The 142,307-nt window shown below is 40.6% G+C and overlaps 12 protein-coding genes across 13 annotated transcripts in view; 6 read left to right on the plus strand and 6 right to left on the minus strand.

Annotated features, from left to right (window-relative positions):
• nectin4b (nectin cell adhesion molecule 4b) overlaps positions 1-9,269 on the minus strand; it is a 23,334-nt gene extending 14,065 nt beyond the window's left edge. For both annotated transcript variants that reach the window (XM_087832244.1, XM_087832243.1), the window contains exons 1-3: positions 8,832-9,269; positions 3,277-3,477; positions 366-533 (exon numbers count right to left, since the gene is read on the minus strand). In XM_087832244.1, coding sequence (XP_087688370.1) covers positions 366-533; positions 3,277-3,477; positions 8,832-8,883 — 421 coding nt within the window. In that variant the 5' untranslated portion in view covers positions 8,884-9,269. The remainder of the gene's footprint in view (positions 1-365; positions 534-3,276; positions 3,478-8,831) is intronic.
• A 4,795-nt stretch (positions 9,270-14,064) lies between these two features.
• LOC102795188 (vang-like protein 2) lies at positions 14,065-27,231 on the minus strand. Its single transcript, XM_006792354.3, has 9 exons — positions 26,858-27,231; positions 22,489-22,612; positions 20,952-21,559; positions 19,628-19,761; positions 19,292-19,427; positions 18,929-19,172; positions 14,713-18,113; positions 14,462-14,553; positions 14,065-14,103 (listed from the first exon to the last, which is right to left on the minus strand). The coding sequence occupies exons 1-7, from the start codon at positions 26,926-26,928 to the stop codon at positions 17,853-17,855; spliced, it is 1,578 nt and encodes a 525-aa protein (XP_006792417.2). The 5' UTR covers positions 26,929-27,231; the 3' UTR covers positions 14,065-14,103; positions 14,462-14,553; positions 14,713-17,852.
• A 12,558-nt stretch (positions 27,232-39,789) lies between these two features.
• ncstn (nicastrin) lies at positions 39,790-53,198 on the minus strand. The gene is made up of 17 exons (XM_006792353.2): positions 53,082-53,198; positions 50,505-50,606; positions 49,932-50,055; positions 48,770-48,891; positions 48,036-48,181; positions 46,181-46,325; positions 45,899-46,011; positions 45,325-45,477; positions 45,104-45,208; positions 44,669-44,746; positions 44,080-44,249; positions 43,886-43,988; positions 43,405-43,506; positions 43,024-43,111; positions 42,378-42,541; positions 42,019-42,231; positions 39,790-40,991 (listed from the first exon to the last, which is right to left on the minus strand). Exons 1-17 carry the CDS (start codon positions 53,182-53,184, stop codon positions 40,869-40,871), a joined length of 2,154 nt encoding a protein of 717 aa, XP_006792416.1. The 5' UTR covers positions 53,185-53,198; the 3' UTR covers positions 39,790-40,868.
• A 1,149-nt stretch (positions 53,199-54,347) lies between these two features.
• Positions 54,348-66,590, minus strand: copa (COPI coat complex subunit alpha). The gene is made up of 30 exons (XM_006792352.3): positions 66,390-66,590; positions 65,954-66,067; positions 65,785-65,858; positions 65,495-65,575; positions 64,949-65,025; positions 64,668-64,777; positions 62,676-62,785; positions 62,043-62,142; positions 61,626-61,844; positions 61,197-61,347; positions 60,921-60,987; positions 60,739-60,814; positions 60,482-60,564; positions 59,966-60,191; positions 59,685-59,823; positions 59,144-59,306; positions 58,831-58,977; positions 58,490-58,679; positions 58,304-58,399; positions 58,104-58,192; positions 57,817-57,940; positions 57,137-57,226; positions 56,912-57,015; positions 56,682-56,828; positions 56,416-56,556; positions 56,117-56,299; positions 55,824-55,934; positions 55,570-55,731; positions 55,248-55,442; positions 54,348-54,753 (listed from the first exon to the last, which is right to left on the minus strand). Exons 1-30 carry the CDS (start codon positions 66,427-66,429, stop codon positions 54,694-54,696), a joined length of 3,669 nt encoding a protein of 1,222 aa, XP_006792415.1. The 5' UTR covers positions 66,430-66,590; the 3' UTR covers positions 54,348-54,693.
• A 1,305-nt stretch (positions 66,591-67,895) lies between these two features.
• Positions 67,896-73,679, minus strand: pex19 (peroxisomal biogenesis factor 19). Its single transcript, XM_006792351.3, has 8 exons — positions 73,566-73,679; positions 72,132-72,220; positions 71,020-71,182; positions 70,838-70,923; positions 70,586-70,756; positions 70,333-70,503; positions 70,202-70,246; positions 67,896-69,434 (listed from the first exon to the last, which is right to left on the minus strand). Exons 1-8 carry the CDS (start codon positions 73,627-73,629, stop codon positions 69,348-69,350), a joined length of 876 nt encoding a protein of 291 aa, XP_006792414.1. The 5' UTR covers positions 73,630-73,679; the 3' UTR covers positions 67,896-69,347.
• A 3,810-nt stretch (positions 73,680-77,489) lies between these two features.
• LOC102794048 (myeloid-associated differentiation marker homolog) lies at positions 77,490-84,158 on the plus strand. The gene is made up of 2 exons (XM_006792350.3): positions 77,490-77,616; positions 81,581-84,158. Exon 2 carries the CDS (start codon positions 81,662-81,664, stop codon positions 82,541-82,543), a length of 882 nt encoding a protein of 293 aa, XP_006792413.1. The 5' UTR covers positions 77,490-77,616; positions 81,581-81,661; the 3' UTR covers positions 82,544-84,158.
• A 6,861-nt stretch (positions 84,159-91,019) lies between these two features.
• On the plus strand, positions 91,020-92,088 carry LOC102794237 (myeloid-associated differentiation marker homolog). The gene has a single exon (XM_035908408.2). The coding sequence runs from the start codon at positions 91,163-91,165 to the stop codon at positions 92,042-92,044; it is 882 nt and encodes a 293-aa protein (XP_035764301.2). The 5' UTR covers positions 91,020-91,162; the 3' UTR covers positions 92,045-92,088.
• Positions 92,089-94,109: 2,021 nt separating this feature from the next.
• LOC148097695 (myeloid-associated differentiation marker homolog) lies at positions 94,110-94,991 on the plus strand. The gene has a single exon (XM_087831976.1). The coding sequence runs from the start codon at positions 94,110-94,112 to the stop codon at positions 94,989-94,991; it is 882 nt and encodes a 293-aa protein (XP_087688102.1).
• Positions 94,992-102,121: 7,130 nt separating this feature from the next.
• nfatc4 (nuclear factor of activated T cells 4) lies at positions 102,122-119,290 on the minus strand. The gene is made up of 13 exons (XM_035908338.2): positions 118,650-119,290; positions 114,187-114,353; positions 111,301-111,813; positions 109,335-109,510; positions 109,060-109,222; positions 108,745-108,845; positions 107,524-107,625; positions 107,088-107,275; positions 106,458-106,598; positions 105,326-105,381; positions 105,101-105,227; positions 104,230-104,952; positions 102,122-102,358 (listed from the first exon to the last, which is right to left on the minus strand). The coding sequence occupies exons 1-13, from the start codon at positions 118,840-118,842 to the stop codon at positions 102,288-102,290; spliced, it is 2,721 nt and encodes a 906-aa protein (XP_035764231.2). The 5' UTR covers positions 118,843-119,290; the 3' UTR covers positions 102,122-102,287.
• A 2,588-nt stretch (positions 119,291-121,878) lies between these two features.
• LOC148097696 (uncharacterized) lies at positions 121,879-125,504 on the plus strand. Its single transcript, XM_087831318.1, has 6 exons — positions 121,879-121,957; positions 123,232-123,776; positions 124,107-124,525; positions 124,862-124,919; positions 125,115-125,255; positions 125,436-125,504. The coding sequence occupies exons 1-6, from the start codon at positions 121,879-121,881 to the stop codon at positions 125,502-125,504; spliced, it is 1,311 nt and encodes a 436-aa protein (XP_087687444.1).
• A 4,918-nt stretch (positions 125,505-130,422) lies between these two features.
• Positions 130,423-138,260, plus strand: LOC118454278 (leukotriene B4 receptor 1-like). The gene is made up of 6 exons (XM_087831594.1): positions 130,423-130,515; positions 130,685-130,784; positions 132,696-133,287; positions 134,299-134,499; positions 134,611-134,654; positions 136,636-138,260. Exons 3-6 carry the CDS (start codon positions 132,715-132,717, stop codon positions 136,898-136,900), a joined length of 1,083 nt encoding a protein of 360 aa, XP_087687720.1. The 5' UTR covers positions 130,423-130,515; positions 130,685-130,784; positions 132,696-132,714; the 3' UTR covers positions 136,901-138,260.
• A 2,215-nt stretch (positions 138,261-140,475) lies between these two features.
• Positions 140,476-142,307, plus strand: part of LOC102793759 (leukotriene B4 receptor 1-like) — a 4,857-nt gene continuing 3,025 nt past the window's right edge. Inside the window, exons 1-2 of the mRNA XM_087831693.1 lie at positions 140,476-140,539; positions 142,119-142,307. The exon at positions 142,119-142,307 is cut by the window's right edge and continues 394 nt beyond it. Coding sequence (XP_087687819.1) covers positions 142,138-142,307 — 170 coding nt within the window. The 5' untranslated portion in view covers positions 140,476-140,539; positions 142,119-142,137. The remainder of the gene's footprint in view (positions 140,540-142,118) is intronic.

A 142,307-nucleotide genomic window follows, 5' to 3' on the forward strand; every position in this document is an offset into this window, starting at 1 on the left:
TTGACAGCTGAGCTACTATCTACCTACCAGAATCAGAATCTGCATAACATATTTTGGGTGTATGCAGATTCTGTGGTGCTTTTTTAGACTTGAGAATATTTTAAACTATTTCTTAATTTTTAGTTGGAGTAACAGAATAATATAGAATTAAAAGAATTTCCCTTTTGGCTTTTCACATGCTAAAACCTAAAGTAAGCTGGCAGTGCTTGTGGCCATGCTGGCACACCTTCTGAATTCCCCCAGTCACCAGTTCCTCTATGAAGATATGATGGTGTAAACATCATTACAGCAGCTCTCTCAGGATTAGGGACATGTGGGCGAGAAGATTAAAAAGAGAGAGAGACAGAAAGGATGATGAGTCTTACTCCAGACGGTGAGGGCAATCTTCTTCTCAAAATTTCCACTGGGGAAGGTGGAGATATGGCAGGTGTAGCTGCCCTCGTCCGACTGCTCTGTGTTCAGGATGATCAGAGCAGAGTTCTTGATGGGGTTGCTGTTCTCGAACCTCACCCGACCAGAGTAACGCCCAAACTCTGTCAAACAACAAAAACCTCAGGTAAGCATCTTCAACACTCACAAAACGTCAAACAGACCCTTTGTCAAAAGCATTAGCTCCAGGAAAGGAGAATAAATGGTTAGACATTGTTAAAATAAGCCTCCAGTTATCAAGCAGCGTCACAACAGACAAATAATAAAGAGTAATCCAGGTAAAACAATGGTCTGCTGGGATGATCTCATTTCAAATAACCACATCATAATTAGAGACACAGCAACAATTATTTTGTTTTATTTTCTCATGTGTGTACTTTTAACTTGTGACTCTAATTTGAACTTATGGATAAAGTTGATATTAAAGACGATGCGTCTAATTTATGTTTACATGAATAATTCTGAAAGTGAAATGATGTGTGTTATAAGCAGAGTAATGTAACAGCCGTTAAACCAGGTCTACTCATAGTAGTGAGTACTCTTTAACAACAGCAGTATTTAAACGATTAACAAAGGTAGATGTAGCGCATGATTCACATTCACTCATACAATCATGGCCCACTGGACCAGCTGTGGGCCTCTGGATCAAATTACATTTCCATTAACCAGCACATGTACCTCAACCTTCTGACTTCACCAATTCACAAAGCAAATCTCCAACCTCCAGATCTTGCACTGAAGCTGTTATGATTAGTTAAAACTGTAAATGTTAAAATGCTTTTCCTTGAAGCGTGGCTTCAGACTGCTCTTTATGTTCAGTTTCAGACATTTTTTTCTATTCTTAGCTCCATACGGTGTTACTGAAAGTGGATATTCCCAATGTCATAATTTCAGGCACAAAGCTCTGGCTATGAGCACAGAAGCTCCACCCACATTCTGTTCAAAACTTTATGAGGGGCAGCCAATCAGAAGAAAGTCTGCTTAAAGTTACAGTATCTAAAATCTCTCGCTAGATGTCGATAGATTGCAGATCAACTGCATAAGTGCATAATACTCGCTGCAGGACAAACAAACTGTGACTGAAGTTCATCTGTAGTGAGCGCAGGTTGACAGTCCACTGTTTACCTCAGCTGTCAATACGTGTCCATGTTGATTTGGGAGGGAGCTGTAAAACTTTGTGAAAGGAGTCTGATATGAGTCGATGAGTCAGTGATGTTCATGCAGATGTCTAATCTGCTGACACAAAGTAATTGTGACAATATTGGGAAGAGATAAGCATGTTTATACACGTTTATTATGTGTCAGAGCCCTGACTTCAGTTCAGGAGATGAGGCTTGAGGAAAAGGATGATATTACGTCTAAACCAGGGGTGTGTCAAACATAAGGGCGGGGGCCGCAATTAGCCTGGCAAAGACTCCAATGCGGCACGCTGGATGGCTTTGGAAATGTGAAAGACACCATACTTTTTTTTCTTTCTTTTTTTTACAGCTTTTCCTACCCTTAAAACCTCTCTCGTGGCCAGTCACAATATGCCAAAATAATTCAATTATACATTTCTGTAATTTTACATCTTAGTTCTCACATTGGGGACAGATTTCTTTTACTTACTAAAGCAGCATTTTTTGCCAAAACCTGAGACATGATGTTGAAATTGCTCTTCCACGTCTTATATTAAGACATTTCATTGATCGAATGTGTAGCTAAACATTTTACACTGACAGAAATTGGAGTTAGATACAAATTCAAATTTGCCACCACAACATGTGAACAACTGCGAGCCCTGTTCTCTTCCATATTCGGCATACTGCGCACGTGGTCAGTCTCTATTGACATTGTGTTTTATGTGTGAATCTCAGCCACCGTATCCAAAATATCAGGCCAACATGACAAACCATCGCCTGCTTCTATGCATTTCTAATTGATTAATTTTGAGTTGATCATTATGCATCAGTTATTAGAAGATATAATTACACACTAATGTGTATTTATTAGTAAAATGTATATTTCTTTTATTAAATAATGTGGGGGGGGGGGGTTATTTCTGATTGTATCTTTAAACTGAGAGGTGTTAGCTGTGAATCAAGTAAAGCTCCAAGAACAAGAATACAGAGCTGAAAGTGAGCTTAATTGGTACACTTTAGTAAGACAACAATACATGTTTCTAATAACCTGAAAAATGGAACAATTAAATGAAATTTAGACATTCTTAAAGTTATTAGTATCAAAGCAAACAAAATTACAAAGAGCAAAGTCTTTCCTATATTTTGTTATTAGCTGACCACTTTTAGAGTATTTCTTTCTCAATGATTATGATTTAACTTATATGCACAATCACATGCAATTTATTAAATGTACTTATGGTTTTGAGTGAACTTTGGTCTGCAGTAATGAAGAACCACCTTTATTATTATTATAGAGCATATTATAATAAGTGTATGTATGGTTGGCATTTGTCAAGTCATTAATGCTTAGGTTGCATTATCTCTATATTTTTTAAGATAAAGCAGTTATAAAGCAGATGTAGCATTCGATAACTGAGGTTCAAATCCATAAACAATAACCTGATGAGGGCAGTGTGTGTAAGTGTATTTGGAACCAAAGGATGCACCAAATAGTTGTTTTGGTCTTGATAATAAATGCTTGCACTAAGTATCATGTCCAAGGACTGCTGCAACTGCAGCATCTGCTGGGAAAACAATGCTTGACTTGCACCTCGTTCATTACCCCCCCCCCCCCCCTCCCCCACCCCCCCCCAAGAAAGAGAAAAGAAAAAAGCTTTGCCAAGACGTTATTACTGAAATTTTTATTTTCCCCAGGGACTTTACAGGAGCTTCTTCAGTCAAGTACCTGTGTGGCCGTCAGTGAAGTGAGCTGTGATGATCATGTCTTTGCTGCCATCTGAAAGCTCCTTGTACCAGGTGACCTGCACCACCTTCTGCTCACCCTCCACCTGATACTGACAGGGGAGTCTGGTTTGAGTCTCTGTCACGGAGCGCAGGGTGGTGACGGGGTAAGCAGGCTCCACAAATCCACCCCCCACGCGCATGGCTGAGGAGGGAAGAGAAACATGTGGATTTAATCAGTGGAAGATAAGGCATATTTGGAGAGTGCGATTTTGGATTAGGAAACACAGCAAATCATTGGCATTGGTACATTTTGAAGACTAAATTACGTTTATGGTATTTCGCATGGAATTTCCAAATCAAGTGATGAAGCATGCAGTCATTTTTACTCATCATAGTAATCTCTCTGTAATTTCACAGAGACCCGCCAGACTGTCAGTGCCAACACACAAAAAAATATGTTGTTCCAGCTCCTCAAAGTGAAGAAATACAAAACAGACATGACCGTAAGGCCTGGGAACCTGTGACAACTATTTTGCTACTATTTAGTGTTTTTGCCACTCTTCTGTTATCCAAAGTGTTTTTGCTTCCTTCCAGACAGCTCTTATGACCAATCCTGTTCAGGATGATCATAAAAAGCTCGACATTATCCTATAATGCTCCAGGCAGAAGGTCGGGTATAGCCTATACAGGTTTGTGTATAGGCAAACATTTACAATTACAGGCATTCGCTCATTCACCTAACCAGCTTGTCTGTTGACATGCCAACACCGAGAAAGTCACTAAAAACTGGTTTTAGGTGACTTTTAAAAGCAGAAATTGCCTCTTGTTTGTGAACAAACTTGCTATTCATGACAGAGCAAAAACTTTATTACTTCATATTTCCTTGTTGACAGTAAACAATTCAGACAGACTGCCTTTATATTAGGAAACATGGAAAAGTTTCCACGTGTGTAGTTTATTTTAACCCTTTCCCACATAAAAAGAGCATTTGACTCCACTGAGTCCTTAATGACGAGATCTGACACCTAAGTATATATCAATAAAGATGTGGTTTGACCATCATTAGAATAGGTCTTGGATTTGCTTTTTTTTCCTTATGTAAAACCAGTCATTAATTTTTCAAAGCAGGCTTGAACTACCAGAGAGAGAAACAAGGTTTACTCCCAGTAGGGGTCCAAGAGGGTGAAGACTACGAACATCTGCCCGCCAACACATGTTTACGCTTCTATTGTTTTACATTTCATTGCATTAGAAACATATTTCAATCTTATCTATTGGATCTCAACTCATTTTTTTTGTTTTGCTGTCTCATTGTTTGATGACTGATTTCATTTTGTGTCCTATGATCTTCCCGCTATTTAAAGTTTGCTTTATTCGATTTCATTTCGTAATGTCTTTCTGCATCTCCATGTTTCAAGTTTGACTTGCTTTTGGTTTTAAAGAATGCTTTGCGACAGAATAAAACTAAAACAAATTCTTCGTCACCTGAGCTCAGGTTTCTGTGTGAGGAATAAATGTGGATTTGATTAATGAAAACTTGCATTTAATTAACTCACTGGTAAATGGCCTGTATTTGTATAGCGCTTTTACTAGTCCCGCCTAGGGACCCCAAAGCGCTTTACACACCCAGTCATCCACCCATTCACACACACATTCACACACTGGTGGAGGCAGCTACAGTTGTAGCCACAGCTGCCCTGGGGCAGACTGACAGAAAAGTGTTTTGCAAAACGCTGCCTGCACACTGAATCCATTCTGGCACAAAAGTAGATGCTTTTTAATGATATTTTATAGAAAATCCAGGATTTACCCAACATTTTAGCAACTCAAGCACAAAAAGACAACTGCTGGTTCTTGTCGACTCTCAGTGACGCGTTTCACGATCAAAACTGTTGAAAAGCCATGAATCGGAACTGACTAATGGCTGGAACATTTATCACACCTGGTAAAATGTCTACGTGTATCCGCGAGAGAAACAGGAATGGGTGTGAAAGCCACATCAACAACTCAAACAGGAGATGCAAAACATTTGCACTTTGATTTCTGGGTTTAAAGTTTTTTTTCTTCCTTGCTCTGTGGTTACTGATTCACAAGCTTAATCAATGATTACAAAGAAGCCAATATAGGACAGGGACTCCCACAGATCTGATATAGTCAGTACAAGGACACACTGACAAAGTGGTGGCACAGACAGGAGAGCCGACATGCCTCTTCACACAGACAAAGTTCAAAAGTAGGTACAAAGAACTACAGTGTGGTTGACCTAAATGAGGACCAGACCGAGAGAGACCGCTCGAGACAGACATAGACTCAGATTTTTGGAGGAAGGAGACGAGTTGACAATGTGAGCCGAGAGATAAACTGAAAGAAAGAATTATACAAACACACACACACACATTCTAGACAAACACTGGGGCGCCACAAAGCTGTTGTACAAGCTTTTCTTGTTCGTTCAAACTGCTGTGGTCAAGAGTAAAAACAACACATTCACAATCATCTGTTTGCTCCTTCATCTGGAGCAGAACAGTCCAAACTACATGTAAAATGATGTTAATCTCCATAGATGAGGAAACAAAAGCAGACGAACATTATCAGAATTAGTCACCAAAAAAAACAGGAAGACGCAGGTTGGGCCACGACTTCTAAATCACTTAGTAAGAGTAAGAATGTGACGGAGCTGCATTCTGTTCTGCTGCTTCTTTCTCCACACCTGCACGGACAAAAGTATGTGGACACCAGAACAGTTCACCCATGTTCATGGCTGCAGAATTACTGATAACTCTGAGATAGTCAGCTGGCCTCACGAGTGCAGCAGAACAGCAGACTGTTAATTAATGCTACAATTTTAAATACGATCAACTTATCTCTGTTAAGATGCTTCAAGCTACAGATTTTTAAGCTGTCTGTAAAGCATTTAGTTGATCTAGCTGTCTTAGAAAATCCCACCTTTACCTAAAAGCTTCTCAAAAAGGAGTTTTAGTGCAGTTATGTGATCGTGGGAAGAGGAATGGTTCATTTGAAGAACACGAATCAGGATTTAGTGTTCATCATATCACTGAAACAGTATTGGGAAGGTGGAGTTCACTATACGTGTCCTGCTAGCCCTCAGTGCAGCATTTGCTATTCTTGATCACAACATCTTACTGCAGAGATTCAAACAGACCATCAGTGTTAAAGGAAATGTGCTGCACGGTTTTGAATTATATCCATCTGATAGATTCCAGTTTGTGTAAATGTAAATCAGGAGCCTTCTTCACACACAAAAGTTGGTCATGGAGTTCCAACCCTTTTTTTTTTTAAATATAAATATATATATTTCCATACTCCACTGGTACCTGTGCTGGGACCTTTTTGCATAATACATGCTTCCTTTAGGCACTACAAGAAAAAACTGCATGCACTTTCATTGCTGTGCAGATGACACCCAACTATATTTATCCATGAAGCCAGACGAGACAAACAAACTCGGCTCGGCTTAAATCCATAAAGGCCTTGATGAACTCCAATTTCCTGCTTCCAAATTCAAATAAAACTGTACTCTGCATTAAAATCCTAAGAGATGTAGTGGCTAACCAGGCATTCACTGCGGATGGCATTACCTGGGCCTCCAATAACACTGTGAGGAGTCATTTTTGACCAGGTAATTTCCTTCAGTGCTGACATTAAGCAAATATGTAGGACTGCCTAGAAACATCCTGCCTCAGAGTGATGAGGAAAACTGCTTACTTCTAGGCTGGACTGTAATTTATTATTATTAGGCTGTCCTAAAACCTCCCTGAAAAGCCTTCAGTTGATCTAAAATGCTGCAGAGAGAGTACCCCCCCCCCACCCCCACCCCCACCCCACAAATGGGCCTTGTTCTGCTGGAGGCATCTTCCTGTTAAAAGGGAATTTGTCCTTCCCACAGTCACCAAGTGCTTGCTCATATTATATCATCTTATTGTTGGGGATTTCTCTCCTTTAGGTCCTTTACCTTACAGTATAAAGCACCTTGGGGTGACTGTGTGGTTGTTTGGCATTATATAATTACAGCTGAAATGAATTGAATTGAGAACCATTTATCTGAGGGTAGCTAGATCTGTTGCACAGGTCAATACAGGTTATCTAAAAAAGCAAAAGGCATTCCCAAATATATTGCAAAAAATTTGGAAGGACACTGTTGTCCAAAACAAACATTTGTTTTATTGGCTTGTTGTACCATATAAAGCTACTTGCAACCCAGGGCAGGTCCAAAAGGGCATGAGGTGGCACCTGTCCATGAACTCTGATTCATTTGAGGGTTTATATATATATATATATATATATATATTTAGTAGCCAGCAGAAAAAAAAGCCTAGCTGTGTGATGGTGCAGCTAATGCACATGCAAAGAAAGAAAGGAAACAAAAGACTGTCTTCTAAATTATTGTAAATTATTGTTCCTTTTATGCATGTTGTACAGGTTTAAATCCTACCCTGGGTATTACTTTCTTGCTTTCGAGTACATCTGTGCGCACAAATTAAAAATGTAAAGGTACTTTGATGAGGCACACCCTAGAATCTCACTGCAATCTAAAAACTTATTGGGTTACATTTCTGTAGGGAGTTGTAGTCAATAGTTTTGCAATTAAAAAAAGAAAAAGAACTATACACAATGTGAAACTAATATGATTTCTCACCTGCACCTTAAACTGCAGCTCAACAAAAACTGGAAATTTAGTCTTTTTGCTTTATTCTGACATTACTCAGTTTAGACTGAGACGATTTGCAGTGATATGATATCCGTTTAGTGACGCAGTCAGCTTTATTTTGTCTATCTAGATGTTACATCTCGTGGTTGATCATTTTCTGCATTTGCAGTGCAGGTTAGCAAAACTGCCCCCGTCCCCACCCCACCTGACTGATGTTTTTGCCATGCCCCCAGCCACCCCGTTAAAAAAATCCTAGAAACGCCCCTGCTTGTAACAGCTTGTCACAAGTTAAAGAGTTTAAGGGTGGCTGTAGTTCAGGTTTTCATTCATTTCTCCAGTTGAATTATTTCAATTAAAAAAATCAGAAGTAGCCAAAAAAAAAAAAAATCCAATATGTCTGTTTAGAAAAAGCAAAAATTAAAAAGTTTTCTAAATTTATAAATCTTTGGTGACATGATGAGCTTAAGATTTGGAGACAGAAATCATTGCATGTTGTAACAAAAAAAATTTGCACAATTGGGCCAAAATCATGGCAAGTAAAGCAAGGCATGGAGACCTATGAAGACTGCAATAATAATAATTCAGTGTCTTAAAAAAAAGAGCCCTTCTATATTAAAGGACATTGTTTTAACACTCATAGGAAGATTGCTGGGTTAATTACACCAACATTAAGCACAAGAAGCTACCACGAAGTTCAAAATGTATAGATTTTAGACACTATATCCAAGCTTTATGCCATGTCTGTCAAATGTTTAATCGTCACAGACCCAATTAACAGAAAGGAGAACACAGAATTCTCCAAATGACTTGCTTAGACAGGTGATTCGTGTTTTATGAAGCAGTGTCACTGTTAATTTACATGCAAATCAATGTAACAGAAAACTCACCGATAAAAGAAAGCAATGCCAGGAGCGCAGCACGTTTTCCAGCTGACTTCATGTTTGGTTCCAAAGTAAAAGTTTCTCTTTATTAGCCTCCTTCTGGGAAATTCAGATCTCGTGTTAAGCTTCCATATTCAAATTCAGTTGGGAAATTGAGGGTGGTTTAAAAAAAAATTAAAAAAAATAAAAAAATAAAAAAAATAACCCGCAGCAAGGAGCCAGGGGCAGCAGATGTTTCCTGTTCAACTGAGAAATAATGTTTAAAAAAAATCACACTTCCACTGACAAAGGAACAATGGTTAGCAAAAAGCTGATAGAGGCTCTATCCTCATTTCCAGTGAAATGAACAAATAAACGGAAAATGTTAAATCTGCATTTGAGCTTTCGCACGACAGAAAAATAAAGTTCGTGTTTATAAAAGAACAACCTCGCTTGTCACGCGAAGGCAGAAGCACCAGAATACAGGTTTGGTTTGAGTCGCTACACCTGTTTCCCTCCGCCCCGCCCACTGACACGCCCACTAGCGCTGCGTTCAGGTGACGCAAGATGAAAATGCAGTGGTAGGGTCGGAAAATTAACCAAAAATATACTTTATGTCAAGCAATTTCACTAGATTAAATTCTTATATCTAACTACACATGTTTAGGGATCAAATTAACAGTTAAACTGTTGATCATTTGATTGTAGTCTGCAATTTTATCAATAAGCTATAAAAGTAACACTAATTAACATCCCTACTCTTCTTGGACAAATCCAACAATGTCCTCTTACAATTGCGCAAGTAAATAAAATCCTTACTCTGGAGAGTATTTATCAGACTTTGTTTGAAACGACTGTATTAGTGGTGGCTACTTTTATTTATGAATCTATTTTGTCTATCAGCTAAACTTGCATTTTCTTTTTTGTTTGTTTGTTTGTTTTTCCCATTTTGCTAATCACCAAGATCAAGAACCTTTTATATTCAAGATAACAGATCACAAAGAAAAACCAGAACAAAATAAGAGAAGAAAAACAAGATCAAAAAGTAAAAGAAAAAGGGTCAAAGAGAGAAAAGAACATGAAGAATAAAACAGTAGTTAATATTGTGTGGTTAAAACCCCCACTACTGTGGCTTACCAGTGACAATGAAACTGAAATAAACAGGTGAACTGCACAAACATGGTTTAAAATGACTCGCTTTCATGCTTGTATGAGTGTAGAATAGTTACTTTCCTGTTTGTTAGGAAGAATTTTAGATGCTACAATTTTTTAATGACAGCATCTAAAGGATCTGAAAAGCCGCAAGTAGCATTAGCCATTAAAAAGTATTCATTGTGGGGAGACGGTGAAGATTCAATAGTGCAAGTGTTGTTGATGTTTCTTTGTGTAAACCAGGGGTTTCAAACTTATCTTACACGGTGGGCCACAACATAGTCTTACGTGGGCAGGATGCATACCGCATACGACCAAGTTGTTTTTAGACATAACATACTGGTAATGTGTATGTTATTCTTTAGTAACACATTATGTTATGAATTTTTCTCCTTTCTTACACTGTCTCGTTTGATAGAAAGCATTTATGCCCCCTGTCATCGCTGTTTTCACGTTATCCAAAGCTAGTGGGCTAGATTTAACCCTTTCGGCGGCCTGGTTCTGGCCCCCTTTCTTTAACAATCCTCACATAATCGTGTATGCTTTAATTCCTCCCCTAATGGTCATCTTCCATTTATACCAGCAATTTAAACTGAAAGGTTTCTTTAAAAATATATAATTAACCCTGAGACATTCATTTCTTTTCAGAATGTGACCCCAATTCTTCTCTGTGGAAGAAAATGGGTGGATGGATTTTGATTTCACAGCATTCATCAAACTTCCCCAGGAGTACTTGAAGGCAACACCATTATCGATGCCAGTTTGTTCTATTTTTCCAAAATAACCTGAAAGTTTGAGGGTTTTTGTTTTTAGTTTCAGTGGTTTATTTATTGGCTTAAGCTCAGATGGCCTGATCCACAAACCCAGACTGCAAACAGGAAGCTTAGACTTGCGGACAGTTTCTGACAACACTTCTTCAGCAAGACTTGATACACGGGACCTTTGCTGCACTTTCTAACACTCGATCCACTCAGTCTGAAACATATCAGCTTTGTATTTAAACCATTTCCTGTTATATTTTTAAATGGCCTTTTAAAGACGCATCTATCATTTTGCAGACTATAAAAAACGTAGCAGTACAAAGGGGGGGGAGACCCCCCATATTAAAAGGAAAAAAATATGCGTCATTGAGCCGTGGGAATCACAAACATAGATGTTTACTTCTTCCTTTGATTCACGAGATAATGCTGGGGGCAGGTATGTTGTAACAGCAGAATGCTTGTGTGACGCTTCAGTGTGAGCAAGTTTGTCCTGTCACTGCGAGGAGCCTCGGGGAAAACTGCACACAGCCGGTAAGTACAGCCTCCTGTGAGTCTGTTTTGAATACATTTCCAGTTATATTTCCATGTCAAAGGCAGGTGAGACAAATAAAGACATTTTAAACGGCCTTTGTTGCAGCTGTTACATTTATCTGTGAGATCTAGACACCTAAACAGAACAGTCACATATCAGGATTTTCTGTTGGTGGTATTATCTGGTCTTACCTGAGTCTGCAATCAACAGAGAGGATGTTACAAAAAATGTAACATACTTTTTTTTTAAAAAAATTACAATTATTTTCTAATTTATACTTTAAAAAAATTAAAATCATATTTTTAAATTTTAAAATATGGTTATTGTTGTTATCGACTGTTAAAAACTGTAAAGCATGTTATGGTTTGCGCTATTAGGATGCCAAATTATATTGATTTGTCAGTGTAGTGTGCCAGTTTAGTGTTCCAGCTCTAATTTGGGTACAAAAACATGATTTTTTTAAGAATATAGTATAGTTTAACCTTTTTGACAGTTTTCTAAAGTATTTGTGTGACATGTGTTCTAATATTTTTTTAAGGAAGAAAGAAGTTGAGTAGTTTTGTTTCATACACCTACATTTTTATTTAGGTTTTTTGTTCATTTTGTGCATGCTTTTATTTTACTTAATGTAACTTCTACAGTTTTGTGGCATGCTGGATATCAGCTATTGGCCCAAAGCTTGATGGCGATCCATTCCTGCTGTAGCATTGCTGGAAGCTGATGACAATTTGTGGGGTCCTGGTTGTCCACCTGCCATTTACATCCTGGCAGTAGAGACTTCATTGGCTTAAGATCAGGGGATAGGATCCAAAGTGTTAATTTGCTGATCTCTGTGCAACTTAATTATCACATTTGGTTCTTAATGTGGTGCTTTATCATACAAAAAACTTTCAGGGCCTTTGGAAGAAGTTGGTTTTTGAGGACGTTTTTAGTATCATCAATTAATTTTCTGCTATACAAACTGTGATAAAGATGAATCACTGAAGCTGGGCCTCAGAGATTAGCACAAGTTATTAAAAAAAAAAAAGGATCAAAATTGTAAAATACTGACTTTTTGCATAATTTGGATTACTTGTGAAATACCATCATACGTTGAGTTTCTTTGAAACATTTTGAGTTATGAGCAATGCCAATATATAATAGTTGGTTCAGAAATGGAATTTCTTCTAAAAAGGTGACATCTATTATGAAAAACTAACACAAAGAAATAAGATGTTTCCAAAGAAGGAAAAGGCCAATATTAAAAAATAAAAATCTTTCTGCATCAGTCACTGTGTTACATTTGGTTTTGCAACTAGTCTAAAAACCCTAAAAGTGTTGCCTGACTATAACCAGTAATCATAAAGTCTTTATTAAGAAAGGAGGAAATGCAGAAACAATTGTTTCATTATTGCCAATTTGGTTCCAACTTCTCAGTTATCGTCATAAACCTCTCTGACGTCATCTGCAAACTGAGCGTCTTTGTGTTTTCACCTGTTAGTCAGATCTTTAAAAATAAAGCCTCTTAAAGATATTAAAAGAAGCCAGTATTTATAGTCATCAGAATTTTCTGACACAAAGCATCGATCAGCTAGAATTAAACTAAAGCAATGACAGATTAAAGCAATGGGATTATAAAGCTTTTCCTAAAGGTCGGTTAGTGAACTTAAGCTCTGTTTACACGGCTCGAAGTTCTAGTCCAGACAGCTCAAATTAAAAAAGGGAAGACTTGAACAGAAACCTCAAACTTCTCTTTTCTTTGTAACTTCAGTAAGAGCAGCTGTGAGGCACAAAGAGTCACACAGTTTAAACTCATCGACACAGCTTTTATTAGTAAACAGTTAAATTATTTAGTAATTTTACATCTCATGTATGCACATTATAAAGTTCAAGAATACAGGAAGCATTTTTTACAAAGTAAATGTGAAAAATGTGCATATAGGAAGTCTATGCCCCGGCCTGCTACAAGACAACACAACGTATTATATAGTATAAAGCTTCAACAGGGGTAACACTGTGTTTTTGTGAACAGCATCCTCATTGAACCAAATCTGTGTTATTTCAGGCAATGGGCTTTTTGTCCAGTCTGATGGTCTCGTAGGTGTCAGTACTGTGGGTGGTCAGACCCTGCAGGACGCAAGCAGACAGACACACATACTGTGAAGTGGCACAAAATTGATGTGAAAGCTGCTCTAAAACAACACTGTTCATTTCCTGCACTGACTGAAGTGTGATTTTGTGACAACCAGCGAGATGAATTAAAAAAAGAAAAACATCTACTGTGCAATGTGCTGTCACTTTTCCATCATGTGCCATTTTAAATATGTTTTTAAGCATTAGAATGAGAAGTCTCACCGCATAGATGCCTCCCCCGGCGGGTTGTTTCTGTGTGAATGGAAATAAAGACATGATCAAGAGTGCGTTCAGGGGCAATTCTTTCAACTACGTGTTGGACATGTGAAATAACTGGATGCTTCTTTGACTGGCATTTGGCAGTCTTTCTTTTTTTTTCATTTACTCTAAGATTTTGAGATATGAGTAATGTGCAAATCTAGCCCCTTTTTACAGGAAGTGGGATCTGACACTGTTACTTGGTGCGAAAAAAACACTGATGGAAACTGTGACGACATACATAGAGTATAAATAATATAGGTCGGTGGTCAGCTTGCTTACAGGAAATTATAAAAAAGGGTTGGTGTTTAAGCTGAACTATGATGTTACAGAGAAAAAACAGCTTTGACACGCTAAAAAAACCCTTTTCTATACACACACTTCTGTTTATATTAAATTCCCCATTTCTTTATAATTTTACGCAATAACACAGACTTAATTTTACCTCTGGGTAACTGCCAGATGAGCTGCTGGACGGATGCATCTGTCAAAAAAGAAATAAAGCATGTGATTGGGTGACTCCCATTGTAGTTTATTAATCATGTGAAATGTTGAAGAGGATGTAAAATGATTCTAGATAATTGACTCAAAAGAATGCTCGTACGCTATTACAAGGAACCACAAGTTTTAAAAAAGTTATCTAAAGAAATTGAGGAAGTTTTATAAGAGTAACAGAACATTTGCTATACTTTTTGCAGCCTAACATAAAGAGCAACTTTAAACAAACTGCTGCATTTAACTGCATTTCCTTCACGCACTGTCTAGAAGGAAGAAGGAACAGCTGTACACTTTCTACAGTCCATCATGGCGATCTGTGTGTGTGCGGTTCCTGTTTGCCTTACCCTCAGTCTGCAGTACAGCACGGTGAGGATGATGCCATATAGGATGAGAATACCATCCAGGATAAAACATATATCCATGCCTTCAATGCTGTCTGTACACACATAACACACACTTAGTCGCGATCGTCGACACAGCCAGAAGAAAAATGTTAAGAGACACTAACTCCGTGTCATCCCTTTTCAATGCCACAGGTATCTCAAAAGTACTCCTACTAGAGCAGGATCAAAAAGAGAGCAGTGAGTGCTCTTACCGGGTGGGCTGAAGATAAGATGGTTGATCTGCTTTGTTTTTCCCCTTGTAGGCTGTCAGCGAGGTGTCTTATACTCAGAGATGAGAAGCAGCGAACAGGAAGTCAGTGGCTCTCTGTCCGTTTTGAAGCTATGAAACCACACGCCTACCGCACTGCCATCCCCCAACTTGACAGAAGTTCCTCTAAAACTCTTGTGAAAAACTGGTGAAAATTGTTCACGTCCAAAGGCCCAAATCGGCCTTTGGTAACAGCATTCAAGAACAAATTCTTATTAAAGCAAACCAAAATGATCAAATGCAGATATTAATTTTCTTCAACCACATTAAAAAAAGAAGTCTCAGCTCCTTTTGCTTCTTAGCTTCAGTCACATGTTTTGCTTTACAGACTAAAGTTCCCCATGCTGCAAGTTAGGAAACAAGGAGACTTGTAAGTAATAAATGGTTTAATAATGGAAAAAGCCTAGCACACTATACAAGCTACAGTTACCAAAAAGAACAAAATACAACACAGATCTACAATTTTTTTTTTACATTCTGAAAATTGCATCATCATAACTTAGGCACCGTAAAAATGATAGAAAACAACTTATTATAAAAAGGATTTGGAGCCCAAAATAAATCTATGCATGCATTCTTTTGTTCGTTTGTTTTTTTTTTTGTTTGTTTGTTTTTTACAAAAATCAGATGAAATATCGAACAAATCGGACCTGGTGTTTGTTTGTTTCATTTTTCAGAAATGCGAAGGACTTTTTAAAACCGCATTTGACAAAAACAGTCAGCCTGCTTTTGTCTGTTTCTGTGGCTCAGCATGTGGGGTGGAAACATCGGGTTAAGTATCGGGACCTGCAGACGAAGGGGTGGGGGAGTCGGAGTCTGCTGCTCCTCCACATCTGGAAACTAAGGCTGAGGAAAGGTCATAGGCAGCATGTTCACTGTGCCCGTTTCAGCTCGTGGCACAAGGCGAGGCGGTGATAAGCTACTGCTGCAGAGGAGCTGCAGAGAGGAGTTACAATCACATGTCTGGTTTGGGATTCTTGTAGATATGCATGTAAAAAAAAACAACCCATAAAACCACAATAAGCCAGCTCATAGTTAAACTACAGCTGCCACATCTGGATTCATTTAATTGTGTAAGAAGTGTGAGACTGACTACATTTACACCTGGTATTACACTGTAACAATACACTATTATTTCGCTTCCAATATTAATAATCAGGGCATTTTCCGATGGACTGAGGTTTTATGACAGATGAGCGCCTGCACACAGTGACTCAAAATGCTGTTATCTGATTATTAGGGTGGCTTAGAGTTAGTGTGCAGGCGGAACTTCTTCTGCAGAATCTAAATATACCCTCGATAATGCAGCAACTCTGTCGGTATCTGTTAAGGAAACTCTTGAAACATGGTTGCACAAACAGTTAACTTGAATTTAGCACAGAGTATGCTTTCCCCCCCCCCCCCCCAATCAGTCACAGAAAATCTGCAGATTTTATCGCTTAAAATGCAAAGATTCTACCAGCATTTCAACATATCGGACGCGCAGATCGCATTTGCATTAAAGAGTGAGGCTGGTAATACTCTTGTTTTTCATATTGTCAAATAAAAGCCATAAAAAGACCAAAAATACCCCCAGTCAATTATTAACCCCCCCCCCCAAAAAAAAGATCACCGATACATCAGGTTAAAATCCGCTAGTACACATATTTCAGTATCAGCATACACGTTGCTTTGATACGAGCTGATATCAAGACATATTTTTAGTTTGTCCATTGGAGAGACTCTGACTAGCAGACAGAACATAAAGCGCGAGTATAACTTACTAAAGAATCTAATATTCTGAAAATATCAGCCATTATGTGATATTAGAAATGTTTTACTCTGTAAAGAGTGGCATCGGCCTGTTACTGGCTCCAGTTTTTCCATTGCTGTGCAATTTATTCTTCCACTCACGCCATCCTGCTGCCAAAAATACTCAATTGTATCTAAAAGTAACCAGCTACAAATAGCACTGAGTAAATCCACTTACTACTTAGGCATGAATAACATTTCCAAAACATAGTATCCATGAGTTAAAAAAGAATAATAACAGCATAATGCATGTATGAGTTGTTCTTAGGAAGTAGCAGCAATGAATAGATTCCAAGTAATGACACCCGAGACGAGTGCACTGTTGGTCTTTTTGCTGGATTTGTTGACAGTATGAAAAATTCAGAACACCGTCAAGCTCACACTTTAAGATCCTCACGCAAGTAATGTTCAGAATCTCAGTTAATACCAGGTGAAAATGTCATTTTTATTCTGTAACACGTCCTGCTAAAACGGTGACATCAATAGTAAAAGTACCAGTGTTAAATAAACTAAAGCTGCATATTTAAACAATCATGAACATACAGTTTGGAGTTGCAGTGAGTTAGGAATGTACTTCCATTTTGCTTAATAGTCACATAAATTTTTTTTTTAAAAAAAAGGACATACTGGCCCTTCGAGGCCACAAGAGAGAACATGTTAACTCACTGCACAAAATGCTACATTCTGAAAGTTAAAAAGTCACTCCTCTAACATATATATGTAAAAAAAAACAACAACAACAGTCCTGCTTATGTTAAACACAACGACTGACAGGGGACCAGAGGGCAGTGGTATATCAGCGTTTGCAGTCAGAGCTGAAATCCAGTTGGACTGATTTTTAAGACACAAATAAGAGGAAGTGACACATGTGATGTAATCCCCTTCCTCTGGTGTTTACGTGTTGAGTCAGCACGGTAAACTAGTCCAGTGGTTACAGCAAAAAGAAGAGGCAAAAGGAGGAAAAGTCCCCGTTTAGAGGAGCAAAGAATTTTACAGTGTGCCGTAAAGACATTGTCAAGAAAAGAAAAGGTCAAGGCATCGGTTTACTTCCAGGGTTTGAACAATCGTTGAGCTGATCACAGTCTGACGCAAAGCATCTGTGATGATCACAAAACAGGAAGGATGAGGCCCGCAGAGATGTTCCTCTCTGAATGGTTTGTTTGTTGATGAGAGGGGAAATGATTGGGCGAGAATAGACCACATGGCCTCCGCATGTCCCACCGCATCAGTGATCCAGGAGGAGTTAGCACAAGGGGAAAGTGTAGGAAAAAGAAGACGTTTTACTGGACGCCTTTACACCGAGGTCTCAGACTGCAGCCTCATGACGAACTTGTGGCTCTTTGGGTCGATGAACTCCTCCCCGAGCCGCAGGAAGGGGAGCGGCGTCACCGTGACAACAAGGGAGAAGTCCAGGCGTCGCAGGGAGAAGACCAAACCCTGACGCAGGGCTGAGGTCACCGGTTCCTCGCTCACCAGAGTCCACTGGCGCCCCCTACCGTTCTGCTGCTGGTACTGCATGGTGGGGCCGGCGGTGAGGTAACGCTCCAGGAAAGCCTGAAAAGGAGGATGTTGGAGTTTAATCACCAAGGAAACACCATGAAGCACTTACCTACATTTACATCACTAATGATGCGGCATTGAAGATCATTTCATTGATCTACACTGTCCGCTAAAACAAATAAAATAAATACTATCCTACAATAATTCTGCCTTTCTGTAGTGGCAAAGATCCCCTTATTGTGTTGTATTTATTTTATATTTAATCAAAGTGGCTCTGTCATGCAGTGGTAACATATTTGGCTAACACTAGATCCCTGGCATCTCCTCTCGAGACCGAAAGGAAGCACAAATCCCTCGGACGGGCCATGTTGGGATGGAAGGAGCATCCATACCAGATCAAATATGCACATTGATCCAGTGTGTTGACCTCTTGTGAATAAGACAGCAACTGATAGAAGCTGTTTTGTTTTTTAAATAAAAGAAAGTGTCCGAAAAAGAGAGAGTATTCAGGAGTAAAGATAGGTACATCTGCACTCAATGAGGGACTGTTTGGGCTTAAATAGCAATAAATTAATAAATAAAACCATCCTTATGGTAAATAATATAGAAGGGTTTTGATAATCAATAGAAAGTATCTATACACACAGGACAAGACTGAAAACAGTATCAAGTGGCTGCTATCATCAGGGACTTTGGCGCCTCTGAGTTAGAGATGTATTCGATTCTCTAGTAGAAAATTCTGCTAAGAAACAGCCATCAATACTCAAACATGTTTAAAACAAAACAAAAAACAAACCCACAAAGACCAATAAACAAATCTTTTAATATCAATTAGGCTGTTTGCTGTATTGGAACTATTGACGACTCACCTTGGGCGTCATGTTGTGCGTGATGCAGAACTGAAGGTGTGTGAGGATGCTCTCCATACTGTGGAAGGCCTGCTGCCGTGTGGTTCTCAAGTACTTCTGCATGGCCCGGGCCATCGGGGCAAAGATGGCTTGGGCTGCCTCTCGAGGATCCATTACCTCTCTGGGGTGCTTGGGAGATGAGGCCACCTCTTCCTCTTGGAGGCGCTTGATATGCGTGAAGGCCTCTTCCACTGCCACCACCAACCTATTAGAGTAACAGAGGACTGTGGTGTCATACCCAACAGATCAAAGATGAAAAACCGAAAAGTTCTGCAGGTGATAAATGGCCCTCGAGGCCGATGAGGAACGTGGAGTGTATCTGACCTGGCCTTCCGTTTGCGGACCCTTCGGTCCATCTCGGCCTCCTCGTAGTAATACTCGTTGTGGGAGTTGTCTCTCCGTCTAGCAGCAGCTGCTATCATGGCCCGGGACTGGCCTGTGGAGTTATTGGTGGTGTTTTCTGTAAGACCAAAGGGGGAATTATTGGACTGCACATTAGAACTCAGACAGGTAGTTTAAGGAGTTCTTTATGTTTCCCGTTCTTGCTGTAAAGCCACCTGCTTCTGATGTAGACCAACAAACGGCAACGAAAATTAAAGAAAAAACGATTTACTTTTGGATTAAAGACAGACGTCAGAGCCAGGACGAAACTATATTTACCATCCAGAGAGTAAACTTTGAAGCCTGTCATCTTCTTGGACAGGATGGACTTGGGCAGGTTAAGGAGAGCTGGGTTATAGACGGGGAAGTCGCTGTAATAACGGTCCAAAACCCAGACAGCTGCCCGCTGGATGCTAAAACACAGAGTATCTGTCGTCAGTGTCACAGTAAGTACAGGTCAAACAACAGCTGCTGACTGCACAGCGGACAGGCTGCAGTTAATACAGACGTAAATGTAAACTATATCTCAGCACCTTCCTCACATTTCTGCCTTTGATGGTGATCTCGCTTAATGTCACACCTCAACTATTACTTTAAAATAAGATGCACTGATGTTCGGACAGTAGAATGCATCCCCTCACATCTTCCAAACTGTTTTTTGGTGTAGTTTAATATTTACCTAGGTTTTGTGACACTTCCGCTTTAAAGTTAATAGATTTATTGTTGTTGAAACTAAGAAATGTTTCAACAACAATAAACATATGCAATATGCTAAGAAATATATGCATATTTGTACCAAGTCCATTGGGATAATCAGAATAATTGAGCATATATTATATTTCCATTAAACAGTTCTTGACCACCAGAATCACCAAAACCATGGAGTCCTGCCAGTGTCACGTTTTTTTATATTTCACTGAAATCTTACAAAAGTTACTTAAAATAATGCCCGTGTACACGATGTAGGTGTGACTGCTGGGGATGGATTAAATCCTTGAATCATCAAAAAAGGAAAAATGAAATCAGATTTAAGTTGTGATGTCTCTGCATGCTGCTCACGTTTAAAAAAATAATGGCCTGATGGAGATATGCATGCACGCACACTTCCCCTTCAGTTTGTTTCCAAAAAACAATCTGTGTGTGATTGATTTTGACAACTTAAAAATACATTTTTCCCGCTCTAGGATGTGGGTTCAAAGCACAGGCAGAGAAAAAAGCTTGTAAAGCTTCTCAAATACAAGCGTGAACACACCCAAGTATCAACTTTCAGACATTTTAAACCCACTTAAGACAACTTTGTATTGATTTCCTTTGTAAAGACAAAGGACCCAATCCATGCCAGCAAAAATTACTCCATAGAGTAACTGAGACCCTGCATCCTCATGTAAGGACATAGCATTTAGCTTTTCTGCAGCTTCATGCTGCTGAGCACAGGCCTGTCTGTGGTACCACTGTGGTGCATTGCAAATAAGAGTTTGGGACTCATGAGGTTAATCTTCTGCCTGTCAGCAGGTTTATCGTATTTTGTTACTAGAAGGCAACCAAGTAACAAACAACAATTCTGTGAAGATATTAATTAAATGCCACGGCTGGTGTCACAAACCTGAGGTGGCCCACGTTGTAGAACTTGCTGGCACCATCTGTGCTCCGCACCACCTTAAGGCAGAAGGCTGGCTGAAGGTGTCGGACTTCCAGCAGCACCAGAGCCAGGTACTGGATGAAGAGCAGAGCATCCACCAGCGAGGCAGCATACTCCACAATCCCCCTATAGTCCCGTTCTCTGGGCTCCAACACACGCACGCCGTAGAACAACCAGTACGACGCCACAAACAGGAACACCAGCACCATCAGGAGGCAGCGGAAGACAAAAAAGCGCGGGAGGGTGGCGCGGGGAGGGCGGAGGAACAGAGCCCAGGAGGAGATGAGCAGGACCAAGAGCTTAAAGGCCAGGGAGACGTAGAGGCCCTCGCAGGGCGTGCCGCAAGGCTCGAGGGCGTCACGCCACAAGACCTGCGGCAGGATGAGGAAGGCTAATGGCGTGACCAGAGCAAAGAAGCTCAGGCAGCCTCCCAACGCCGGACCCACAAAACGTTTGCACTCCAGTGGAGTTGACTCCTCCAAATCTTTGGTGACGCGGGTCAGGTCCTCGTTTGAGATGCTGTGCTCTGAGGTGCCAGTGACCACAGTGGTGGTCTCTCCCCAGTTGTCATCCTGCACAACAAAGAAAACAATTAGTCATTTTAATCTCTATGCTGAGTAATATATTAAGTTCACCCCCAGCTTTGACTTAAGTTGCACCTCTTCAAGAGGCTAAGAATGCTGGGATTGTATGTGTGAACAGGAGTTTGAACACAAGATGAACACAAGATGTTTACATGAAAGGGTTGGTTGGAAGGCAACTATAATCTGAGTAAGCACAAATGAACAGTTGTTGCTTTTTTAAAAATCTTTTTTGAGCAGCTGAAAAGCCGTCAACTTAAAATTAGAAGCTAAGGGCTCAAGCGCTGAACATCTTTGTCCCAAGAGCGATTGCAGGTTGGTTAAGCTTTAATGCAAGTGCCCCTTTACTATTTTAAGAATGACTCTTCACTTCATCTGAGAACAAATACGTCCCCTCGGGCTCCTTAATGAAAGCACGTCTCTGCACTTTAAATAGTGAAGTCAGATTATTTTAAAGTCAGCACCTGCTCTCTCCTCGCTAACTGACGGGGCAGAAAAGGACTGAAACGATATGATTAACGGCTCTAAGAAAACACACTTGAGCTGTTGAAAGAATCTGAGAGACCACTTTGAATGGATAACAAAGGAAAACTGATGGGGAATTCAGCTTTTTGACCTGAATAAAGTAGAGAGGTCAAAGTTTTGGTTTAAAGGCCTATTTGTAGTTCAGCTGAGTGTTTGACTTTAATTAAACATAATATTTTAGCATGTACAGCTCCAGGGTAATCTGAGCCTATCAACTTTGTCAATGTTAGTGACATGCAGCTAAAGGACCGAAAGTCGCTAACATTTTTTGAACAAATTGTAGTTTTAAGAAACACTGGTGGGATAAGATATGCACAATGTTAACCATTAATTAGAATAATGACTGGTGATTAAATGAGGTCAAAGATGACGAAGTAGAAAACACTGTAACTGACCCTGTCATCTCCGCGGGTCGACTCTGCATCGAGAAGCGGCTCTCCGGGTGTTTGGATGGTGACCGATTTGTCTCCACGACTGCTGCTGTCTCGACTCTTGGAGCGGTGGCGGTCCCGCCGATCCCTGAAGACAAAGAAATTATATATCATATCATAAAGGGCTACATTAGTCACAGACGCATCGAATGATGTGATGATGTTACACCATGACACAATCTGCTATTAGTTATCCCATTTTTATTTATTGTCTTAGCAGATTGTTTGCTGTGGTGAATTTTTGTGACAGTTGTGGTCAGAAGTTTACATACACTCATCGTGGGCATGAATGTCATGGTAATTTTGGGCTTTTAAAGAGTTTTTTAACTGTTATTTTTCCAGGCTGGAATCATTATACAACAAACATCTTTAGCGGCTTAAGAAAACTATTTATTTTAGATTTTTGTGCTAATCCACACAAACTCAAATATACACACACACACACCTCACTAATATTTGGTTAAATGTCCCTTAGCAAACTCGACCTCAACCAGACACTTTTGATAGCCATTAACCAGAATTAAGCTTGTGCCATAATTCTGGTTTGTTATTTGACCACTCGTCTTGACAAAACTGATAAAGTTCAATTAAATTGGTTGTTTTTTCCTTCTTTCTTTTTTTTTGCATGGACCCAGTTTTTAAGCATAATCAACAAATTTTCAATAGGGATTAAAGTCTTTGGCAAGTCTGTTCCAGAATCTTAATATTAGCATCCTTTATTCCCTCCAAAACCGGCCTTGATGCGTTTGTCCTGTCAGAACATCCAGATGTGTCCAAGTTTCAACCCTCTAGCTGTTGATTTAATGTGAAGTTGAAGATTTCATAAGTAGCCTTCCTTGTTCATAATTCCACTTTCCAAACTCCTCAAGATGGGTGGTGACCATGGTGGCCATTTAGAAGTTGGCCATCTTGGATACAACTTTTGTTTTTTTCAATAGGAAGAGGGCCATGTGACACATCAAACTTATTGGTAATGTCACAAGAAAAACAATGATGACAACCATTCCCATTTTATTACGGTGTATCCATATAAATGGCCCACCCTATATATCAGCACCACTGACAGCAAAACAGCCACAGAGCATGATGCTACCACCACCATGCGTGACATTTGGTACCGTGTTCTTAGGTTTGAAATCCTCCAAACGTACCTTTTGTCATTGAGGCCAAATAGAAATGTTTCAGCCTCCATCTTATCTGATCATGTCCATAGCCTTGTGGTCAGGTGCAGATTTCAGTCAAGCTTCACTGTGGGCAGTGATGCTGGTGGACCAGCCGTTTCTAGTTCATGTCAAGCTTGGGCCCTGGTGGTTCCTGGGTTGTTTCTGAACATCCTGACCAATTTCCTCTTATCTGAGGGGGGACCGTTTTGGATCTTTTTGGATCAAAGTCGTGACACATGTGAATAAGTTATACTTACGTACAATTGTTTGAACGGATGATCTTGGGATTTGGAATTGTTTAGAAATGGCTACAAGGGATCTTCCCAACTTATGCAAGTCTGGGTTTCCCCATTCTTTTGAGCAGTGGTGTCAAACAATTCCTCTTTATGCTGGCAAAAAGAAACCAGATTGCAAAAAGAAACCAATTGCCCACAATCATGATCAGCAATGAGAGGTTTATAGGCCTTGGTCTTGTCGAGTTAAAAGACACTGTAGAAGCTTCAGCACCACTTGTTAAAAGATTTAAGTCAGCGTAAGTTTATATCCGAGCCCGTATTTATACTTTTGACCTTGCGAGAAATACAGAAACTCCAAAATAAATTCAAACTTGTGCATCCAGCAACTTATTAAAGACACATGCTGTACTTTGGTGCCACCCGGGGGGAAAAAAACAGTTAAAAGAAAAAGTTGAAAGCCCGAAATTACTGTGACCTTCATGATGAGCGTATGAAACTTTTGACCACAACTGTAACTTTTTAAGATTCCTCGTAAACAAAGAAATGGGTCTTACATTCCTCGGTATAGTCACTAATTGAATTATGTCTGTTTTCCTTTCATTTAAAAACAGTCAGAATGATTCATTCCCTCATAGTTTTTTCCCCCCCTTTACCCAGTGAACAGTGTTTTTCAAAACCATAGCAAAACGATACTGCCAGAATGGAAATTAAAAGCACTGCCATCGCTCACCACCTCCAATTTATCAACTGAGATTGGAGCTTAAAAAAATTGAAGTTCAATCAAGAAAACAGACGTTCGCACAGATTCAGCGAAAATGTTTCCTTAAGGTTTCCCTGGATAACATGTATAAAAGCAGCCCAGGGGTCACTCAGCTTCTTTGAGTGGTTAATCAGCAAACTGCTTTCTTAGTTCACTGTAGTGACTCTGATGGACGTGTTTAGAATTAAAGCTGTCTTCCTGGCTCTATACGAGGTTATGTATGAGTAAGTATACTTTATAATTCCTATTTTCAATATAGATGTATGATGTGTGAGTGTTCAGTATTAAAATATGTGCCACTATGTCTCCTAGTGTGGATCTCAGCATGTGGTTTTCATCCACAGCATCTGTAAAGCTTTTGAGCTGCATACCAGACACCCTACTGTTACTGACGACTTCTTATAGGGAGAATTTGATTATGAAACCTCACAAGTCACTACCTGTTACAAAGTGATAAAACATTTGATGATTAATTATCCTTTCAGGTGGCTAGTGTTGGTCTGGAGTTTAGAAACCACATACACATCAGATACAAACCTGTATATAAACTCAAAACCTTTAAAAACTGTTATTTTCTAACTAATATAAGTGCCACAATCGCTGATTTATCAGGCAGCAGCTGCAGATTTGGGTTCACTGCTGAGTTTCAGTGACTGGGGAGTGTCCTTCAGAAAAAGAAAAAACTCAAATAATAATCAGGACCACGGGTGTCAAACATAAGGCCGGGGGGCCAGAATCGGCCCAGCCAAGACTTCAATCTGGCCCAATGGGATGGCTTTCGAATATTTAAAGGACGGCATAGATTTTAGACTTAACTGTATTTTCATGACATCTATAGCCAGTGTTGGGGAGTAACGGAATACATGTACCGCCGTTACGTATTTAAAATACAAAATATGAGTAACTGTATTCCGTTACAGTTACCGTTTAAAAAGGTGGTATTTAGAATACAGTTACTTTGTTGAAATAAATGGATTACACGGCGGTACTTCCCTGTTTCATATTGTGGCGGGTCAGGACTGTTTGGGTTTTGTTTGACAGCTACGTTCTGTTGTTCCAGGCGGCAGCGTTACGGTTACCATGGTTACAGGGTGACCGCTCTCTCTCTGCGTGTTTCCTGGGTGAGAGAGGCCTTTTTGCTGTTGTTGTGCTAAGCTAATAGGCAGAATGCTACCGGTATAGCTCTAAAGAATGTAGCATCATAGGCAGTGTAGTCCGTGCAGCAGGGAGAATGGACTGCCATACACGTTATGTGTCTGTGAGCGAGGGAGGGAGAAAAAGGAAAAGTACGAGCTGTCATCAAGCAAAAACGGGAGCTGGAAGCATGTAAATATAATAATAACCACTGCAGCCAAGAAGAGAGCCTGACGAGCCCAGTTGTAAGTAAACTATTAAGACTCGACTGTACACCGTGTTCGTGTTTTCCTCCAAAAACAATAAGTTCCGTTGGAGCAGCCTTTCAACGCCTCTCTCTGTCTCTGGCTAGCAAAGTGACCCAGACAACAAAGTAAAGCTAGTTTTCGGCTACGAGCCCGACACAGAACCCACCGTATTAGCCAGAGGTCCCTTTACTACGGTTCGGAGCCGTGGACCTTCAGTAACAGTAATAAATCACAGCAATAGTACATTCATGTAGTTGTAAACAGCATGATAATATATTAAGTAATCCAAAGTATTCAGAATACGTTACTCTCATTGAGTAACGTAACGGAATACGTTACAGAATACATTTTGGGACATGTATTCTGTATTCTGTAATGGAATACATTTTAAAAGTAACCTTCCCAACACTGTCTATAGCTTTTCCTACACATTCATTCATTCTGGCAGATTGATGTGATTTCATTATCTTTATCAACAGCATTTTGTTATCATGTTGAAAAACTGAGACATCATGTTGCACTTATTTTCCCTTTTTCCCTACACTGTAGATCCCTGATCTACACTCTTGGACTGACTACTGCTGCAGTTGCATAAATATTTGATTAAAAAATACAAATACAGAAATACAGTTGTTGTTGCTCTCATTATAATTATGTTGTCTATATCACAATATGAATTTGAAGATCCAATATTTAAACCAACCAATATTCGAATCAGTCCAAACAACAGACCAGAAACAAATACATGAAGTTATGAGCCTGAGTGTGCCTACTTGAATGGGTCTTACCCACCTGTGCTTTCGGGAGCTTCGGGAATGGGAGGACTTGTATGAGTAGCCCGAGTACTGCGACTCGTTGTCCATGTCTCGGGTCGGCGGTGAGCGGGCTTTACGAGCCCCGCCTCCTCCCGCCGTGCCGCGTTGCTCGCCGACGCCTCCCAGTTGGTTTTTGCGCTCGGAGATGGACTTGGTGGAGAGAGCCAGGGGCAGTTTGAGTAGGTCAACCTTACTCCTGAGGGAATCTATCTTGGAGGCCGATGAGGGGGGGAGCAAGAGAAGGGAGGATGGGAGGGCAGGGGAGGCTAAAACGAGGAGATGATGAGGAAGGAATAGGGGTGGGAGAGGATGATGGGCAGGAGAGTTGCAACAGGGGAGAGCTGAGGTTGCTGAGATCTGAAAGAGAAGGACAAAAAGAGCGCTGGTTAAAACTCAGCATCGCATGTAGCCATTTCTCTGCCTGAGCTACTATTTGTGCTCCTAAGTTGCACAGTTTAACTGAACTGACAACACACTAAAAATACACCGCAGGCTTCATATTTATCTTTTCCTTTTTCCTGCCTGAGCTTCCTGCCTTGTGCTCCTAACAGCAATCACACCAGCATATCTAGATGGTACAAAACAAGGTCCCCGGCATCACTTCTAAACTTGGGCAAAAGCTCCTTTTCATAATATGCATCACGGCCTTGGAACAATTTACAAGATAAAGATCATTTTGGAAACACTGGCTTTATATCAGGCATTGAAAAGCATAGCACATTTCAAAATGCTGTGTGAGGAATGCGCCTGAAGCCTAACTTTAGAAAGAAGTAACAACGCAGACGTCTGCGAACACATGGAAGGTTAAAATCATAAGCCCCTTTCAGACGTCAACTCCTTTCCACTAGTCTGAGGGCGTCTGAGTGCTTCATTTGCATGTCTTAATGTGCACCCTGGTCATTTTCCATTAAAATCACTACGGCAGTCATACAAGGTCTGACCTATAAACCATCATTAACTGACAGGCACACACACAGGAATATGGGCATCCTTCTTTGTGGGCTGCACAGGTAACTAAACGGCACAAAACAGAAAAAACATAAGTTTTTGTTTTGTTTGTTTGTTTTTTTTAAAGGGAGGTCACCAACTCTCTTAATCTCACACTGAAGGGAAAGCCTCAAAACTCCTCCCTTTTTAAAGTAAAGTAAAATGACCCTTTAAGAGTCCAGTTATGTGGTTTATACCCACATCCACTATAAAACACATTAACCTTCTAAACTGAGGCTTCGGTTTCACTTCAAGCGCTTTCATCGCTTCCAGGTCTCAGCTGAGGTTAATCATCACACGACTATATCTCCTCTCTCCAAGCAGCGAGCATTAGCCACAGTTAGCTGTGTCACAATGGCAGCCATATTGGATTACTGTGTTTTCACTAAACTTGTTTGCCCTCTCACTCCCTCTCTCGCCATCTCACATTCCGTCCCTCACGCCCTTCGTCCCCCGGGAAACGGGGCCTCATCGCTGCCATGGTAATGAATGAGGGTGTTCAGCTGTAGGGGGATTGGAGGCTGACAGTTACTGTGGAAACCTGACCTCACACCGCCCTCTGACACACTGTCTGTCCACGCGGGAGGAAAAAAATCACCAAAATAAAAGTATCGGCGTGATGGATGTTTGGCTGTCACATGGTAGTTAATTGATAAAGGGAGGGCGTGGCTCACTGGCTTTGATTGGCCCTCTTTGGGAAATGGAGAGGGAGGCTAGCTGCTATCAATGCCGGACAGATTCCACTTAAAGGTGCTTTTATGCCCCATCAAGACCATTGAGTTTAAAATCCACTTCCCTTCATCCAAGTCCTGCATGAAATCCAATCTCTCTGTCAAAGTTTATCCACATTTTCACCATCTCTTTTTGCATTAGTAGTAGTAGTAGTAGCATCATCATCATCATTATTAATGGTCCAGTATTTGCGTATAAGCAAATACTGGACTATGGTAAAGTGTCAGTTCATCCACTGTCTGCAACAAGCGCCCCAACTTAAGTCATCTTTCTTCTCATTGGTTGTTCCTCACAAACAAAGGGTTTGAATAATAGGTCGGGTGGGGCATCAATGTTCCACTCTCTCTGACATCATAAAGACTGAAAGAGAGTCTTTTAGAGCCTTTGGAGCACCCAAGCCTTTATTCCAAGTGAAACTGCATGCGTGTCTTTTGGCGTAGGCATTTGGTTATAGAAAGCAAAAGACTAATGGTATGTGACAAATGCACGAGTGTCAGAGCGTGATATTAATGATAAAGAGATGTCATACGTTTACTTTCATAGTGCGCATGAGACAAGCCCAGACATGTGTTACAGAAAGAGGCAGCCTCCAATAATAATTTAGTAAACAGGGAGTCCCTTCAACAACAAACAGAAATTACAGCACTTTGCAAAATATGCGAGAAAGCTGTTCCCGCTAAAGGTGGAAACACTACACTTGTTTCAACACTTGTGGTAAAAAGACACCATCAAGCTATGACGCCATGCGAGGAGGAGATACTAGGAGCTGATGATGTGCTTGGAAAAAGTAAACAACGGAGACTCCACCGGGGATCGCCGGAGCACTGCTAGTTGTCTGTATGACAGGGAGAGCAAAACGGTGGATGGAAATTATGGGTGCAGTTACATGATGGAAATGCAGGGCTTCAAGCAACTCCTGATAAAGCTATACCCAAGATCCCAGGTAGAAAATATTTTTCAGTGTTATGTGAAAATATTGTCTAAGTTAAGGTTAAGCTACTTTAATTATTAGTAGTATTATTATTAAAATGTTAAGCATTTTTTTTATACTTTTACTTTAAACTTCCATGGAAAACGCTACTTAGGTTACTTTTAATGCTTAGATTTAACTGTGCCACTATCAGTGCATATATAGCGCAGTGCTGTGCTATAATGCTGCTGCTAGCATCTTGTTTCTGTAGAGTCACACTTCAAATTCGATAGTGTGTCATCAGGAGTTACTGACAGTTTCTTTGTGTTGCAGTAATAAATAAATAGTGCTTCCTGCAGGCTGCAATCACTGATAAAACACTGTTCACTATATCTTTTTTAATAGATACATTTTTCCCAAATTTCCTTGAAATATAAATGATGTTGTGACACTATCACCCACTCCTGGCAGCAAGTCTGTTCCATTTCCCTGCAAACAGGGCCTTTCTAATAATCTTGAAGATCATCAGTGGCTGAAACAAGAGCAGCGCACAGACTTTAGACTGCCCCTGGTTGTGCACAGCTATAACATGCAAACAACAGTCTACCAAGCTCTGCGTATGATCAGCGCACAACCAGGCCAGTGCCCTCACAGGGATTATTCACACATGTGCTGATCTCAGTTTCTGAAAGTTTCTTCCTGTTTAAAATAAACACCACTAACCACCAGCATAAATATGATAGCAAATAATGAAAAATTTAATAGCTCAACTTTATGAGAAACCTCCCCTTAGCCGGAATTTTAGCAGACCAGAGAAGATTTTGGACCCTTGCAGCCATGTGCAAAACCTCAACAGCATGCTTATTCCAAAACCACAAAACTCCAATGACTAACAGCTGCTTTCTGGTGCATCATGATCGGCTTTTATCTTCAGCTTTAGCAGAGGAATTAGCAGAATCGTGCTGTGCTTTTAGGCCAAATAAAGTGCTTAAAAGCTGTGTTTCATGCGACCCCTGCAACAGACAGGAGTCTGCATTCTGAATGTCACGCGAAGCAAAAGGATTCTTATTTTAGATCAAGTTAAACTGCATGGCATCAAACCGAAGAAAAGCACAAACTCCTCTCCACAAGTTCTTTTAAACATGCCATTCGGGGACAGACAGAGGAGCAGATATGGGTAGAGCTTCTCAGCAAAATAATACGAGGACAATAAGTGGAGAGGACTCAGAGATTCCCAGACAAGCCAAATACTCTACACAGGCAAGAAACACAAATCTAAAGCGTTTCATCTAATGGCTGTAGAAGCTTAGCCGGTATTTGCTCTCCCAGACAGAGAAATGCTGGCCAAAATAACAATCGGAAATCATCACTGGCCATAATGCTCGCCCCACCAACGCACATAAATAACAATTAAGCAATTATAATGATGTGGTCTGCCTTTCCAAGCAACGACAAAGGAAAATGAAGGAGTAACGTCTTATTTCAGCAGCATATTTACTCCTCTATATCTGAAACTCTAACAGCACAGAGACAGAAGAAAATGGCTCAGCTTTTTGAACGCATGAGTGATAAAAAGAAAACAAAAGCATTACTCAGATTAGTGCTCTTTATAATGTGTGTCAAAATCAAAGCCCACAACCTAGCCATTTGTCAATTTTAATCCAACTCACAAATTATTTTTTAAGAAAGTTTGGCCTGTGGTCTGCACCGCCCTGTGCTCATGGCAAACTAACCCTCCGCTGCATCAGCAATCTGACAAGCCTGCAAACAATGAACGTGACAAGACTACATAGTCCATGTCTAACTGAGTGTTAACAGACGCCTATCATGAAAAAATTTGTTTTCAAAGAACATAGTTCCCATTTGAACATATACAGCAGCAACGATATGAAGTCATACATACTGCAGACAGGTATGCAGCTAAAGCAAAACATGTTTCTTCTTTCAGTCCTGATCTCAAAGTGTTGAAGCTGCAGAGTTGCTGCAAGCTTCATTTTTGTTCCGTGCCAGGAGGCTGCTCTCTATGGTACAGGTAGACTAGGTGATCAAAGAGCTTTTGCCTCCTTCTTCTTCTTTTTTTCTTAAATTAGCTTCCTGCACAAATATTGAGCTGTCATGTTCGGGCCTGTGACACAGGCAATGCCAGAGCTGACGACGCACTCTGTGCAAGACTGAAACAAAAAAATGGTTTTATGCTTTGACATTAGGACTTAACAAGATTTTATTAAATGCCCCAACTTCAAGCTTGTGGAACAGGTTGTTATAAGTTGGCTGAAGGAAAGCCTTCTTTGTGGAGTTAGTTTGCTTAACTACATTTTATAAAGACTAATGATCTTATTTTGTTCTGGTAATTTAATTAAAGCACGTCTATAAACTGTATCCTGTATGTCTGGCCCTTGGTATAATTCCCATTTTGCAGCACAGCCCTTAGCAAACCCTCCTTGGACGCTGTTGCCATACGTAAAATGCTGCTGACATAAATGTGTGCTTTTGCTTGCACGTAAAGACAAATGTTGTGAAGAGTGTCACGGTTATATATATCAAAAAGCCTTAGAGAGCAATTAAAAGGCCAAGCATAGGAGTCTAAATTGCCCCTAGAGACGTATGGAGATACAACACAAACACGTTGGACAAAGGCAACGAGAAAAGACATTCAAACATAATATTTATCACCTTAACATGTTGACATTTCCTCCCATTGTGGGCGGAGTGGTGACAGTTTCATGAAAGGGGGAAAACAAAAAAGATTTATCATCAGCGGAGCGTGAAAGCACTCAGGTAATATTGACATATTCTCAAAGAGGTAAGATAATTAAATGAAAGTATTACTATTTAACACAGCGAATATTCATTGTGAACGTTAAGACTTGATTTCAAGTTACAAGTCAATGAAAGATGGACTTAAGAGGTCACGAGAAATTTCGTGCCTGATGACGGCATCTTGATGAAAGACAACAAAAAATTTAAAAGGCATTTAACCAACTAACGTCTCAGAAATTAGGATAGCCAAGTTAGCTGGAGAAACCTACCGGCTACATCTAAAACATGGATCTTAGGCTTTGATACGAAAGTTTAATTTAGATTAAACAGAAGATAAATCATCTGCTACATGTTTTGAAAGTTTAACTGGTAATTACGGTTCTTGTGAAACCCTCTGAATCAACGACATGTAGAATACACAGACAAGCAGAGCTCACTGTTCACAAAAGCCCTCTGGCCAAACACACACATTTGCTCACACACCTAGCAAACATAGCAGGGTAATGTTTGTAATTAAATTCCTGCATTTTCTGTTTCCTGCCAAGTGTCCTTCTATTCCAGTCACTCACATCATGGCACACTGACTTTTTACCCTTAACCACAACATTTATGACAACATACACTGAAACCAATGAAAAACATTAGCATGATAACACTTACTATGGTGTATCGATAAACATTTGGTATTCTCCAAAGAATGAAAGACTGCATTCACAATCATAATCACTGCTGCAAATTACTGAACTGGGTATAGTCTATCTGTCCTTTAAAAATCAGTATTTAAGTAGCAAAGCTGTAAAGGGAACTTCAGAATCTCAAAATGTGAACTGTCACAGAAGCTGCACACGAGGCTGTGAAGGACTGAACTTGATATTTGGGGACGTTTTAGAGTTTTGCTGAGTTTTACATGCACAGGCACATAAACACGGGGTTAATGTTTCTCAACTCTTCAACTTTGCATTTCCCAAACAAGTGAGCACTGACGGCACTGTTTGACTCCACCGTTTGCTCAGCTGTGATGCTACTTTGCTGCAGCTTTGGCAATTAGGATAAGCTATTTGATGATGCTTTATCTAAATTACTCTCCAAACATGTCCTTCTGCTTTATGTTGTGTAAAAAGGTTTTGACAGTATCCAAGTAAACATGAGCAATAATGTTACATTTGTTGTTGACTGGACGATATCTCCCGACTGGTAAGGAGACTAGAGCTCTCTGTAGCATTTTACCTGTTCTAAATAACGTAACATAAAATGACTTGTACATTATAAATAACTGCTGGATGATGTAAAACTTGGATAAATAGGTGGATCCCTGGCAGCACTGCATTCTGGGGCTCCTGTCAATTTTTAAAAAATGGCTTTTTTTTCAGCTTCAGTGAATGATTTCTCTGTACGAAGACTGGAGTCGAGTGTAAAATTAACTCTGTTTTTATGCTGAAATGCTGACATCATCTTTCAGCATTTGACCTTTGAGGTAGATAAAACAGTTTCCTGTAAACATTACATTTGGCCTGTTATACGTATAATGAGAGACATATGCTTCAAAAAAGTAAAGCGCACGGGGCCGTCTCTGCAAGTAAGGCCTGCAAAAGGCCCGTCCTCTCTAAAGAAAGTACGAAAAGAAAGTTGCAAATATTACATCACTTTCAAGTGGCTTAAAGCACTAAGCTACCAGAAAATTTTGATATGAGTAAATCTAGATTGCACATGGTCTGCTGACCTTTACAGTCTGAAACAATCCTCTTGCCAACCTACCTGCCTGTCTGCTGGCCTGATAGTGAGAATATGACTGAACACTTGATCTACAAAGGTGTGGTCCGGTACTAAGATGGATAAGGTTTCCTATTCATCCCACCGTCCTCTATGACCTACTTCATTGACTTCAAGAGGATTCTCGCCTTCCATCTTTAATCAGCAGCATTAGTATAAAAAAAAAGGAAACCACACACCCACAGTGTAAAAGTACATCTGAGCACAAATCTGTTCAGTAAAGCAATAACAACCTACCAGTGGTTCTAGTTTTTGATTAGCACCTTACACAAAAGGTTCATTTCTTTTCATCCAGCTAAGCCATTGTTCCTCCTGACATTGTTAACCAAATACCGGTATGACTTTTTCCATACAGTCTTATGCAAAAAAAAGTCAAATTTCTAAAAAAATAAAAAAGCTCTAACCGATTTCACCAGGGTTGTCCACTGCAAGCCAGTCCAGAAACCTGTGTGTGTGTGTGTGGTCTAAGATTAAACAGTTATGATGCTGGGCTTCAGGCCTACTAGAGCCACGGCTCAAAGGTTTTATGGCTCAGGCCAAAGGGAGTGTAAAGTCATTTAATATGCGCCATCAACTGAGAGCAAAGACAACAGCTTCCTCTGAAAACAGAAGACAAACACATTCAAGCCTGAATGAAGGAACCAGCTCTCATATGCACACAACACAGCCTCCACACAGGGTCCCAATCCTCAACAGCTAAAATCGACTTCGTTATTTTTTTATTGTGGAATTTATTGTACCAACTCCTTTTGTTTCCAATTTAAATCAATCTGGTTTTATGACTCAGTGCATCCAAAATCAATTAATGTAGCCCAAAGCAACAACGCTCCTGAATCAAATCCATAGTTTAAACATCTTTGGCTTGCGGTTTGGATTTCATATGCATTTCTTCAAGCATCATTTAAAGTAACTATACAGCTTAAAACAGTGCAGATGTTCATAGAAGACCATTTTGGTTATGCTCATGCATAAAAATGATTCCAACAATGAAATCAAACCATTAACAGTGCAATTATTTTGCTGCAAGCGTGCAGATCTAGTCACACGGTAATCAAAACAAGCACATGGAAGATTTTACAGCTACCTTCCCCACGACAAAAAGAAATCGAGCTGCCGTTAAAAAGTTTGGAGCTGCTGGCACTGGGACGGCAGCTGTCAGGGCGGAAAAGCAAGCCGGGACACCTCTGAAGTGACCAGCTCCGCTCCATAGCCATTTTAGGCCAGATATAGTTCACCAACTGTGAAAATAAGCATGCACACGCCCAGGGTCCAACAGGGGAAGAGGCTCATCAGTGTAACAAGGGCCACACACACACAGACAGAACAGAGACCGCCACCCACATCAGTAAAACCAGTGAACAACAAGACAACTGCTTCTGTCCAGGTCTGCACACACACAGTGAACAAACGGGAGCAGGTGTGCATGTGTGTGTTTGTGTGTGTGCGCGAGTGAGAAAATCTAATAGGCTGTGTTTGAATCAACAGGCCTGTCTTCTGACTCTGCATAGATTTGTCTTCATATCCAAACAAAAGTACTGCAGAGACAGGAAGCGGCTGAGATGATTCATGACTATGGCGAGTCTCACAACAGCAGCCAACTATGTGTTACTGATAAGACAGAGCATCATTATTTTCTTTGTTTGGGTTATAAAACGTCAGGAGTTGCTTGAAAAAGTCCAAAAATGCAGAGGTGTGTCATAATTCACTGTCAGAGATTAGAAAAACAGCAGAAGTTCAAATGTGGCGATCAGACTGGAGTCAGAAACTCTATTGCATTTTTAAGGCAGTCAAAAAGAGATGCATTTATTTTGAATAAGAAAACACTCATATTCCCTTCAGGAAACACTTTGAGCACTGAAATCTTGTCATGATGACAATATTAATGTAGATATTGCGGCAATTTCTTAATTAAGGCTTAATTTGTGAGTCACCTGACAAACATCAATTTGACTCCTTGTTTAAGTGCTTTAAACATCCAAAATTATGTTTTATCACAAGACATTTGGAAGCTTTTTTTGTACATTTTTTTCAACCTGAAGCAAACACATTGACTTAAAAAGAAAACAAAATGTGATTCCATGTGATTAAACACAAATATGACATGATAGAAACCGTCTACCATGTCCGTTTCCTGAAAATACATGTACAATTCTCTCTGCACTCACATCACTAGTTGTCATGCTTCTCTTATACTTTAATTGAACAAAAGTAGAAGGCACACCGCAGGGGGTCAGAGGACAAGCTGTATTCTGTTTGTGTGGACAGACCCTTTAAGCAGAAAGCCAGGCTGTCTGAAGAGCTGAAAATGGTAAATTAGTCAATTTACAGATGAAAAGGGCCAGTGGACAATTTGAATTGTTAAGTAAAACCTCAGTTTATTTCTAAAGGAATAAAGTCTAACATTTTCTGCTTTTGAAGAAAGAAAACTAACGTTTTCTCCATCAGCTTCTTGAATATTGAAGGTCTTGGTGTTTTTCTCTGTTTGATAATATTGTAGTATTTGGGTTTAAGACTCCTGGTTAGATCAAACATGTTTCTACATAAAATACTGGAACTTTTCGTTTAACTCTAACAATAAGGGGAGAAATCTAGCTGATTTTGGCCAGCATTTCTTAATACTTCAGATTTCCTAAATTAATGGGCACCAATACTTCTACAGTGAACCAGCTGTGCTTCATATTTCTTAATCTCTGTGTAAAATTCCTTCTTCAGTCCATTTCCACTGAGCCCCTGCTATGTTTACGACCCGTTTTATCACTAAAACATCCCCACTGGAAGCAGTTTACAGCCATTCTGTGGTATTTTTTAAAGCCTGGTGATAGCATTGTGTAGTTTTATCTCGCAAAAGCAGGACTCAAATCTTAGAAATTAGAAGTTGAAGGGCGAACAGACGTTTCAAGCACTGGATCTGTGCGTAATCGGGGCCTGTTTCGGCTGCAGCAACGTTATCCTGTTTCACTTTGAATTACAGCCTGTGTTTAGACACATTTTAGCACCGTGCTGCAGGCTACGGCAGCGTGGCTCAAGAGTCGAGCTTCGTTCATTAATATTTCAACAATATTCCACATGCACAAAGAGCCACCAAAGGCTAACTTACTGCGAAGAACCGGGCGAGTATAAAGAGTTGTGCGACCTACAAGATAAAAAAGGAGGGTGTTGGAGAAAGGCAGGACAATGGGAGACTCCCAGGCCCCACCGGTGGCGTCCTGATGCCAAATGATCCCAACGCCCGCTCCCTTTCTTTCCCCTTTCCTTTTCCAAACGGGACGCCCTCGCAGTAAAATGAATGGACGCACTCAAATTCCCACCAGCCCTTCGCCGAGGACAAAATTCAAACCCTCCGGCCTGCAGTCACACTGGACGCGCTCTTTGCTTCCAGGCGCATCACTCTCAGTCTCCTTTTTTTTACGCTTCTATTCACATTAATAAAGGCAACTCTTCCTCCCACGTTTAAAATCGATCCAGGGAGCTACGTGGCCTCCGTGGGGTCAACAATAGCGCCGACGAGGGTCCTAAACTTCCCTTCGGATTCAAAAAAAAAAAAAAAAAGGGCGACCATCGCGTCCTCTCGACTATTGTTTGGGGAAACCGGAGATCTCCGGCGCCCCGAAGCTTCCCAGCTCCCCTCTCCGCGTTACAACAGCGCGCAAGCATCCACAGCACCACTTCCAACATTTTAACACATTTCCGCAAAGAAATACTACTTACTTATTCCGGATCGTCCATTCAGGTATTTTCTTACTTTCCACTCTCCTTCCACTCAGCCGTAGCACCGTGCGCCCCGCCTCCGCTTTACTCTGGCCCCTCCCCTGGTTCCCCCCCTGGGGGACCAGGCCCGTGAGAGAGTGTGGTTCAGCTACGGCGCATCTATCACCGCGCTGATGTCTCTGAGAGTGTGCGCTCGATGAGAGTGACCGGGACAGATTAATGTGGCTCTTAAAACAGAGAGGCGGTTAATGGAGCTGCTGACGGGAACAGTCCTCTAAAAGCGCCATCATCATTAGATGCTTTCAAACCTCCTGACCTCCGTGCAGCTAAGAAGATGGTTACGAATCCAGACATGCAGCACGAACAGGTTTTAATATGTCGTATAGTTTAGAGGTAAGAAGAAAACATTTTTTTTGTATTATACCACGAATTTGTACAACGTGGATAATGTCTATTAACAAATGGTTGGACTCTAGCAAAGACCTGGCACATGTCCTTGCCAGTTGATCCATTTTCACTGAAGCCTCGTCAGAAATGGAAGGGTGGCTATCAAGGAGCCATTCTCTAAAAAGGGAAACAGGGAGGAAATGTTGAGGTATGCCAAATGTCCTCCAAGAAGCCTGGAGGACTATTCATGATGACTACTTACAGAAATTAGAAGAGAGCTTACCTAAGAGACTTGTTTCTGCAAATCGCTGCACGTATTTTACATTTTCCCAGCAAAATATAAAGAAATTAAGGGTGACTCAAACATTTTTCACAGTACTGTAGCTCAAAATAATCTCACTGTAGATATGGCAGAGGATCCTTGGCAGAGGTTTTTCTGTACTGCGTTTTACTAAAAAATATTACAATATTTGTTTTACAACTACCTTCCAACAAAATGCAGGCTAAGGTTTACCAATAACTACTTTACAGTACTTAAGTCACACTGTGTTTCTTTTAAGGAGGATCTCTACTTACTTGCTTTTCCCCCCAAGGACTCTTAAAAAATTATCAACTCAAAAACCGCCTTTTGAGTCTATAAAAAGCTTCGTTTGCTGTCATTGTGAGCTGGAAGATAATGGATGGATGATCATATTAAACATGACCAAAGTTTCAAATTATGTGTGCAGGTAGCCAAAGCCAAAGCTTCTTACTGCTTTAAGCACTGAGTTTAAGAGTTTTTTCTACTCTTGGATCTGTGTGACATCATGACGAGGGGATATTCTTAACAAGGTCATCTCAACCACAAAGGACTGACTCGCACAAAAGTGCGAAAGTCCCTGAAGGTCAGAAAACTCGAGCCAGTAGAAGTGCCTTAAATATGCATTCCTTTTAATGGCCAGCAGGGGGCGACTCCTCCAGTTGCAAATCCAGCTCTATGAAGGTCAAAAAACAACTATTGGCTCCCTCACTCTGTGACTTCAGTAAACACTTTTCTGCTGCGCACAATTGGTAGTTTAAGTTTATACGGAAAAGAACGTGAAGTCTGCTGGAGTCAGAAAAAAAAGGATTATCCAGGATAAATGTCAATCAATTCTGCTTCATAGTCAGATTCACTCCTTGCTCATCACATCCACTTCAAAACAGCAAGCGGCTTCACAGGCATCAATAGTGGCAGTGGGTAACAATGTGACACCTGTGTTGGGGGGGGGTACCAAACAGAATAAAAAGCGGTCTTAAAGAAAGGAGGGGCAGGGAGTTAAAACTGCTTGATTACTGAGGAGCTGCACCGAGGCCTAATTTATGGATCCTGCATCTGATGAAGGCTTGAAGTTGTCAGCTGCATTAGAAAAGGTACACTTGCTCTAGTGGGTCTTCCTCTCAGTGATTTAGATGCTTTGTTAATGTGGCAATTTAGAAGCCAATGCCTTTCCATGTACTTTCTAAAGGTACATTTTTCTTGCAGTAGTGGAAATTAGTATCTCCTGTGTGTGTTTAATAAAAAATAAATAAATAAATGAAAAAACTAATTTCCATCCTTGTGATCCCTTTTTCTACATTTTCCTGCTTTTCTGTGCCAAAGGACTGTGAAATACAAGTTTGGAAAAGAAGCAATGTTTATTTCTTCATCAAGGCATCACAATCGGTCTTTTAATTCCATCTATTAAAACAAACACCCATCGCCAATCTCGTGTGTCATACAATTTTCAGAAAATAAACTTCATAGGGAAAAAAACAAAAAACCAAAGAGTGCAAAGGCAGAGTACCAGCATGTTGTTTTTCACTGCTAAAACGGATCTTTCCGACTGCTTTTTTAATACATTATGGCCGCTGACTGATGAGAAATAAAGTGTATTTTTCAGCCATGCCAGACTCTTGGAAAATTCCCATTCAAATATCACAATATGTGAAACTGCAGGGGGTCTACAAGTACAGTTTCATCATGTGTACTTGGACTGAATGATACTGATTTATTATCAAAATCTTTCACTGCACATTACCAGATTTTGCAAAATGTTAAATTTGTAATATTACTACTTGCTCATTGACTCACAAAGTGGTTTCTTATCATTAAAACTGATTGATAAGTTAACTACACTGACAGAGAAGACAGCTAAAGTATTGCACATACCATCGCAATCCTCATACAAAGTTCACACACACACACACACACAGACGTGCGCACACTTATAATTGCTCACACACACGGTTGCATTCACATTTTCAAAATCATACACACAGCTCAAAGTAATGCTCAATGTTTAGTGCCTATCCCATGACACAGTAAACAAAACATTCTTTTAGGATAAAAGGGAAAAAAACCAACAAAACAAAACAAAAAAAACCTAAAACAAAAAATATAAACATCGTTTCCACTGGCAGGGCCTGCTGGTGCCTGACCAGTGTGTTTTATGACCCTGATGAGTCCAGATCCATCCAGGCAAATCCAGTCCGGTCCAGTCCTCATGTCACGCCTCACATGAGTGAGTCCATAAACACGGAGTCGTCGTCTAAAAGGAACCCCTCACCCCCCGACCCCCCTCCCCCACCTCGATGCAGCTGAGACTAACCTGTCTGTGTACCTACTCGTGGTGTGTTTTAAAGAAAACTGTCCATGTCTGGTTGGGATAAAAGTAGTAGTAGCAATAGTAGTAGTAGAAGTAGTGGTCGTGGGTCTGAGACGCTTCTGAGTGAATCAGTAGGTGGCAGCGGTGGGCTCTCTCCCTGAGCTGAAGAGTATGTCGGCCTTTGAGCTGATGATGTACGTCAACATTAAGGATGCTATCAGCACGGCCACACCGACTCCGAGCGTCAACATCTGGAGGAGAAAGGGCAATCGTTACATATACAACAAGAAGGTTTTCACACTCAGTTTTAGCTCCTAAACATACCACAAAGTTACTGTATCAACTTCTGTTACCCCCCAGGGTGTACACAGCAGCAACAAGATAACATCACCTTTATTTATAGTTACATTTAAACATCAAGTAGTTCCGATTGTAGCTCTCAACCAAAAAGCCTTTAAATGCTTTACTATGGAAGCGATTATTCCAGCTATCACGGGTAAAACTGTCTGTAGAATGAGGGAAGTCGAGTTCCAGCGGCCTGTGGTTTTGCACTCATGTGATGAGCTGTTATATTAAAAATAACTCAGTCACATTATCATGTGACTTTAAAGCAGTGATACAAACGGTGAACCCAAAGGCGCCAGTTTAAGCAGTGAGATGCAGTTACCACATTAACAAAATCGGATTGTATCAAACACTGAAATAAATGAGTTTCGATTTGTTTTAGCACAATGTGTTGATGAACATGCAGAGACCTGAAATTTGTTCAACGCACGCAATCAATCACTGCCAGGATTTAACCAGTTTTGTTTTTGTTGTTAGGCTCTTTTGTTGCTGTAGTTCTGGAAACCGGAGTTGTTGGTTTAGGCCGGATCGGCCGCTAAAATCACAAACACTACTGTGAGAAAATCTAGATCAGAGAGAAAATAACAACCAATCATGAACACTGTTACAATTACCATGCAAATTTGGTCTCTTGTTGCCGTTTGGAAGCCATTTTTTCAACATGAGACTTTCCCACAAGCGCTCGCGTGCCTTAAAACAATCCCTGCCCTCCACTAACAATGAGATCACTGCTTACAAAAAAGAACTGGAGGCCAACAGTGCTACCCCTCAGCCTGCTAGTAGATGCAACTATCAATGGTATCAACTTCAAAATCCTATGTTGCCTTGTCTCGAGTTATTGCATTCACATATCAAACTTTTTAGTTGGAGAACAACTTCTCTGCTGTGTGTGTGCATCAGTCACATCTGTGGTGTCTTTGAGGGAAAGTTTACCTCCAGTTCATGACTGGCCACCAGGAATATGCGCCCTTTAATGCTCTTCCACCTGGACTCCGTCCACGTTGAGTAATCTTTGGAGGTGTACTCCTTCAGGTCGAAGGCCGGGGACAGCGCTTTGGAGAGACGAACTGTGGAGCGAACGCAGAATGCCACTCGTTCTGTACTGTTGGGAGGTGCTGCACCTTGAACCCACATGTAGCTGTATATCTGAGGGACGGGTTGACAACAATGTGTTAAAGGGAGGAATTAGATAAATGATGTTCCAAAGGCTTTAAAGTTCTTACTTAAATTGCCAGAGGGCAACTTACGCCCAAGTTGACTTTCAAGAAAATACACACTGTTGTAAATCTTACATGTTTGCTCTCTTTGTCATCCTCGCCCTCTCTCTGGTTCTGGCAGTTGTCCTGGGTGATGTTGACGGTGGTGCCGGTCAGGTTGGCCAGCAGGTATTGGACCAGAAAAGTCGGTTCACTGTGCTGTTGTGTCACCCCCACGTAGAAGTTTGTGGGTCTGTCACCTGAGAGAAAGAAAGTATTTTGTGAGGAAATAAAGTTTTGATAAAAAGATAAGCTTCATTTAAGCCTTCATACTTCAAAACAACAATAGGACAATATTGTAAACAGCATCTAAATAGGCGTTAAGAAGCAACATTTATCAACAAAACCCATAGAAATGGGTTTTAGAACATTGGTTAAAACCCATTTTTATTCTTTGGCTTTTGGCCTCAGAAAGACTTTGTTTTTCCTTTTAATTAAATTTGTTTATATAAATTTGTAATTAATTCATTATTTTACTTTTTTCTTTTATTTGGATTTTATTTATATCTTATGTAATTTTATTTTTTAGTTCCAATGTGCAGCACTTTGCTGTGGTTGTTTTAAAGTGCTTTATAAATAAAGATGATGAATTTCTCATCATAAAACATATTGAAGACACATAACAAGCCTTTTTATTCCTACAACATTTTTAACAGTCTAGTACAAAACAGGATCAACTTACGCAGATGAATCGCGAAGTCCGAAGGTACCATTTGCTGGAACCAGGAGTTATTTGACTTAACAAGGAAACCGTACAGCATTTGGGTCACCTGTGAGGAAAGTAGGACAGATTCACTTCTGTTCAGTCCCACAAGGTAACAGCAGCATCAGGGAGAAAATAAAAAGGACTTACAAAGAATCTACAATTGATTATTATTGAACTTTTGCTGAACAGTTTAAAAGAAATAAATTTCAAGTTCAAAATGAATGAAGTGACTGAAGAAGCCACTAAAGTTTTTAAATTTCCTTATTTTTGAAGATTTCTTAGACGAGTTAAAGCTAATTGGAATAAGAATAATGAGCTTGTAAACAAAATAGCATTTATTAAAATAAATAAACTTACCATCTGACTATCCACGTTAATGTTTTGCAGCTGGATGGGGTCCGAGCCTCCTGCCTGTGTGTACAGAGCTCGAGCCACAATGGTCGCCGCTTCAGTCAGAGCCTTGATGATGCAGGGAAACAAAGAATGTTTTTCAGAGCTCAAAAGACTTTGTATGAAGCTCTCCACAGTAAATCAACACAACAGAGCAACAATGTTTAGATGATAAACAAAGTTTAGACGATAGCGTGACTTTCTGCAGCTTAAATAAAAATAGACTTGCTATATTTTGGAAAACTGTTAATGTGAAAAGATAATTCAAACAAGCTGATCTTAAAATTAAAAAAAATATATTTAAACTCTTTCAAGCTAAAAATAAGAAGAAAAAATCAGTAACTAGGGTTCATGTTGCTCTTAATACTTTTAATGCATTTTAAAAATATAAGTAGAAATCACTTTAAATGTAGAACACACTTTTAAACGGTTTTAACAACAGCTATACCTTTGCAGCATCTGTTATGTATTCCAGCTGCTCCTCTGGCGTCAGGTTTGGTGGGTAAGACATGTTCAGGTACTCCGCATTATCATACATACTTTCATAGTACCTGTGCACAGAACAGGAAATGATTTTTTTTTAAAAAAACAATCCCTAGCTCTGGATTGATTATTATTTATATTGAAGAAAATGCAAAGTACTTGTTGGTGAAAGCAGAGTTATGATTCTGGATAACAACACCAGGGATTGGCCGTGCTCGCAGGAAACGCTGTAGGGATGACGGAGGCAGCGGCTGAGAGAAACTGGGCTCTTGCAATGAGAAGTTGAGATTTAAGGCAGACGAGTTCAAGTTTTTGATGAGCTTTTCCACCTGAAACAGATCAGTGAAGGGAAGTAAGAACAAATGTTAGCCACACAGTAAAACACACACTGTGGGCTCTGGTTTCAGTTTTTTTCCCGTTTATCTGAAATTTATGATTTTTCCTGCACAAGTTACATGGACACAGGAGCCTGTCCCAGCTGCCATGGGGTGAGAATAACAAGTATATAAATACATTAAACTAAAGCATAGAGGAATGTAAATGAGTGCTCATGTTGGACTTTCACCCATCCATCCATGCTTTTTCCTAAGTGCCTGAATTTTAGGGTTGGAGGAGACCCCAGGAAGACGACCTTGTATGAGTAGACAAAAATGGGGAGGAAGCACTCCCATTTAACAGGAAGAAATGAAAGCTCAGAGACATGAGTGTTTAGGAGGTGAGAGGGATATAGGTACGGAGAGAGACCAACCTCTTCATTCACACTGCTGTTCCTCCGAGACACGGGATCAGTGTGAACCCAGAGCTTTGATTCTCCATGGAGTCCCACCTAGGACAGGAAAGTCCGACATAATCATATTGTACTTGCACATTTTCATTAACATAACCCACAACTAATATTAAATAATGATTAATAAGTAACACAAAAGAAATCTGCACATGGTAAAAAAAAAACAACAAACATTATATATAATCAAAAGTTTTAATTTGAATATTTTAAAGCCATTCAATTGTCAAGTAAAGAGGTATTCTAGTTGAATTATTCTTTAATCCAAAAGTATTGAAAATATAAACAAATGCAGGTATAAAAAAAATATACCCAAATTCAAACAAAATTTTCTTTAAACTTCAGGAGTTTGTGCCACATGACAGTTACGTGTAAAGCTATCAGTAATATAATACACACCTGTCCAATCTCCAGCACTGAGTGAACATTGTCCAGGTCCAAAGGAAACTGTTTATTCTCCATGTCGTACACCAACCTCGAGCTGCCGATGTAGTCAAAGGTTTCCTGTGGTCAACAGACAAATGGATGAATGGCAGGACAGTCAAAACTAAAACAGTTCTCAAATGTTAGTTGAGCACTGTGCTGACTACAGAAAAAAAAGAAAAAAACAAAGAACTGACCCCCTGGAAGAATGCGTAGAGGATGGTGCGGTTGGGTTCGGCCTCCTGGGTGGCGTTGCGCAGAGCGTGTGCTGCCGCCAGCAAGGTGACAAACCCCGAGGCTGCACTCTCTGCGCCTGGAGCAATGTCAAAGAAAAAAGACCGGCTGTCCAGCTGCAGACAGGACAGGAGCGAACAGGGATTAAGCAGAGAATTTATCTACACAAGTTGTTCAATTTAACAAGCCATGAACATTTTTATTAATCAAAATGTAAACAAAAACTCTACCACTGTATACTGCAGATCAGCCACTTCTACCATCTATAGTACATCCTTTACTCAAAAGTGAGCAGTCACTTTGATATGTTGGCCACTATTCATCTTCATTTTATGTCATGGATACAAGAACTGCACTTAGAGGTCAGAACCACCACTCAGCCAAACAGGAAAATCCAGGTAGAGGGGGTTAGCAATGACCGACTTTCAAAATAAAAGCAAGATGAATAAAATTTTGACCTCAGCCGTGAGTGTGAGGGTAATACTGAATTCTGTGGTACTGTGGTTTTCTTTTGAAACCACTTTTGCTTGAACTCACCCTCGCTGCTGCGATGACCACGCTCTCCCCCGTCTTGTGGCCCTTATCTGTGTAGTTCAGAGGCCTGGTCGAGGCCAAAACATTAAAGTCTCCAAGTGGGTCACATACGGTTTCTTCAGGGTGAAAAGAACAAGGCCCAAACAAACAGTGATTAGCACTATAATAAAATAACAATAATAAAAACTCTCTTATTTAAATATTTTTGCAGCATGTTTCTGAAAATATTTCCCACATATTGTAAAAACGTTAAGTAATGTTTAGATAATTACACTTTAAAAATACCTGGGTTTAAGCTGAAGTTGATGCCATTTCTCCTCATGCAGGTGGCCGTGTCGGTGACGGCAGACATGTGTGAGTAGAGCTGCATCGCGCACAGTGGATACTGAGGACTACTGCCATTCACAACATGGTTATGATTGTAGTAGCACTGTGAATGGAGAAAAGCACAAAGATGAAAAACGCCTGTATACACAGATTTGAACTAAGAATGTTCCTGGGGACAAATTTCTTAGTCGACTGCACGAGGACAAAAAATTAGACTAACCGACTAGTCAATAATATTGACAATATCACGTTAAATTTGAGGAGTGTTTGATCAATAATGTCAGAAACTCCCAAATCAAAAGGCATCTGAAACTGTTAATCAGTTTTCATTAATGAATTAATATGACAAATCAACATCTGAAAAACTACAAAATTGTAACTCAAAAGTGTGCTGCGCATTATGAATGATCTACGCTGTTTGAAAATTCAGACCAACCACTTCAATAAATGTAAAAATCTGAAATAATAAAACAATAAATCATCCAGCTATTTTCTTCCATTTATTGATTGAGCAGGGAAGCCTAGACCTCGCTATCACATCAAGGCATTCCCAGGCCAGCTGAGAGACGCAATCTCTCCAGCGTGTCCTGGGTCTGCCCTGAGGCCTCCTCCTGGTAGGACACACATGGCTGGAACACCTTAGCCAGGAGGCGACCACCTCAACTGGCTCCTTTCAATGTGGAGGAGCAGCGGCTCTGCTCTGAGCCCCTCCCATATAACTGAACTCCTCACCCTATCACTTAGAGAGAGCCCGTCCAATCTTCCACTATTTGTATTCACAATCTCACTCTTTTGCCTTTAAAAGAACTAACCAGTATTAGTGTTAACAAAATTATCAGGCCTGATTAACAGATTTATGGCATTTCTCAACAACCATGCTCCATCTGGTGGCAGACAGCTGCATGATATTTGGGATACAACAGTGTACCAGCATTCGGCATCAAATAAATGTAAAATAATTAGATTAAACGACTAGTACATCTAGCACTAACTAGTGACAACAGCGTCGATGATTGGACTAGTGGCACACATCCCAAGTTTAAACCCATCAACATGAAAATGTCAAAAACTGCAAATCTTCTAATCTTCTAAGGCTAGCTTTAAAATCAAAAAAACGATTCCCACGTTAAAATGTGCAACCTCAAAATATAACACAAAAGAAACACAAGCTTAATCTGTGCATTTGGATAGTTGTAAGGGTTAAAATCAGGAGCATGGCTGCTTTGAATAATGTATATATAAACACAGAGAGCTGTAGCTAAATGCTGCTAGCCTTCACATTTGCTAATTAAAGCAGACCGCTGTACTGTATGTTGTGCATCTACTGCCTTTTTTAATGGAAATACCTTACAAATAGTATGACTTTGTTTGGTACACAACATTCAGAATATTTTGGTAGGTGAAACTGCGGCATTTCGTTGGTCTTTTACTTATCAATGTGGCTATTTACAGGCAACTTTAAATCCTTAAAGTTGCCTGTAAACTGAAATTATAACAAAAAGTTGTAGTTCAGGTCAAACCAAGCAGCTTAGACTCCATACTATGAATGTAATCTGAATTCAATACACGTCTATTTTATAAGGGAAGAAACATAACTTCTCTTTGAATAGTGTGCCATTCTGTTTTAAACTAATGCAATACTATGTGATCTACATGAAGATGACCTTGTTTACTGCTGAAACAGCTTTAGAGCATTATTTCTAAACTCAACGACCAGTGAGGCAAGTTCAGATTTGGACTCGTAGTGTGTGAGTAGCTTATCATGTGACTGCACAATCTTGTACTCTCCAACATCAAGTGGAAAACAAATAACCTGTTTTATGGCCTGAGTGTCGTTGTCGTCTTTCAGGGAGAACATCGGGAAGTCATACTCCTCGTAGGACAAGCCATTTCCCAGAGGGTTCCACACGGTCACGTTACAGTGGGCTAAGGCTGGGTCATAGCTCTCTGAATACACGCCTATGGGGGATGCACAGAGAGGGGAAAAACAAAAATTACCATCAGTAACATTAAAGAGACCCCTGATCCAAAGATAAGGTTGGATTGTTCCCCATCTACAAAGCATCCAACTTCCCTAAAATGACCCGGAGTATTTTGACTGTGTGCTACATGTTACCCCGACTAGACTTAAAGTTTGAATCCAGGACTATTTAATAGTATATGGCCTTAGCAAAGCATCTTCATACTGTGTACATACTTGTTTTACTTGTGAATTCCCTTTTTTCTCCTGATATAATGCCGCAGAACTGTGCACTTCACCCCCCTTTCTTTTCCCACATGTCTGCACTGAGTAGGAGATGCTTTGTATCTTACTGTACATGTGTACAGTGACAATAAAAGGCATTCTAATTAAATCTCTGTTGAGTGTAAACAAGACATTTTGCAGACACTGCAATGTTTCAGAGATCAAGCGCAGAACATGAAATATGACCCAGTTACAACTTGTGGTTTTATGAGCTATGCTCTCTGAGGATCATCAAACTATAATTTATTTCTGTAGCTTGTGTAAAACTGTGGAGCAAGCCTTAACATGTAACCCCCACCCACCTGAGTTCTCGTTGGGGCAGGTGGTGTGTGGAGAGAAACCCTCAGATGGATTTGAGCTTGGCGCCACAACAACAACACCAGCAACCCTACTGGAGCCAGTCTTAAGTTTCATCATGATAGATCTGATGAGCAGACAGCCGGCACACAATACAGGAGATGATACAGGTTAAAAAAACAAAACAAAACACAGAGATCATAGGTGCGTTAATTCTTTTGAAATATGGTTCAAGTTTCTTTCTTTAAGTTTAGCAGCTCCTATTAGACACACATCTATTTTATTATGCATGTAAGTAAATGACAACTTATAGCAGATTGGCCTCCGTAACAGAGCCACAATCCCATTACTTCACTGATTCATTTTTATTACCAAAGTTTTTGTTTTTTGTTAATATTAAAATATCTCAAATAGGGCTGAAAGAGAAAAAAATTCTTAATTTCATTTCTTAAAGTCAACTCCAGTTTGATACTCAAAGTGCAATAATTTATAACATGACATGTAGCATTACCACATGGGCCAATATCAAAAGATAGAAATATGAGCTACTTCTAACCCATTAATTTAAAACTACTCCACATGCGTGTTATTGCTGGGTGTATATGTAGCTGTCTTATCACGTCTGATAGATTCAAAATGGCGCTGGAGTCACGGCAGCCTTTCCAAGATTGTTTTGTCTTTTTTTTTTCTCTTATATTTGATTGTGCAATAATCACTGTGCAGTATACTCACTCAAATGAGCAATCCTATTTATCCATATTGTATATTCTGTATCTATATATGTGTATATGTGTATATATGGCGTATTTATGCTTATATCCTTACTCTCATTCCCCTTAATGTATCTGTAACATGCAACTTCTTTTGGTGCTTTGCTACTGGAAACTGAATTTCCCGGAGGAACCCACCCGAGGGACTAATAAAGTTTCATCTGATTGGCTAGCAGGATCATAGACAGTATACAAAGTGTGGACTAATTGCAGCTTTTACATTTGTTAATTGGATAGTTTCAAACTGCAATTCTGTTTTGACGTCGATTGATTGTTCAAAATAAAACCAAATATGGAGTAAATCAGTAACAGATTTAACGTGTGAGTAAATGAGGTTTATGTTCACTAAAAACTACTGTGGGGGCTTCCACTACAGGGTGAGACATGTTGAGCGCACCTCGTAAAGAGCGTAGAATCCAGAATCACCATATAAGGAGGGTTGGGACCAGTTTTCAGGACCCAGTCCAGGTTTGCTTCTGATTCGAGCACATGGAGCACACCAACATCACCTGATAAAGACGCTGAAATCCGAAACAAGGAATGAAATATCTGTGTTACAGCTGTCCAAGACATAAATGTCCTTAAAAGCTTTTCAATCATTCTCCATTACTTTCATTCAGCAGAAACAAAACTGCTGCTAGTGAGGCTTTTGTAGTGTGACACCAGCACACACTTCTATGGATATTCAGTTTTTTGATATTCAGGTAGTTATCACAGGAAATATTTGTTTTACTGCAGCCTTTCATCTGTGAGAACTCTTCTGTCACCGCTACACAGATGTGTGTTTGTGAATTTGAAGCAAAAACACAGGAAACACAGGAAGGTGTTTGCAGATTAATGCTCGCTAAGCATTTTATTATTGCTCACTGTGTATCTAAGATACTCCAAACTACAACAAATACTTTTATGTACTAGGTTCAACTTGGATAATAATATCAAAATATAATATAATAGAAGCTGATGTACTCACACTGACAGCCTATTTGATGTGTTGCGTTTAGCAGTCGCACACACGGGATAGTGTAATTAAGATGCACATAAATCTTGTTTTCCACTGAATTACAGCTGACACCTGCAAGAAGAAAAAACAAATATTTGAACATACACACAAATTTCATCTTTACTATTCCACTTATACCATTTTCTCCTGATTTGTTTTATTAGAAATCATTTAAATCAATCAAACTTTCTCAACACTAACATGCTAGATCCTAATCTACTCCAAGCTTCATTCTGCATGAAGAAACCATGAACTCTGAGCTCCCAGTGCATTAAAAAATATCCATACAGAGGTCCGTGCACAACAGGCCAATTTCCCATTTTCTCATTTCTTATAGTTTCCATCGCGAGCCTGGTCCCTGTGATAATGTTATAAATAGGTAGGTTCCCCAAGCATGACAGCAACACTCATTCTCATTTTTATAACCTGCACTTACAACTAGCTGTGTTTTGACTATTAGACAACACAAAGAGGTCCTTTCCGAGGCCTAGTCAACACAGCATAAATGTTGCACCACTGTTTCCATAGTACACATGAAGATGCTAACACCCACTGTAATGTTTAAAGGTTGTTTGGGAAACAAGTGAACTGGAGCACAATAACGGAGTTCATCTTTTGATGATAAAGTTTGTATATATATATAAAAAAATGTGTTGTTAGTTCATTCTCTCTCTTTCTTTAAAAAAAACAAAAAAGCAGAAGCATACACTGAAACATGAGTTCGAAAACAAGGTGTGAACTGAAAACCAAAGAAAGAACCAAGCTGCAGTTTTGGAAATACCCTTATTGACAAGTTTTGACACCTCAGTATATATGAATAAAGATCTGGTTGCAGGTTTTTTACAAGTATAGGCCTACTGAGCTGTACAGACAGCGATCACTATTATTTTGCTTCTTTGCTCACCCCTCAGTTCACAAAAGAGAAACAAGGGTTACTCCTATCCAAAGATTCCTCCTTGAGAGTTAAGATGCCTGTTTACCCACATTGAAATTAGAGGAGCTTTTCCTTTAACATGCTTTGTAGAAATAATCTTCAAATAAATCCTGCGTCACAGGTCGCTTATTTAACATCTTTTATTTGGATAATAATAGAACTTGGTTCTTTATGACATGTAAGCAATACAATGCTGCTTTTATTCCCCAGGTAATATATGGTACGAAACTGTGCTTAAGTATTGTGTACAATACAATACTTCGGGGTTTCAAACTGTCATCCTTCAAATTTTACTCTATAACAGCATCTAATCGCTCATGAATTAATACTGCTGAAAGTCAACAACAGAAACATACAGCAACAGTCTAAAACAGGCCAGCTGATCCCATTCAGACAACGGGGAGGTTGTCAGCTTTAAAATTTGCAGTGAAGTTGTAAAATACTTAATGTGTTCCTAAATCTTGATATGCTTGAGTCATAAAGACATAAAATATTCTTGGTATCTGGGTTCAAAAACTTTACATGAGAGGGATCGGTGTCCTCGCTTTAACCTGACCTCATGGTTTCATCTTTTTAACATGGTCCAGGACAGCATTTTCAAATGTATGTTTTTGCACTTCAAGAAGCGGTATAATTCATAGCATTGTTTACAATTATTTTACATAAACAGGGTTCCTGCATATCAAAGAATTTGCTGCCTAACAAAAAATAGAGATACATCAACCAGTTGATCTATAAAAGTTTAATTACAGTTCCTTATTTTCTAAATATTTCAATTCTGTTTCGTTTCCCACTTTCCATACTGGGTAGGTTCACTTGTTTTTAAGCTTTTATTGGTTAAAAACATTTTTGTTTTATGTATTTTAAATGTTAGTGTTAGTTGTCTTTATTATAATAATATGTCTGACATTTCTTTTTATCAAAATACTAAAAATTATCACTCAACACTAAAGTAAAGGTCAAGTTTAGAATGAAAAGAAAGCACAACTGTTCGTTTTTTTTTAAAACTAATCTCCCCACAGCAACAGAAAAGGGAAATGAGAAACTGATTTTTTTTTTTTTCATCTCAAATGATGCTATGTTTGCTCACCTATGTGCCGATTTACCAGGATATTTTAAATATTTGAAAGTGGCTTCTCTTCTGTTTAATTTCATTAGAGGGTCACGTAAACTACAAGAAATATGTATATAATGTATATAATCTGGTGTAGCGGTCCAGCCTTTAATCCCTCCGGGGGCGGCCGCGGCGGTGAAATCACGAGCGGTCACGCTGATGCTGAGTTAAGAAGAGGGCTGACCCAATCTGTCACTACAAAGTCACCACAAAGGCTTAATTAACACAAGAGATGCTGTGTTTCTTTTGCACATCCACTTGGTTGAAATGCGTAGAGAACAGTCGAAGCACCGAACTCAGTTGAAAAACTCATTTTAAAACCGGGACATAGATTTTAAAGGCAGACAGAAAACCTCCTGCTAACGCTAATTTAGCCTAGCATTCAGCTAGCACCGGACACAAAGAAGTCCTCGAAGCTAACCGCCCGAAAGCGAAACACATTTCGTTCTTCAGCAGTTAGACGAAGACACAAGTTTAGCAACAGGGGAATACAACTCACCTATGAAAAAACAACAAAATATCAAGTTAATGATCCATTTATTCGACAGCAAATCCATCTTCCTGGTTTGAAAAGCTGAAAACACAACAGGAAGTGTTGACATGGGGAAACATCCGGGTTTTGCTGTTTGGGTCCGGTTTACAGAAAAAGGGGCGGACTCAGGTGGACTGAAGTTATGTATTATATATATTCTGTAAATTGTAGATTTTGATTCAGCTATGTTTCAGTTAGTTTGTTTTTATTGTTTTGAAACTTTTTATTTTTGATATAGATTTAGTTAGTCTTTCATAGTTCATAGTCGTATAATATAAAATTTGTGACGGGCAAAGTTTTAAAAGATCAGATGTTGAAATATCAATAGAAAGTGGAACGCTTCATGCTTGATTTGTTGACAAGTTTGAAATACTAGCATAGACTAAAAGTTATGAATTTCCATAATATTTTGATATTTTAGTTATTTAAGTACAAAATATTGTTTCAGTTAATTTTTGTATGTATGTATGTATGTATTTAGAGTATTATCTTTATTTGATTAACCAACATGTCATTGTTTAATTTTGTTAACTATATTGGTGTTTTGGACATCACAGAAGAGAGTAATTCAGTTTTCAGACACATTGGGAGTGATACAGTCCTGCAGAGCAGAAACTGACTTGACTTGTGATGCTAAATGTACAGTTATTAAAAACATATTGTAAGGGGAAATCTGTTTAAAATAAATCAGTAGTTGAATGAATTTAATGTAATGTAAGCCACTGAAGCTTTTAACCAATAAACAAAGCCTTTATTTTAGTTTGTTTTATTAATGTGTTCAAAATCCTGTGGAATGAGCTTTTCCTTTCAATGAAAGAGAGTGATTATATATTTCCCCCCACCTTTTTTTTTTTAATGCAACTTTTTCTAACATTTGCCAGAATGTGTTCTGGGTAATAATGACAGTGCTTCCTTTTACAGGTAGAGGGCAGACTCTGTCAAAATGAGAACTTTGCACTAAAAGGAATTAACCACATTTTCAGTATTTAACAAGAATCAGGTCAGGTGTAACAGGTAACCATATAACAAACTTGACTGTGAATGTCACCCCCTTGTTTTCAACTTGTAATGCCAACTAAGGAGCCAGTCCACTGTGTAGGCTTTTCCATTTTCATTCCTCATGACTCATCCTTGAGGTGCACATCAAATGTTCCCATTTCACTTTAATCTTCCTTCTGCAGACACCATAGCGTATTAAAAACACCACAAAGACGGCCCAACTCACACACTTCATTTGTGTTCATAAAAGGACCTTTTTATTTTATCGTTTCCCACAGATACACAGCGTACTGCTGTTCATTTTCCATTATTCATGTCATACAAGTCAGGAGCGGGTTAACAGTACGGTTTTACAGCTCTAATAAAGCACACAGTACTGTGTTATTGATGCAGCAGTACTTACAACAAAAAGCTTTTAGTAGGATCGGTGATGAACAGGAATAGATAGCTGAGAAAGGATTTAAAGAGGTTTAACAGCACTGTGAGCAAACACATATATAACTGCTTCCATTTCTCATGCAAATAATTGTATCATTACTACAACAAAGTAAGAGTGGAGGTGTTTTCATTTTTTATCCTCTCAGCGGAACTGAAGTGGACTCACACGCAGACCAATCACGTCCTTGCCAATCTCCGTCGCCTAGAAAAAGAGGAAATATTAAAAATTAGTTGGGGGGGTGGGGGGGGGGGGGGGGTGGTAGTTATAGCAGAGATGGGCATTTAAATGAATAAAAAGGAAAAGTGAAGGAAGCATATTTAATGATATAAAAAAATAGAAGCAGGAACTTAAAAGTGGTTAATAAAATTTCTGCTATCTTGTCATGACAACCACATTTGAAGATTTCGAAAGGTTTCCGCTCATTAAGCTGAAGGTGAACTTGACTGATAGTATTATTGCCTTTTTTCTTGCAAATCTTCAACAGATATTACTGTAATAATATTATTTGGTGACAGACCTTATTCCCTGACTGAAGAGAAAATACCTTCAAACATAAACAACTTACCAGGTGTTCTTATTAAAGATGGTTACAGTTTCAGATCTGAATGATCAAGAAACTTGATCATTCAGACCAAATGTTCTCTCCTTTACTAAATGATGGTCCCTAAAATTGTATATACATTTGTTCGGTCTACCTGTGTGACCCTGCAGATCTGGCCTTTGTAAGTGGGGCAGTAGCAGGCTCCAGACAGAGGGCACTTCTCAACAGGGCGTCCGCGGTACAGGGGAACGTAAGAGGCAGCGCACAGGTCAAATGGATTGTGGGGGTCGTAGTTCAACTGGTGGGCGTCTGTCAAGCTCTTCTCACAGGCTGCCAAAATCTTGCGAGTCTAAAGAAGGAAATATTTTTGCAAAGGAGATGATGGCAAGAGAATGACACCAGCGCAATAAAGGCCATCTAATAAAGACCATTATAAAATAAAATAAAAAATAAGCTATGAGTGATGAACAACCAACCTGCTGTGCAACATCTGGCTTGGGTCCAAGTTCGAGGAGACGTCGTGCGAAGCCTGCAGCTGTCTTAAAGTTACGCAGTTTGAAGAAGAGGTTCAGAGCTGTGCGCAACACCAACACCATGTGGACTGGCTGGAGATTACAGTGGGTGAAGTAAGCAGCCATCTGCAAGGAAAACAAACATTTTTTTGAACATTTTCATCATGCTTTGGTGATTTTTTTGTGTGAATCAGTGAAAGCTTCATTGTGTTTTTTACCTCACACAACCTCTTCTGCTGTTCCAAAGTGTCTTTAGGCAGCTTCTTCCTCTCAGTCTCCATGGTCAGACCCACTATGTACTCTCTGCATATTGTAATCAGCTGCTGAGCCTAAAACACATACAACCCAGTTAAGTATCTGAGCACATATAAATGTGTATCAGCATGTCAACAAAATTAGTTTATCTGAAAGCCACAGGAGCCATGAGGATCATACAGGCAAGCTTATTAGGTCCATTACAAATGGACTTTAGAGATAAACAGATCAGGTTCAAGGCATGCTTGATGCTTACCTCTGCAATCTCCTGTTTGTTATCAACCACCAGCAGGGGTACAGACAGAAGGATGACTCTGAAGCGCTCAACGGCGTCCTCAAATCGTCCGGCTGTGGTCAGCTGGTAGCACTGCTGCAGGCGGGAGATGAGATCAGAGAGACGCAGGCCCACAGCAGGCAGCCCCTGCTTTGCCCCACAGTCCTGAGAAGAAAATCAAAGATAAAAAAGTCATTTTCTATTTTGTGGAATCAATTAGAAACTATGGAGAAAAGGAGCAGATATATCAAAAAATACATCCACCAAATAGACAGCTGTACCTTCCAGTTCCTTTGAGGGTGCCCACGCAGGCAGGGCAGGGACGGCAGCCCCAGGTAAGATGTGCGTCCTCTGGACAGAGTCTGCATGAAAAGCGACTTATAGGGGCCAAAGTTCACAACTCCAACCTGGTCGTGGAGCAGCTATGGTAGAAACAAGCAACAGTAATTAACCACTTATGCCTTCCTTTTTAAACGATGATATATGTTATCAAAGGGAACCAAAAATAAATAAACGGTGTTGGAAAACACTGTCAATATGAGCGGACCCTCATTGCAGTTTCAAAGGAGCCGGCCAGGATATGATCCACTGGCAGCTGGGAATTGTTGCACCACATCTGGGTTGGACTTGTGCCCTTGGTTGGTGGGACAAAGAAGCCGTCCTCTGTTCCTCCACCTGCACCAACTGGTACATCCTGTTGATTGGTGTAAAGATAACATAAAGCTGAGTACTTTATACTCTTTTCACGTTTAACATGAGAATTGTTCTCTCTCTCACCAGCTCTGGAGGAAGATCCAGGTCTTCCTCAACATCCCATCCTCCTCCTTCCTCTTTCCCCAATCCTTCCTCTCCTAATCCTTCCGGAGCATCCACAAAGCCATCTGAGAAGAAGAGAGGGAAAGATACACATTTAATATTTTTAGGCTCAAGCAGTACACTGAAAGTTTGAAGAAAGAAAAGAAATAAAGAGAAAATGATTTGTTAAAATCAGTCTGAATTTACCTTCATCCAGCTGAAGCTCAGCATCATCTCCCCAGCCCTCGCCTCCTGAAGTATCCATGTCCAAGTCGGCAGCCATCTGACCAGCTTTCCCTACAACAGGTGAACAACAGGTGCCCATATTAAAATCCCACACGTTTCTACAATTACTTCATCTTTGAATTCCTTTAAAAAAGCAACACTGTTGCATATTAGAAAGATATATGGTTTTAAAAAAAACAACCAGCTGTTTTAAAAGCAATCCAAGTCCAGGCAGAAAACTCAGCTCAGACCATGGACGTGAGTCTTTGAATATCTGGATCCAGATTGTATTGTGATATTTTCTTGAGATCAGCAAAGGGATATCTCAGTTTTTCTTATTTAAATCTGGTATGTATTTGCAAAGACATGTCAAACATTATCCTATCTAGCAATGCTAAAGAATCGTTCCAAATATTCATCAGCTGATCACTTTCAGGTTGGGCCAAGTTGCACCTCTAATAAGGTTTTGCTCCAAGTCCATATGCAACTTTTGACTAACCTGCTAACAAACAGACAAAAACCAACCAATCACATAACCTTGTTCAGAATTAAGTATTAAGTACTTAAGTGTCTCCATTCTTGGTTCCATTTGAACAAAGTTAACATGGATGAAACTTTAAAGTATTATGTTCCTTTTCAGTCCATCGTGGCTCTTGACTTACCCTTTGCTGCAATAGCTCCCTCAAAGAAGCCCTTTGAAACGGTGAGCAGAGGCCAGTTAGTGTCTAGAGGGTTGATGGGTGGAGGTGGCTGCAGCAGCTGTGCATTAGGATCAACCTCTGGCACCTAAAAGTTACATAATAAACAATTTTTAAATTAAAATTAAGCAATAATTATGTTATTTATCAACATGAATTACTGTATTGTTAAAAAATACATATTAGGTTCACTGCTTCTGCATGTTATTGTTTCCCATAATTTGTGTAGGAAGAATATTTTGTCAACACACCGTCTCCTTTTCTGGGTCAAACGTCTCTTTTAGTGCCTCAGCCTCTTCATCCAACCCGTGTGTGGCTGCAGTCAGGTAGGCCAGAGACTCTGCAAGCATGCACACAAACAATTTTGCATGATAACTTGTCATTTTACTGGCATAAAGACTGGCAAACAAAATACGACAGAATATGAGTGAATGTTGACAAATTAACTCACTTTGTCCACAGTTCTTCAGTATTCTAACCCTTTCGCTGACGTCTCCCAGGTAGAGTGCTGCCTGGTAGTGACCGCTCATGTCCTTTCTGATCTCAGCTACACAGACAATACAGCCATTAGAAATACTGGAAGAGAACATACACAACTTTGCAACATGTAACATAAAGAATAGACATCCTCACTCACCAATCTTCATCATCTTGCGTAGCTTGGCCAAGTTACCAGTGATGAGGTAGAGGAAGGTGAGCTTGTCAAAGTTCTTGGTCCTCTGATAGCACATTTCCACGACCTGGTGGTGACCCTGCAGCAGTGCTGCCTCACCCAGACGCTCCCAGCAGCTGCGCTCATCTAGGGCTTTGGCTGCCTCCAGAGCCACCTGGAAGTACAGAGATGAGATTTTTAATTTTGCAGACGGATCTCGGTCTCACTGTGATTTGATCAGAGCTCATCATGTACAAGACTTCCATCCTTATTTTAAAAACTGATAGAATAGGTACAGCAGTCTTTGAGTACTGCCGTCAGCTCACCTCGATGTTCCCACACTCCAGAGCCAGGCTAAAGCGCGTCTTCTCATCTTTGACGAAGTGCAGTGCTACCTCGGGGTAGCCCTTCTTCTGCAGATAGGCAATGATGGACTGACCCACCAGTTTGGCATTGCGCACCATGTGGAGCACCTGAAGAGTAACAGGAATGACCTCAGAATTAGAAACAAAATGATTCCTGGCAAAAATGTAATGCTGTTTAATATGAAACTCAGATTATCACTGCACAGTTCTGGTGTTTAATCTCCTTAAATATACTCAGATTATCACTTCAAGGACGCCACCCTTAAGAACCGACCTCATCATATTTGCGATTGACCAGGGCCAGTTTGAAGCGGTACTCTGTGGGGTCGATGGTGAGCACACGAGGCCTGCACTCCCTGTCCAGGCAATAAACGCTGTTGCCTCTCACGCGGGTCACATAGATGGGCAGGTCCAGGGTCCTGATGATGCCATGATCACTACAGGAACACAAAGAATATCCTAAGTTAGACATTTTACACTGAACTGATGCTTTCTAACTGTGAAAGTTTTGAGCTTTTCTGTCCAGAGAATTTAAAGCAAACAAACTTGTATTTGTCTTTAAAACATAAAGTTAGAGATTTGAGCAAAAACAAAGCTCCAACTATTCTAAGTCATTGCTGTGCTTATTTTAAAAGACATCTGGGAGCACAACACTATCAAAGAAAACAAGCACTAAGGCAACATTTTAGCTCACAACTTTCTCAGTGACAGCTTATTTTGTTGAAGCTCTACGGGTCTGTGTTAAGAAGTTTCTCTCCCCAGAGACTTGTGCCTGTGGGAATTAATTAACACTGCCTTTTCTAAGCAGCACATACCCAGACGTGAGGGCGTATTTGATGTGGTTGGAAGTGGTGTAGATAAAGACTCCGCTCTCATCCCAGGCTCCACTCTTCACTCTGATGTTCTCGTGAATGTTGCACAGACTTTCCAGCTTACGGTTGCAGATCATAATTGCTGAAGGGAAGGGAAGAAAAAAAAAGAGAAAAAAAAAATCAGAAAAATCAGATTTAGAACTTCCTTTGAGAACCAGCAGAGAAAACTTTCAGGTTTGAATATTTGTTGGCCAAATCTGCAGATATTCATCTCATCCACTCACCGTGTTTAGCCAGCAGAGCCACGTGGCTGGTGTCTGCGCTCCACACCACGTACTTGACCTTGGAGATTTTCACGGTGGCCAGGGAGCGTTTCTGCTGCACGTCAAACAGCGTGACGCCGTCGGCATCACGCAGCAACAGTGAGCCTGTCCCGGCGTAGAAGATCTCCTCACAGCTCGGCACCTGGACTTTCTTCACAATTTCATTCTTCAGATTTTTAATCAGCAGCTGCAATGGAGAAATGAAGAAAGCACTGTGATAAATAATTACAGATTAGGACAAAAAGCAAAGTAAAAAGTTTTCTTCAAATATTTGCAGGCTTTACAAGTCACATAATGGACTCTTGATTGTTTCATTCGGAGATTAACGTGCCTTTGATCAATCATTTGTAGAGAACAAATGATTTACTGATCAATACTTTCAGTTATTTTTATAGAATTAACCAACTTTTCAAAAAATCTTTTAAAAAGGGATTTCCTATATATTTCACTGCTTTGTAAACTTTCATATGCACTTACAGAGTGCATACGGTCCAACACAGCAAATCTGTTCCTGGCCACCCAAACGGCTGTCAGACCAGAAGACCTTTTCCCCTCTGGTGCTGGAATTTAAAAAGAAAAAACAGCCTCTTGTTACTTCATTCAAGGAGATACAAACTGGAGGCATATAGTAACATTCAATAAGTAAAGGAAAAACATTTGTTTTTTTTATCGAGTGTGAGAAAAAACAGAATTAAAGTGTTGTTTTTTTATGTGTCTGTTTTTTGTTTTTTTACCATCGGGGTTCTGAGAGTCACTTTCTTTGGGAATTGAGTACAGGTCATAGGTGCTGTTCTCCAGGTTGGTTGCTCTCTGCAGAAGGTAAAGAGCATTTCGATAAACAGATGCGAACCAACACACTTAAGTGAGCAGTAAGAGATTAATGTGTGCGAGTGCATTTTCACTGAGAGATACTTACAGTGCAGAGCAGGACAGCATTCTCAGCGGGATTATAAGACATGCTGAACACTGGGAACTTAGACCCACTAAGTTAAGGAGAAGGTAAAACAGGTAAAATGGTTATTTTAAACTAGACAGATTTTTATTTAAAAACAAAAAATAAAAAAAAACAACAACCCACGAACGACGAAAACAAGCACTAGCCCATAATTTCTTAGACCAATTTCTTTTTGGTCTAAGAAAGGAATTCTAAGAAATTGCACTCAAAATGCTATCTCGTGCACGCCACACCTACCTGCGCAGCTGCATAACAGCCGTGTCTTTGCTGCTGTTGAAGTCCAGCTGGCGGAGAAAGCGATCCTTGACGTAGTAAAGCATGTTGCCATGTACGGCGTAGGCTGGACGTTCACGCTCCAGCTTGAACACAATCATACCACTGTCATGACCTTAAGGACACAAAACAAACCATCTGTCAGTACAAATTTCACACGTACACACTGTATTTTTTCCCTTCCTCAGGAAATACATGCCAGACAATTCCTGTTATTGGGCCATGTGAACTTAAGAGAACCATTAAAATCTTTTTTTTTTTTTTAAATTTTCCCTGATATGCCAAGAATCAGCTTCAAAACTAACCAAACTAAACTAACCAAACAACTACGTTGCAAGTTGATGTTTGAACTGTTAATGTTCCTGTTTTAATCAGATCACTGTCAGCACTTACCTGCAGCAAACAGGTTGAGGTTTGGGTGGGCACCCAGCACCCAGAAGCGGTCGTGATCACGGCGGAAGGTCTGTACTCCGGTCCTTTTGGACATGTCCCACACCCGGATGCTCTTGTCCTCAGAGTTGGACAGAATGAGCTCCTGGCGTGGGTGGAAGATGGCACAAGACACGTTGTTGTAGTGCCCACGGCATGTATCGAGCTCCCATGCCTTGGACTCTGAACACAGGTGGGGGGAAAAACAAAAAAAAAGGAGAGACAATTAAAGACAAAAAAGAAGCAGAAACATTTACAGCAGGAAACAATTAGTGAAGTAGTCAGCTTGATGAAATGCCTACTTCTTTGCACATAACAGAAAAGTCAGGGGTTTTAGCTTCTGTGAACATCAACTTCTAACACTCATGTCAAGTCACTCACCATTCATCCTCCAGATCTTCACCTGCCTGTCATCAGCTCCAGACACAATGAGAGGCATGGTGGGGTGGAAGGCTGCCCAGTTGACCCCACGATCGTGACCCTGAACATAAATATAACCTCAAGTCACACAAACAGCTGTCATAGCACGGCATCATTCTATATGAAACTAAACTGTGTTACTCTCTGTGAAGCCATTATAGTACCATTAAATAAATAATATATCACACAGAAACCATAAAATAGTACATTAAAACAAAACCCAAAAAATGTAGTTTTATTACCTATAACTGAATATTTCTGACCTTAAGTCGTAATCACATACCCCTACAAACAAACAAACAAAAACAACCCACAGATTCAACTGCCAGCTCGGGCTAAAAGCTGGTGTTTTCCACAGACAGAACTGCATCATGGACTTTTTTGATGATTTGAAGAAACCTCATTAATGCTAATCATTAAAAAACAAACAAACAAAAAGGAAATCCAAACAATATGTGAGTGGAAGACTACAAATGGAAATTTCCCTGTAATGAGATACCAGGAACATATGAAGGCTCCCTCACTGGTAACCTTTAAAGGCTGATTCACTCAAATGACCACAACATTCACAAAAGGTACAAAGTTGCTTCTCACCTCGAGGACGTGTTTAACAACAGCATCAGAGGCACCAAACAAATCAACACCAGAGATGCCGCGCACTTCCGTCTCCACAGCACCTGGAGACAGGTTCTTCTTCCTCAAACCTGGAACCATCAGAGAGCACCGCGTGCAAAGGGGGGAGCCATAACCAAATTAGACAGGGCACAATAGAGGATCGGAACATGGGAAAAACAAGATACATATTATTTAGATATCAAATTTGGAGAATCATCATTGGAGAAGAGAGGCCACAAAAAGGGGGGTTTAAAAACTGAGCGCACTTTTGTACTACTGAACACACACACACAGGTTTGAAACACACCAACACAACCTCTGCTTTCTCATTGGCTGCCAGCTTGAGTCTGGAAACAATCATTCCTGCAGCAGTGCTTTGGTTGGTTTAATTAATCATCAGATTACAGAAGAAACCGGAGTAACTTGTGATTTGGATGGATAGCAGAGCAAAGTAGCTGATTATTTCAGAGACTCAGCAAGATCAGGAAATGAAAAAAAGATGGAGAAAACACAGCTTGTATTCATGATTCTTGCCTGTTAAAACAATGTGGTGAGCAGATAGTACAACAGCACAGAGAGAGATGACATGAGAAACAGAAATGACACTAGGAACCCATGTGCAGGTGTGGATGTTTCCAGGGAGAGCATGGGATAAGGAAGACACAGGGAGTGTGTGGACTTGGCTGATGGAGGTGGAGTGGGTGGTAGCTAGCATTGTAAAGGTGAGCCTCGATGGGGCGTTGAGTATCAGGACTATGAGTCTTGGAGTTTGCTTTCTTAAAGGCTCATGCACATTTCAGTCACAATGTTTAAATGACGTGCAGTTAGTATAGTCTGAAATGCCACAATTACTGGTTAGGAATGAAGATGACAACAATAAGTTGCAATGACTACAGGAAATATAAACCTGTAGTATATTTCATGTTATTTTTTTAATAGTAGAGCCAGTCGTGCAAATGTCATAGGTCATATAGAAATATGGGACAGCCAGAAAGTTTAAGTGTATAAAAAAGATTCACTCTTTTTTTAACCAATTAATGTTTTTTGGATGCAAAAGCAGTATGGATTTTCTATATTGTGAGTATGAGTGCAAAGTGACCCCCTTAAAGCTAAACCTTAAACTTACTATGTATTTATCATAAAAAAATGAAAACACATGCTGCAGTTAAGTCATGTGATAGACAAGTTAAAAAAAAAAAAAAAAAGTACAAATGGATGCAACCATGCTCAAGTTAAATTACATAAACCCAGGATTGGTGAATGTTAGAATTTATGCATGTTCACATGAAAGGAAGTGAAAGCGAATGAGTGCAGTTAATCTAAAGACAAGAAACAGGAGAAAGAAAAATGACAATTTTACAGCATGCACAGGCACAGAAACACCTCTCCAATTATCCATCTATGTGGATTTTATCCTTTCACTGTGCATCTATCTAACCCAGAGGTGGGCAACTCCAGGCCTCGAGGACCGGTGTCCCTGCAGGTTTTAGATGTGTCCTTGAACCAACACAGCTGATTTAAATGGCTAAATTAGCTCCTCACCATGTCCTGAAGTTCTCCAGAGGCCTGGTAACGAACTAATCATGTGATTCAGGTGTGTTGACCCAAGGTGAGATCTAAAACCTGCAGGACCGGCCCTCTGGGCCTGGAATTGCCCACCCCTGATCTAACCTGTAAGGCCTTTCTCCTTTCAGAGCTTTTATTTACAGTGTTGTATTAAAAAAAAAAAAATAGCACACCATAAATTTGTTCCACTGCATCTAACTCTCTTACCATCTATCAAAAGAGAGGTGTTTCTGCAAACAGCCCACAGAGTTTTATCCTCTACAAGTTAGAGGAGGAAGAAGAGGTTTAGGACTTCACTTCGGCCCTGCTCCTGTTTTCTTCCTCCTCATCTGTACCACTCTGCTCCCAACCCCTCCCCCAAAACCCAGCCCGCTGTCCTCTGGTCTGCCATCCCCAGGCCCTCACCGGAGATATCCCACACTCGCACAGTCTGGTCCAAACTGCCCGACACCACCAGGTCCTCAGATGGGTGGAACTGGGCACACATCACGTAGTGATTATGGCCAGTCAGCACACTGCAGAGAAGAAAGAAATAGGAAACATAAGAAATCAGGGCAGACCATTCATTTTCATTATCGTAAATTTTAACAATTTTCATTCCTCTGTTTATTTAAAATCTCAATTAAACAACCTAACTATGTGCAAGTTGTGAGAAACAACAGTTTAAACTTTACACAGTGTCTTACCAGACACACGTCCTGGACTGCCAATTCCAAATGCGAATCGTCTGATCATCTGAAGCACTCAGAATCCAGGGGTACTCCTACAGGCAAGGTGACAATTAATGTAATAACTTAAGTCTAAATTGTTCTAACATAAATTACAAAAACACCCAAAAAAACTGAAAGAAGTACTAATCCAGTGGGGTGACAAAATAAAGGAAAACCCCTTAAAGTGTTTACCATAATATGTAGTACTGTACTGAATCCCAGCTTTAGTGTTGTTTACATTTACACAGTGCTCCATCATCACAAATACAACTAATGATTTCTATCTTGGACTGATATCTACACTGGACTGATACAAGTTGCATAATTTAATCTAATCCAGATTGGTGGAGGCCATTCTGGAAGAGAGCACTTCACAGGATAAAAGGTGATCATTTTGTATACCTCCATTGATTTGCACAAGTTGTTCAAAATATGAGAGTCACTGCAGGAGTCAAAGGTTCAAGGTTTTCCTTTAATTTGTCACTTGTCCATTTTCTATGTTAAAACGGCAGGACAACTCACATGGTGAAAGAAGGTGGTTCTGATGTAGTCAAGATGCCCAAGGAGGGTGAAGAGACAGCGCCTTAGCTTGTAGTTCCACACCTGTACACAACAAGAATATTTACTCAGCTCTCACCTAGGTTTCATATTACAGTAGTGCATTAAAACATGGCAGCATCTTTGATGTTTAGGCAAAATATTAGAAATCCTGAGCATGAGATACTGCCTCAAACCAAATAAATATAAGAATAAGCACTTGAACAACATTTATCCAGCTTCATGACATTTAACGAGAGTCACAGCAGTCCCACCTTGATTTTGTAGTCATCTCCTCCAGACACAAACAGGGGCTGCTGCTTGTGGAAATCAATCCCTCTTACAGGCCCTGTTGTGAGATACCACATTAAATCACACCTCATTTCCATTAATAACACAGTTTGTAAGCTAAAGCAGCGTACTCCAGCTAAAACACTGTCTTACCGTCATGCTCATCGAATTTGTCAATAAGTGTACACATCCGATAGTCCCACAGCTGGATGACTCCGTTGTGTAAACTTGCAAGAACCCATGGCCGTTTTGGATGGAAGCTCAGGCCTGAAATGTAAAACAGCTCATCAGAGCTCTTACAGAAGAGGCTATTACACTTCAGACGACCAGCATCATCCTAATTTAGAGCGGCTTTTAAAACATGCAAAGTGATGTTAGCCGGACAGCTAAGGACACGTACAACTACTGTCCATTTATCGCTACATCTGAATAAGACATAATAACGACAAATTAGTTAGAGACAGTCGGAGGAAAATCTATTTAAAAACAAGAATAAAGAGAGAATTCTGACTGAATAATCAACCGAGGACGATAACGTCAACTAGCTAACGTTAGCTTCTTTGCTAATAAGTAGCTAGCAGACTCTTACCTTTGACACGGGCCGACTTCGTTTCAAATTTTGTTAACATCGTTACTGGTGAACCGCAAAGCTCTTCTTTTTAATGCTGAGACAAAACTCAGTCAGAGCAAATAATTAAAAAGGACGAAACTCTGCAGATTGGTTGAATCAAGCGGCCTGACCACCTTCGCCCATTTAGTCGATTCTCCTTTTTCCTGACACGTAGTCCGTTTTGTCTTCCGGTTTTGAACAATAAAGTTTTGCGACGAAAATCTGACGCAGAAAGTTCCACGGCAGCGGCGCGTAGAAATGTAACACATAGACAAGACATCCGTGACTAAATGCCGTCATAACAAATCTAATCTGTAAATTTCTAAGCACTTCTTAGACGTACGAAATAAGTATACGGACTCGGATAAAGAGTCATTAGTTTCTTTAATAAAGCGGTAAAAATCTAAGGGACAAATAGGTTATTCTTTAAAATGTCATGAACTCGCAAATTCTATGAGATTAAAGTGACAAATTTACAATTAAAATAACTTAATACGTATTAATCAATAAATTGATTTGTTTTCTTCATAAACAATTCTAAAATTCCTTATTTCTAAAATCGACTGCAAGTAATAATTTGATGACGTCATCTGCTGCAGACACGATACGTGGCACGCGGGGGCGCCTGTGGTGTGAAGTAATGCGTTTCCACTGGATTACAAAAAAATAACAATCAATAATCTAGGATTGCTACAAAGAGAAAGTGGACTTCTACACATTTTTTCCTTTTTAAACGTCTCAAAATGCAGTTGTGGTCAGAAGTTTACACACACTCATTCATAGGCATGAATGTCGTGATAATTTGGGGCTTTTAGTGATTTCTTTGACCTGTTCTTTTTCCAGGTTTGACTGATAGGACATCATACATCTTTAATGACTTTAAAAACAGTCAGAATAATTCTTACTGGATATTTGACAACCCTTATTGTCAGACTTGGTAGAATTCATTTATAGTGACTGGCTTCATGGCATGTGCTTATAATCATAGTCTACAGATTTTGAGGTCAGGGCTTTGAGAAGGCCATTCCAGAAGCCTGTTCTATCTATTTTAGTTTTAATATGTGTTTGGGATCACTGTCCTGTTGGAAGATCCAAACATGTTTCAAGTTTCAAATGTGCAGTTGTTGATTTGAGGTAACATTAAAGAATTTAGAACTAATTCCCTTTCTTCATTTTTCCATCCACTTTGTCCAGTGTACTCATACCATTAGCAGCAAAAAGCCACAGAGTATGATACTATGATACTATTTTTGTTATGTTAAAGACATTGTGAAAGAAGTCATTAAAAGCCCCAAATTACAGTGACATGTTCAAAATGAGTGTATATGAATTTATTATTTATTACTTGAGGATTTAAATTTTAAAAAAAATCCCTTTACTTCATTTACTGCAGATTTTCTCCAATAATGCAGCATATTTTATAAAATGACAATATTTCTACTCATGTTCCATAAGCAGTATGAAAGAAATAATGACAAAAATCAATTACAGTATATCATTAGTTTTATTTTATATATTTACAGAAGAATAGTGTCAAAAAGGTTTTATTATCATCATTCATCATATTTTTATTATTTTTAACGGTGCTGTGGGAAACATTTGCATCGGCCCTGAGAGTTGAGTCCCACCCCACACTGGGATGAAACCACAGGTCTCTGTAAACCTCTGCAGCAGAACTCCCCTCAGCTGATGTAAATCGCATCTCTTCTCAGTGCATGGCTGACTGATTCCTTTCACAGAACCCTTTATTACACAGTCACTGATGGGCTGGTGCTTGTGTGATATCTAGATCTCTCTCTACAGTTACAGAAGTCAACTGTTGTCTGCTACACAAACCCGACAGCCACTGCCAGAAAGTGCCAACATCAGGTTGTTGATGTCTTACCCAATAGCGCATCTCCATGATTTAGTCACCTCTTTCTCTCTCCCTTTCATGTAACACAATGTGATGTTTACCACACTGTCTGTCGCCTTCTCTGGAACAAACATGACGCACTTTTATAGGGTTTATTTTCATGCCCTCAGGTGATTATTGTTCCCCAGCGGGGACCCCGTACCAAAGGAAAACACCATTTTGCACAATGAAAACACTGGGAATCACAGGGAAGCACTTTGCACAGTAACTCTACACTATAATGATCATTTCAACCACAGCAAAGGCATCCAGGAATCATCAATCACTTCAAATCAATATTTTGGAATGAGGAATAGCGAATGGGTCTTATTAAATTAGCTGGCTTAGTTTTAAGAGGTAAAGGAAATCTCTTATGAGAGCTTCACTTCTCTTTAGTTGTTTTAGTCTTTTAAATAACTAACAAATGTACACATTTTTCATAGTTTTCTAGCATGTTAACCATAAACTTTCTAAATTAAAGCTTTTATCTTAAATGAAATGTTAGAAAACAATCACTTGGTGCCAACTAGGGATGTTATTGCAAATTCACACCATTTTAAAGCCGATCGTAGCTGAATAATAGATGAAATTTCACGTTCTAATGAAACCTAAAAACAACAACTTAAAGTCACTTTGAAAAGGCACCGTTTATACCCGTGAAGTGGTTTGATGTAAATTACCATAAGGTTAAACAGTATGTAAAAACAACACTGAGAAGGCCAGTGGTATTTTCTTCTTACAGAAACTCTGCTAAAATTAAAGAGTGAAGGAATTGTGGCAGCTGCTAATGAAAAGATGTCCAAATGTTCTTAGTTGTGCCTTCTGTGATTTTTATGGAGAAGAATGTGTGTTTGTGTTGTTTGTGATTCCTTATGTTGCTTCTGTTTCCACACACTTTACTCTTTCGGGGGGAGAGCAGTGATGACGGATTAGTCACACTCCTGCCTGACATTTGCTTTTCATTCTGTCCCTCTCCCCCGCTGCTGACACACAGAGCGACCCTTCGGCTCAAGTGCTTCAGATGGACACCACCACTACCCTCATCACATGATGGAGCACTGCTCGGCTGACCCGGCCCCGGGTCCTCCAGGAAGATTGAGAGAGTCCATGTCAAAGTTAAAGCCAGGAGGCTGGAGAGGAAGAAAAAAAAAAGAGGAAGAAGCCTATAAATATTTGTGCTCATTTCAAATCACATAAAATTCAGATTAAAACATCAACCGCAGTTCTGTTATGAAAGGGACAATCAAGTGACAGCACATTTTCTTTCCCTGAAATCTTAGGCTACGTCCATACGTACACGGGTATTTTTGAAAACTGAGATTTTCCGTTTCCGTTTTAAAAAATAATCCCGTCCACACGTAAAGGCAGAAATGAAGGAAAACGCTGCTAGGAACATGCCAAAGCAACAGGTGGTGATATATTCCTAACCGTGCAGAAATGTTGGCCAATCAGAAGTCTAGAAGCCTCGGTGGGAAAAAGTAAACAAAGCTGGGGCATAGAAGCAGAACAGAGTCTATGTGTGGAGGGACAGTAACTGTGTGTGTATATGTAAGCATTTAAACACTGCAGAGAGTACAATTAACAGTAACAGTATTGTAGAAATTCATTTCACCAAAACAATAACGTGGCGCACAGTGTGACGTCAAAAAATGCGCACACCTTTGATGCTGCGTTTTCTCCGTTTTTCTCATCCACACCTAAATGCAAAAATAGAGTTTTCAAAATTATCCACCCTGGCAGGAGTTTTTAAAAATCTCTGTTTTCAGTGACCCAAAAACGCCGTTTACGTGTGGACGAAAGGTGCAAACGCATAGAAAAAGCTGCGTTTTCAAAAATACCCGGGTACGTGTGGACGTAGCCTTAGTGAGGTCAAACACACAATAGTGTTTTTACTTACCGCATCACCTGCTAGCTCTTTAGGTGGTTGTCCAAGGTCTTGCAGCTGTTGGTAAAAGAAACAGGATGAGTTACCAGTTTCACTCTACACATAAACTGTTTTTTATGAGATAAGAGATAGTGCTGCATCACCTTTTGCATCAGGTCCATGATCCTCTCAAATGCGCTCTCTTTATCTGCTGCACCCTCTCCCTCTCTCTCAAAGAGCTTACAGATGTCTCCCATGATTTTGGCCTGCTGCTCATAGCGCTGGTAATCCTCTGGACTAAGGCTCGGTTTGTTGGTTTCCAGCCACTCTGGGTACTGCAAGAATGAAGTAGAGTTAATACAAATACTGAATGGGATACTGCAGAATATAATGTCTGCTATAAAACCAAAGGCACACCTTAGTAGTGATTTCCTTCAGAGATGGATAAAGAACCTCCTTAGAGAGAAGATTCTGCATGATAGACTGCATGATGGGCAGGATGTTTCCATCATCACCACCTCCTTCACCCTCCTCCAACCCTAGACCCTCTAGTGCTTTGACAAGATCATCTCCAGCTAGTCCCGAAGACTGCAAGAAAACAATCAGACTATGAAGTTGCTCTCATTTGCAAAACCTTCATTATATTTGCTCAATTTCAGCTTGACCCACCTTCAGGTTGTCTGCATTTTTGGCCAGCCCCTGAAGGGTTTCTTTTAGACAGCAAGTGAATTCTTGTTGGGAGGCAGTGTCAGTACCTGCTCAGAATAAACAGAGTATTTTGAGTAAAATAACAAGCCAAAATAGGCAGAAGACTAGAAGTAAACCATAGTCAACACAAGCCTATATCTTACCAACTTTTCCCGCAGCCTCTGATAGCTTTTGAAAGTGTTGGAGAAGCTCCGGCTCCTCCTGAGCCAGCTCCGTCATGGCCTTCTCCCACTCCTCCTTAGCTTGGGCAGCCATGTCCCCTTCAAAGAGAGTCTCGAAGAGCTTACAGTCCTCAAGCAAAGGGGGCTGAGACAGGCAAAGAAGAGAAAACAAACAAAATCCCTTATATAGAAATAAGGAAAAACAGAGGAAGATGTTCTTCTTTTCAGTGCATCTGAATTGAAACAGTTTTGTTTTTTTTGTTCTAGACCCGACTCTAGCTTACAATGTTTTAAACTTGACATAAACCTGCAACCTTGCTTCCTAATAGTAAAAGAACCAACATTTGAAAGCTCAAGACTAAAATAACACTGACACACTTTCTAGTTGCAGTTTTGGATAGAAAATTAACAGAAAAAGACAAAAGCACTGCTTTATCAGTCAAATATTGCCATCTGCAAATACTGATATTTACTGATATCGGGAAATAAGAAAGTTGCGATGTTTATCTGTTGTGTGAGCTCAGTTTTTTGGTGGTGAAATGTTAAAAAAGTGATGAAGGACTGAAAAGACTTCAAATTGTGTCAGTTATTTCTTAAAATCAACATTTCCTAGATTCCCTAACATTAGGGGTAATAAATAAAAAAACCTGAAAATGTATTGGTATTCACTATTAGCCAAACTATTATTTAAAAGTTGCCACCGTGACACCACCGTGGTTGGACTCAACTCTGATGGAGATGAGACAGCGTACAGGACGGATGTAGAGAACTTGTCCCTCTGGTGCTTAGAAAATAACCTGAAGCTGAACGTCCTTAAATCAAAAGAACTCATAAGGACTTCAGGAGGCACAGACAGGTCCATTCCCCTCTCATTATAAATGGACAATGGGTGGAATCTGTCTCCACCTTCAGGTTTCTGGGCACCCACATCTCAGCTGATCTCACCTGGACCCACAACACCATCGCCCCGGTAAAGAAGGCCCAGCAGCGGCAGCACTTCCTCTGTGTCCTGAGGCAGAATAATTTGAACCGGAAGCTGCTGCTGGCCTTCTATTACATTCTAAACATTCTATTCTAAATTATTTCGCAAGCACCTTTTGTGCACCACTGCTGGCTGAGGACGAAGCGGCTGCAGGTTCGGGGGCTGGAGGGGCGGGCGCCTTGTCAAAATCATCCAACGCACCTGAAAGAAAGCGATGATATTAGAACCAATTCACTCAAACTGCTTTTAATGGTTTCATACTCACTGACAAATAATTATCCAGTTATTCCATTGCTATGGGATAACTGAATAACATATGATGCTGCAGCAATTTTTCTGAACTTTAAAATAGTCATTCTTGTTTTTAATGTTAAAAAAAAATTATTATCAAAGAAAATGAGGAAAAACATAATATATTCACATTTTAAAACACGAAAGCAGTGACTTTTTTTTAAACTAATCAATTAATCAACAATCACTTCATTCTTCAAACACCCATTCTGACCTTTAATTAGGAAAACAACAACCTGCTAAAGTTTAAACTGAGCATAAGAGTGGCAAAGAAAGGTTATTTAAATAACTTAGAATATGGAAGTTCTGAAACTGCTGATTTACTGGGCTGTTCCCACACAACCATCACTGAGGTTTACGGAGAATGGTGTGAAAAGAGAAAAGATCCAGTGAGCAGCAGTTCTCTGGGTGAAAATGTCATGTTGATGTCAGAGGTCAGAGAATAGCCAGGAAGCTTCGAGCTGACAGGAAGGCAACATTAACTTAAATAACCACTCAATGCAACCAGTCAACATAGAAGAGCATCTCTGAATGTAAAATACATCAAACTTTGAAGTACATGGGCTATAGGGGCATAAGACTACGCCAGGTGAACTTCCTGCCAACGAAGAACTAATTTGAACATTAGAAGATTAGAAAAGGTTTGACTGGTCTGATGAGTCTTGATTTCTGCTGCAACATTTGGATGGAAGGGTCAGAATTTGGTGTACATAACACAATAATATGTTGTCTTATATAAGACAAATGATGACTTTAAACTGAAGGAAAAACATATAAAGCGGTTTGAAGATTTTTAGCCATTTTCTGATTGTTTTATTATTGCTATGGATGTCGTTTATATTGAAAACCTACTGTTGAGAAAATAAAACTGTATATGATTTAGCCTTTATACATATTTGGGAAAATAAAACTGTTTAACTCTTCAGCTGGGTTGTTTTGAAAATTTGCCTTGAACAAAATATGTGGTTAAGGAAATTGACTCCGTGTTCTGTGCAGATACACGATGAAGGGCACAAACTGAACCCGGATAAAGTTATCTGACAGCAGAGACATTAAGCGATTCGTGCTGACGTTTCTTCTTGAACATTACTCCTGCAGACCCCGGCAGGAGCACCTGACGTTGAGCTAAGCCCTGACACGATGAAAGCACAACAACAACAAAAAACAGACACAGCGACACCACGAAGCTGCACGAAAACCCCACTGCTGTGTTCAGAAATACACACACTGATAAAATATTAATGCCGACTCTTACTGTCCAATAATTCGTCCAGCTCTGCATCGTGCCCATCGGACGACCCTCCCGGTCCTGACGCCATGATGTTGCCTTCTCCAACCCAGCGCGGAAACTGCCGCTTCTGCTGTAAAAATGTCGCAAACACCTCTACGTCACTCCTCCGAGTGAGCGCCGCCTCGTGGCCAGTTAAATATTTTACTCTGGCAAAGTGTTGTTTAGTGTTCTGGAAAACACGCACACAAAAGCTCAAATGTTTACATGATACTTCCTGTATTTTATTTGTGTTTGTATTAGAATTTATGTGAGTTTTTAAATGTTTTCTATTTAATTGTGTCCCCCCCCCCTTTTTGTCATTATCCCATCTTCACCTCATTGATCTTATTTGTCCATTGATCTTACAATGGACAAATTCTGTATCTGTAAATGTATACTCATTGATAAGAAACCACACTGATCTGTACATTTAGTCAGTTTAAAACTCGCAAATATTAAACTACAGTTGTTTTATGTGAGAGTTCTGATAGAGAAGTATAGAGAAGATTAAAAGGACTTGGACTGTGAATCTAGCCAAAGCGTGTGATAGAATGAAGTCAGGAGTGGCAGAGAAGTGTGTGAGGGTGGTGCGGGACACGTAGGAGGAGAGTGAGACAGTGGTGATGTGTGCAGTTTAATTGATAGATGGTTGGTTCAAGGTGGGGGTGGGATGAGATCAGGGTTTGGACAGGTTGGCAGATGAGGTCAGCCTGGAGTCTCTGTGGACGTCGGCGTTGGTGGCTCATATTGTGATCTATATTGAGAGCAGGCAGCAGGTGGAAGAGAGCCTGGAGAGATGGAGGTATGCAATGGAAAGAAGAAGAATGAAAATACGTAAAAGGCAAGATAGATTACATGTGTTTGAATGAGAGGGAGACGTGTAAGAGTGAAGCTGCAAGAAGCGGTGATAGTGAAGGTAGTTGATTTTAAATACGTTGCGTAAACCATTCAAAGCAATGGATGGTGCACACGAGAGGTGAAGAAGAGAGTGCAGGCAGGGAGGAGTGGGTGCAGCCAAGTATCAGGGGTGATGTATGATAGAAGGACTTGACCTGCTATGATGTCATCTTAGAGATCATGGCGCCATCACTGGAAATGGTTACATCAGAGGGGCAGCTCAGGTTGAAAGGCTTGGAGACAGAGTTAGTAAGGAAAGGCTGAAATGGCTGGATCATGCAAAGAAGATGGATAGTAGATATACTGATAAATGCATACATTTGACAAAGGGTGTTGAAGATGGAGCTCCCAGACAGAAAGATTAATTGACATAGTAGACAGGGGCTGATATGAAAGCAAATGATCCACTGTGGTGAACTTCACTAAAGGGAGCAGCAAAAGAAGAGGAGAAAAACTCTGAAACATGAATTGAATCAATATTGTTACAGTTTATACTGGTTATTATCCTCAATTTTAAACTGACAGAGAAGCTGTTTCATTTTCCCTTGTTTTTTATATCAATATGTTGTATGTTTGGACATGTTATGAACATGTAAGATGCTGTTCTTAGGGGTTACTGAATTTTGAGCAATAGTTAGTTCATTTAGGCCTCATCCAACCCCTTAACTGTGCAGCCATTGTGCCAAATATCTAAGATAAGAAATATTATAACTTTATATCATTATGGGCAGATGCACTCCTGTGTGCAAAGTGGAAAAACTCTCTTTAATTAGAATTAGAAAGACTAGTTGAGTAGTTTCATTTCTTTGTGCTTCTTAGAATCCTTTCCAGTTCAGACACTTTGTGCCACAATTTTTGTGATACAGCTGTAGTGCACAAGATGTTTTTTAATACAAAGCACAAGATGAATTTTACAGAGACATTATAACACACGGGACACTAGCCTATATAATAGATCATAGAACAGACATTCACATTTGTCATTATATTAGAAAATATATTGTTAGGCATCAACATTTTACTTTTAAACGGACTTCAAGACCTATAAATACTTTCAGAACCAGTAAAATTGTACATGAGCAAGATATAAAATCACCCAAAGGAGTGTAACTTCCTTTTTAATGTCATGTGGAAATTGATTTATTTATAAATTCAATAATAAAACCCCTGAGCTGTGTCATGAACAACTACTATTGCAAAGTAAAATACACTTAAAAAATGTCTATCTAGTTATTAGCCCCACAGGCCTTAATTGTTGAAATGTGAACGATTTAAATAAGGCTAATCAGTCTTGTATAAATGCCTATGTGATACCAGAGGTCGGGGGTTTCCTTTTTCTATTTTCAGGAAACGTGTCAGCTTTACAGTCCATACAAATAAATATGGTTGTCAGGGTGTCGTTGCTAAGCAAAAGCATGAAAAAATATAAAAAAAATATGCAAAGATTCAGAGGGAAGCGCTGACAAATGTTTAGCACATCCGGCCCGTAGCGATAGTAACGCTGATGGAGATGACAACATTGATTGTTCACGTGGGGGTTTCTAAAACGTTAACGTCTAATTTTCTAATCAGATATCGGGCAACTCAGGGGTGTGTCCAGGATGGTACGTTGTGGAGAAATCTGAATATTTAATAACAAATAAATACAGTGTAGAAAGGTGGATGATTTTCAGCATCACATGAAAAGTGCTTAAACATTAGTTTTCATTAAGCAACTTGTTTTCCAAGGAGTGAAACACATACTTATATAATTGCTCCCATATAAAAGTCATGACCCCGCTTAAGTAACACAAAGGTTTTAGGACACCATTATTATCAACATCATGTTGTTAGATGATAATTATTGATTCATTAACCTGTACATCACTTTTACTTTGCAGCTGGAGATTATTTTACTTACTGAGCTATATATTTCTGATTGGTAGTAAAATATACAATATAATAACTAACTACAGCTTTCAGCAAACAGCAGCCTACAAGATTTGCAAGTAAAATAAAAATAGAATATATAACTATATTCTATCACCAGCCCTATGCTTTTGTCCAGTGATATTATGATTAACAGTACTGTACAATTATTCAGTAATACTTATGTAGTTATGACCACGTGTGAATAAATACCTGATTAGAAGAAGAAAAGAAAAAAAACCATATATTTTTTAATCAAATTAGATTTTTTAATCAAATCTTTTTTATTATTTTATTATATTTTAGTTGTTTATTTTTATTTACTGCTACTGGGATTATGGTTGATCTGAGCTGTGCTAACTCAAAATGCTGCAATGCAATTTCAAAGTAACTGGAAACAAGTGTTATTAAGTCGAGATTTTGAGATTAATAACCTAAAACTCTGAATTACAGATGGCAAAAATAAGTAAATAAATGAACCAGTCTCTCTCACACACATACACAAACACACCCACATACAAATCAGAGTTGGAAACAAGCTTCCATAGCTTATAGCAAGGTATTGTTAATTTCCCATCCTTTTTCTCTTATTGAGAAGCATCAGCTTCTTGGGTTCTGCCACCATCTTTGCCGTTCGTGAAATCTCCCTTAAACTTCAGTCCAAGATGTATTTGAGTGATACTGAAATTAATTTAGGTCAGTGTTCAAAATTGGTAAATATCACGATGGCTGGCAAGTCGTGCTTCTAGAAGCATTCTGGCACAATGAAAAGTGAACTTTCAGGTAGCTGCATTTCAAACAAGCATATTATGCTAACAGACTTCACATAGAAAGCTGCAGTCACTCACAGAGCTTTTCATTATTTTGATTCCCGGCTTTTCATTAGTTTTGCACCAATAAATAGCATTAAACTAATTAGGAAGATTAGATAGGAGGGCTCAGAGTAACAGAGCAGTAGCCTGGGTAGCATGGAGGAGGGAGATGAGGAGGAGGAGAAGGAGGATGATTTAAGTCAGACGAGAATAACGGTGCAGACATTTGACGCCTAATTTGGTTTTTTTGGGCGGGGAGCACCTCGTCTGAGCTACTAGAAGATCCAGCCAGGGGGCTGAAGACCTGCAATCGTCGGCTCTCCTACCACTTGCATGTTCTCAGGAGCTGAGAGCAGCAGCAGCAGCAACAACGAGAAAGCAGAAAGGAAACTTCCCGCTGTGGTGTTTTTGCGATCAAGGTAGGCGTTTTGAGAAGTGTACAGGAAAGTTCACAGCACACAGTGGTAGACTTTACTGAGAAGAATTGATTACTTAGTCTACGCTTTTATTTTGAAAATCTACAGGCTTTTGACGAATTAGAATTTTCCACCACGAGGAGTAACTTTAAATATCCAGATGTTTTACTAAACATTATCGCGTAGTTCGATTTTTCAAAAGAAAATGTTTGTTATATGTTTTTGAGACTATATAAAAGACTGCAGTGTGGTGTGCTTCTGTGGTTGGAGCAGGGTGTGGCAAGTGGCACTCCCACTTTACTGTCAATGAATGAACTGCGTGAGACTAAAACAGCTGTCAAACTTACATGTTTTACTTTACAAAAGGGTTACATTCTCCTTTTACCTATTCCCTGATGTGCCTAAACATTTCTTCTTCTTCTTTTAAGTTTTTCCTTTAATTGAGATGTGGCTTTTGTTGAGTGGGTCAGTCTCAGAGAAGCAAAATGTGATCCTCACTGTACCTTTTATCAGAAAGATTTTGTGCCTCGACTACTTAGGATTTTTTCAGCAAATGCCTATCAATCTTTCAAAACACAGTGCTCAGTTTTGAATACACTGACATCATGCTCTAACTTGCACATACTGAAATTGTTGGCCAACAGAGTTCATCTTGTTCATCTTGTGCCTCCATCTCTATAAGTGGATTATAGGTGAAATTGAGTAACTAACGTTGTGCCATGGCAACAAAACAAGGACACCACATGACCTCTCTGCTGGGACACTGAAACATTCGTTTCCTGAACATCTTGACATGATAGTACACCTTGACATTTGTGTGTGTGTGATATGTGTAAAGTGACTGTGCAGAGGAGCATGATACTGTCACATCCTGATATAATCTATTTTCTATTTTCAGCATCTCTTGCAATTAAGGAAGTCCCCCCCCCACCCCTTTTGATTTCCATGCTGTGCTGCGTAACGACACTTTTTCCACGCTTTTTTCTCTATCATGACTATTTTTCTCTCCTTTATTCTTTCCTGATTCAATTCCACAAGTAGCAAAGCAATGGCAGTAGGAGTAGCGGGACTGATTTTTCCATGACGACCCTCCATATTCATTTATTTTGAGTGGTTTACACAAAGCATAATCGCTACCCTGACTCTCGGGCTGGGTAGGGACTTTTGAACAAGGAGGGAGAAAGAGGACAACTGGTGGAAAAGAGAGGGAGTAGCCAGCCACCAAACGAGACCATGAGGAGGAAAGCAAGGAAAGAAAAAGAGAAGAAAAGACAAAACTTGGCAAACATGACAAAGTTACCAGTTGTTCAGCCAGACTGCAGCACATCTGGAACCCATGAGTAACTTGGAAAATTTTTATAAGAAATAGGGGAGGAGGTAGAGAGAGAAGGGAGGAGTGGTGAAAGCGAGGGGCCTTGTAGTGACTCAACCTTCAGCTATTCCCCTCCATCACTGTGTTTAAACTATGTGTCCTTCTGTGGCCAAGGCACAGGGCTTCCCCCGTGTTCTCCTCCCTCCTAGGGTGAAGTGAGTCATCCTGAATCAGTTTGCATGGTCTTTTTCCCCCCATTTCTCTCTTTTTGTCCACTTCTTTGTCTTGATACCTCACCACCAGTTTAGCTTTTCACCTCCCCAACCATGACTGTGTCATAGATGTTTAATAGGACTAATGTAAACAGGCCTTTTCTCCATGTTTATAACTGTCTCTCTGTGTAAGCTGTGTAAGGAGAGGAGCACTTGTGGAGCCAAGCAGGCAATAGGTGAGGGGAAGGGAGGAAAGGGAGGAAAGGCAGCCAGTGTTGCCAGAGTGAATCTGAGCTGTAAAAATGTTAGATGTGGAAAAAAAAAACCAAGGAAAAAAATCCAACCCCCCCAAAACACCACTGTAGATAAGCTGCTATATAGAATTTTCCTAAAAGCATTACAGCAAGCACAATGACAGGATATGAACTCTTCTGTAAGTTGACTAATCTTGTCAACCTTGCAGTGCAGTGCAGCTGCCCAACCAGTTGCAGTTTGAGGTAAATTATATTATCTGGAAAATACTTGCATACAGATCGCTAAAAGCATTTTGTAAGTAATTTTTGGTATGAAGTCTGGAGATAACACTAGTACTAATTATTTTGGGTGGAAGGCTGAGCAATAAAATTGAGCAAACGGTAAGAAGGATGAGGGATAAGTGTACCAAAAGATATAAGGCAAAAACAGCGACGCTGTGTTTTGTATCAATTTGTATCAAGTTAAGTACTTTTCGAGTGAAAATGTTGCATTCAGCTCTGTCATGGCAATTTTGTTTTCTGACATTTTAAAGTGTGCCTAGCTGATTTCCAGCTCTGTAGCTTTGTAAAATTAACAGAAAAGCTGTTTGAGTTCTACCATAGAGCCACTCTCTTCCCTTGCAAACAGAAGGTTTGAGCCTGAGCTGTCTGGAGCTCGAGGTTTCGTCTGAAAAGGATTAACACTAAAAATGGTGACCTGATTATTTGAAGTGTTGACCACTTTAACATGTGCATCCACCTTTGTGACAGTATGACACCCCAACCCCTGTGGATTTGTAATCTTCTGCGTTGAAGCGTCAAGTTTGGCATTCTGGTCATGTGGATGCTGTGGTTAAATCAAACCTTAATTTACAAAATGAACACTTGCTAATCTGAGGAAGACTCAAAGTAGAAATTAAGAGTATAAACACACTTTATACTGTCACCCAAAAAAGTAAGATTATATATAATGTAATAATAGTGCATTCATTCTCTTCATCATTAAAAATGTTCTTCATTGTCCAATTAAAATAGACTTGCTCAAACTCGACACTTATGAGTTTTGCTGTGACAGCCATTCCAGGTCCAGTATGACCACTAATTTATTTTGGCCACTGATAACAAAGTTTATTGCTCAGTAATTTGTAATTATCATAAACCTGATATTGGTTGAAGCCAAATATATTCAGTCTTGCATTAAAGCAACAAGGTGTCTCCAACAAAAAGCACCATGTTTTTAAATTACTGCCAAAAGAAAGCAAAAAAGTTATGTGACACATTCTGTCTTTGAAATTAAAGGTCTTATAGTTTTTTCTAGTCATTGTAAAATGCAAGCGTCAGCTCTTACCCCAGGTGGGTGTAACTTAACTGAAAGCAGCTCTGTAGCCAGCTGAAGAAGTAGTGACAGGCAAGTAGTGACATACTTGTTGGACTAAATCTTACATTTCCAGAAATATTTCTAGAAATATGAACTGTAAACTTTTTAACCGCTGACAAAAATATTTTAAACTACATTAAATATTCTAGTCAAATATAAAATTTAATTAAAACACCTTAAAGATATTAGATATTAGGAGCAATATAATTTTGCTTGGTGCTATGTTACACTGAATTTTCTACCCAAAAAAGGAGAGGACAAAAGGACTTCAGCTTTCCTTAGACTATATTCATAGTTTAAATTCCAAATTGCACTGTACTTGCGACACTGGGAGTGGGTGTGGAACAAATAGGCCACATTTGCAACACGATGACAGACAGGGGTCTGAGGAGTTTGTAGCACAACACCCATCTCTGAGGACATGACTATTGCGCAATGTCTGAAAGAAAGAGGCTGCACTCAGTGCTTCAATTCTGTTATGAGAACAAGTCTGGAGCTTGTATGAGACATAAACTACCAGAGAAATTAAAATGGTGTGTTCACCAGCTGATTTGACCAGATGTGAATGGGCTGTGACACGTTTGACCACAGTGAACTCATTATTTGCAGTTTCGAATTGTGTTTTCAGGATTTGAGTTGTTGTTTAAGTCATTCATGAAAATACAACGGTAGAATTGTTCCACTCAGAAATTGGTATGTAGTCGGATGAACCCTGTTTGCGCACAGGTTGCTGGTCTCGTATAGTTATATCTTATATTTCATCTAGAGCCATAAAAAGTTGCATGAGATTCTAAAACACCACTTACTAATCATTGTCTTTTTCTTCTTACAGGTTTGTCTGCCTGACAGAGGAAACTCCCACAAATAAGAGGAAACTTTTCTACTTCTCTCATCGCCCAATTCACCTGTCATTATGGCAATAGTCCTCCACTCCAGCCCTCTGCTGTGGACACGGCTGGCAGCCCTGGCTTTCTCCTGTGTGGCATTCTCTGTGGCCGTGCATGGTGCCCAACTCGGGCACGGCACCGGAGACTGGTGCATCTTCTGCTGGGCCTTCAGTTTTGCCGGCACTCTGCTCGTGATTCTGGTGGAGCTCTTCGGCCTGCAGACCAAAGCCCCTGTTTCCTGGAAGAACTTCCCTATCACCTTTGCCTGCTACGCTGCCCTACTCTGTTTGTCCGCCTCTATCATCTTCCCACTCTACTTCCTCAAGGGTTTATCAGGCTCCAGTTCAGTCCGCGACTACCGTATTGTGGTAACCGTCTTCTCCTGCTTGGCTACCATTGCTTACATAAGTGAGGTGAGCATCAGCAAGGCGCGTCCGGGTGAGGTGGCCGGCTACATGGCCACAGGACCTGGACTATTGAAAGTCTGTGAGACCTTCGTGGCCTGCGTCATCTTCGTCTTTGTGAGTGACCCCGTGTTGTACGACCGTCACGATGCACTGAAGTACTGCATGGCTGTCTACTGCATCTGCTTCATCCTGTCAGCAGCCATCATCCTGCTCTGTATAGGCGAGTGTACCGGGTGCTTGCCTTTCCCATTCCCCCGGTTCCTGTCAGCCTACGCCATGCTGGCCGTGGTCCTCTACCTGTCAGCAACCATCATCTGGCCTATCTTCAACTTTGACCCCAAACACGGTGGGAATAAAACTAGGCCATACACCTGCAGCTCACAACCGGGGTTGTGTTTGTGGGATAAGCGCATGGCAGTGGCTGTACTCACCGGTGTCAACTTCATCCTCTACCTGGCAGACCTGATCTACTCCACCCGTCTGGTATTTGTCAATGCCTAAAAAACAGGAAATCAAGCTAGCAGTATGCTCCAAATAAAATTGAATTTGCCCACTTTGACAAAGGCTCTGGAATTGCTGTCTCTTTTATTGCTGCAAGCAAATGGTGGCATACTCAGTCTAGCACTCTGATCACTTTAATGGTATCACTAGAGGACAAGCCGTGATAGGAGACTAGAGAACAAACTTTAGCATGATAGCACAGCTGAGACAAATCCTGTGTGACTCAATTTGTTGTTTGAAATTTGCCCTTAAAATGATAAGATTTCACTTTTGCTAGAACCAGACAGAAGGAGAAAAGCATGCCCTATGGCCCAAGGTAACTGTGCAGTGGTAAATACGGAAATGTATTTTTAAAAAACAAAACAAAAGAGAGTGTGCTCAAGCCATGAATGAAGCTTTTCATAGGTAGAGATTGACATGTTCAGATGGTCAAAACACAGATCTTGTGCTATTTTTGGTTTCACGTTAAAAATTAGCCGTGAAACCTTGCCAAATTTAATTTTGTGTGAAGTATACTGCATGACTGAATTTCTTAGAGAGAAAGTGAGAGAGAGAGAGAGAGAGAGAGAGAGAGAGAGAGAGAGAGAGAGAGAGAGAGCAGGGAGGAGTTGGAAGCAAGTTAGTAGTTGTGTCTACACATACAACAATATGAATTTCTGTTCATGTATTGGGGCATGTAAATGGCAAATATTTGCTTCCAGTGACCCAGATAGACTCTTATCTTTTATATAGAGACCTGAATGTGATTGCTGGAATCTGCTGATATTACTCAAAATTTTTAATGGTAGATCAGTTCCCATTTTAAATGTTTAAATACATTTTTCATGTATGCAGGGATGCTTTGGATAGTAGTAATCTACCAACAGATTTCCCAAAAGAAGGCCACGTCTTATTTACATGCTGTGTGCATGTAAATAAGACAGAAAAATAAAAACAAAGCTAATGTTGAGTTTTTGTTTGATACTTTTGGCAGAGTGTATGTCAAAAGTGTATATATAAAAAGAAAATCAGTGAACACTTCAGATTAACTGTTACAGAAAATATTGAGGTGCCATGTGACTGACTTTTGTGACCTTTTTTTTTTTTTTAAATGGCATCATTAAACTTCATTGCAGTACACAAAGCAGCTGACAGGGTTGCATCAGTCAGTCATTTCTTTAAGTTCATATCCCAACAATTCAACCACTTAAAGAAGTTATGAATTGGTTTACATGATGTTAAAGATGATTGGTAGGCTAGCTTTTGCTCTTGTTATGGAATGTGCATATCTGTGAGCTATAATCTATTGTAAGAACATATATGGATTTAAAGAAACAAGAAAAACATATAGTCAAAGTGCACGTATTAATGTTTTCATTGTGTGTTTATATTTCTGGTGTCTCCAAATATCCAAGAACCTACTAATGCTGGTCCCTCACAGCTAAGGTTATATTCATTAAATCTATTTGTTTTGTACTGCTCATAGAAATCTAATAAAAAGGTTTCTCTCTGTCTAGATGATCTTAGGATTGTAGTCTTTACATTTTTTATACTCTGCTGTTCCAAGTGTGGAAACCGCATCAGTGTTGAAGGAAAATGTATTCCAGTGTTTTAATAAAACCACATGATTAACAGATGTTTGTGTGTTACTTTCATGTTTTTATGCTTTGGTTTAGTCCCCATATGATCCAATTTGAACATTTTATTTAACTCTAAACTTAGTTTTAGCCACCCTGTTGGTGTAGCTCCTCTTCTTAGTCAAGGCTGAAAAATGCCAACATCTATTAGAAGCTGCAAAATCTGGTATAGATATTTAATATTAAGTGTGTGACACACACACATAGGAAAATAACTGGTAAATAAGTAGGTACCTGTCCAAATGGAAACAGCCAGGGTTTAAAGCAAGAGCCCAAAAAAATCAATACCTTCAGTGGCAACACGGGGCTGGCTCCAAAAGTGAGTCCCACAACCAACTCTAATGTTAAAACCTCCACCTTTCCAGCCAAAAAAAACCAGTGTGTTGGTCTAAAGAGCTTGGAAAGAAAGCAACTGAACTTTGAGTTTCTTGAGTTTCTATTTAAAACTCAGGTGAAACGCCATTGTAATGGAGAATGTCACTTTAAGAGGGATGGACTTGACCTCCTGACTATGAATAATGAAGATGATAAGGTGCTGACTCTATGAATCCACAATCTCAACAGGGTTGTCCGATAAGAACAGATGGCTTATCCACAAAATCCACTGCCACTCAGGTATCTGTCGTTCACTCATTTATTTAACAAGAATCCGAGGTACACATCCATAATGTGAGTGAGGGGATTTAACAGGCTGTAAAATGCTATATGCTGTGTGGTGAAGTGATGGTGTGGTTTCTGTTGGAAAGAACATAAAAGTCTTCCATAATTATGTGAACAGAGTGAATTAAATGTGTAATACAATACAAACAATACTGGGTAGTGGAACATTCAACCAAAATAAGGGAGTATCAACAAATGCTAATTTTACTATTTACATAAATCCTAACTAGGCACTTTACACTAGAGCCAAGATGAGAAATTAGTGACGGTCCCTTAATGACCGCATGGCAGAGGCGCCTTCGCAGTAAACGGCAGTAACATTCGGTAAACAAAGTGTGTGCCAAGGATTTAAACAAGGGAGGATAATGGCTGCAGCAAAGAACAAACAGGATAAACACAGAAACTTACAGTCTCATGGACGCACACTGCTAACAGCATAAGGAACGAAAATCCACACGGTGAGTAAAACTCTGCTGACTCTCCCCACCTGCAGCTCCGACCGAACTCTGCGTCAAAGCGTGATGATGAGGTAGAATTGGGTCTTCTGATTGGTGAAGAGGATGGGTTGCCTCACTGCTCATTGGCTAGTTGGCATGCTGATATATTTACTCGGCAGATGTGGCTCTGTTCGTCGGTACCGTGGACGGGCTGGCCTTTTGTACAGCCGCCCTCAACTTTGCGAAGCAAAGGTGCACTTCACTCAGGAAGGTCAGGCAGTAGACTCCGGTGGAAGAGCTGTGAGTCTGATGAGTCGAGCCACTGGTTGGGTGTATGTCTTGTCTCCAACCTGTATCTGAACGGTCTGAACCCTGCCATCTGCTCCAGGGATGACTTGGATGACCTTACCAACTGGCCATAGGGCACGAGGGAGCTGCTGGTCCACAATGAGAATGTTAGTGCCAACAGTCAACTCATCTCTTTCCTGCTGCCATTTATGCCGCATCTGGAGTGAAGGTAGATAATTCCGGATGTAGTGGATCCAGAATTGATCCGCCAAGGCTTGACACTGCCTCCCCCTACGACGGCTCAGGAGTTCTGCTTCTGGGTAGACGACCTGTGGCATACTGGAATCAGGCCGCCCCATCAACAACATGTTGGGAGTGATTGGATCAGCATCTGCTATGTCTGAGGAGACATAACCTAGTGGCTTAGAGTTGATGATGCTCTCTACCTCGCCGAGTATCGTCCTAAAGACTTCCTCTGTGACATGCTGCGAGCCGAGAATGGTATGCAGCGCAGACTTGATGGAACGAATCTCCCGTTCCCAGGAACCACCGAAATGTGGAGCCTGTGGAGGGTTGAAACGAAAATGAATCTGCTGGCTGGCCAACTGTGACTTCAGAGCTGGGCCGAGGGCGTTGAAAGTCTCCTGGAGTTCAAAGCTACCACCTTTGAAGTTGGTACTTTGATCCGACAGTAGTTCGAAGGGCTTCCCACGTCTCGCGATGAAACGATGCAGTCCCATCAGGAATGAGTCAGTGTCCATGCTGGCAAGCAGCTCAAAGTAGACTGCGTGGGTGGTTAGGCATTTGAAGATGATCCCCCACCGTTTCTCGGTACGCTGCCCCATCTTGACAAAGTATGGACCAAAGCAGTCCACCCCAGTTGAATAGAAGGCTGGGCGATGAAGTCTTAAACTGGATGAGGGAAGGTCAGCCATCTTGGGAATTACCGGCTGACTGCGCCACCTCCTGCATTCAGGACAGTTGTACTGGTGCTTCCGGATGGCCTCTCGTCCTCGAAGTATCCAGAACCTGCGCCGGAGCTCAGCAAAGACCCTCTCGGAGCCTGGGTGAGCAAGCCTGCGATCACAATCCTGGATGATGAGCTTTCAAGAAAGTCAATGGGTCAAGAAAGACAGGATGCAAGATGTCTTGACTGAGGGTTTCACATCTGCGAAGCTGCCCCCCTACACGGATCAGTTGAGCCTCTGGGTCACACTCAGGAGCTAAGGCAAGTAGGCGATTGCTGGCAGCTACTGGTTTGTGAGATGACAGCCGAACAAAATCTTCAGGAAAACTGTCTTCCTGTACCTTCCGGAGGAATGCTAGCTCTGCTTGCCTGTAATTCTCTGATGTGGGTGTCGAGTCGGCAGCTGTCCCATGGACAGCTCGAATGTAATCTTCCAGCAAGTCCTGGAAGCCACCGAAAGAAGCAACATCAGGTAGATGTGGATCAGATATTCACTCCTTAGCGGGACTGGTTCCTCTTTCCACAGCAACAGGGTGGCATATCGGCATATCTTCTCCTCTAGCATCTTGACAGCCATGGTATCTTGTTTTGAATGTGTGGCCACCTTCTCATTCTGGTATGGGAGAACATCCATCTGCCAGAGCTTGGCTACTAGAAGTTCAGCACTGGGAGTCAGGGTCCTTGTGAGTAGACACTGAGGAGTGGAGGCTTGATGTAGAAGAACCTTGGCTGGACCCTGCAGAGTTCAACCCAGCCATGTCTTGAGTGCAGCTGGTCCTCCCCGTGGACCCAGATGTACAGGCTCTATTGGAGTCAGGAGATGTAGGAATATATAGAGAAGGAAACGGAATGTCCTTCCACCGTTCTAATGTTTGTCGGATGGTTTGAAGCGCCAACTCCTCCCTCATTCCCTGAAGGCCCAGCTCTTGGGCAGCACTGTGAAGAAGGATTGTGCACTCTGACCCATCATCAAGGATGGCGTATGTCTCTAGCTTCCTTTTGCCGTTGTAGAGGCACACCCTGACCATTTTCAGTAGCACACAACTGGTCCCCCAGGTTGGTTCAACGTAGTACATGACGGGTTGGACTGCTTCCTCCGCCGGCCTGTCAGAGCTAGAGCATTGCTGGCATCTAGCTTTCAGGTAGTATTTCATCTCTGGATGGTCCCTTCCGCATCTCCAGCACCGCTTGCCTGTCTGAATCCAAGACAACTTCTGCTCTGTATTGAGCTTCTTGAAATTTGTGCACTGATTGAAATAGTGCTGAAGATTATTACAGAAATGGCAGAATTTCTTTGGCTTCCCCAATTTGGAAACTGGACGTAATGCCTGTTTCGGAGGCTCTGGTCCTTTAGCAGGAGGGTCGTAGCCCAATAAGACGGTTGTGGTTGCCGCTGTAGATCTCTGCTTGGGTCTGGCACCCTTCCCACAATCCACGTGGCTCTCGAGGTTGCTGAGGCTGATGGAAATACACATCATCATTTTGGATGCGGACTTCGTATTCAAGCCACTCTGCCAAATCTGCTAAGGTTGGGATGGGTGTCTGAAGAGGATTGATGAACCGCTTAAACTGCGCTCAAAGACTGTGTGGCAGTTTGGACAGCAGTCTGGTAACGTGTGACCCACACTCTAGTTCTGCTCTCCCCTCTTTCCCAAGCTGTTCCAACATTCCCACGAGACCCCTCACTTTGAGGGCGAAAAGACGTAACGCTCGGCTGTCACCACTCCGTACCGGAGACTCTGACAACACGTCTAAGATCCGCTGCAGGGTAAGTTTGTGAGGTTGACCATACAGCTCTATCAGAGATGACATGGTCTGGCTGTATGGGTAGCGGCTATTGCTGTAGGAATCGGCAATCAGGAGGGCGTCTTCCAACTTGAGGTGATTGACTAGGATCTGGTACTTGAAACGTTCAGTTGCATCATGAGGCAGGATATTGTCAAGTGCCATTCGCAAACGAGCGAACTGGCTGGGGTCATCAGAGGTGAAGTATGGAATGTGTGGTGTTGGTCCCCGGTACACGGTCTCTGTACTCGGTAGAGGTTCGTGCTGACCATATTTCCTCCAGTCTTTGGAATCAGTTGGCGGCTAACGAGGCGGGTCCCCAGTCATCTCCTGGAAGCTTTCTGGTTGTTGGCGCTGAAAGGTGTATGGCTCTGCATATTCAGGGGTGACCTGCCTCTTCACCCATGCTTCAGGGCCATACTTGTCCTTCACGTTAATTTTCCTGACCTGTTCAGTCACAGGAAGTTGACTGTACTGATAAGGTGGCGCACGTCTGAAAAGAGCTGAGGCTGCTGCACTAGCAGGAATTTCTGACACTGAAGGTGGTGGAACAGGGAATGGCTCAGCACTCTGAGGATCAAGTGGAAGTGATGCCTCTGGCCAAGGTAAATCCTGTATGTCATCCTCTGGTATGTGAAAGGAACGTACAGTGTGTGAGTAGTGGCTGGAGGCATGGTCAGGATGAGGAGACTGAGGCATGGAATATGTCCAAAAGGACTGCCTCTGGTCCTGGGTACTGGGGCCTAATGCAGAAGGTTGGGGAGCTGGCAATGTCTGGAGGGCTGAGGACCAGAGAGAGAGAGCACCAAGCAGTGTCTGAACCTCTCGTCTGAGCTGATTATTATCTTCCTGCATTTCTCTCAGTGCTGACAATACCACGTCTGAGGTGCCATGCTGAGAAGTCTGGTCAGCTGGAGTGGCTGAGCTGTTGGGATGTGCACCATGGTAATCAGGGGAGTGGTTGTGCGACGCATACACCTGTGGTAGTGATCTCCTCGGCAACTGCACCAAGAAGTCATCAAGGTAACCATCGCGACGAGGACTACTCCGCCTAGGCTGCACTGTCGAGTGCAGATCCACTGAGTGTAGTGCAAGCTAGCGAGACAGAAGCTAAGCTTGTTGCAACATGGCAACTGCCTCAACGCTACCTGAAATTGAACCTCCCCCACCCTCATTCAGATCTGGCGTTTGGAACCATCTTGGTTTTTATGTGAAGCATGACCCTGATGGTAAGCGCATCATGGACAAAAGTAAAACAGTATGTCGGATGTGCCACAAAATGCTCAATTGGTGGGAACTAGTGCGTTAGCGCAGTTACCTTGTTAACGTGTTGACGCCGTCCATTCCCACCCACGAGGCGATCCGAGGTAACTCGTTAACGGAGATTTGCCGCGTTATGGTGTTAATATCATTTTAACGAGATTAATGCTGACAGCACTAGTGGGAACACAACGAATATGACTGCACATTTACACCGACATCATCCTAGTGCAAAGACAAGTGGAAGCAGACAAAAACAACAAGCACGCATGCTACAAACTTTACCCGAGTCATTTAGACAGCCGTTAGCACATGATTCTCCTTATGGGGACCTGATATGTTTAATATGCTGCTGAGAGTATACCCCAGAAGAAGCGTATAGTATAGCTTTTATTTTGGAAAGAGCCATTTCTCTGTAATAAACTCTCTTTTCCAAAGATGAGTGATTTCTCGATCAGATAGATTTATTATTTTATCCCTTTGTTGTTTCAGCAACATTAAATCTAAAAACTGTATGTCTGAGTTAAAATATATATTTATAATTTTAATAAATGACAAATTAAAAAAGCATGAACATTTTTTTTGTATCGAAAAAATATCGAACCGTGACACCAAAGTATCGAACCGAACCGTGAATTTTGTGTATCGTGGCACCCCTAATATATATATATATATATATATATATTAGGGGTGCCACGATAGTTGTATCGATATTGAACCGTTCGATACAGTGCTTTCGGTTCGGTACGCATATGTATCGAACAATACAAAATTTTTAATTTATTTTATCAACTTTTCTTCTGACCATGTGTGTGTGTGTATATATATGTATATGTATGTATGTGTGTGTGTGTGTGTGTGTGTGTGTATGTGTATATGTATATATATATATATATATATATATATGTATATATGTCATGTCAGTATGGACCAAAATTAAGGAATGTTTTCAGCATCTTGTTGAAGAAAAAATAAATATAAATTAATTAACTAAAAGAAAAACAATATTTGGTCTGGAGGTAACTACCTCTCACTACTCTGTTAACTTGTACCCATCACCTCTCTTCTTAGAGATTCCTTTCAGCTTTGCGCTGACCCCAGTGTGTGAATCAGTGACAACTGTCACAACGACTGTAAATGTTTGACCACTGGAGGCTGCACTTGATGCTTCAATTCTGTTATGAGAACAAGTCTGGAGCTTTCATGAGACATAAACTACAAGAGAAATAAAAGATGCCGCGCTCACCAGCTGATTTGACCAGATGTAAATGGACTGTGATGGGTTTGACCACAGTGAACTCATTATTTGTAGTTTTTGCGTTTTCAGGATTTGAGTTGTTTTAGCCATTCATGAAAATACAAAGGCATCATTGTTTCACTCAGAAATTATTATGTAGGAGGACTGACTCTCTTTGGGCACAGACTGCTGGCCTCACATAGTTATAGCTTGTATTTCATCTGGAGCCATAAAAAATTGCATGAGACTCTAAAACACCACTTACTAATCATTTTCTTTTTCTTACAGGTTCGTCTGCCTGACAGAGGAAACTCCCACAAATAAGAGGAATCTGTTCTGCTTCTCTCATCGCCCAATTCACCTCTCATCATGGCAATAGTCCTCCACTTCAACCTTCTGCTGTGGACACGGCTGGCAGCCCTGGCTTTCTCCTGTGTGGCATTCTCTGTGGCCGTGCATGGTGCCAGGACCATCCCCATCATCGGAGACTGGTGCATCTTCTGCTGGGCCTTCAGTTTTGCCGGCACTCTGCTCGTGATTCTGGTGGAGCTTTTCGGTCTGCAGACGAAAGTCCCTGTTTCCTGGAAGAACTTCCCTATCACCTTTGCCTGCTACGCTGCCCTACTCTGTTTGTCCACCTCTATCATCTTCCCAATCTACTTCCTCAAACATTCCACAGGACCCAGTACGATTCGCGACTACCGTATTGTGGCAGCCTTCTTCTCTTGCTTGGCTACCATTGCTTACATAAGTGAGGTGAGCGTCAGCAAGGCGCGTCCGGGTGAGGTGGCCGGCTACATGGCCACAGGACCTGGACTATTGAAAATCTGTGAGACCTTCGTGGCCTCCATCATCTTCGTCTTTGTGACTGATCCTGTGTTGTACGACCGTCATGATGCACCGAAGTACTGCATGGCTGTCTACTGCATCTGCTTCATCCTGTCAGCAGCCATCATCCTGCTCTGTATAGGCGAGTGTACCGGGTGCTTGCCTTTCCCATTCCCCCGGTTTCTGTCAGCCTACGCCATGCTGGCCGTGGTCCTCTACCTGTCTGCAACCATCATCTGGCCTATCTTCAACTTTGTCCCCAGGCTTGGTGGGAATAGAGATAGGCCATACACCTGCAGCACAGAATCGGGGTTGTGTTCATGGGATAAGCGCATGGCAGTGGCTCTACTCACTGCTGTCAACTTCATTCTCTACCTGGCAGACCTGATCTACTCCACCCGTCTGGTATTTGTCAATGTTTAAAAAACAGGAAGTCAGGCTAGCAGTATGCTCCAAATAAAATTGAATTTACCCACTTTGACAAAGGCTTTGGAAATGCTGTCACTGTTACTGCTGCAAGCAAATGGTGGCATACTCAGTTTAGCACTCTGGTCACTTTAATGGTATCACTAGAGGACAAGTCGTGATAGGAGGCTAAAGAGCAAACTTTAGCATGATAGCACAGCTGAGACAAATCTTGTATGACTCAATTTGTTGTTTGAAATTTACTCTGAAAATGATATGATTTGACTTTTGCTAGAACCAGACAGAAGGAGAAAAGCATGCCCTATGGCCCAAGGTAACTGTGCAGTAGTAAATATGGAAATGCATTTTAAAAAACTCAAAAGAGAGTGTGCTCAAGCCATGAATGAAGCTTTTCATAGGCAGAGATTGACATATTTGGCTGCTCTTTTTGGTCTGAAACTTTAGAAATTAGCCCTGAAATCTTGCCGAATTTAATTTTGTGTGAAGTATACTGCATGACTGAATTTCTTAGAGAGAAAGTGTGTGTGAGAGAGAGAGAGAGAGAGAGAGAGAAAGAGAAGGGAGGAGTTGGAGGCAAGTTAGTCTTTGTGTCTACACATACAACAATATGACTTTCTGTTTATGTGTTGGGGCATGTAAATGGCAAATATTTGCTTCCAGTGACCCAAATAGACTCTTATCTTTTATATAGAGACCTGAATGTGATTGCTGGAATCTGCTGATATTACTCAAAAATCAGTTCCCATTTTAATACAGAAAATACAGTTTTCATGTATGCAGGGATGCTTTGGACAGTAGTAATCTGTCAACAGATTTTCCAAAGGAAGATTAAAAAAATTCTGTGTGCATGTAGAAAAGACAGAGTGGAATAAAAACAACGATAATGTTGAGTTTTTGGGTTCTAGCAATTAGTCTTTGATATCAACACTTCAATGACTTAAAGAAGTTATGAATTGGTTTACATGATGTTAAAGATGATTGGTAGGCTAGGTTTTGCTCTTGTTATGGAATGTGTGTGTCTGCGAACTACAATCTCTTGTAAGAATATATCTGAAAAAGACAAGGAAAACATATAGTCAAAGTGCATGCATTAATGTTTTTATTGTGTGTTTATATTTCTGGTGTCTCCAAATATCAAAGAACCTATTAATGCTGGTCCCTAACGGCTAAAGTTATATTCACTATGTCTGTTTGTGTGGTACTACTCAAAGAAATCTTTTTTTTTTTTTTTAAGATTTCACTCCGTCTAGATGATCTTAGGATTGTAGTCTTTACATTTTTTATACTCTGCTGTTTCAAGTGTGGAAACTGCATCAGTGTTGAAGGAAAATGTATTCCAGTGTTTCAATAAAACCACATGATAAACAGATGTTTGTGTGTTACTTTCATGTTTTTATGCTTTGGTTTATTTAAAGCTCCTATATGGTCCAATTTGAACATTTTATTTAACTCTAAACTTTTTTTAGCCACCCTGTTGGTGTAGCTTTGTCATGTCACAATGTGAGTTAATCCCCTTGTAAGTCAAGACTGAAATACGTCAAAGTTTATTAGAAGCTGCAGAATCTGGTATAGATATTTAATATTAAGTGTGTGACACACACACATAAGAAAATAACTGGTAATATGAGTCAATAAATATACACATTTACCTGTTGCAATGGAAACAGCCAGGGTTTAATACAAGCTTGTATGACATAAACTACCAGCTGATTTGACCAGATGCAAATGGGCTATGATGTGTTTGATCACAGTGAAGTCATATTTGCAGTTTCACTTTGTGTTTTCACCATTTCATTTGTTTTAGCCATTCATGAAAATACAAAGGCATCATTGTTTCACTCAGAAATTATTATGTAGGAGGACTGACTCTCTTTGGGCGCAGACTGCTGGCCTCACATAGTTATAGCTTGTATTTCATCTGGAGCCATCAAAGGTTGCATCAGACTCTAGAATACTACTAATCATTTTCTTTTTCTTACAATTTTCTCTGCCTGACAGAGGAAACTCCAACAAATAGGAGGAATCTGTTCTGCTTCTCTCATCGCCCAATTCACCTCTCATCATGGCAATAGTCCTTCACTTCAACCCTCTTCTGTGGACACGGCTGGCAGCCCTGGCTTTCTCCTGTGTGGCATTCTCTGTGGCTCTGCATGGTGCCAGGATCATCCCCGGCACCGGAGACTGGTGCATCTTCTGCTGGGCCTTCAGCTTTTCCGGCACTCTGCTCGTGTTTCTAGTGGAGCTCTTCGGTCTGCAGACGAAAGTCCCTGTTTCCTGGAAGAACTTCCCTATCACCTTTGCATGCTACGCTTCCCTACTCTGTTTGTCCGCCTCTATCATCTTCCCACTCTACTTCCTCAAAGGTTCTATGGGCCCCAGTACAATCCGTGATTACAGCATCATGGCAGCCGTCTTCTCTTGCTTGGCTACCATTGCTTACATAAGTGAGGTGAGCATCAGCAAGGCACATTCAGGTGAGGTGGCTGGCTACATGGCCACAGGACCTGGACTATTGAAAGTCTGTGAGACCTTCGTAGCCTGCATCATCTTCGTCTTTGTGACTGATCCCGTGTTGTACGACCATCACCATGCACTGAAGTACTGCATGGCTGTCTATTGCATCTGCTTCATCCTGTCAGCAGCCATCATCCTGCTCTGTATAGGCGAGTGTACCGGGTGCTTGCCTTTCCCGTTCCCCCGGTTCCTGTCAGCCTACGCCATGCTGGCCGTGGTCCTCTACCTGTTAGCAACCATCATCTGGCCTATCTTCAACTTTGACCCCAGGCACGGTGGGAATAAAAATAGGCCATACAACTGCAACACACAATTGGGGTTGTGTTCATGGGATAAGGGCATGACAGTGGCTGTACTCACCGGTGTCAACTTCATCCTCTACCTGGCAGACCTGATCTACTCCACCCGTCTGATATTTGTCAACGCATGAGAAACAAGAAGTAAGAGTAGCAGTATGCTCCAAATAAAACTGAATTTGCCCAGTTTGTCCAAGGCTGTGGAACTGCTTTCACTTATACTGCTGCAAGCAATTAGACTTTTGATAGAGGCAGACAGTAGGAGTTTTTAATGGCAGATCAGTTCCCATTTTAATGTATTTTTTCATGTATACAGGAATGCTTATTATTTGGATAGTAATAAGCTATCACCAGATTTTCCAAAAGAAGACTCAAAAAATGCTGTGTGCATGGAAATAAGACAGAGGAACAAAAACAAAGACAGCATTGAGTTTTTGTTAGATATTTTTTGAACTATGGATACCCAAGAATAATTTTGGCATGCAGAGTGGAGCAGCCAGGGAATAGTACATGACCTGCTCTACCTCCCCAGCTACAGCCACCCTGATGTGATGCTGTCATGTCAGTATGGACCAAAATTGAGGAATGTTTTGAACACCTTGTTGATGTTATCTTTATATGTATTTAAGTAAATTATGGCAGTTCTTAAGGACAAAGGGCATTCAACCTGGGACTAGCAAGGTATGCCTAATAAAGTTTCCAGTGAGTGTATGCTTGCAGTTTAGGATTCCTCAGGATTGACTGTTAAAACTGATTTTCATTCATCAAATTCATGATTGTCCACTGAAATAGATGCAAAGCACCACGTTTTCCTACTCACTCTTCTGAAACTTGATTTTCTGTTAAACTCTGATCTCTAATTGTGCTGAATGTTCACAAAGTATATAAATGAATTAACTAAGTAAACTAACTGTAAATCAGCATAAGCTCAATGAACACTATTTGTACTCCCCTGTTTTCTTGTAACCACCACCTCTGTTCTCAGAGAGACTCCAGCTTTGTGCAGACCCCGGGGTGTGAATCAGTGACAACTGTGATTCACACCAACTGTAAATGTTTGACCACTGGAGGCTACAAGGGGGGCAGAGTGGAAACTAGGAATATTTAAGTTGCCTGTAAATCTACCATCAGGAAACAAGACAGCGGTGACGCCCAATCGAGACACAATGGTAAATGGACTTGTTCTTATATAGCGCTTTTCTACTCTGTCTGAGCACTCAAAGCGCTTTATACAACTAATTCATTCACCCATTCACACAAGCACTTTTTTCTGACCTAAGTGCTAAGTAGTCTACCATTCATACACATTCACACTCCGATGGATGCATCGGGGAGCAACACGGGGTTAGTATCTTGCCCAAGGATATTTGGCATGCAGACTCGAGCAGCCTGGGATCGAACCACCGACCTTCTGGTTAGTGGCTGACCTGCTCTGCCACCTGAGCTACAGCCACCCACAATGACTTGTACATTATTTTTCTAAAGGAAACGCTGGATATTCTGGTCTGGGAATGTGGTGCTGTAGCTGCTGGCAAGAGCTACAGCACCACAGAGTTAATAGGGCTTTACCATAAATCAGGAACATGATGACTCAGCTTCAACCAGCCTAGACAGTTTTTAAAGTTTGGTAGATAAATGATATGAGGCTAAATTAACAGCTTTGTGTGATTAACCATGTTTACCATCCTGAGCAATATATCGTCTTTAACGTGGACAGAACACGGACGACTTTTTATGTTCTCTTTATACCAGAAATGTCCCCTTTAGGATTTCAATTATACTGAAATTCGTGATCATCAAAATGTTGTTCTGTATTTTCTTTGTCATGTCACTTTGATGTTTTACCTGCACAGAACTTTACAAAAAAGACTCTTTACTAGGACTAAGAGGAAATTTACTCTGAGCTCATGGAAAAAAAGAGAGGTCAAGATGTTTACCAGTCTAGTCACGACTTGACTGGAGGCCAATCCTGGTCCAACTTCCTGCATGACGTAGTAACTTAAAGCCTGTATTGCTAAATGCTGATCAGTGTCTGGATTTTAAATGAAGGAGAAAAGAATAATTGTACTATCCTGCATTAAAAAACACTTTTGCTGCAATGGTTTAGGAATTTTTAAAGTCTTAAAAATCTGTTTTGATCAGACCCATCTTACTACTTTGATTTAACAAAAGTTTCATTTCTGATGTGTCTAAAAAAGTCATTCAAACATTTCAAAGTCCATTTTTGCACATTTTCATTTTAATAAAATAAATATTGTGCAATCTTACTGCAAACATTACACATCTTAACTCTCTTGTGTTTGTGTGTGTGCGATTTTTTACTCCATCTCGTATAAGTTTCATTTTTAGGGACAAAAGTCCTGTGCAGATCAGCTTCCTTACCCTACATTACTAAAATAATTCTTGGCCATCCCACTCTGACTCACAGGAAGAACAAAGAGTAAGTCAGCAGCACTACAATAGCTTGATACAATCTCAACTGAAAGAGGCCATAGAAAGAACTCTGTGTCTTACGCAGCATCATGTTTCCACTGGAAGAGCAGACATGTTGTTCCAAACACTGCCAAGAGTTAAATGTGGAACAACAAGCACTTGAATGACAGCACAATACCTAACTGAGAACATGTGGTTAATTAACAGAGACGCACAGATGTGCTGAGAGCCTGAAATGTGCAGCACTGCTGAAATGCATACATTCTCATCTTCCTGAAACTGCTTGTACACAGCCTTCTGCTTAGCCCGAACCTGATTCGTCCTGATTTTTAATGACTAATAGCTGATCATGCTGTGTGTGTGTAACAAATTAAGTAATTTAAAGAAGTAAGTTTCCCAATATGCTCATTTGCTTTCAACATGTTTGTGTCCTCTGACTTTACACTGACCCTTTGCCGTGTTGAATTTAGCTTCTTACTGCACAGTCTCATATCATCTTTTTATTTTAAAGGGGAACTTCAACACTTTACCACACATAAAAATCAGTGTGTCATAGAGCCTGTAAAGCACCAAGTCATGTTTTTTTTTATCAAAGGTTATGTGACGTCAGTCAAGAAACAGTCAAACACGAGACCCCCTCATAAAACCACAATTTGATCTCTTTTTACTTCCATTGGGGGCTCAAAAAAAAGTGAAGATGGTGATCAAAAAGCGTTAGAAATATTCTCTTCTCACTTTGTTACTTTTTTTTTATGCCAAACAAAGAGACTGATGTCTGCAGTCTCTTATTTATAGGTCAGCCTAGCAAGTAGCCATCCGTGTTCTTCTCAAGAGCATTTAACAGATTATAGCACAAGGTCCAAAGTAATTGGAGACATTTAGATGTATACTTACATTATAAACCTTGTAAATTTATAAGGTTTATGATGTAAGTAAGTATAAACCTTATAAGTTTATAGGAGATTAGTTAACATATTGTGTGTTCCAAACACCCCTGCTGATGAAACCTCTTTATAAAGGACAGCCAATGAGAAGGAAATTCGGGTAAAGGGAGAGGAAAAGGAGCTAACATTTGTTGTTATCAGAAGGTTTATGAACTGCAAGTGAACAGTGGAGAGGGGCTCCACCAAGGCCCAGCATAAGATAAACAAAGAATATTTAAACAGTGACTCATTCAGAGCTACTCTAGTGGAGTCTAAGTGTAAAAATATGAAGCTGAAAATGAGCATAATTGGTCCTCTTTAAATCTATCTATTGTAATGTCTTGTACACTGAAAACAGAGCATTCCTTTATAAGTACATTTTGCAGCTTAGCTGAAAAGGTAGATCCTTTTTGGATGCCTGCTCCTTTAATTTTCTGCCATAATAAAGCTTGGGTAAGATAAGGCTGTCTCAGATGCAAAATGCTTTTTCTTAAGTGGTTTAATGTGATTTGTCTTCACTGTATGTTGCAATCCAGTGCAGACGCCGATCTAAAAGGCTATCATTAGCATCAGCATTAGTAAAATAGCAAATTAGTGTGCTAAACACATGTTCGTATCAGTAATGGCAGTATTTAATCTGAGATTGCATAGTTGTTACTTGTGCCTGTCCATAGTAACAAAATCATAGTGATACACTACTTTTGACTAATATAAAAAAAAATGCAAAGGACTATAAAACAAAACTTTCCACTTTAATCGGTTACCTTCATGTTTTGTTTTCTGCCAACTTTTGTGGTTGAAAGTGTATCAGAGTCTGAATCTGACTTTTGTGATACTTTAGTAAGAGTTTATGCAACTCTGAGCCTCAGTCATGATTATAGTTACAAATATTAGCTAAGCTTGTAAACATTAAACCTATTAATCATCAGCTGTCTCGGTGTGAGCACACTGCCAGGAACTTGTTATAGATTAACAAGAACTAGCATGATTATAAATATAGTCAGTGGAGCATTATTTGCATTAAAGCCAGAGCCTGTAGGCTGCTTTGTCACATTAACAGCAGGCAGCAGCAGGCAGATTGCTATATTTGTTTCTCACATACTTGAGGATCCTAAAATTGGATTGCAGCTGCGTTTACTGATGAACTCGGCTAGGGATTTCTACAAAGACAAAAGCTATGTGAACCTGGATGTGTCGGTCAGGCTGGCCAGAGCTCAGTCTCTTATGTTTGAGATTATACCTCCCCCTGGTGAATATCTGTGTGATTTCATATTATCTGTGGTGACCAGGGAGATCAGGTGAAAGTTAAAAACCCTTTACTGTAGTAAAGCTGAGTCAGGTATACAGTAAACAGGTGATCGGTCAAAAAAAACAGAGAGACAAAATTGGGTCAGACACAAAAAGGAAGTCTAACATGAGGCGAGGATTACCGGAAAACAGTGCGTGCACAATAATGAGGACAATGTGGCAGATGACAGGGGAAGACAACAGGACACGGATGGAGCATATACATTTCTCAGTTTTCACTTCTTTCATTCCTTTCCTCACACCCTCTCCTCACATCTTGGTCCCTCCCATCATAGATGCAAGCAACAGAACAAAATGACACAGCCTTCCTTTCGGGAAGTCGTTTTAAAGCCATATCAATTACATTTTTTTTCAGTGGAACAGCTGTATTGTCTGTTTTTTATGATCTCAGATGTGACAGTGTTTAGACAAGCTCTATATTTTGTCTTACTTTTAATTCACTTCACACAATGTGAAAAAAAAGGACATATATGACTTCACAAGTTAAAAACCCTTCCTCATAGAGTCTCAAATTAAAGCTCCTCCACTTCTCTCCCTTCCTACTTTAGAAATGGAAACATCCTTCAAGATACCGTACTGTGATAAAGTCCACCGTCATAGTCAATGGGAAGAAGGAGAGAAGGATACAAATAACAGACAAATGAGAAAAAAAAAACCACACAGAAGGGCAAGAAGGGAAGGGTGAGTAAACAGATTGTGCCATATACAAAAAATTCACTAGTGCACAGAAAAGCGAAACATATTTTTTCTGCCTTCACAAAAACATTTAATCACTATTTTCTGGCCTATTAAAACACTTAATGAAAACCTACATGGATTCAATTTTACAAGGTCGTTCAGCAGCTTGAAGTCAGGGCGACCTTGTTTATCCATTTATAGGATGAGAAACTATGCAGTACTGATAAGATAGTGACAAAGTTCAAAAATTAAGAGATTGTGGAAGTCATAACTAACAATGCAGATTCTGCTTTTATCACACTGAAGATGTTATTAAACCTTGAACTGACAGACAGTCACATAGTTTGGACCAAAGTGTTTTTTCCCAGGAGAACACGTGGTGTGTTAGCAATGAGAAGATGCTGAGGTTGATTCTTTGGTTTCATAAGGCTTTTTTTCTGCATTTTCTTCCTTTTTTCAATTAACAAAAGCATTACTTTGTATCAGAGGACTATAAATTCAGTGGGTCTTAAAAAAAATACATAAATATTCCCATGAACATGCTTACACATACATGTATACAATGGCAGTGTCTGACATTGGGATGTTGGCAGTGGACCCCTTGGTTCCTGTGGTTTGCTGGGTGGGGACTCCTTGGTCTGATTCTTGTGCTTTCCACTGTTGCTCACCGGATTGGGATCTGGGGAGTTTGGAGGTTGGGCTAACAGTTTAAGCTATTTTTCTTGTTCTGGAAGATTTTCTTGAGCAGCGTGGTGAGCCACATTTTACTGCCACTGTCACTGGTGCATGACTTTGCAGCGGTTAGGGGTGAGGGGGGGGGGGGGGGGGTTCAGATGGGTGGTATGTGTCAAAGTAACCTCCGCATGAGTGCCAGGACCGAACACTGTAACAAGATGATCAGTGTTATTTACCTCATGTGCTGGTTGTTTTAATGCTGTGGGCCAATCGGTGTATAATCACTCCAGTATGAAATAGTTCTTCCACGCAATTCTACATCTGCACTAATCAATACCACCGACTGCACTGTCCTGTTATCTGACTGTGATTTGATTCCTTTAAGTCAGCCCTTTGTGCGCTTCAGCTATAATTAAAATGCTATTTGCAGCTTTCCATTTATTTATTTTTGCCACGTTTGCTTGTCATGAACTTTCCATATGTAACTAACAACCTTTCCTGAGCTGCAGCCAGAGAGAAAAGTAGGACGAGGAAATGGAAAAGTCAGTGTCATGAAGGCGTTGTGGCTTCAGTAGAGCTACATTCAGAGCTCCACGGCAGCTATACTGTAACTATCCTGTACCATTAGTGATTTTGGTCTCAAGCTCACAGCATGCCCATGTATGGTTGCAGCGAAGCATATATACCCATAAAAGTGTCAGCAAACTATCTGCTGCAACTTTAAGATCTTCTTGTTGTTTGAAAACTTTTTATTACCTTGAATGTTTTGCGAGACTTAAAGACTTTTCATCCATCTCTCCTGTAGCCACAGTTCTTTAAGAGGAGAAAAAAGGACACTGTAAAGGGTTGCAGGACTATGAGTACTCTTTCAAACAGCTGCTGATTTAAGACTGCTGAGGCATCCTTCTGCTGAGTCACCCACCAACTCCTCCATGTTTCACCATTCTGAAACAAACTTGCTCTACTTTGAGGTATTCTAACAAACTATATCTCTTACAAACCTTTCAAACTGTTTTAAAAGTCCCTGCCTTATCATCCTTTCAAGAGGTCAAAAATCAGCCCTGCACCAGCCGATATATACTGAGAAACAGTAGCAGCTGGTTTCCCAGTTGTGGATTAAGCCCAGTTCAGGACCAAAAGAAAAGCATCAATGAAGACAGCCCCTGAAAAAAGATTATGGTCTACTATGTTTTGCAGACATTCCACACTCAAGCAGTTTCTTATATAATTTATTTTGAAAACATGTTACAAATATTAGTTTCCCTTTATAAAACAGTTACCTGTGGTCATAATTACAACAGTGTCCTGGTAATCCCCTTTCAATATTACATGTAACTGCAGCGACACATCTTGATACCGAGTGCATAAGGAATTTAAAATGAGGCTGAATATCAAATGGGGGACCCTCTCAGCTCAGTTTGGCTGGTTGTCCATCTGTGAGCTTGGCTGGTAAGACTGGATGTCCTCCCCGATGAACTCTGATACTGTGGAAGGAGAAGAAAATCACAGATTCACTGGACGCAATTTGCTGCTGTAAAATACAATACTAACCTATACTGCACTGTCAGTTTCAATGGTATGTATATTTTCAGAATTCATAGGCTTTATTTTAATCGTATTTCAACATCCCCTTTTTAGAGATTTTTTTTTTCACGTATTTGGAACATGTAGAAAAACTGCACACCACACCACATCTTCTTGCATCAAGTAAAAATAAAATCTAGTCCCTAACTTAACCACCACGGTTAATGCTTTGTTTCTTTTTAAAAACGCTATAATGCAAATTACAGTGAAGACTGTAAACGTCTAAAAACACCAGCAACTACAAGATGCTACCAAACATTACATTGACTAATATCTGTCTATATATCTGTCATTGACTATAACTTGTATGCTATTTGATAAAAAACAAACAAACAAACATAGTTTGGTAATTAGTTTCTAAACAAAAGACAGTTGTTTTTTTATGTTCATGTTACCAGAAATTTTTAGTTTTGATGTATCAAAAATAGTTTATACAATTATCAACTCAATCAAGTCAAGTCACCATCAATAACTCCATGCAGTTAAATCAATCATCAATAATCGTAAAACCCTACAGTATTGGGGAAAACCCAAACAATCGAGCAACCCCTTAAGAGTAAGCACTTTTAACAGGAAGCAGGAAGAAGCTTCTAGCAGAACCAGGCAAGAGACTTTTGAGGGTGTTTTTAGAAGAGACTGAAACTCTACAAATAAGGAGTTACTTGTTTGAAAACTAGTCTTTCGGGGTTCTTTTATTTTAGTCAAGAGGTAGGTTGGAATTAACCACTTTGTTTCTCAAGCTACCAGTTTACCTACAACAAGGTTTCACTTTCTCATCAAAAAGACAATTTTTGGGGCCAAATTAAGTGGCAAACTAGGTTGGAGAGCATAAATTCAGATTATTCAAATTTTGACAAAAATACAGCTCTTTTCTTTTTTACTATGCTGTGAAACTGTGACTGACCCTGCAGGTAATGTCAATATAAGGTTGTGAATCGGCCTGGTAGCCAAATCTTTACACCAAATACCACATGATCACCAGCTATCCTATCAGGGAGCCTGTGTTGCATGTCATATTACGTTCTCACGCCATAAAGCAGTGTTTGTAGATCAAAGACAATGCACCAGTGAGTAGAAAAATATTTCAGCATTAATAAACATGATTTAATAAACTTGTTTTAAAAAGTGCCTTTAAAAATCATAGTCCCAGGGCTGAAAAACAAGGACAACACTAAGTGCTAAAAACTGCAATTCCTATAGTGGCCACTGGAGACTGGCTGCAAAAGTGAGTCAACTTCCGCTGATACCCACTTTAAAATGGCCAGCTTTACGGCATTAAAGTCGTGTTTACAGTCTGGTAGAACAAATTGTTTCTGTGAAAAGTTTGCCCTTTCAAAATAAAAAGTTATTTTATAAGCTGTACATTTAGATACTAGAAAGGCTACTAAGTGTAGTTGTGCTGTTTGTGTGGTACAGCTGTCCAAGAACTTTGTGATCTAGTTTTGTGGAGTGAAATTTCTGTTTTTTATTTTTATGTTTCTTATCAATAATTAACAGATATGTATGTCAAATTTGGTGATATTACCAGATATCTTAGGACTCCACATTCTCTTCCAAATCTGGTCACTTCTGGCCAGAAAAACAAAATAAAAAACGTCCAAAATACCTAGAGAGTGGCAGCCAAAATGCACAGTCCATTCAGTGGATACCATTCATTCTTCTTTGTATTTCTTCCTGCAACATTTCTGTATCTGTGTTTGTAGCCACTTATGTCATTTTTTATCAAATCCGTTTTCAAATATCAAATTGTTTTGAAAAAACTATGTCTCACCTTCTTCAAAGGTAATGTGGTGCATAGAGGCAGAGCTGGTAAACTCCAATGGACACTCCTGGATCTTGGGATCCCTCTCTCCTCCATTTCCTGTATCCAACACTCTTCCCTGGGGGTCCCAGCCCTCATAGTGGGAGTAGGATGCTGGGCAGATATCCTGATAGGGGTTTGGGTTGGTAGGAGGGGAGGGACAGACCTCCTGAGCATAAGCAGAGTACTGTGGGTAAGAGGAGTTGGGGATGGGAGGCAGAGGGGAGGTTGAGATAGGACTTCCAGCTGGGAAAGGGCTGAGAGAGGATGAGTGGGAAGGAGAGGGTGAAGAGGACAAGTAGGGTGAGTCCAGCCATGGGGAAGGTGAAGGTGAGGGAGGCTGCGGACCACGTGGGTACAGAGGGGGAAGGAGCTCGGTGAAGCCCAGCTCTAGGTTCTCAAAACTGGGGTGACGCTCGGATAGTGCTGGCCTGGTCCCGCCGGGCTCTTCCACCGTGGCATCAGGTTTAGAGCAGTACTCCTCATTGTAGTTTATGGGTGGGCACGGAGAGGAATAGGTGGAGGGGTAGGGGGGTAGGTGGAAGCTCAGATTTTGCTCATCAGTCATCTGGTCCCCTCTCACATGGAAGCCTCTGTCTATCCTGGGTGGACCCCCTGCAGGGCACATGTTTGCACCATCCAGAGGCAGCATAGGGGATCGACAGAGCAGGGGATCATCTTCTTTGAACATAACTGAGGGAAGAAACCGAGAATAACTGACACACATAACTGATGTTTATGTAAAGCATGTCCAGCTGACACATATAAGTGTTGTATTTACATTGGATTTCAAACTGTAAATCTCTTTATTTCAAAATTATTTGTGGGATTAGATACTCACTGGGTAAATACTTGAAGCAGTTAGTGCTGCTCCGTTTCCTCTTCCCATTAGAAACATAAAGATTGACCGACACAGGCCGACTGACGGATAGGTCACTGTAGGCTGGGACCCTCACACATAAAAGACACTGGAAGGCATAAAGACGACATACAGGGGGATTACAGAGCATTTATCAGAGCATCTCCAGTTGTGTTGGATGCGTCTGCTGAAATTTCACAAATTTACCTCATTGCTGTTGTCACGGTCAACATGAGCCTCCTCCTCCCACTGTAATTTGCCATCTAATGCAAAAGAGCACAAGAGCAAGGTTTGACATAATGAACACAAGTCAATTAAAAAAGTGCAGCATCTGAATTAAGCTTCATTTAAAATGTCTGTTAGACTTCTAGTATCCCCCTTCTGATTCTGAACTCATCATTCAATCAAATAATCATCATATAATCTTTTCTTTGTGTGTCTTCTGGGTTGAATTTTGATGTTCAGCTTGAATAAAGATTTGTTTGTTGATTTTTTTAAGCTCTTGAGTCTCTATCCGAGTCCACGTTCTCCACACGTTATGACATACATGTGAGATAAGTTTCTAATAGCTGGATTACACAGACCTGAATGTGAAAATTATCAGCATATAATGAACTTCAAATATGTGAATACAACCATTTAAAGGGGGCTATTGTTTGTTGTAATAAAAATATAGTCCCACATCATCTTCAATGTTTATTAGACCTAGTTGCACAAACATTGCATCAAAGCAAACATTGCTCTGCATTTGAAGTTTGGAATGCTTGTCAACTATGTGTGGGAACCTGGAAATGTGCATTTTGACAGTTTTTATGATTTGATATGAGAGAACTATTCACTATGAAATAGTGAAAATTATCTTTTTTTGTGTGTGTATGTATAACTTAATGTGGTTTTTGAACTATTTTAGGTTGTTTGGTATTTTTATTTTGGTTTATTGATCTTTATGTTATTTGAACATTTTGCTTTTCTCAGTTCTTGACTCATTTTTTATTTGTTCCCTCAGCATTTGTTCCATTTAGCTATGACTCTCACATTTTATTTTGGAAGTTCCTTGTCTTTAGTGTCTTGCATTTAATTTTATTTCTTCTCTTGCCTCTCTGTGTATGTATAGAGGGTCTGTTAACTCTCCCATGCATGTTTAATTAGTTGGAGAAGTTAATAGTTAGAGAATTGTAAGTTCTATTTTCTATTTTAACCTAAATCTAATGGGCTGAAGTATCATTTACCTAATATTAAAAACAGATTTCAAGTTATTTTCTGTCTTATTATATTCCCAATCAACTTTTACTGCCAGTTCTGTAAATTAAAATGTGCCAAGGCTCCTCTGGACGCTTACCTGTGCCTCTCTCCATGAAAAGGACTCTGGAGACTGGCAGGAAGTTTGTGCCGCTCAGCAGCAGCTCTTCCCCTCCTTCCACAGAGCAGGAAGTGAGGCTGACCGACTCAATGACAGGCAGCTCCTGGGCCGAACGCTGGGCTGTGGTGGAGCGAAACGATAAATGCATATGTAGTCATCAGACTTTATTCATACACTACCTTTCATCAAGGTTAGTGCATCTCAAAGTGCTCTACAGATGACGGACAAGCCATTAATAATACAGAGCAAAATGCAATAAAACAGCCATAAAATATAAAGTAAAATAAAATGCAAAAAAAGCAACAAAGAGTAATCAGTGAAGTTAAGAGCTTCAGTAGTGGAGCAGAAGTAATGCAGAATAAGGTTAATTAAAAAGACATGACATTATAAAGTAGAATAAAATCAAATATATCAAATAAGATCTGTAAGTGAAAAACAAAATAAAATAAAATAATGTTTATAAAGCAAAGCGCTTGTGATCAGTGTTTGCAGAATTATAAAAAATCTCAACCTTTGACAAATCCAAGTGACACTGCATGTTTCAAATGTGACTCCTTTGTAACAGGATTCTGTATCATAATATGAATTCTCCGTAAAGCAGCCACTCACAGCATTCGATGGGCAGAGAGGCAACCTGCAGAGCCAACACTCGTCCAGGGGGTCCCGAAGGGGGCACTACAGGGAGGTGGGTACGAAACACCAAACGAACACGTGTGTTTTTCCTTCCAACATCTGTTTCTCCTTTCCTCAGCTCAATGTCTGAGTTCCTCAATTTCAAAATCCCGGCACAGTCGATGCTGTGAAACACAAGATTTGTCTCATGACATAAATTTGAGTAGGAAAAGTTTCACTCAACACTGAAACTGAAACTTTAGGGAAAGAGCTATTTAAAACTTAAAGTAGGCCAGTTACAAAGGTATGACACAGCAGTCAAACATGAGCAGCCCATCCGAGCATATATAATAAGCAACTCCAGCATATGTGTTAAAAAAAATCCTTTTTCTACAAACATGACCAGGACAGTGAGAGCATCCTTCTGACTTACAGAGCAGTCATGTTGTTCTCAGGGCTGAGGGGGATGTCCAGTAGTTTGGTCCCCACCTGGACGCTCTCATGACTGGCAGTGCCCACCATCTTTCCAGTCACTCTGAAGGGGAACATACATTTAAATTTATCAGCTGAGAAAAATAAAGTGAAATCCCAGCAGAACACAAGTTATTTATGAATGGAAAACGGTGAAATTGCTTCCAAAATGTGAGGATTTAATGCTCCTTTTCATGTCACTTCAAGTTCTGTGAACACATGAGATCAATAATCACTAATATCACCCTCACTTTTTTTCTAATGACTTAAAAAAATAATGAGCATTAGTTAAAGTCTTGCACTTATGTTATTAACTTAAAAAAAACATTGTAATATACAATGGCTGGAAAATTTCACTGGCCACTAAAAAATATTCATCTAACTTGACCTCGTAGACTTACTTTGATATTTTTAGTATTGACTGACAGTTTAAGGTGTGCAGAGTTGACTACATTCCCTTCTGAATGATAAATGAATCTCTCACATATAATTTTAAATTATCCATCCATCCATCTATCTATCTTCTTCTGCTTATCCGGGGCCAGGTCACAGGGGCAGCAGCCTAAGCAGAGAAGCCTCCTCCAGCTTGTCTGGGGGGACACCAAGGCATTCCCTGGCCAGCCGAGAGACATAATCTCTCCAGCATGTCCTGGATCTGCCCTAGGGCCTTCTCCCCGTGGGACATGCCAAGAACACCTCACCCAGGACGTGCCCAGCATACATCCTTGTCAGATGCCTGGACCACCTCAACTGGCTCCTTTCGATGTGGAGGAGCAGCGGCTCTACTCTGATCCCCTCCCAGATGGCTGAACTTCTCACGCTATCTCTAAGGGTTCTTGACTCAGTTTTAAATTATATTCCTTTCAAAGATGGAAGTGAACTCAATATTGTGTTTAAAATACAAAATTTGTGTGGGTGTGTTTTTTTCTCAGTTTGGATCTGCTTTGCTTTGGATCTGCACTTCACTCGATATAGGATATCATAATCAAAAAATATATTCTCTGGATTATGGGAAAAACTGGGAAACTGTTGTAACACATTTTCTGGACCAGCTGGTGGTTTATTGCACAATAGTTAAAGCTACGACAGTCACGTGATGGGTCCCCTGAATTTTGTGTTCCTTGAACATTATGGCATGAAGAAAACGTTTGTGTTTAAATAGAAAAATACTGCAGCTCAGTACCTGTGTATCTGATAGAAAGGATGTGGTCTGATTGATCGGTCATCAGCTGTTCCAACGAAAACCTGAAGAGAGAGCGGCTTCCTCTCTGTGTAACCACACAGCTGTGAAGAGAGAGAGACAGAGAGAGACGCAGTGTGAAATCAAACTGCGATGAGGCCAGCAGCAGTGGCCAAAGAATTTGTTCCAGTGTCGTGTGAACATGATCGAAAACATGTTAACATTAAATTAGATCTGATATCATATAACACAGTTAAAGGTGAAAAAACCTGAGAAATCACAAAAACTCTGACGAGACTCTGCGGGTTTCGTTTTCACCTTGACAACAGGATGTCCAGTCGTTGCAGCTTTGACGGCTCCTCTGCTGCCCTCCGTCTCGTAGTGGGCTCTGTGGTGTGGCCGAGGCTGGACCTCAATACGCAGCTCATACTGGTCAAACTGGGATGGCAGAGGCCAATCAAGTGGCGGCAGGGCGTTAGACCTGAAATAAATCAGATGTGAGAATTTTAGATGCAGTAAGAATAGAAAAACCACATGGAGAGAAGCAAGTAAATTTACAGGATTGAAATGTTGAAAAGTGATGCTGTCCTTGCCTGAATAGAGGGCTGTGGGCGCTGGCTCGGGTTCGGCCCCAGGCCAGAGGAGGGGGAACAGAGAGGTAGTCCATGCCCACAGATGGGGGCTCTCTCCTGGTCTGCTGGGTCTCTGGCAGTGGGCAGGGAGAGCTGTGGCCCTGAGCCTGCTCCTGGTCCACCTCCCTGGGAGATAACTGCAACACAAAAATCTCACCTCTTTAGTTCTCCACAGACTTGTTTTTGCTTTTCTATTACTATTATGTTTCTTTTCAGTCTTCTCTGTATGGTTATGTTTATGTTTATTTAAACAATTCATCATGTGAATGTGGCAGATTTAGCCGCACGGGCTAATTTTCATCTGTAGTCCCTGGCAGATTGATAACATATTAAATTAACCAACAAAACCACACATACACAGGCATGTGAGGCTAGCTAAAAGAGAGAAACATATCTAAATTAAACACATGCCCATATAACATATTAAAAATCAAATGTTAAAAATCCTTACACATTAGAATCAAAGACTTTCTTTGACACTACTCAAATCATGACAACATGTTTGATTATCCAAAAACCAAAGTTTTAGAGATTTAGAGAAAGAAGTAAATGTTGTTTTCCTTATTTCTGTGTAAGGGAACCCTAATGTACTCTAAAGCAAAGTCAACAAAACTATGGCAAGGAACAGATCACAAAATAAAGGAGTAAGAAAACATGCCAATGCAGCCTGAAAATTACACCATGGTCAGCTTTTGGAGGTATCTACACTAATAGACTAATGCAATATTAGCAACATTTATGCAATAATGTCCAAGCACGTGGATTATAGGCAGGCCCTCTACACAGAGGGGCCTGCTAATCTCTACAAAAAATTACCGAGGAAGTATAGTAATGGCAAAACTGTTTGGACCGGCAATCATGTGGAACTATTGCTGAAAGTAAATGGACTGATACTTAGATATAGATATAGCACTTTTCTGTTCTAACTGAGCATTCAGAGAGCTTTTTTTCACCCAGCCATACACACATTCCATGCCTTTACATGGTTTCTAAGCACACACACACTCTCACACTCTGATGAATACATCAGGGTTCAGTAATAACACAAGTATAAAGCAGCCACAGCAGCAGAACACACAGACTGGGAGTTTTTGCACAGTAAATACAGCAACATAGCATTATCCATCACCAGAGGAAGCCAAGGTATTGGGAAAGAAATATCCATACGATAAAAATGAAATCTCAAAACATAACAGAGTTTAATATTTACAAATTAAACATCCAATCAGGAACTAAAATGTTGGTGTCTGTATCATTAAAAAGTCGCAGCTTTAAGCTTTCTTGAAAACTGTTTTAAGACTTAAACTGCTTCAGTTTTTGTATTTGCTAAAATGCATATTTAGTGCCGATGCTAGACAGAAGCATAGTAAAAGCAACATAATATGAGCATACACTGTATAGATGGCTCTGAAATAAAGGTCCTTTGAACCTGCATTCTTTGTGATAGCCAGCAGGGGGCGACTCCTCTCACTGCGAGCGCCATTACATAGAAGTCAATGAGGAAATCACTGAGTTTTCACTCAATTTTCTGCCTCACTGAACATTTTCCTGATAGGTTTAATGGGTCAGTCACTGGTTTCAAGTCTTCTTCAGTACAGCTTGGTGTTCATTTGATATATGATGGTCACATATAGACTCAAATAAATCATGAAGCTGGTCATTCATTATGGCTTGGCTACCTTGAGTTCCACAAGTTTTTTACTGTGTGACTGTGCAGTGTCCTCGGCTTGACAGTTAGATTGAACCCTCTCTTGTAATTTCTGTTTTAATTTAAAAACAAACAAACTAGACAGGGATGGCAGCTTGAGGTCTAAGAGTAGGAGCCGAGTTAGAAAACAGAATTTTATACTGCTGCTTTGAGAGGCCTGCTCCAGGTTTGGCAGGGCGGCACCTAAATAAAAGCAATAGATCACACACAGCACTTTACCTGCTCCAAGGATGTCTTCCTGGTTTTCTGAGGAATGCTGAGCTCACAGCTGCTGGGCGGAGCTTGAGAGTGAGGGGTGGACTCTCCACCCTCCAGGTTGCACCCATGCAGTTCCTCTGAGTAACTCCCTCTGCGCGAAGTACAGGGAGACGCCAGCGGGGAGTTTCTACGCTTCTTCCCACTAGGTGAGGTGGGCCTTGAGGATGATGAGTGCCCAAAATTGATGCTGCCTTCATTCAGCTCCTCCTCCTCCACCAGCAGAGAGTCACAGCTGGAAGCGGGACTGAGCCAGCCTCGAGAGGAGGGGCTAGAGGCGGGGCTGGGGCTGAGGGAGCTGGGGCATCTGTCACGATAGGTAAAAGGATCCAGTAGAGGCAGGTAAAGGCGCTCTCTGTCCCAACCGCCGCTGTTGCCCATGTCCCAGTAACTGGAAATGGTGGGTGTTGTGTCATCGTCAGGCGAGATGGTGGTTATCTGGATGCTGGGGCACTCGACCACACGAGATTCAGAAACCTGGAAAAAAGATAAGAGGCTCGTCACAAAAATTGTCACACACAAAAAAATATATCTAATTAACAATTCAAATCTCAGTAAGAAAACTGGCAGTAAGAAGCACAATTTTAAATAGCTCTTTAAACCATTGTTATTACTTTGACCTTCAGATCAATCTTTTGACCTTTAAGGAGAGGTCAAAGGTCAAATGCGACACGATATTTTAAGATTCTCTATGGTACTTTCTACAAACACTGCACTTGTAAGAATCCTATTTTTATAAGTTATGAGGCTTTTTGACAATTTTCAACTAATAAATAATGAAGTTGACCTTGAAGACCTTGGTGGATGCAGACCAAATTTTAATGGATTTTTAACACGACCCCACTCTACATCCTTACCAAGTCTTATCAGAACTGGAGGAGTTAATAATAATAATAATAATAATAATAATAATAATAATAATAATAATAATAATAATAATAATAATAATAATAATAATAATAATAATAATAATAATAATAATGTATAAAAAGGCAGCATGGTGGCACGGTGGTTAGCACTGTTGCCGCACAGCAAGAAGGTCCTGAGTTCAATTCCAACATCAGGCCGGGGTCTTTCTGTGTGGAGTTTGCATGTTCTCCCCGTGTTTGCATGGGTTCCCTCCGGGTACTCCGGCTTCCTCCCACCATCCAAAGACATGCAGCTTGTGGGGATAGGTTAATTGGATAATCCAAATTGTCACTAGGTGTGAATGTGCGAATGAATGTGAGTGCGAATGGTTGTCTGTCCCTGTGTGTTGGCCCTGCGACAGACTGGCGACCTGTCCAGGGTGTACCCCGCCTCTCACCCTATGACAGCTGGGATAGGCTCCAGCGCCCCCCGCGACCCTGAAAAGGATAAGCGGAAGCGAATGGATGGATGGATGGATGTATAAAAAGCAAAGAAAAAATATTAGAAAGTGTTAATTCTTGTGGTCTCCACCAAGTAGTTAAAGGGGACATCTGTTAACGTCAAGGCAAACAGCCGTTATTTATTCCCTTCTCTATTTAGAGAGCACTGAGGCAGTGATCACTACGTTTTGTTTGTATGTACTAAGAATTTCATTAAACATCGTGGTGAGATAAACTATGAGAAAAAGGTTTTTTTTATGTGTGGATTTGGATCCTTTTCTTGGCACTGACCCCTTTTAAGGATGTGCTCCCTGAAAGCCTCTTTAGCTTAATTTGAAACATAAAATATAATATCTGCCACAGTGAAATATAGCTGCCTTCAGACTTTTTCAAAATTACTCCAGGACTGTAGGAGAAAGCAGGCTGGGTGTCTGGCTGTGTTTAAAACCGCTTGTTTGTCACGTCCTGTGGTTTTTATAATTTTGAGTTTTAGTTAATATAATACAGTTTGGGTTATGTGTTTTATTTGTGGGATGCATGCTTGCTTCTCCACCCTCTCGCTGTCAAGTCTTCTTCTTTTTCACGTGATTCGCTGTGCAGTTACTTCCTGTTTTATTTTAATAGTCTGTTTACCTCTCTGTGTTTATTCCCTCATGTATTGTGCAGCTGTGGAATTTTCAACTTTTGTAAAGGACTTTTAACCTAATCAAGGATTGTTTTTCATTTACCCTGTGTTGTCTGCAAGTCCAGAATTTGGGTCCTTCAGGTACAAAAGACCAATCTTTACCCAGTAAACCACAGAATTCATTGAAAACTGTACATGTACTCTCACCTTGTTATATTCTGAGACAGTATTACAACATATTTCAGCAGCTGCCCTGCAAAATGCTTAAGTCATAGAAAACAAGTAGCTGAATGCATAATAACAAAAAAAACTTTGAGTACCAATAATAATATATGAAAAAAATCAAACCAAGTATTGGTTCATGCTATTGTTTGTCAATCTCAAGCAGTTTTTAAGTCACTGTGAGTTGATTTTCAGGCTGTGCTGAGATGAATTGAAACAAGTGTCCGAATGAAAAGCAGTATGTCCACGTCTTGCCTAATATTTCCTCAACTGCATGAGTAGAAACACTAAATGTGTGAGTGTTTAAAAGTCTGTTTGCTTTGTCTCAAAAAACTTTAACTTATATACCCTAAGTCTTTCGGCCCTTGGTTTGGATACAGCAAAAACTCTCCAAGTAAGGAAAACCTCTTAATCTTAAGGGAAAATGGAAGGAAACCCAAGAAAAAGCTGCTGAGGAAGCCTCCTTCTTCCTGGACTGACTTACATGCAATCGACGGCGTGTCTACAAAAGTTGAATATGCTCTTGGAACAAACTTAAGGTCAACCAATCAGACGGCTGCTGCAGCTGCTGTAGCTGATTCTTTCTACGCTCATTTGTTCAGTCGAGGTTGAAACTGCAGATTATATGAAATACTTAGACATAGGCTGTCTCACCTGTACAGAGCGTGCCGGCAGGCTCTCATAGGTCCCGCTGAACTTATTGAAGTGATCCCTTCGTGGAGGTGGGGAATGCATCCCTGCCCGCTGACTGGACGCAGGTGTCGGGCTGGGGATGTCGATTGAGTGACCTGCGTGAGAGGCAGCCAGGTTTTTGTCTGTAACTGAAAACACATAAAGGTTGGGATGAATATCCGGATTCATGAAGGGCACACCCACAAATTATATGAATTAGAAAATCTTTACAATACTCTTTCTGTTGGCAAGTTGCCCGCTTGCTTAAACTGACTATAATCCCATGCTCCCAAAGAACAGCACTTTGTTCTGTTCACTATATACCTTTTCATCCACATGACAATAAATAATTATTCATCTGCTTTTCATCCCCTTAACCACACAATAATAGCTAGCTCTGCAACTGTCCTGCTCTTGTACCTCTGGCGTGAGAGAGACTCATTAGATGAAAATCAAAATATTGTAAACACAATTTGTGGTGAGTAAGGATTCATTTTTTATCATCAGTGTGCTTCTATCATGCTTTACACATCAGTTTCCCTTCCTTTTTACTGTAATTGCTACCATATGGAAAATGCACACGCTGGAATTTTACCGCAATAATGTCTTAAAAGCAAATGCAGCATTTTTGTCACTTTTAATATAAATTAGGAAATAGAAGTAATTTTCGGAAAATGCAAAACTACTCCAAACAGTTTAGTAAATAGATAAGAAACAACTAGCTGCACTCACAGAGGATTAAGTCGTTTGACATTTTTAGAAAATCTGAGGCAAACAGCTGCTTAACATTGTTGAGTGATTTTAAAACATTTTGTGTACAAGGTGTACTTGATAGCCAGCCAAAATCTTAAGGCAAATAGTGGTATTTGGAAGCCTCTATTACATCTGTCATTTAAAATTTCTTCTGATTACATCGCCTGAAGGAACATAGCATTACAGCGGTATTTGTGTTCTTAGTAAAAAGCTCCACTAGCATCACACCATACATTTCCTTGCTTAAAAAAAAATTAAATTAGGAGTTGGGAACGTCGCCGTTTGCTGGATGCCCCTCTTACATCTCAATCAAAAGAAAAGCAAGCAATTCGAGAAACACATACTCCACGAGTACACCTCTAACATCTGACCTTGTGCTTTGAACTCTGTCTCTTATGGTACTGAGCAACCTGAGCCAGACTCGTGTCACATCACAGGGTTATAATGCAGACACTGGGGTTAGGAAGGTGACAAATGTCATAATCCAGACATGTAAGAGTCCATGAAATTAATGAAACAGAATTTACATGTAGACAAATGTATATGCCTTAAATGTGTTGCTTATATTTAAAAGAAAAAGTAGTTTGTATATGTAGGTGAACTTCAGTCAAATGCTATTGTATTTAAAAAAGATGCATGCATATGTTTTCCCAATTGCCACAGCCTAATCAATATTTATAGCTCTGTCTGACCGGACTTCCACTCTACATGGAAGAACCAATGTGAACATCTGCCCACAGTTTTTACCATCACAACACTAAAAGCATTGCTGTTTAATTCTAGGATATAATTTGTCTCCGGCACCTTATCAGACAGTTTTATACAGTCCACAAAAAACAGGGAAAAATGCTGACCATGTGTCACGTTCAAAGCTTTTTTGGAATGAGCCAAGTCTCAGTCACAGACCAGTTTGTCTTGGGAGACCCAACCTGGAGGAAATGCCCCCAACAACATAACCTCCAGGATCACTCTGACACTCAAACCGCTGCACCATCATAACGTGACCATTCACTGAGGTGAATCCCAAGGCATATCTACACTGTTCCTCACTGCACACTCGTATTCCTTGGTACACTATTTGGAGACAACTAGCTTAATTTTATAGCATAAAGACTGGAAACACCTAGTCAGAAGCATAAAAATCAATGTATTATTATCTCTGAAGCTGTTGTTAAATCTTTATGCTAGCTAGACTAATTAGCAGCTAACTATAGCTTCACATTTAAAAGGCAGACATGAGTTTGGTATCAGCCATGTTTTCTTTGTGACTCTTGGACACCAATTGGTTTTCATTTTAAAATTCTTCATGCTATTTTTTAGTCTTAGTCTTAATTATTTTGTTAATAAAAGCAACAGGAAACAGGGGACCAAACTTGGAATGGTAAATGCTGCCAGCTTAGCTTCCACATTCAGTTCAAAAACATCAACGTAGATGTCCAGATGAATCTAAATGTGGGCCAAAAAGACTGTGATAATCTTGCCTTAAAGTGGGATTTGGTTTTATCCGTAATCACTATGTCGTATGGCAACAATTTATCAAAATCCCCCCAAAACTTTCAGCTCTACTTTTAAACTATTTCGTACATTTTTCCATGTATTATAGTTACAAATTGCGCAGTAAAGGGTGAAATGGGAATTCTAACTAAATCATGAAGTTTACTTTTGGCTCACTGATTCATTTCACAGCATGAAGAACCACACACCCAAATCCACCGCTGACCTTGACATTTATATAGAGACTTTTTTCATTGTATAATCTCAACATGACTCCTTTGGATTTTGCCCATAAGCCACCAAACTGACTCCTTAAGGCCACATCCCTTGCCACAACATTTTCCCAGTGTGGTGTGGTCTGGCTTCACATGGAGTCAAACAGTAGTTACTCTCTAATGAACGAGGCTCCGACTGATCACTGCCGCTCCGTAGTGGCAGCGGGCCATGCGGGCAATTTTTGGGCAATGCGGACACACAACAGCAACTGCCAACGAATTAAGACGCTGGGTGAAAAAAAAAATCTCTTCAAATGTTTCCTGGCAACAAAAGTATTTCCAAGTGATTAAAGCTGCAGTACTGAGGCAACTCTTCTGCTGGCGGATTTTTCACATGAATCAGTGATTTAGCGGTTTATATGTAGACCAGCAGGAGTTTATGAGGCACCAGAATTTAACTAACACTTATCGAACAGGGAAAAAAAAGACTCACTGATCTGATATACTTTCATGTTTGTTTCCATGTCCTGAGCTGAACCTCAAGAAAGCAATGTTTACCTCAACCTGGGGGTCTGTGGGGCCTCACAAGTGGTGGAAAAGCAAAAATGGCATAATACTGCTGCGTGCCCCCTTGTATGGCGCGCATATATATATATATATATATATATATATATATATATATATATATATATATATATATATATATATATATATATATATATATATATATATATATATATATATATATATATATATATATAAGCCTTATAGGGTTCAAAAGAAATGGAAAAAAAACATACATTTGTGCCACTCAGATTGATTTCTTCTTAAGCTTAAACTGTTGTCTTTTTTTTTTTTTTTTTTGCCACAACTTAATGGGGAATTTATCTCTTCGTGTTCTCTTCTTAATCTTTAAAAAAAACCCATAATTTAAATTATCATTGGATCAGTTTCTTTTGGAGATACCAGTCTAACAGATCTAATATACTTCAGAGAATCTCAGTTCGAGAGTCCAGCTCTTTAACAAACTTCGATCTTAAATGAGATGGTTTCCGGCGTGAGGTTCTGGGTAAAAACAATAGGTCACAAAACAGGTCTGGAGCAGCATAATAGACCTAAAGTATAAGTATTTGCAATAATGGATTTTTTAAAAGTCTTTGACAGTTAAATTATTCAACTCATTGGTGAACAAACTTTACCACCACAACAATCTTGTTGCAGCTAAATTGTCAATCTGTTTACCTTGATAGATATTGGATTCATACTTAACTTTGAAAAGCCCAACTTTAACACATTTTATGGGCATATCCATGGAGATTTTTACCCAAATAAATAAAACCTACATACTCTGAAACATTTCAAAAAAAGTGAAGAAAAACGTGAAGACTTGCCCTCTCCTTTTTCTCCTGTAGTTAATGTTCATACCTTGGGTGTGGTAATACAAATGTATGCCAGTGTGGGCGGGAAACAAATGAGTGAGAAGATGTGAGGATGTGAGGTATGTGTATGTATTGGTGGAGCTCGGATGAAGACGAGAGGGAGGTGTGTGTGTGTGTGAGTGTGTGTGTGTGTGTGTGTGTGTGTGTGTGTGTGTGTTCAGTACACAGAGGTTGAGGTTCCTTCCCAGATGGCAGCTGTTAACTCTACTCACACGCACAGCTGATTAGAAACACATTGAGTCTGGGGCTGCACGCACGCATGCACAAGCTCACAATGCGCAAAGATATGCACGCAGATGCATACCACACAGAAAACAAACACACAGTAAAAATATACTCGTTCTCACGCAAGCATCGGACGTACGTTCAAACATACACATCACATAAGCACAGGCATGCAGATGAAAGCCCCATCAAACGACACGCACGCGCACAGAAGTTCCCATGAGTTATAGAAGCCACCCCGTCAGGCCGCTCAGACCCCCTTTATCCAGTATGTCCCTTTGCTTTTAACACGTTCAGCTATTCAGGAAGTGACTCTAACCCAGGCTGCTGCTGCTGCAGGAGTCGAGTTGCAGCAGGGCGCCTTCACTTTCCACCCCGGCAGCGGAGCTCTCCGGCTCGGTAGTGCGCACCGGGGATGGACCCTGGCTCTGCCGCGACGGCGGATCCTCCTCAAAAACCAACTTGAACTCGAACTCTCCCTCCTCCCAGCCCGAGCCCGGCGCGGCCCCCATCGCCCTCCGGCAGCAAGGACAGGATACAGATATACTGATACAATCTTGTCTCCCTGCGTCAGGCGATTTTAACGTCCCTTGGTGCGCCTTTAAAAAGAATTCAAAAGAACTTTATTCCCCAAACGCTTCTCCTAAGTGCGTGTCATTGTGCTAATGTTCCTCATCTGGGATATGTAGGAAAGTTTTGCTTCAGAAAGTTTCTACGCGAGAAATTCTGCTTCTTGCCTCCTTGTTTGCAAGTTTTTCCAGACTTGATGTCTTGATATCCAAATCAAATTTTCGCTCCGGATAATTTACAGTCTTCTCCGAATCATATTTCCAAAATACCGTCGGCTCTTTCATTCTAGCTCCATCGTCATCCCTGTAGCTTCTTCTTCTTCTAGTTCTTCAAGAGACTGGGAGGAGGGAAAAAAAGTTTATCAAATATTTTTGTCGTCCTTTACCCTTAATTGCCTTTGGGTGGGTTTCCCAGCTCCAGTTGGTCCGTTACTCATTCCCCATAGGACCTCATGTCTGTCAGTCATGAATCCCCTCTGCCCAACCTCCTGCCCCCCTCCTCTCCCCCTGCCTCGCTCACTCTGAAGATTTCTCTTGAAGTCATTCACTTAACATTCACTTATTATAACAATCCCATGCAAATTTCTCTTTTCTTGTCTCATTTTGCATCATTTGCATCATCTCATTTAGTTTTTCCTTTTAAAATCAACTTCATGTCCTCATCATCCTTATCATCAATTAGATTTTCGCACAGTTAAGCCCAAAACAATATGATTATTATTCCAATCATGAGCAGGACACATGGCAAGAAGTTCATTATCTCTGAAACCTGCCATAGGCCGCCTGCACGGCCACCAGGGCTGTGATGTTAACTGTCAGTTAGTGAACATAAGAGGGCCTATTTCCTGTGGCAATGAACACAACAGCCCCCCCTTTTTTGGCTGTCACTCCTCCCCTTTTCTTCTCTTGCATTTTTTTCCTTTCCCTCCCAGCTCTTTCTCCCCTCTTCTCCCCACTGAATCCTCCTTGTCCCTCCTTCTCCTGAGTCTTGCCTCCCTCCTCTTCCTCTCCACCAAAGGTCTGTTTCTCATTATCCTCTGTAGTCTGCTCTCTGTCTGAGTCAGGAGACGAAAAACTTAAATAAACACTCTCTCTCTGGCTCTCTCCGCCTCAGTTCAGCTCTCAGTGCCCCCTCCCCTCCACTCTGTCTCTTCTGTCCTCCTTCCTCGGCCTCCTCTCGTTCTCACAATCATTAGGAGTATGTTATACTGGTGTGTAGCTGGGGGCCTGTTTCACTCTCTATGTCATCCTCTTGGGGTTGTGTGGGCAGGCCTTGGATGCTGGACTGATTTCAAGATGTTGCAGTGTGGTTGGGGAGAGGAAAAAGTGCGACCAGCAAGGCAGGCACAAGAATTTCTGAGGCCCTAACAAGCCTCAGACTTGATAAACCTTTACACAACCACGGTGAAAAAAATCCCACTGACTCCACTGGGTTATAATCAGAGAAATTGTTTTCTCTGTGGTAAAGAAAAAACCCCATAGAGGTTTGATTGGTGACCTCATGGTGGTTGAAATTTTCTAATCAACCATTTAGTTTCCTGCTTTCCTAAGAGACAAGAAAATGTCCAAACTACGAGTGAAAGCATGCTTCAGACAGTGTGATTAATATTTAAAGTCCTCCAGTACCTTTCCAAAAGCAGAAGTATGTGAAGCCAGTTGCTCCAGCTGTTGAAACGAGTATTTTCCAAAAGGTATTGCATAGGGCTTAGTTGTTGCTAAATATTTCCTCCTAATGAAACAAATGGCCTGTTTGGAGCACGCATAATTAGAACCAGTGGCGCTATTATAACTGAGTACTGATGATAACCATCTTATTTAAAAATGAAACATCAATATCACGGCACAAAATCGCATAGGATAACAGGATACACAGGATGAGCTTCAATCCATATAATAATATTTTCATCAGCTGTTTATCCAATTTAGTTTTAAGTTGCTTTTTTTTAACAAATGTTGTGACCCTTTTTGACAAGGATAAAAATTTGACATCGTGACCACCCTAGATAACAGTGATAGCTATTCTATAAATATTGGACTCTCTCAGGGTCACGTCCACCCATCAAACCACCCTGAGCTCCTCCACAGTTATTAGAGCCACTAGAGAGCGCTGTTTTTATGGGAAATATATATCAAGTTGGACAAAAGATGCTTATATTTGACTGCAACTGAGTTTCTAAACACAAAGGAATGGCTTTACTATTAACTTACTCGATACACCTGAGGTTGTACAGGGGGTTTACAGTGTAAGATAAACCTGCCTTTTGAAACCCCCATTTGGCCACAAAACAACAGAGTTTTGCACCTTTTTATAATAACTTTGTCTAGCTTTACAATACAATGAAAATACCACATGTTTTTCTTACATAGTAATCTCCTTGCAATGTGCATTTGCATATATCTGGGTCAATCCAGTGCCGGAGCTGTCAGGACTGCATTCACACAAAGGTGTCACTGAAATTAATGCAAGGGTTTGTGTTTTTCATGCAGTAAATAATCCAAGAAAAGAGGTGAGGGGTGGGGAAAGTCTTTTCTTCTTGTTTGTTGTGTGGAAAACAACAAAAAGTATATATTCAGTCTGCTCTCTCTCATTCCTTCTCTATATCATTTTCACTTCAGGTGAGTTTACAGGTATTTATTTCCAACAGCTTTATTTTTCTTTCTGTTATCGAGATAGATAGATTAAGACTTTGATAAAGATATAAAATAAAAAAACTAAATGTTCATTGTCCATTGTCACTTAGAGGATAAGCATTTATTGTAATTAATCAGTCTGCACGTGTATGTTCTGAATTATTATTTTTTGCATAGATGACAAAAGTCCTCTCTTATAAACACTGAATCCTAAATCTATGTGTAAGCAGTGCTGTACATTTCCAGCAGTTCAGAGATAGGACACTTCTATAAATGGAAAGATTTAAAGGGCTGTGAAACTGTAAAGTTGAATGGCTAATAAATTGTTTAAAGCAGCACTGCAGTATGATGGATGAGTGCAAAAGACAGGAGGAGCTGCTGAGTGTCAAGTATATGGGAGGAGAAGACAAAGAAGGAAGGATTCCATGTGGATGTGTTGCCCTCGTGTGGTGAAAGCTAGAATAATTTTACTGTAACTTTCCTAAAAAGCAAGTATAGTGAAGTGAATTTTCAAAGTGAAATTTACCAAAAATGATCAGTAAAATGATTTTGGCAACATGATTTCTGTTATACACCAGATAGAAACAAAAACAAAATAAATGCATGCAAATTATTACTCGTGTTCTTTTATATTGACATTTATACGTCTACATTTCTTTTATATAACTGCTTTGCTGTCTTTTTTTTTATGCTGCTTTTATAACTCAGTGTCTCTCTGGGATTGATAAAGTTCCTGTGTCGACACAGGAACCACTCCACTCAGGAACCAATCCCAACCACTCCACCACCATGGTTGATATTTCGTTTCGTTCATTTTGTTGTAAGTGAGAAAACTTACAAATTCATCAGAGGCCCAAATAATTATTTCTCCCAGTTTACTGGAGGCGGAGTCTTCACTAGTTTGTTTGGCTGACGTTGGCTGGCGAGACTGCCACAGGTTAAAGCCTATTATCAAATATCCAGTGAATGTCGATAATCTCCTTAGTTACTGTCACGGCTGGCGGGGTGAGCCGTGTGGTGTGGAGGAAACGGAGGACCCAAAATGCAGACAGCCGATATGATGATATGAGTGAGGGTTTAATTTACAGGGTACAAATAACAGAACTGAGGGCAGGACAGAACATAAACCTAAACTGGGTGAGCTAAACAACAAACCGGAGATACAAATGGGGTGGGAGGCAGAGAGACACAGACGAGGAACAGACACCATGAAACACAGACGAGCCGACAACCAACACAGACCGACACCCACTATATATACACACACACACAGGGTAATCGGGTAATGGCAGACAGGCGGGGACACAGCTGGAACTAATGGACATAACGAGACAACCCTACAAAGTAAAACAGGAAACACACAGACTGTTTTACATAACAACACGGGGACATGAACAGAGCACCGAGGGAGACGCAGGTAGGGAAAATAAACACAACCAAACCCCAACCACCAATACAAAACAGAATAAACTAGAAAATACTAATAACAAAACTCAAAGCGCTGGGTCACCGACCCAGGACCGTGACAGTACCCCCCCCTCAAGGGCTGGCTCCAGACAGCCCAAAACAAAAACAGACGACCAACCCAGGGCGGGCGGCGGGGGGATCAGGACGGAGGGACCAACACCGAACAAAAACAAGCTCCAGCGAACCAAGCGAATTGTCCAAAACACAAACACACATGCTGGAGTCCAAGAACAGGGTCCCAAAACATAGTTCAGGAGGCCGGCCATGCACACGGCAGCGGCGACGACGGGGAAACAGTTCAGGAGGCCGACCGTGCACACGGCAGTGGCGACGACGGGGAAACAGTTCAGGCGGCCGACCGTGCGGACAGCAACGGCGGCGAAACAGTTCAGGCGGCCGACCGTGCGGACAGCAACGGCGGCGACGGGGAAACAGTTCAGGCAGCCGACCGTGCGGACAGCAACGGCGGCGACGGGGAAACAGTTCAGGAGGCCGGCCGTGCACACGGCAGCGGCGGCGTAGATGCCCAACATGCGGCCCGGCAGATGACCGACGATGTTGAGGCGGCAGTTGGGAACCTGAAGGCTGCGTGGCCTTCGCTGGACCAGACGAGGCAGGAGCTGAAGCTGGACCAGACGAAGCTGAAGCAGAGGCTGGACCAGACGAGGCTGAGGCAGAGGCTGGACCAGACGAAGCGGAGGCAGAGGCTGGACCAGGCGAAGCGGAGGCAGAGGCTGGACCAGGCGAAGCGGATGCAGAGGCTGGACCAGGCGAAGCGGATGCAGAGGCTGGACCAGGCGAGGCTGATGCAGAGGCTGGACCAGGCGAGGCTGATGCAGAGGCTGGACCAGGCGAGGCTGATGCAGAGGCTGGACCAGGCGAGGCTGATGCAGAGGCTGGACCAGGCGAGGCTGATGCCGGAGCTGGACCAGGCGAGGCTGATGCCGGAGCTGGACCAGGCAAAGCGGATGCCGGAGCTGGACCAGGCAAAGCGGATGCCGGAGCTGGACCAGGCGAGGCTGATGCAGAGGCTGGACCAGGCGACGAAGAAGCCGGAGCTGGACCAGGCGACGAAGAAGCCGGAGCTGGACCAGGCGACGAAGAAGCCGGAGCTGGACCAGGCGACGGCGTGGGTGAAGCTGAGGACACGGAGGCTGCAGCTGGCGAGGATGAAGACACGGAGGCTGCAGCTGGCGAGGATGAAGACACGGAGGCTGCAGCTGGCGAGGATGAAGACACGGAGGCTGCAGCTGGCGAGGATGAAGACACGGAGGCTGCAGCTGGCGAGGATGAAGACACGGAGGCTGCAGCTGGCGAGGATGAAGACACGGCTGCTGCAGCTGGCGAGGATGAAGCTGCTGTTGCTGCCGGTGGTGTGGATGAAGCTGCTGTTGCTGCCGGCGGCGTGGATGGAGCGGCAGCCGGCGAGGATGATGAGGCTGCAGCTGGCGGCTGGACGGGCTCCTCGGGCCCTCCAGCTGACGAGGCAGAAGACTGGACGGGCTCCTCGGGCCCCCCAGCTGACGAGGCAGGAGGCTGGACGGGCTCCTCGGGCCCTCCAGCTGACGAGGCAGAAGACTGGACGGGCTCCTCGGGCCCTCCAGCTGACGAGGCAGGAGGCTGGACGGGCTCCTCGGGCCCTCCAGCTGACGAGGCAGAAGACTGGAAGGGCTCCTCGGGCCCTCCAGCTGACGAGGCAGGAGGCTGGACGGGCTCCTCGGGCCCTCCAGCGGACGAGACAGAAGGCTGGACGGGCTCCTCGGGCCCTCCAGCTGACGAGGCAGAAGACTGGACGGGCTCCTCGGGCCCTCCAGCTGACGAGGCAGGAGGCTGGACGGGCTCCTCGGGCCCTCCAGCGGACGAGACAGGAGGCTGGACGGGCTCCTCGGGCCCCCCAGCGAAAACAGTCGCAGAACCAGTGGGCACTGGAGCCCCTGGCAGGGACGGATCAGAACCAGCAGGCGCACGGGCCTCTGGCAGGGACAATTCAGAACCAGCAGGCGCACGGGCCTCTGGCAGGAACAGATCAGAACCAGCAGGCGCACGGGCCTCTGGCAGGAACAGATCAGAACCAGCAGGCGCACGGGCCTCTGGCAAGAACAGATCAGAACCAGCAGGCACACGGGCCTCTGGCAGGAACAGATCAGAACCAGCAGGCACACGGGCCTCTGGCAGGAACAGATCAGAACCAGCAGGCACACGGGCCTCTGGCAAACACAAGGCTGACTGCAGCTGCACCGAACATTGACTCAGCTCAGGCAGCGACAGCCGGGTGCAGTCCTCAGCTGGCTTCTTTACCTCCAGGGGTCCAGAGTCTGCTGGGGGCTGAAACCCAGCCTCTGGGGAGGCCCTGGAGTGCATCTCAGTCTCACAACTGGCCAGCTCTTGAGGAAAGTTTGCAGGATTGTGTGGTTTGTCTCTCTGCAAAAAACACTTAGAAAAAGAGTCCAAAACGGGAGGCAGAGACGCAGCCTCCTGTACAGAGGGAGTCGGTGAAGATGGCATAGATGACTGGGCTAGTGGGGATACCGGGGACCGAGCTGAATGCGGCTGTGCAGCTAAACGAGCTTGCGGCTGTGCAGCTAAACGAGCTTGCGGCTGTGCAGCTAAACGAGCTTGCGGCTGTGCAGCAGGCTCAAAAAACACAGCCCCGGTATAAACAGTCACTAGTTCCGGTGAAACCAAAAGAGTGTCTTGTCCACTCACCACAGCCTGTAGTGCTATAGTCCTAGTATCCGGCTGTGGGGTGACGCGCCGACGGCGCGATCGTCGCCTCCTCCCTGCGGACGACTCCGGCGGGCCGGGCAAAACCTCCGGCGGGCCGGGCAAAACCTCCGGCGGGCCGGGCAAAACCTCCGGCGGGCCGGGCAAAACCTCCGGCGGGCCGGGCAAAACCTCCGGCGGGAGAAGCTGACGTGGCTGTTCCGGGGCGGCCGTAGTCCGCTGCTGCTGGACAAAGTCTGTGGATTCCCGGGCTTGCACCACCTCCCGGGCTTTACGCAGGTTGCGAATTAAGTCCGAAAGTCCCTCGAACTGGCAGAGGTAGGAATTCCCTTCCAGAATTGCCTCGATGGCTTTTAACCCCACCACTTTCGCACTTGCGTTGGTGGTGTGGGTTACCCAGTCCATGAGGCGTTGGATGCGTGCGAGGTCGCTCTCCCCAGACAAAGCTGCTGGATCCATCTTGTGGTCGGCTCGTACTGTCACGGCTGGCGGGGTGAGCCGTGTGGTGTGGAGGAAACGGAGGACCCAAAATGCAGACAGCCGATATGATGATATGAGTGAGGGTTTAATTTACAGGGTACAAATAACAGAACTGAGGGCAGGACAGAACATAAACCTAAACTGGGTGAGCTAAACAACAAACCGGAGATACAAATGGGGTGGGAGGCAGAGAGACACAGACGAGGAACAGACACCATGAAACACAGACGAGCCGACAACCAACACAGACCGACACCCACTATATATACACACACACACAGGGTAATCGGGTAATGGCAGACAGGCGGGGACACAGCTGGAACTAATGGACATAACGAGACAACCCTACAAAGTAAAACAGGAAACACACAGACTGTTTTACATAACAACACGGGGACATGAACAGAGCACCGAGGGAGACGCAGGTAGGGAAAATAAACACAACCAAACCCCAACCACCAATACAAAACAGAATAAACTAGAAAATACTAATAACAAAACTCAAAGCGCTGGGTCACCGACCCAGGACCGTGACAGTTTTTTTATATAATACTTTCTTTTAAGGGGGCTGCTGGTCCCAGACCGACACATCTTCACAGAATCACGTACATCACATACAATCACATACAAGGTCTTGAATAATCAGGCCCCATCTTATCTTAATGACCTCATAGTGCCACATCACCGCATTAGAGCATTTTGCTTTCAAACTGTGGGCCTACTTGTTGTTCCTGGAGTATTCAAAAGTAGAATGGGAGGCAGAGCCTTCAGTTTTCAGGCTCCTCTTCTGTGGAACCAGATTCCACTTAGATTCGGGAGACAGACACTATCTCTACTTTTAGTATTAGGCTTAAAACTTTCCTTTTTGCTAAAGCATGTAGTTAGGGCTGGATCAGGTGACCCCGAATTCTCTCTTAGTTATACTGCAGTAGGTGTAGGCTGCTGGGGGAAGTAGTTCTCCTTCAGTCACTATTTCTAGTCACTATGTGTTTATAGACCTCTCTGTATTTAATCATTATTTATTACTATCTCTGGCTCTCTTCCACAGCATCTCTTTCATCCTGCCTTCCTCTCCTCACCCAAGCCAGTCATGGCAGATGACTGCGCTTCCCTGAGCCTGGCTCTGATGGAGGTTTGTTCCTGGTAAAAGGGAGTTTTTCGTTCCTACTGTCGCCAAAGTGCTTGCTCATAGGGGGGCGGTCGCCCCATGATCAGAAGGTCGGTGGTTCAAATCCACTGAACGGCAAGGTACCGTCCCTGCGCACCGCTCCTCGGGCGCCTGCTTAGTGGCTGTCCACTGCTTCACTGAGTGAATGGGTCAAATGCAAAGGAAAAAAAAGTGATTTCCCCACAGGGATCAATAAAGTACACATTATTATTATATGACTGTTGGTGTGATTTGATACTGTATAGATAAAATTGAATTGAAATTCAGGTTTATTTAAAATGTTTAATAAAAAGAAACCCTCAGTTTATTTTGTAACTGAAAGACAATGAACTTCAATAAAAGGACCATCACATCTTTCACTAAATGTTTACTGTATAGGATGAGCACAGAGTTCATCTTGAAGGGTGACAGATAGTTCTGAGAAACTAAATTACTTCCTTATTTTACTTTTTTCCTAATTTACACTTTTACTTCAACTAAAACTACAAACTAAAAATATTATACACAAATTTCCAAGTACTTAATTGTTTGGACGGCACTTTTCCACTTTTACTGACGACTCAAAGCACTGCACACATTTACATTCAAATCAAAACGATCTGTTTTTATTTTGGTCTGTAGAGCTATTTTCCACTCAAGTTTATTTTGGAATTACTTACCCAAATAAAAGTTCAACTTTTAGAGTTTAATCTTAAAAATTAAACTCCTTAGACATTCTTTTGCAAGCATGTCCTAGGTCATGATAGGCAGTATTAACGTAGCTCTTTAAAAGTAGTGAGAATAAGTGGACCAGAAAAAACCGGCAGAAGCAGGATAAACTCAACACTTGAGCCCTGCGTGAGTTCATGTAAGTGCGTTGTGGTATGAGGAAACACCGAATCATCATGCTGCTGGTGGTTACTCACATCTATGCCCATGATGAAAGTGTGAAAAGTCTGATAACACTCACAGAGTTGAGATGAGGTGAGAATCCCTTAGAATTATTACATTTGGCTTGTTTTAAACATGTTGAAAGCTTTTAAACATGGACAGAGATTTTGCTAAAATACATCTGCACTATAAAAGTCCACTGTTTTTGAGATTTACCTTAATTTATTCTTGACATGAATGCATGCATGACACACACACATTTAAAAGACACAAAGTATCCTACCATCAGACTGAATTTTAAACCTGTGACACTAAGAGAAATAATACATAAGAAAAAGTGAGAAAATTTCACCCGCTGTCTGATTTTTGTTTACATAAACACATTTTCACTGTAAACTGATGTAGAATAATATCAAACTAGAGCATTAAACTCACCAGGCAGGAAATGAATGTCTGATGCTAAAGTTTTTCTGGCAGAGGCTATCGAGGCTTGTTTCTACTACGGAAATAAAGAAAAACAAATAAATTACAAGGCGTTTGCTGTTGAAATTCTCAAGTTATTATCAAAATTTGGATTGATTCACTCAAACAGGTTTTTTCCCCTCTTTTTCATTTTATTCAGTGGTGCAAACAAACCTGAATAAGGGAACCGCTAAATACACTAAATACATATAATGAATGAACTAATTTCATCTTGAAGAATGGCATGCTGGGAAACTGAACCACTTCCTCACTTTTCTCTTAAAATAAACTATCAAGCATATTTACAATTTCAATTTCTATAAAACATTATATCCATTCTCAGTTATTTTAAGACCACCTTGCATTGCTACAATCAGAGCCCCCTTCTTTAATTAATATACACTCCAAATATTATTGACATGTTTCCAAATAATGAATTGTTTGGTCTTTCATGGACTTTTGGGACTGGAACTTTTCTAGTCTTCCTGAACACTTAAAGTCTTTTACCCATCATTTTGACAATTTGTATTAAAATGATAGAATGCCAGTTTCCATTCCAGGTTATTTTGGTGTTATTTACCCATTTTTTGATATTTAGGTTGAGCTAATGTAAATAAATCATGTTTCAAAATCCAAAAAACGTCAAAAATCTATAGAATCACTCTCACAAATCACATTTTTAAAGCTTTATTTGACCAGGAAATGTAACTGTTTTAAGCCAAGACAAGCAGGATCAAACTAGTTTCTTCAGTGGTGGCACTAAGTAGACCAGACAAAGCCGGCACAAGCAGGATAAACTCGGTGCTTGAGACTTGTGTGACATCCGAGTTTGACGAAAGATGTAATCACCACAGTGGTTACGGTTGACACATCGATACGGACCATGAGAGCTCAGGAGATGTGACAACACTGATATAGTAACAGGATGTTAACGTGGCCTCAGTTGAGCTACTTTGGTTGTCAGATGAAGTGCGGTGTAGAAAAATTGTTAATTGAACAGCTGAGAGCAAGATTTGTGTTATCTTTGAGCAACAGGGTCATGATTTTTAAAAAGTAAAACGAGTATTTTTATTTGTTTGTTTATTTTGTTTAGTGGTTGCATTTGAGGTTATCTGATTGATTGTGGTTTGCACGTGTGGTTTCTCCATTTCAACAGCTTAGAGCAGATAATTACGAGAAACATGGCTTCACTAAAGGTAGACATGCATAACCTGGAATTCCTGGAAGTAAAAGAAAAGGAAAAAAACACGTCATTCACTCAGTCCGTGAGCGGGTTGGGCTTCTCCAAAGTTTCTCACTTCCCCGTTCCATGGAAAGCTGCATTCCTGTCAGTGACAGAGACTTGTATGAACAAGAATGTTTTGCTTATGCGTGTCTATTCTCTAAAATGCAAGCTTTTAAATTTTATCTATACGCCTCGGGTGCTTTTAATAACAATTGACTCAGGGTGAAAAGCGTCTCAGGAAACAGAGAAATGCATTATGGTACCTCACACTGGAACATGTTATCTTAAAGAACGCATGCTTTTTTATAAATAATAACATTGTGAAGACTCTGTTTTAGCACAGGTTATTAAAAAAAAAAATCCCAGGACAATCATACATCGAGATAATACAAAGGTTTCGACAGAAAAGGGGAGCGAGAGAGTTTTAATGAAAGACACGCCTCTCTGAAGCGCTCCCTTAAACCACAGCATGTTACAACCCGCGAGGCGAGATGTTATAGTTTGAGCTCACAGGAGCACTGTCAGGGCTGGTGAGCAGCGGATATTTGAACGCGATACATATCACAAAGAGAAAATACATCGTGAAAAGGTGAGTGGATTATAAAAAAAAACATGATAATTTTCCATCTCGTTTATTTCGTTCTCAAATAAATGCCTGAAAATAAATTACTTCTTCTCATCATGTCATGATATGATGACCAACTTGAACCCATAAACTTCTATCACTCACGTTTATGTATTTATTTATTTGTGGTCAGGTGTGCACAGATACACAAAGGCTTTTACTACAGTGTGCAAAACTGACTCGGAAGCCAACTGCTTGTACTGCACTTCCAGTGAGAGACTGTAGTGACACAAGTAAGGAAAAAAACTTCAATGTGAACCAAAGACTGTTGAAATAATGCTCTTCGATGCACTATTTACTGTTAGAATCAATGTTTGGTGCGTTTTAATATGCTGTTTATGAGATTATGCTGAATCATTGGCTAGAGCCTTGGATGTAAATAATTTAAAGGCTGCAGTACAGTAGTAAGGAGTGAGCCAACAATTGTTTTTATTTTCAGTTATTTCTGTACAAAAAGATGTAGAAAAAGATGACTGAAGAAGAAATACTTTCCATGAATCATGGCAATCCTTCAACATCCTACGCCTATTTCAACTTAACTAAGGGAGGATTCAGGGTCACCTGATCCAGCTCTAAGAATCTGGTTAGATCTAAGATTTTTAGGGCCAAGTACATTACCTCAGTTTTATCTGAATTTAGAAGCAAAAAATTAGAGGTCATCTAGGTCTTTATATCTTTAAGACATTCCCGCAGTTTAACTAATTGGTGTGTATCATCTGGCTTCATGGAAAGAGAAAGTTAGGTGTCATCTGCATTGCAGTGAAACTGTATGCGATTCTTTCTGATGATACCGGATAAAGGACGCGTGTATAATGTAAACAGAATTGGTCCTAGCACTGAACCCTGCGGAACTCCATAATTAACCGTAGTGTGTGAAGAGAACTCTCTATTTACATGAACAATTTGGAGTCTATTAGATAAATATGATTCAAACCACTGCAGCACAGTACTTTAATATATATACAGCATGCTCTTATCACTGTAATAAAGTATTATGGTCTACAGTATCGAACGCTGCACTGAGGTCTAGCAGAACAAGCACAGAGATGAGTGAAACTCTTCAAAGAAACCATATCTCTGCAGATGATCTGTTAGCTGTTCAACAGCTACTCTTTCAAAACGTTTTTAGATCAAAGGAAGGCCTAAGACAGCTAGAGATGGCTTTTTAAGTAATGGTTTAATTAGTGACAGCTTGAAGGCCTGTGGTACCAATTATTAGAGATAGGTCGATCATATTTAAGATTGCAGCATTAATTAATAAGGTAGCACAGTGGAAGGGTGGTTAGCACTGTTGCTGCATAGCAGGAAGGTCCTGAGTTCAAGTCCACCATCAGGCCGTGTTTTTTCTATGTGGAGTTTGCATGTTCTCCCCATGTTTGCGTGGGTTCCCTCTGGGTACTCCCGCTTCCTCCCACTGTCCAAAGACATGCAGTTTGTGGGGATAGGTTAATTGATTAATCTACATTGCCCATAGGTGTGAGTGCAAATGGTTGTCTGTCTCTCTGTGTTAGCCCTGCGAAGGACCCTCGGGAACAAATTAATTTCATAAATCGGGGTTCCACTGTAATTATTCCTGCATCTTTCAGGATCTTACAAGGCTTTAAAACGACACATTGACTATTAAATTTGTCGTCGACGATTTTGATAGTCGACGTGATCGTGACTAGTCGACTAATCGTGGCAGCCCTACTGGGAACACAGGGAACTTGGAGCGTGGAGAAAACACAGCGTGAGGGGACTGGTTTCCCCAAATCTCTGACCACAACGCTACTGAATTTTTTGATCTCTGCTTAAAAGTTGTGTCTATACCAAAAAATCCACCAATTTAAATTAACTCTACTATTTATGCCAAGAAGAATAATCAGATAGCTATCCACAATTATACTAGAAGCTTGTTAATGGCTAGCAAAAGCCTTGGTGGAGGTGAAACTTGCTAAGGGATATTTAAACAAATATTAGTGGAGGTGTACATATATATTTCACTCTGCATATACTTTTGACTCTATGTGAATTAGAGAAAACCCAAGCTTTATAAGTGCAGGTAGGGAATATGTCTGTTAAGTATGTATGTTGAAGCTCTTTCTTGACTAGTAATTCATGTTTCAATTGGAGAGTCAAAGAAAACCAATGGATTTTTCTTTCAGGTTCAAAAGTTCATCTAGCATGAACAACATAAGTGTCTCATTCCTGACTGGCCGAGAGACTGACCCTGATAAGGAAAATGCTGTGAAAAATAACTATTCCACAGCCATTGGTGCCTTCATCTTTAGCTTGGTCTTCCTCCTGGGTGTCCCTGGAAATCTCTTCATTGTCTGGAGCATCCTGGCCCGCATACGCCAACGCTCAGTCACCACCCTCCTCATCCTCAACTTGGCATGTGCTGATGGGTTCCTCATGGCTCTCTCCATCTTTTTCATCATCTACCTGGCCATGAAGTCGTGGGTCTTTGGTAACACCATGTGCAAAATTGTGTTCTACCTGTGCAACTTCAACATGTATGCATCAGTCTTTCTGATAACCCTGATGAGCGTGAACAGGCTGTTGGCCGTGGTCTTTCCACACACACTGTATCACCTGATCACCAGGAAGGTTGTGAAGAGGGTGATCCTAGGCACATGGGTGCTAGTGATGGCCATTTCCATTCCCTCGTTGGTGTTTCGAGATGTGAAAGAAGAAACTGATAATATGACTCAAACAACATATGTGTGTGCACCCAATCACACACTGCGAAGACATGTAAGTACACTTGTGTTGGTTATCTGTCTGCCACTGATCTGATTAGATTCATAACCATATTTGTTTCCATCATCAAAATGCCTTCTAAAAACCTTCTGCCCGTGAGAGCCCGTGAAATAGTGAATGAGGTATTGAACATGATCACGCTTTGAGCAAAAGGGCCAGAATTCTTCATTCATGACTTAATTAATAAAAGAAAAAATGGTTCTTTAAAAGACTGGTTAAATGTTGTTGGGGAAATCTACACAATGGAAAAAATGACTTACATTCTCAGATTAAAGGAGGATATTTTGGTTGTTTGTTTATTTCTCCTGAAATGTAGTATATCTCTGTGTTTAAACTGTAACTATTGATAAAAACTACCATGTCAAAAAATACTCTTATAATACTCTACATTTTATTAGATATGATTTCATGAACAATTAGACAGCTAAAACATTTGCCTATTTTAACAGGAACACACTATCTGAAACTGAGAGGAAAGAAATATTGCAGATGTGTTTGTTACTGTGTTTAAGGCCTTGGAAACTGCAGCTTAACTAGTGTTCAAAATGTAGTTAAAATAACTAAAATTACACCAGACTGCATGTTTTTTAAGCCCTTGAGCCCATACACTGTAAATACTGATGCATGAGTAGTGGCACTGCACAAAAGTCTGAAAATCATTTTGCATTGATCCTTCATAAATGTAGTAATGCTCTTCTGTAAAACATTCCTTCTTTACAAGTAAAAGTCCTCCTTAAGTAAGGTGGCAAAAATATTAGAATCAAAATATTCTAAAACTACATGAAGTAAAATGATTTATTTTTCAGAATGGCCCTTTTTAGATCAAAGACCATAACAACATTATTTGGTTTTAGGTCTTCAGATGTTTCATTTTGTCCTCTCATTTGACAAAAAAGAACCAGAAAAGTTGATCAGTTTAAACAGTTTCATAATTTTGGCTCTATTTCTTTGTTTTTCATTTAATATCTAAGGAAACAGCTTTTCTTTATATCCTCTCATGTGCAGGTGAGGTTTGAGTACGCCTTTCAGACAGTGGCAGGATTCATTATTCCTTATGCAATCATTATAACCAGCTACGTTCTCATCCTGAAACGCCTGAGGGAGACCAGGTTTCAACGAAATTTCCGCAGCGAGAAACTTATCCTGGCTATCATCATAATGTTTGGCCTGTTCTGGTTGCCGTACCACGTCGTCAACATGATGCAGGTGTGCGAGGGCGTGTTCTTGACAAATATTCGCATCAAATCTGCTCAAAATTTCTGTTAAGAGAGCTGAGCTTTTGAGTGAATACTGAGTGTGTTTTGTTTTCTACCAAAGGTGGCAGCTGCTTGGTACCCAAAGAACTCACTCATAAGAGAAAGGTGAGTAACTAAAGTTTTCTGTAGAGGCTTTTTCTCCTCTCTGTTACATATTCTTTACTTGGTTGTACATGTGTGTGCTTCTGTGTGGCATCAATATATGGTTAGCGTGTGGTGACAGTGTGTGTCCGTTTACCTTTATGGTGGGAAGCCTGTCTCGGTAGCTTCCCAGGATTCTGTTGCCCTGATCCCCACAACAGAAGAATAAAGTTGTAGCTGCTGTGTCTCTAGCGGCTAGCTGTGGCTAATGTGTTAGCCAGTGAGTGAGACCCCTCGATTTAATTTTTACCATCCAGTAAACTGAATATACTATAATTGAGAGTTTGAATGTGCCGCCATCTTCAGTATATAATATTATCAAAATATTCCAAAATCTGGAGAAATCTCAATATTCGGGCTTCATGTGACACTGCACTAAAAGCAGGCAGGATTCTGTTGTGAAAAATCACTGCAGGGGTTCAGGACCACTTCCAGAAATCTCTCTGTGAATATCATGTTCACCTTGACATCCAAAAGGTTGAAGCTCTAACAAACAAGAGACAGAGCCGGGTATCGTCACTGATTTCTAGACTCGATTCGATTCCGATTCACAAGGTCCCGATTCAATTCGATCCATGATTCGATTCAATTCAATTCAATTCAATTTTGACCCAGACAGTCAGAGATATTATAATTCTGATCATTTATCAGTACTGGCACTTGTGAGACTTCATCAGAGGTGTAAGCAACACAGAAGATGCCTTTGTGTCAAAGTAACTGAGGGTAAAACACAGAAAACGATTAAGGAGAGTTTCCTGGCCTGGCTTTTTATAGCAGATAACCTTAAAAATATTCTGCTGTAGATCAAAAACGGAAGAAAAGCACAAATCAGTATATGAACATTACTGATGCTGCTGAAGTGAAGCAGTGTAAAGATACAGAGGGTTTATTAGAGACACTTTAAAATAAAAAAAAACAGCGGCCGACAATGCTGTAAACAATGGTAGACTGGTGCGTAATGAGCAAGCAAATAATGCAGAGATTTGAGATGGGAAACTGTTCTTGAAGTACACTGAGAGAGAGAGCAAGAGAGAGAGAGAGAGAGAGCTGTGCAGGAATTGTGATTTTATTGTGGTGGAAGCAAAACAGCAAAAGTCAGAGCGAATTAATGGCGACGTTTATGAAACGTGAAGCATAGTTTTGATCTTCTTTTGCTGCCAGTCAATTTAGTTTGGAGAGTGATAAAACCTGCAGCTTCAGAATGTGTGAGCTCTCGGCTTTCAGCCCCAGTGGGTGAGAAAGCCGACATCTCACAGATTCTGAAGCATCGGCTCTGCGCATTGTGTTTACATCTTTGTGTGGAATCCATTTACCTGCTCTCACTTGCTTTTTTAGCTGTTTGGTGGTTGTTGAAATAGTTTTGTGAGTTTTAACCTGAGATTCTGGCATTTCTGGCAAAATACATGTATATTTAAAAGTCGATTCAGGATTTAATGAATCAATATCACTTTATTCAAGCTAAAATTTAAATTTTCCGATTTTAATCGGAAATTCAATTATCGAAACCCACCCCTAGTTTAGACTCCTCCTCTGGACATGTGAAGAGGAGGAGTAGTAGGTAAACTGGATAACAGATATGCAATAAGGAGCTGCCAGGAAGGAGGAAAAGACTGCAGAGAAAATTCAGAATGAGAATACTTTAATTATCCCTGGGGATTATGCGGTTCCAGAACCATGAAGGGAGAAGCCAAAAGAATAATAATAAAAAGATTTAGAAATCATCTTTTTAAGGAATGTCTCAATATGTCTTGATACTGCAGGTGATGATTAAGGGGTATTTGAGTAACTCTGTACAAAAACAATCACCATCAATGTGAAAAATCCAACTTTAACTTTCTTCCCTGCAGATTGCAGGATTTTGCCGACTTAAGCCGAGCGGTGACCGCTATGTGCAATGAACACAGCTGAAAAAAAAAAAAAGACTTTTCAAACTTTTCCCCTGCAGATTAGATGCCATCTCTCAGTCCAGCCGTGCAGTGACCGCACCTTTGTCCTTCATCAGCAGCTGTGCTAACCCGGTCCTCTACACCTTTGCTGGGAAATCCTATATCAAGAATAATGGCTTTGCCTTTATGGCTAAGCTGTTTGAGGGAACATCATCGGAAACAGGAACCAAAACCACCCGGTTCACAGCAACAGACGATCTGGGAAAGAATAACGTTGTTTCTGAAAATCATACAGTGGCTTCTACTCTACAAAATCGATGTTGAATGAACTTAATGCACTTAACAGACTGTATATAAATGAGAACACTTAAAATTGTGTAAATCTTTAAATGGAATATGTAGCTTGAGCATTTGAGGCTACAGACGATAAGCACCAGCACAGTATATTTAGAATCTGATAACAGAGTTTAAGTGAAAGTCAGAGGCACAGGCACAGCTGGGCTACTTTTGCCTGCATGCACCTGAATATCTGTAAAGTGTATAGGACTGTACATACTTTTTTTGTGTGTGTGTCACATTATGTGTGTGTGAGAATGCTACCTAACATAGAAAGCAGACTCAGCTGATTGTTTTCATGCTTAGTGTGTTCATTTATAGTCAGGTGAATGAATGAAGATGGGACGGTTGGGGAAGTTTGCGAAGTTTCCTTACACAGAGACACAGATTGAATGGTTTATATGACACTGTGTGGGATGTGTTCATGTGATGTGTGTGTGTGTGTGTGTTTTAAATGCAACTGTTAAGAATTGTAAATGGCTGTACCCAAAAGGCAGACTCACAAAATCGCCATAAAGCTCAGTAGGTTGATTTATAATGATATAACTATATCAAATGAGCTGACAAAGAGTGATGTAGCCTAGGTGGGCCTAGGACGTAGTCTAAGAGGGTCATGAGAGAGAGAAAACAAGTGTAAGTGATGACTTGCAGGGAGGAGAAAAAAGTAGTTCAGCTCAGAGGAGACATTGTGAAGTATTCCTCAAGGCAGGCCTAATCAAAATTAGGTTTTTGGGGCCTTCTATTACTGTCAGTAATACTGCTTAGTGATCATTCACACACCTACTATTATCTTATTTCATTTTCTAATGTTCCATTATAAATATGCTTGTGAAACTAGATGTGAGAACTTTTTGTTGTTGTTAGATTGAGCTTTAGCACTGTAGATTACAAAAAAATCAGAAAACAATTTGCACACTCGCAGAAACATAATTCAAATAATATTTAGCAAAGTCAGCATCTCCCCCTAATGGCCACACAGAAAAGCAATATACAAAACCTCAAAGAGCTGCACAGTTGCAGCAGTGTTGTTTGCATCATCTTATTGCCAGCCTGGAAAGTTTAACTCATCTATGACTTTAATCTGAATTGGTAGTAAGTTCAGCTGCAAGTGTGCCTGGGATTGATTTACACTTGATATTCAGTGTGATATAATATTGTAATAATTGTTAAAGGCTATTCTACTGTGACAGGTTGACTACCTGTGTGCACTGTTGTTGTTTCTTTAAGAGACATGTTCGGTTGTGCAGCAGGAAATGTCAGTGAGTGTGTGCAGGAAGACAGAGGTCTGTCTTAGGGGTTAACAGCCTGTGTTCCTCTACCTACACAATAAACCGTGGTGAGATCAAAACGTCTGGTTCTTGAGAGCATATGTGAACATTACAATATTAACTAGGATACTGAATGTAATAGGCCAACTAAAATTAACAAAATAGAACAACAAAATTGTATTTACTATAAATACATCAGCTGCCTTATTATTTTTGGTTTTAAAAAAACTGTAACAGTTTCTGCAACAACACAGCACTACAAAAATTAGACTAATGATTAAAAGCAATTTAATGAACCTATGTACTTAAAACATGGAGCTTGCCTGCTCAAGCACTTGCCTTGCTTGTCCAGAGGGAAATGCCTCTGTGGGATCCACAGGCTGACTTTGGGCTTTTGCTAAATGTTGCGTACTGTCTGAAAACGTGTTGCTAATGTTTTGTTGACAGTTGGTACATGATTTAATGTCATTCATCTAATTCATCTTACTGTGATGTTAAGTGGGCTAGAGCATTTCAGTTCAGTTCAGTTCATGTATGTAGCACCAAATCACAACTTCTGGCTTGGAGCATAACCGGTCAGTATCACCCTCCTGTCAGTTTAATTACACATTTAAAACTTGAGATATTTTGATATTAAAAAAGAATCACAATTTCATCTGTACATCTCAGTTTTTCTACATGATAAATGAAGAAATCTATTTTGTAGGGTAAATTGAACACTGCACACTGTACTGCTTCACGGCGTGTGCAGCCCTTTACATGGCTGTAGAACAGAAGCATAGGGCCCTTTGAAGGGCTGTAAAGCAAAGGCCTGTGGCCCTTTGAATGACGGTACAGCAAAAGAAGGTGACCTTCAATAGTGTTTATTTTTTCCAGCTGAGTAACAAAAGGATCGGAGAGATCGAGTGAGGATCTCAACACAATACAGGAGTAAAGCTAAGAGTATAAATAGAATAAAGTTAAATTTTAAAAAAAAAAATGCCAGGTGGCGCAAACTCAAAAATATAAATTATTAGCACATATTTCAAATTAAATTTTAAAAAAATTGTCTTATTGTCTCAAACTTTGGAGTAACTTGAAATTTTTAGACATTTTGAGATACAGCTGACTTTCAAAATTTTTAAATGTGGTCCAAAGCAGTTTTATCAATTACGTCAAGGCCAGCTTTCATTGCTGCTATATTTCTTCAGCCCATAATTGGACTGGGAATTTTCTATTTTTTGCATTTAAATAGACAATGCGCTGAAAAATTTGAATCATATGTATTTCTGTTATTTCATTTTATTCTTATTTTAAAATATCTGTGATTTATGCCATCTGTTAACATAATGATGTTCGCCTGATGGTGCTCAATGTGCAAATTTTACATTGATTTGTTTATTAAATGGGGGAGGAGGGAGGGAGGGCAAGGCAAAGTACAGGGGCAGATGCTGACAATAAATGCACACCAGGTGCTTAGGGGGAAAGGTATATTGCAGTGGAATCAAAGCTAAGTTATTGATTACTCTTTCATATGGTTGTTTGTTTGTTTTTTTTTGTAATTCATCTAATTCATCAGATTCAAGATAAATCCCAGCCAAAAGTGAAAAAGAGAATAACACTTCCAGCAGGCTCCTGGTACATATTTTTGAGATTGAAGAAAAAAAGTCTTTAAAAATTCACAAGATTTTATGTAAATGTAAAGTGACATTCCTTTAAGTTTTGATTTACTGTAATGTAAAAGTACCGAAAGTTTCTGTGGTTTAATTTTTTTAAAAATCTATATTTTTTTTACGGCTGTTGGAATATTATTAAAAAACTTTTTAACACATTTCTTTGTTTCGTTTTGTCTTGTTTCATTTTGTTTTATATTGTGAAGAGTAGCATCTTCGTCAGTGACAGAGCCTTGTATGAACAAGTAGGTTTTGCTGTTGTGTGTGTGATCTCTAAATGCGTGTTTGCGCTTGTGTGCCCAGCATACATGACACAGGAAAGTCTTTTGAATCATCTAACCCCCCGGGTGCTTTTCATTGCACAACACTTAGCTTAGAGTTAAAAGTGCCTACGGATACAGAAAAATCCATTCTGGTACATCATGCTGGGACATCCGTTTTTAAAGAATGCATATAAAAATAACAGAGTTCATATTCTGTTTTAGATTCTACACGACACTCATACATGGTCATGAATACAAAGCTTTAGAAAGAAAATGGAAAAGCGGGACTTTTAAGGAAGGGCATGCCTCTCGGCATCCCTCCCCTCACTGACAGCATGTTATAGCCTGCGAGGCAGGAAAGGGTTCAGTTTATGTGGTCTGAGCTCACAAGAACACACTCAGACTTCGGGAACACATCACAGAGCGATAACAAACCATAAAAAGGTGAGTAATATCATAAATGAACATTTAGCATATTTTCTTTTAGACCTCCTTTTGATATTTTTGATAAATAGGTTAATTTCAAAGTTTAAATTAATGCATACCAAATGGTTTACAAACCTTCTGCATGTTATGGAGCCCTTCCATATAAAGCTATTGCCATTCTTTGCAGTTCTTTTATGATTCCCAGTTTTTAACCAACATTTTTGAGGGGTTTTTTTACCCAAAGAAATGCTTGAAATTGAATGAGATAAAGATAATCACACCACTTATTTTTTCTTTGCGGTCAGTGTACAGATGCTTTTTACTACAGTGTCTAAAACTGACTCAGACAATGTCTGTGACGTCTGCACTTCAGTTTTCTATGCGAAAAAATGAGGTGAGAAAAAGAAAAAGAAAAAAAATCAAGTTGAATCAAAGACTATGTTGAAACAATGTTCTTTGACGCAGTGCTGCCAATGTTCAACGTGTTTTAGCACGCTGCCTCTGAGGCTGAATCGTTGGCTGTAGTCTAGGATACAAATATTTTAGAGGCTGTGTCAGGGTAGCACATGTCCCTCTTTAAAAATGTATTAGTCATTTTTTGAATCTTCCGTATATGTATATGACTTCTGGTTATTATGGGTTTTTGTTTTTTTTATTGAAAGAACCAAATTGTCAAAGAACTCTGTTTTCAGTAATTTCTGTCACTTTTTGCCTCTTACATACCTTTCTATCTGTTTCTGTATCTTTTCAGGTAATTTCTTTTTTTAATGCAGAGGGATGATTCAATGGAAATACCACTTTTAATTATAACTTATGTGTCAGTGTGGAGCTCTCGATCATATGCCCATTCAAACCACTTGTTCATATTTTTCACCTCATGTTTCATTTTACCAATTACCGAAATTACACATTAGCAGACCTCACAACTAGAAAAAATACAGTCACATAATTATGAGATGTTGTTTTTATATATAACTATATTATAAATTATGTTTTATAATATCTAAGTATATCACTGGTTGGAGATACAATACGTATGTGCATTTGTTTGATAAAATTTTAGAGTTTCAATATTCATCTACCAGACATATTAAAGTAAACAACTATATCTAATTTGCTTAACACAGAGACAAAAGAGGTAGTGGTTTTAGGAAGTGTCTGAAATCCAACTGTACAGAGCTGATGGTAAATGATGGTAAATGATGGTATGACGCGTTTCACTGTAATTATTGTTATTTAACCCTGTCATGCATGACTTATGACTACCTTAATATGGATTTTTTTTCTTAAATATTTATTCTAAGTATTTATACATTTTTTTCATGCCTAAAGATGAATAAAACTACTTTAAAAAAATCCACATTGAGGTTGTCATAAGTCATGCATGAAAGGGTAAAAATTATAAATGAATGAAAGAATAAATAAATAATACTGTAGTGGCAATCTGCTAACCTGACAGTTCAATGCTGAAAACTGTAAACATGAAGTTAGCATTTATCAAAGTGCTACTTTAGTGTTTTGGACGTCATTAGTTTTGTTTACTAAACTGTTGACTGAGTTTGTGTTTGAGGTTCTAATGTTTTTTTCCCACTTTCAGGGTCAAAAATTCTTCTACAATGAGTAACACGAGTCCCCCACCTCTGACAAATCCAATTCCTACTGAACCGGCAGAAGATAGCGCTGTGAGCAATAACTATTTTACAGCCATTGGTGCCCTCATCCTCAGCTTGGTCTTCCTCCTGGGTGTCCCTGGAAATCTCTTCATTGTCTGGAGCATCCTGGCCCG

The sequence above is a fragment of the Neolamprologus brichardi genome, chromosome 18, assembly GCF_056152115.1.
Source record: "Neolamprologus brichardi isolate AB-2024 chromosome 18, ASM5615211v1, whole genome shotgun sequence".
NCBI lineage: Eukaryota > Metazoa > Chordata > Actinopteri > Cichliformes > Cichlidae > Neolamprologus > Neolamprologus brichardi.

Bases quoted from the DNA above. Each gene is read 5' to 3' on its own strand.
- LOC102795188 (XM_006792354.3), bottom strand. From the start codon at position 26,928: ATGGACAACGAGTCGCAGTACTCGGGCTACTCATACAAGTCCTCCCAT. The intron at 21,560-22,488 runs GTCAGTTACAGT...TTTGTTGTGCAG, and splicing joins CGACCCGCGGAGATGACAGG to GATGACAACTGGGGAGAGAC. The intron at 19,173-19,291 runs GTCAGATACACT...TTACTCTAATAG, and splicing joins GTCCGCAAACGGAAGGCCAG to GTTGGTGGTGGCAGTGGAAG.
- ncstn (XM_006792353.2), bottom strand. From the start codon at position 53,184: ATGTCAACACTTCCTGTTGTGTTTTCAGCTTTTCAAACCAGGAAGATG. The intron at 50,056-50,504 runs GTGAGTACATCA...TTCGGATTTCAG, and splicing joins ACATCAAATAGGCTGTCAGT to CGTCTTTATCAGGTGATGTT. The intron at 44,250-44,668 runs GTTGGTCTCTCT...GATCTGTTTCAG, and splicing joins ACAGCAGTGTGAATGAAGAG to GTGGAAAAGCTCATCAAAAA.
- copa (XM_006792352.3), bottom strand. From the start codon at position 66,429: ATGTTAACAAAATTTGAAACGAAGTCGGCCCGTGTCAAAG. The intron at 65,859-65,953 runs GTAAGACAGTGT...ATCTCACAACAG, and splicing joins CAAATTCGATGAGCATGACG to GGCCTGTAAGAGGGATTGAT. The intron at 55,732-55,823 runs GTAAAAAACACA...TTTTCCTTGCAG, and splicing joins AGCAGAAGAGGTTGTGTGAG to ATGGCTGCTTACTTCACCCA.
- pex19 (XM_006792351.3), bottom strand. From the start codon at position 73,629: ATGGCGTCAGGACCGGGAGGGTCGTCCGATGGGCACGATGCAGAGCTG. The intron at 71,183-72,131 runs GTGCTTGCGAAA...TGCCTGTCTCAG, and splicing joins CCAGCAGTGGTGCACAAAAG to CCCCCTTTGCTTGAGGACTG. The intron at 70,247-70,332 runs GTGATGCAGCAC...TTTTACCAACAG, and splicing joins TCATGGACCTGATGCAAAAG to CTGCAAGACCTTGGACAACC.
- LOC102794048 (XM_006792350.3), top strand. From the start codon at position 81,662: ATGGCAATAGTCCTCCACTCCAGCCCTCTGCTGTGGACACGGCTGGCA.
- LOC102794237 (XM_035908408.2), top strand. From the start codon at position 91,163: ATGGCAATAGTCCTCCACTTCAACCTTCTGCTGTGGACACGGCTGGCA.
- LOC148097695 (XM_087831976.1), top strand. From the start codon at position 94,110: ATGGCAATAGTCCTTCACTTCAACCCTCTTCTGTGGACACGGCTGGCA.
- nfatc4 (XM_035908338.2), bottom strand. From the start codon at position 118,842: ATGGGGGCCGCGCCGGGCTCGGGCTGGGAGGAGGGAGAGTTCGAGTTC. The intron at 106,599-107,087 runs GTGAGTGGCTGC...GCTCCACCACAG, and splicing joins CTCTCTGCCCATCGAATGCT to CCCAGCGTTCGGCCCAGGAG. The intron at 102,359-104,229 runs GTGAGACATAGT...CTCCTTCCACAG, and splicing joins CCACATTACCTTTGAAGAAG to TATCAGAGTTCATCGGGGAG.
- LOC148097696 (XM_087831318.1), top strand. From the start codon at position 121,879: ATGGATGAGTGCAAAAGACAGGAGGAGCTGCTGAGTGTCAAGTATATG. The intron at 121,958-123,231 runs GTGGATGTGTTG...GTCCAAGAACAG, and splicing joins CAAAGAAGGAAGGATTCCAT to GGTCCCAAAACATAGTTCAG. The intron at 125,256-125,435 runs GCAGCGACAGCC...AAAAACACTTAG, and splicing joins CGAACATTGACTCAGCTCAG to AAAAAGAGTCCAAAACGGGA.
- LOC118454278 (XM_087831594.1), top strand. From the start codon at position 132,715: ATGAACAACATAAGTGTCTCATTCCTGACTGGCCGAGAGACTGACCCT. The intron at 133,288-134,298 runs GTAAGTACACTT...TCTCATGTGCAG, and splicing joins ATCACACACTGCGAAGACAT to GTGAGGTTTGAGTACGCCTT. The intron at 134,655-136,635 runs GTGAGTAACTAA...TTTCCCCTGCAG, and splicing joins AACTCACTCATAAGAGAAAG to ATTAGATGCCATCTCTCAGT.